Below are 141,676 nucleotides of genomic sequence, written 5' to 3' on the forward strand. Positions count from 1 at the left end.
AGAAGAAAAGTTGACAGACCAGGAGCCAGCAAACCAAGTCCAGCTTGCAACTTGTTTTGTAAATAATGCGCTGTTGAAACAATGCCAATTTATTTATTGTCTAAGCTGCTTTTCTTGTTGTAAAGACAGTATTGAGCACCCGTGACAGAGATTACGTGATCCACAAAGCCCAAACTATCTGAAAAACAAAATGGACAAATTCTGGAAAAGAAGATGTAGAAAATCGTTCCAAACCTTCCAGAAGGAACAATGCAATCATTTAAGTTCCCCCTTTCCCTACTCTCCCATCCCATCCCATCCATAGCTCACAGATGAAGGGTCTGAGGCCAAGGTTTGCCTAAGGCATTAATGCCTAATGCCTTAAGGGAGTATTATCCAGATCCCTGACACGAGACTGATTTCCCTCTACTACATCAAGCCCCAAAGAGCAGTTTATTCTCTAAGAACTGCTCAATAGTTTTAATGATCCTGGGTCTCCAGCACCATGTCTTCTCAGAGTATGTGAAGAATGCTTGATACCTACTCATCAGAGGCGATAAGAGACTTTACATGGAGGAGTTGTAGCTTTATATCCTCAGCATTGTTCCCTTGAACTCTGTGGGAGTCCAGCTCCCACCTTCTGAAAGGTTCTTAGGTGAAGGGGAGAGGAATTAAGAAATGACAGACAGAAAGAGAGACCTAGACGATGAGAAGAAAGAAACACAAGATACCTTTGGGAGGGCCTGAGTCAATACCCAACAGCCTCATCTTTTATTGAAAAGGGCTTTTTATAATATTCCCAGGGGAGAGGCAAAAGATCTCCCCCTTGCAAGATCAAAGCACACCATATAGCCAAGTGTAGACCCTTCCAAACACCTGGTAAACATGCCCGTGGCCAAATCATCTCCTTATGCAGCCCTGCTGGGTAAAGCAAGCTCAGATTCTCTGACCCTGAGTAAATTCTCACTAGGAAGCCTCTGTGGGCTCCCACAGAACTCCTCTCAGAAGTTCCCACAGTGGGAACTTGCTTAACACGGCAGTGGGTCTTCACAGCTGGAAATGGTTTCTGGATTTGGGTAAAGCTTCAGATGAACTCACTGGCTTGGGTGTAGCAGCCATGTAATTCAGGATTCCTTCAGCTTCACATGGCACAAAGGCAGTATGGTGTGGTAAGGAAGTGGCAGACTGTCCCTTTCTACCACCTACATCAAGTGGCACGTTCTCCACCCCTCTGACCTTCTTCCCTCTCATCTGCTTGTTCAATGAGGGCAAGTATCACTCTATGGCATATCAAAAGCAAATTTTGAAAGTAGGTTGTAAAGTTCTCTTGGTCAGGCACTATGCTGGGGGGAGAGAGACAGTGACTAGAAAATATGAATGAGTAGAGTTTAAGTTCATAAATCAGAGAAATGACAGGTTTTCTCAAACAGGAAAGAGTGTTTTGGAAATAGAAAAACTGTTTTTTGATTGTTTTTGTGGTTTTTTATTGTTGTTTTGTTTTGTTTTGTTTATCATCCAAGACTTTATAGAATCTTGAAATTCAAATGTCATTTGCGGACCCTCACGGCCAGGCTGAGCCCAGCACAGGACCTGCAGCTGAGCACCTCAAAGGGATGCTCTGAGGAATCCTCCAGCTGGTTAACTTTGGTGTTTGTGTAGATGGCTGCCTCTGTCGTCAAGACATTTCTTTATGTTAAGATGGGCTTACAGTTTTTAGCTCTGTCTCCTCATACAAAGAGTCAGCACCTTGCCTTGTGACGGATCTTAGGGCATTTGTCTATGGTAGTCAAATATCCATCCAACTCTTATCATAATGATGGAGCAGTGTGCAGGGATGTATGTCGGGTACTGAGCCCCGTGGATGTGCACATGTATGTATGTATGTATGTGTGTGTTGGGGTGTGCATGTGAGAGAGAAGGACAGCATCGTGGAATTAGAATAGTATTAAAAACAGGTGAAGGAAGTGCTGGAAAGTAGGCAGCATGTTGCATGCCGGACTAAGATGGTTAGCATTTGAGTAGCACAGCGGCAAGACTGCAGAGAAAGGTTATTCTGCTTATACCACAGAGGAGAAACCCGCAGGATCAGCTGGGGGAGGTCCACTGGGGAAATGCCGTGGAAGTCCAAATGAGAGCCAACGAGGACGGAGGCCATCAGAGAACACAAAGATGGGAAACAGACCTCTCTGAGAACTCCCAGGAGGGAATGATGGCTGGGATGCAAATCCAGTCTGAGGTCGAGAGAGAGACCAGGGATGATACAAGGGCTTTGAATCGGGGTGATGGGAGGGCGAGCCGATGGAACATCTCCAAAAGGTTGTCACTTCTAGAAACTTTTCTTTCATGGCCTCTCTGGAGCCCTTTCCAAGTAGTCCTCCGCAGGGAGAATTGCTGCCTTAGCCGTGGGAGCTGGCAATGATAGAAGCAGAGGGAAGTGCTAATTACAGGCCAAGATAATTAACCAGCACTGGGATCAGCTGCACGTAACCTCAGCTCATCTGCTCCTGGAAATGGCCAAGGGAGGGAGCAAAGGAAAAGAGTGGGCGGGCCATTTTGCAAATGCTAAGGGAGCAGCTGAGCTCAAACCTCGGTGACACGGTTTGATGTGTTTGGCACTCTGGCTCTGGTTTCTGGAGCCCTTGGGGTGCCAAATGCACTGTAACCAGCAGGGCAGTTATCCAAACGTCATTCATGCCTCTGGGCTGCTAATTACTGGGGTCTCCTTTAGCCTTATTGCTACACTCCATTAGGGTGACATACACAGGAAATGGATTGCAGGCCATTAGACCATCCAGGTTGACAAAGGTCAGGTCTTGCCTCCTGGGAAAAAAAAGTCTGGGCACCAGCTTTCTAATCTGGTGCTTAGAGCAGGAGAAGGGTCTCAGGATTGGGAGTGAGGAGTAAGTTCCTGTCCCAGCTCAGATATACAGTCTTGGGCTTGCACATCACTTCATTTCACACAGCCCTCCTTGCTTCTCCCTGGTCCTGAGGACCGGGTGCCGTCAGATGCATGGAAAGGACTTGCAATGGTGAGGGAGCTTAAGGAGCGACTGGGACCATTAATGCCATTTGTAACATAAACATTCGGGCATACTGGACCGTAAATGAATGACACGTGGCTCTAGTATCCTTGCTGCCACTAATGTTTCTATGACCTCAGTCAAGTAACTGTCTCTGTGCCTTAGGATCCTCATCTGACAACCAAGAGGGTCAGGGTAGACATCTACTCTCAACCAGAAGCACACGTGAGACTTACTCACGAGGTTTCACAAAAAATACTCAGGATCCACCCTAAATGTGCTGGAATAAATCCTCAGGGAAATTAGACTTGTGTGGCCACAGAGAACCACTGAAATGGAAGTCCAGGCCTTACCACCTTGACACTCTGCACTGCATGCATGCTCACCCAGCACCTAGACACGTGTATCTCTTTTCTCAAGACAAGGCTGACCAAAGCCTGTAGCACTGATCCTGCATCCTCAGTCTAGAGCTCTCATCTCCAACATCCTAGACCCAGGCACTAAACTGCCTGGGGCTGTCAGTCTCTAACCTTTACCCCGTCAGAATCAATCTGTGGAGCTCACGTTGTTCCCTGGGTGAGTTCCAGATAGCCTCGGCCATCTTTGTCCTGCAAGTGTGGACTTTTTGTTTTGAGTTTGTACTCCAGGCTGTGAGGAAACCTGGAGCTAAATGGTCACCATGCTCTGGACCACATCTTGGACTCCCAAAACAAGAGTGTGGACCCCTCTTCTCACCAGCCACCAACTGTATAAAGACACTGACTCCAGCGTGGTGCACTTCCCTCCTAGGACCTGTGGCCTGTTGGCAAACGAAACGGGTGGCATATGCCACCTCCCCAAGCCTTGTGCTTCATTCCTTTCCCCCAGTTTTTTCCTGACTTCCACCAAGCCAAGACTGTTTTGGCCAGTTCTGCCTCAGCATGTGATTTCACAGCCCCCTCCCAGATGAAAAGCCGTAACCCACGTGGTTACTGTGGGCCTCAGGAAAAACACTGGGCCTCTTAGGCCTGCAATTGGTTGATTTGTGAAGAAGGAGTGGCAATTTTTGCTTTGTAGAAACAACACCCAACTCCTCCCTTCCTCCCCATGGTGCTAGTTCATCTTTTTTCTTGTGTGTGTGTGTGTGTGTGTGTGTGTGTGTGTGTGTGTGTGTGTGTGTCAGTTTGATTTCAGGCTTGCTGTGTAGCCCATGTTAGTGGATATTGTTTTTATTCAGTCTTGCTATGTAGTCCATGCTGGTCTTGAACTCGCTTCCCACTGAATGTTGAGCTTATAGGTGTATCCCACCATGCCCAGCTGTTGGCGATGCTTCATACTGACCACAGTTTGATTGGATTGAAAGATGCCTAGGAGGTTGGTAAAGCAGACTTCTGGATGCGCTTGTGAGGGCGTTTTCAGGGACTACTGTCGTGCAGGACAGCAACAAAGAGAGTCAGCCTACTGTGAAGGTAGACTGCACACATTAGGCTGGGCATCCAGATGGAATAAAGGCAGGAGGAAGCAGCCTCTGCATGTGCGCTCTCTCTCTCTCTCTCTCTCTCTCTCTCTCTCTCTCTCTCTCTCCTTTCTTTCCCTCTCTCCCTGTCTCCCTCCCCTCCTCTTTCCCTCTGCTTCCTGGCTGTTTTAGAGTGAACAGCTCTGCTCTGTCATCCTGTTCTCCATAGCACTCCGCCTCACCTCAAGCCCACAGCAATAGAGCCAGCCAATCAGGGCCTGAAAGCTTGGAAACCGTGAGCCCAAAGGGACTTGCCCTCGTTCAACAACAACAACGGCTAAGGAGCCCATCATCGACCACCTGACCTTCCTCCACCTTGTCCTTCAGCCTTAGGTCTTAGACACTGCTCTATGGTATCTCCCCTTTCAACATTTCTCCACTACTGTTCTGAGTCTCATGGTTACCTGTACTTTTTGTCCTTCATCTCCTTATACATTAATAATCATTCATTATTGGCTTAAAGTCTTTCTCCAGATCATACACCGTATGAAGTCAGAAACTCCCTTGTTCATGACTATGGAATTTCTATGCCTGGTATATTAGATCTACGATATACACCTGACTGCTGACAGTGAAGCACAGGATTTCCCCAACACACAGCAGGTTTGGTGAACATTGGTTTCTCCTTTCCACTCTCCGAGAGTGCCGGTAAGCTGGTCCCAAGAGAGGAACCCCTGCAAAGGGCAGAACTCAGCAAGTGATTGAGGCCCATGCTGGCCCTCCTCTGGGCCCTGTGAAATCTCCAACCCAAGCAGGAACCAGAACAACCAGGGGGCTGGATCAGCAGTGGGTGCCCTGAAATTTTCAGAAGAGTTCTGCCGGGGCATCTTCTTAATGGATACTCTTTTTTAATGCTGAGCCCTGGCCATAGAGATTTCACTAAATGGTCTCGAATATAGCCTGGGTTTGGTGTTTTAAAATAATTCCTCTGGATGTCCCCAGTGTGCAGGCCTGGATGGGAGCCACTGATCTCCGTTTTCAGATTCAAGGGCTGAGGCCCTGGAGGGAAAAGCATTAGCCCAGAGCGGGAGCTGGAACTGAGCAGACCTACCTCCACAGCAGCTCCCTCCACACACAGCAGTGTCAGATGCTCTAAATGGAGAGCAGAGGAGGCCTTCCTGGCATCAGACAAGGCTGCGGGCACAGAGCTGCTTCTCCTCACCCTGGAAGGCCTGTGATTAAAAGCCTGTTTATGGAAGGAGGATGTAATTATAAGCGAATGAGTATAATTCCTTTACCGTGATGAATATCAATTAAAGGTAAACACAGCATCAATATTCATTTGGGGTTAAAAAAAATTGAAGCTAAAAGGCAGACTGCTCTTACTAGGGTTATCACTCACATTAGAAAGTACTGAGTTGACAGGACCCCAGTAGCAAAATGTGGCTCTGTTTCCCCAAATCCTCTGGATTTAGAAGTTAGCCAGAGGAAAATCTGCTGCCAAGAGGGAGGGCACAGCTACTCGACACCACCTCAGGGCACAGCCTCCAAGGGGCTTAGGCTATAAAGATTCTCCTTCAGCAGGTGTGGGACCGTGTGGGGAAGCTGGCCTTCTCAGCCTTCCTAGAGCGGAAGACACCAAAGAGGTCCAGTGGCCTGTCCTGTTGTTCCAGACTAATCCCAGAGAGGACAAAAGGACAGGCCTTCACAAGGCCCAGGAAAGAGTAACTGTGCCTCAGCTCTCGAAGGTTTCAACAATGCAGCTTGCAAGCCTCACCTAATCTTACTGACTGAAAATCCTTGGAGCCGAAGCCTAGGAATGCACATTCGGACATGCTCTCTCTCATTCTGACTTTTCTTCCAGCTCCAGATCTTTGTTTTCCTAAGATCCTCAGCGTCTGTCCTGCTTAGTGTTATGTGTCAGTCACAACCTAGAGTCAACTGAGAGGAGACGCCTTAACTGAGGAACCGCCTAGATCAGACTGACCCGTGGGCAGGACTGTGGGAGATTGTTAATTCGTTTAAGAGGGCCCTGCCCACCATGGGCAGCACTGTTTCCCAGGCAGAAGGTCCTGGGCTGGATAGGAAAGTTAATTAGGTATGACCCTGTGAGAGAGGCAGCAAAGGGTGTTCCTCCACACCTTTTGTGTAAGTGAACAGCTCTGCTCTGTCATCCTGTTCTCATTTCTGCTTGAATTCCTGCCCAGACTTCCCTCAGTGATGGACTAGGGACTAACAATATAAGGCAAATAAACCCTTTTTCTCCCATAAGCTATGGATTGCCCAGAGTCTGGAGAAGATGCTTCATCCAGCATGGTATATCTGAGGGGAAAAAAAAATCTACGTATACTACGCTCTTATGTCTGTTAACTTTTTTCTGCTAAGACAAAATTTTATCTGTTCAGCTACAGCTCTGTCAGGCATTCAGGGAAGGAATAAATCTAGATACATCAAGTTCCTTGTCCGTCTACTTTATTTCTCTGAGAAGAAATTCTGTCTCCATAGCTTCGGTTCCACCCTGACACTCAGTTCTTCTTTGTCCTCTCTTACTGCCCTCTCCCAGTCCTGCTGAATCTCTATAATATATTCTTGTGGCTCGCCACCTAAGCTGCTTTTGGTCAGTGTCTTATTACAACAGCAGAAAAGATGCCGAACAGGGCTTAGGTGACACATCCATTGACTCATCCGTCCATTTGATAAATGTTTATCTTTATTATGCGCTGGCACTGTGGTAGTCCTAAGTAAAAACAGAGGCATGTCCTCTGGTTTGTTGTGATCCATCTGGAGAAATTAACATAAAGGAAATGGAGTTGTATTACACGGTGAGGGTGGCTGTGAAGAGGGACCACAGCCATGGGAGGGAGCACGGCCATGGGAGAGAGCACGGCCATGGGAGGGAGCATGGCCATGGGAGGGAGCACGGCCATGGGAGGGAGCACGGCCATGGGAGGGAGCACAGCCATGGGAGGGAGCACAGCCATGGGAGGGAGCATAGCCATGGGAGGGAGCAGGGCAATGTGAGGGAGCAGGGCAATGTGAGGGAGCAGGGCAATGGGAGGGAGCACGGCAATGGGAGGGAGCACAGCCATGGGAGGGAGCACACAGGGAGTCACACTTTAAATGCAGCCCAAGAAGGCTTCAGAGATAATGGACAGAGACATTGGTGAGTCACATCTTCTGCCAACAGTGCAGAGGCAGAACCTTGGAGGAGACCTCCGTGTTCAGGCAGGCCCCATGCATGAACGAATATGCAAGCAGAAGCCAGCCATATGACTGAATTTACCTTTCTGGGATTGGTCCCGCAGAGTCGGTTCCTCTCTAATAGGGCCCGTAGTGGGCTCCATAACAATTGCTATGAGACAAAGGCTGCTGCAGGAGCTGAGCCTGCTATGGGCACCTAACCCTGCTGGAAGGTAGCCTTCTCTCCTGAGCTCCCGTCCTCTCTGCTCCCGCTTGACAAAGTCCACTGCACACTGGGATCACTCGGACGGGGTTTAAAACGTGATGCGCGACTCCCATCCCCAGAGATTCTCTGTTGATTAATCTGGTCCCGGGCCTGGGTGTTGAGAGGCCATTCTTACTCTGGATTAGACAGTCCGTGAGCAGGATTAGAAAGCAATGAAGGAGTTAGTCACCCAGATGTGGGGTATGTAACTGGAATCCAAAAGCCTTAGGAAGGAGGAGTGCTGTAGGCTTATGGCCAGACTGGACTATGTAGTGACTGGACTATGTAGTTTGGGGTCAGCCAGGGATATGCAGGGAAAGCCTGGCTCTAAAAAACTGAAACAAGAGCTACCCAGTAGTTTAGGTTTCAGCTGACATGCATTTGGTTTCCTTTCAACAGGAGTCTTTTGTGTGTGTGCACGTTTTGAAGATTTCCTTCCACACTCCAAACACAGTTAACACTGCTGTGGCCCAGATCATGTACTAAACTATTTTGACATACCCTAAAATTAAACTTTATCTATTTTATTAATTCTTTTTAACTTTGAACATTAGTGTGAAGTTCCAAAGGCCTGACATGGGGTGGGGGGAGTCAATAACTGAAATAAATACCTTTTACCACAAACTCTCAAAAACAAAATATGCAATACTACTTCAGGGCTAAAAAGACACAAAAAGTTTAAATAATATATACACTTTCAAATTAAAGTCTTGACTGAGTTGAAATTTAAAAAGTACATTTTTAGTTCCTAAAAAATGATACTGGCCTAGTTAACACAAGGTGGGAGGTCATTACGCTGATCTGATAGGATGCTCACAGCAACAACTCAAGGAATCCAGGATGCGTGGGTATGGCCACTCAGAGGCCACCTCAGCTGTTCCCCTCACACTGTCCCCTGAGGCTGGAGTCCTCCTCTCTCAGGTCTTTCTCATCTCCAAGTGTAACCTCCCCAAACAAAGGGTTTCTCTAAACTGACCGACATGTGCCCTGCTCTGAGTCCAGCCTAACTTTTATTTCATCTCGCAGAGAGGGGGGACAAGAATACTACCCCAGCCAGGCGGTGGTGGTCACACGCCTTTAATCCCAGCCCTTGGGAGGCAAAGGCAGGTGGATCTTTGTGAGTTTGAGGCCATCCTGGTCTACAGAGTGAGATCCAGGAAAGGCACAAAGCTACACAGAGAAACCCTGTCTCGAAAAACCAAAAAAAAAAAAAAAAAAAAAAAAAAAAAAGAATACTACCCCATTCTAACACTGACCCTGTCTTAGCCTCTGACCAAAACACAACGCTTCTGTTTTGTCAAGCTTCTTTGGACAAATTGTCAATAACAAATGACAAGCTTTGCAAACTTAACGCCAAACAATTCCCACAGAGAAAACTGGGTTTGTTCTCTGAAAGAAACAAGGACATGTTCAAATGATCCAGGAACCCTTAGAGAGACAAAAACAAAAGCAATCAAGCTACATTTCGTTATCTGCTCCCTGTAGCTCGGGGATGTTTGATATTAATAGATTTTGTGAGCGCATGTGTGTGTGGGGGGGGGGTGCAGGGCAGATATGCTACAACGCATACGTGGAGGTCAGAGGACAACTTTCGGGAATCGGTTCTCTCCTTCCACCACATGAGTCTCGGGGATTGAACTTGGGTCATCAGGCTTGGTAGCAAAAAACTCTTACTTACTAGCCGCCTTGCCAGCCCCAGCTCCAGGGCTGTTGTACTGAGTATTTTCCTCATTCACAGTAACAAGAAGGTCCATCTTTGGCTTTCCATGTCCTTCAAGAGGGTCATTTGAGTCTCAGATCTACCAGTCACTGTTCTAGATTTCATCATAAGCTTTTTATTTTGCCTTTTACTCAGGAAAGTTTCTCGGATGATTTCCCCTTTTATTCCCATTTCATCCGGACAGCTCTGGAAGCTCTGGTAATTAGCATTGCTGTACAGACCTCATAGGTCTGAAATGCACTGATTTTGACCTTACGTTGCAGTGACCCTTTGGGTTAGTTCAGAATGGTAGCTTTTATCCCATTGTCTTTGGACTCTATTACTGACCAACAGAAGCCTGGGACTCATTGTTGTCACAGTCTTCCAGAAGGTTCTTCCCAGATGCTTTTAAATTGTTTTCCTCCTCGTTTTCCCATGATTTCACTAAAATAGGCCTAGCGTTGATGTGTGTGTGTGTGTGTGTGTGTGTGTGTGTGTGTGTGTCTGCCCTTTTAGTCTATTCCAAGCTAGCATATTTTCTTATATCTTGTCTTTTCTTTCTCCCTCGTTCTTTTCATTTGTTTTTCTGATGATTGTTGTCGAGTCAGATTGATCTTGGGTCCTGGGTATCTTGTTCAAAGAAGCCAGAAAGCACACACAAGTATCAAAATAACTAGGACTTTCATTAAGAATGAAAAATGCAAGGGACACACATGACAAGGGAGCTGTGGTCTGGCCGTGGCCTGGCCGTGGCTCGGCCGTGGCACCACCTTTCTTTCCTGGCACTCCAAGGAGGAAGAGCTGCTTGCTAGGTGGGCTGCAGATGGCTTTCTGCTGGTAAACTCTTGTTCGTCAGATAAAATCAAGCGCCTTTTGCGCAGCCATGGGTCATACATTTGAAAGTCTCAAGCACATGGACATCAGTCACACAGAGGCATAAGACAGTACTTTAGGGGTTTTTGCAGAAGGTCACTCTGGGGACACAGATGGCCTGTCTTGCATCATCAGTTCAGGCTGGATGGGCTTGCTCCCTCTAGTTCCAGACTGCATCTGACCACAAACTAACCACACTAACTTTTTCTCCACTCAATCCAATCTATGCTGCAGTCCATTTGCTGAATTTCCTTTTTAACTAGCTCCCTCTGCCCCATTTCTAGGGTCTTTCATTGAAATGTTTCTGACTGAAATTATTTCAAAGGTATAAATATCAATTATATGTTTGTTATCCATGTCACTAAATGCTGTACCCTACAGCTCCCACTTTCTGTTTTTGTTTTTGATTTTTGTTTGTTTGCTTGTTTTTGACAAGATCTCTCTATTATGTAGCCCTGGTATCCTGGAACTCACTATGTAGAGGAGGCTGGCCTTGAACTCAGAGACAGCCACCTTCCTTGGCCCCCTGAGTGCTAGGATTGACCATGCCTGGCTGTTGTACAATTTCCTCCAACTCTACTTGAAATTTTGTCACTGAATTTAGAACGGGATAGAGGTTATTTGTTATAATTCCTTCATCTTGGTGTTGTAAGGTTAGTTGATGCATTCATATTTTAATGTTAATAAGAGTTTTACAGATGGATGTGGTGGTACAGACTTGTAATCTCAAGAGATAGAGCTAGGAGAAGTATGAGTTTCAGGCCAGCCTGGGTTGTATAATTAGTTCCATCCCAGAGCTACGTAGTGAGATTTTTGTCTCAAATAAGTAAATAAAGCCAAATAACCAAACAAAATCCCAACATACTCTTTGTAGAAGTTGTGAAAAGCACAGAAAAGATAAAATGACATACTGGAGAAAATATCCAAAAGCCCACAATATAGAGGCGATTAACAATACTGGCGCCACACTCCATCCTAAATGGGAAGTCTTCATCAAACTCCTCCCCTCAAGGCTGGGGGACTGTGCAGAAGAGGAGGTGGAAAGGTCGTAACAACCAGAGGTGATGGATGACTCCAAGGAAACAGTGACTTCCAGACTCAACAGGATTGATGCACACACGAAGTCACAGAGACTGAGGAAGCCCAAACAAGACCTGACCAGGTTCCAGCCAGGATGAATCTCAGTGCTGAGAGGCAGAAGTGGACACAGGCTCCCATCTGGAACTAAGAAATTATCTGCAATTGATACTCACTGGCAGAGAGAAAATCAGTCTTCTCCAGTGTACTCTCACTGGGTATATTAACCACACCTCAGGGCAGATCCCATGCCCAGGAGCATTGGTCAGCACAAAACAAATTCAGTGGTATTTGTTGTAGACTTTTTGCCTCATTTTACTTTGTTTGAACATTTGTCTTCTTTTTTTTATCTTATTGGTGTTTTGCTTATTTATTTTGATTTTAATTTTTATGGTTTTGTGGGAAAATTTGTATTTGTATGTTTCTTGGTTTTGTTTTCTTTGTTTGCTTTAAAGAGAGCTAGGGAAAAAACATAAAGTTAGGTGGGTAAAGGTAGGCAGGATCTGGGAGGAATTGGGTAGGGAAAAACATGATCAATAAAAAAAGTTTAAAAAGAAAGGCCTATAAAAAATATTCACTTTCTAACTTAGGAACTGAAGCTGAGGAGGAGAAAGGATGAGCCCCTAAGTGAGCAGATCATTGGCCACCTCTCGTCACACAGCTCATGTATTCTCTGAAAAAGAAAACTATGTTTTCTTCAATTGGTTAAAGAAACACATGATTGGCTACAAACTCACACATAGGCATATACACACACATGTGCATACTACACACCAAAAAAATAGAAGAAGAAGAAACAGTATAGAAGGCATGTAAGTTGTCCTTTAGCCTTGCGATCACTGTTTGAATGCACTCTGATAGAATCTCAGATCAACGTTCCCAGCAATCATGAACTTCGCTGGGTCAATGCGCACCTCCCAGCCCAGTCTGAAAAAGAGAAGAACACTGTTACTAAGGGGAAGAACTTTACGCTATGAGAGGAGGACTGAACCTAATGTTGGAGATTTAAACCGGAAGGTCAAACAGCCAACCAATTGTTGGATTCACCTCTTCAGGATTGCAAGCATGTCTTGAAAATGTCCTGTCATGAAATTAGAAATAGTCATGGTTGACATGGAAAAAATAGTTATGGACACATAGAGAAAGATGAAAGGGTTATTTGGATAGAGAAACACTAGGTATTTTCAAGAGAAGAAACAAGGAGGATGAGATGTAGGTAAAGGAGAAGAGGCCCACAGGGGTCCTGGGATATTGGGGGTCCGGACTGTGGGACTCACAGACACATAGGACATTAGTGTGGAATCGTCTCTGAACTCTGCTCCATGTCTGTCCTTCCTGCCCCTGTCCTTTCACCTTCCCAATCCTTTGTCTATTGCAGCTTCTGGTCCTGCATCTCTGTCACAGTGAGCCAAAAGATGCTGAACCACAAAGCCTAAGGTTTGAATTCTGGTTCTCCACCTCAGAACACACTTCCTTTCTCCATGTACCATCTTCCTCATCTATAAAGCTAGAGTAGCTGCAAGATCCCCAAACAGGCGCTTCTCTTCCCTTTTCTCACTTTATTTCTGAGACATCATCATGATTTTGTTATACGAATTCTCAGCTCCCTTGCCTCTTGGCTCCCATGAGCTGCATTCCTCTTGTAAGACTCGAAATCTTTCATCATCATTCTCCTGCCTCTGGGCTGCTGAGTGGGGCTTGGAAACAACTTCCTACCTGAAGCAATTCGAATGAGAAATGTTTCGTGTAGGCTCCTGACTTTGAACCCTTGACCCACCACTGGCGCTGCTTTTTAGTAGGGTTATGAACCTTTAGGAGGTGCAGCCTTGACAGAGAAAACAGATCCCTGGGATCGGGCTTTGAGAGCTTATAGCTTTGTCCTGCTTCCAAACTGCACCCCAGCCTCCCCACCCCCTGCTTTCTGTGTGCGATTGAGTGAGATGTGATTGCTCAGCTTCCGGCTTCTGGTTCCTGTTGCTGTGTCTCCCCCACCGTGATGGACTCTCACCCTGGAACCATTAGTCAAACTAGGTTCTTCCTTCTATAAGTTGTTTTGGGTCATGGTGTTGAGCACAGTATAGAAGAGTAACTAAATGAGCACCACGACTTGAGCACAGTATAGAAGAGTAACTAAATCAGCACCACGACTTGTTCTCCATTATCAGACCAAACGTCGTGGATATGTGCTTCAGAGTGCCTGGCTGCCATATTGCAATTCCTTAGCTTGCCTACCTTCTGAGCCAGTAGAAACTATTTCACCACTTCCCTCTCTCAGTCTGCCATTACTCACACCTTCAGCTAAGGACCTTGCTTTTCAGAGCTTGGAGAAAATTGAAGCAATCGAAAGAGTATTTTTAGGACCTCTCACAAATATGTTCATACACCTGCCTGTATTTTCAAACAAATGCTCTGTCTTGTCCCGTGTTGCTAATGATGGACTGTCCAGCTCTTCTCTAAAGCTGTTCCAGGAGGGGAAATATATTTCCACATAGGTACATGGGAGAAAGGCACAGGAAGATGAACCTCAGACTGCAAGGATGTACCCCAAAGCCAAAGTTCACCAAAGATCGCCAGGAGACCACCAGAAGCTAGGGAGAAGCACCACTCCGGCTCACAGCTCTAGGAGAATCCATCCTTGCTGATGGCTTGATCTGGACCTCTGGTCTCCAGATGGGACCAGACTTTGACATTTAAGGCCCTCTGTTTGTTGCTTTTGTTATGACAGCATAGCAGCGTCTACATAAGCTAACCCTTCAGTCAGCAGAGGAGGCTAGCTCTCACCGCTCACCTCACAGCTGCTCTGGTGCTCACAACACTGCACTCTACCTTCTCCTACAGTGCAGGGCTGCCTGTCTCTGTGGTCCTCATCAGCATCCACAGGGGTCATTATTTGACCATCGGATGACTTAGAACTCTCATTCACCCCTCTTTCTGCCTGATGCTTCCTCTTTTCTCCGCCACATTTGGTAGCCATGATTCTTGTGCTGATGTACTCACTGTCTCCAGTTCCTCTCCTACCTGCCCTCTAACCATATGAAATGAGCTTTGACAGTCATTGCTCAACATGAAGGATTCTAGGCAAGATCACACATGATCATCAGTTCTCGGCCTTGCTCCTACATGAGCCTCTGGGGACATTCAACATGGCGGTTTGCTGCTTCCTCCTTGGGGCCCTTCCTTTCCTTGGCTTCTGATGGCCCCTCTTGACTTTACCTTTCTCTGATTCTCTTATCCTTTGGGTGGCGGTATGTCTTTTCTAAGACTGTGGTTTTTGAAACTCTAGGGTCTTTAGCCTGGTTCTTTGTTCCTATATAATCCCTTAGTGAGTTCAGCCAGGCTCAAGTCTTGACCTATCATCTATGTATCAAAGACTGTCCTCATACTCTTAATTCAAAACTTAGATGTCCCCAAAGAAACTCTCATTTTCCTCCAAAAGCCTGTTCACCAACATTCTCCAGCTCAGTAAAGAGCAACTCCGTCTTCCAGGTGTTCAAGCCACAATCTGGTATCGTTTTAACTTCTTCTTTTCCTATGGCCTTGGACTCTCTAAGTAAAGGAGTCTCGTTGATGCTACATCTAAAACATCTGTGTAATCTAAACCTTTCTCGCCCTCTGTGCCAAGCTGCCATCACATTATTCTCCTAGCCAGTGCCCTTTCTCTTCCCTGGCACCTTGCAGTCGACCTTCAGCATAACAGCCAGAGATCTGTGAAACAGAAGCTGCCTTCTCAGGTCCCTCTCAGCAGCCTCTAGCAGCTCCTTCTTGGTTCAGAGAGAAAGTCTAGACTTAGAGAGTCCCTTAGTGACCCCTCATGTCTGCCACCTCACCTGTCTATCTCTTTCCCCTCCCCTCCAGCCACTGGGCTTCTTCACCATCCTAGAGCATCCAGATTGTTCTTAAAGTCCTTGCACTGGTTGATCCCTCTGCCTCAAACACTATGCCACAGGTGTCTCACAAGGACTGGCCTCTCATCTCCACTCAAATATCATTTTTTCAATAAAGGTTTACAGGGACCAACTCCAGCCTCTGCTCACAGACACTTCTTTATTCTCTCTGCTTACCACTCATTTCCTGTCTCCATGTGCCAGATTCAAGCTCTGGGTTTTCTGTTTTGTTTTCCTGAGGATGAAATAAGTACTTAATACACACACACACACACACACACACACACACACACACACACACGAGAGAGAGAGAGAGAGAGAGAGAGAGAGAGAGAGAGAGAGACAGGGAGAGACAGAGAGAGACAGAGAGAGAGAGAGAGAGAGAGAGAACAGGTGAACGATTGTATAAAAATATTGAGAAAATGTCTCATCAAATGAACAATAATCATCGCTATTAACCAAATGGCTAATAATCATTAGCCACCATCAACATTACCTCCATTCCTCAGATCAGACTTTGCAATGCAAATATCTAAGAACCTGGCGAGCAGAGCACTCCTTGAGGGAAGACCAGAGGTGAAGGAGAGCAGCAAGGGACACTTGCAGTTTAATGAAGGTCAGTCAAGACTCATTAGTTTCCAGTCGACTTTGCAGAGCTTCTTTGAGTCTTCACCCAACTGCTCTCTTGGGCCAGCCTTGGATGAATCCCCTGAACCGACTCTGGTAGGACTCTGCCAAAATCACTGCTCTGTGCTGCTCGGGAGAACCGCGGGCCTAATTTAGCCAGCAGGAAATAAAAATTAATAACCTCAGAGAAACCTCAGCCTGGTTTTGCTATTGCCTCATTTCTAGGGTTTTTCAGTCATTAAGACCATATAAGAAAATTAATCCCAAACCTGAGAGCTGGAAGTGGTTATCACTCCTGAACAAGGACAGGCAGGCTCGGGATTCCAATGATCGGCAGAGAGTACAAACCATTTTTAATATTTTTGGGTGGAAAATTGGCTTAATGATATTGCTGTTCTACATAACGTTCCTGTCTGGAATTTTAAATCTGGGTTTAGGGATCAAGGATAAAGTGAGGAGGACTAAGAAGCAATGGCAGTCACCCCGGATGGAGATGTAACAGTGGGAATAAGAAATGACTGAATTCTAGATACACCCTGAGGTAGAGTCCACTGGGACTTTGTGGTGTGAGAGAAAGATGGTGTTCACACACAACACCATGGTCTGGGACTAAGCTTCTGGAAGAACAGAGTGGCACTTCAATTAGATGGAAAAGGCATCCACTTGATCTTGGGACCCTGTTGGTGTTCGTCATTTGGGTGCCTATTGTGATCTAGGCTGCCCTAAATTGTTTTGTACAGAAGTATGTCCACTTTTACTCCATGTCCCTTCCCCCACTGTTCTGGGAACAAGAAAGAGTCCTTAGCCACTACATCCTCTCTGCCTTGTTTGTTGGCTCTCTTCAAAATAAATGACACTTCTGAACAATGTTTGCAGAACAGAATTGCTCAAATCAGCCACACACACCTTCTGAGGAAGTTCTAGGAAGGAAGGCATGCGGTGTGGCAATATGGCTAATGACAGTGCCCAAGAGGCTCTGGACAGTCCAGTGATGGCCAGGACATAGATGGGCTCTGTACTGTACCTGCGGCCAGTGTCTTAAGGATGATCCTAGGGCCATTTTCTCTAGGGAGCTGTGCAACAGTTTTCAAACAGCCAGCTGCTGCCTCTAGCAAAGGGAGCTTAAGGCTGTTGCTTTAATAATGGCACCATCATTCCCTTCCCATTTGCCTTCTTAAAAGAATGGAATTCAGCCCCGGAGCTCCCATCTGGACAAGAGGTGAGTGCCTGGGCTCATACCCAGAGGGGCCTGCCCCTAGGTCCCATCCCTGGGCACCAGCTATTCCGGGGAAGACCTGCCTAACTTGGCCCCAGGTTCTGGCCATCGGGCAGGATCCCCTCCACCCCCACCGGGAAGGTTCCCCTCTCCAAGACCCCCGGAAGACCCTGCAATCTCCACGCCCTGCCCCCACGCCCATCTGCCCGAAACCTCAGCCACTTCCTGAGACATAGAGACCAGCCCCCAGCTCCCATCCTGCCCTGGAGCTCCCATCTGGACAAGAGAGCTTCTGTCTGGACCAGACAGAGGCTTCCTGAATCTGTCAGCTCTGTCTGGACCAAGAGCGCTGATAAGACCAAGAATGAACCCACAAAGAGATGGGCAGATGTCAAGGCAGAAGTACATACAACAAAATGAAGAGCAATACAGCATCACCAGAACCTAGCCCTCCTCCAACAGCTAGACCTGAACATCACAAAATAGAAGAAGCAGAAGAAAACAACCTTATGAATAACATCATGAAGAGGGTAGAGGCTTATATAGAAAAAATCAAAATTGAAATTGAGGAAAAGACAAACAAAAAATAGGAAGAATGCTATAAAAAAAAAACTAGAGGAAAGGACAAATAAAGCAGAAGAAAACAATAACTCCCTGAAAGAAAATCATGAAAAAGCAATGAAATAGATGAAGGAAATAGTCCAAGACCTGAAAAGGGAAATAGAAAAAATGAAGACACAAAAAGAGGGAATGCTGGAAATAGAAAATCTGAGTAAACGAATGGGAACTTCAGATGCAAGTATAACCAACAGAATGCAAGAGATGGAAGAGAGGATCTTTGGCATTGAAGATACAGTAGAAGAAATAGATTCATCAGTCAAAGAAAACACTAAAGCCAACAAAGTCATGACCCAAAATGTCCAAGAATTTTGGGACACCATGAAAAAAACCAAACCTACGAATAATAGGGATAGAGGAAGGAGAAGAATACCAACTCAAAGGCACAGAAAATATATTCAACATGATCATAGAAGAAAACTTTCCCAACTTAAAGAAGGAAATGCCTATGAAGATACAAAAAGCCTATAGAACACCAAACAGGCTAGACCCCAAAAAAAGTCCCCTCGCCACATAATAATTAAACAACTAAATGTACAGAATAAAGAAAGAATATTAAGAGCAGCAAAGGAAAAAGGCCAAGTGACTTATAAAGGCAAACCCATCAGAATAACACCCGATTTCTCAATGGAAACTTTGAAAGCCAGAAAGACCTGAACAGATGTAATGCAGACACTAAGAGACCATGGATGCCAGCCTAGACTAATATACCCAGCAAAACTTTCAATCATCATAGATGGAGTGAACAAGACATTGCAAGACAAAGCCAAATTTAAACAACACTTATCCACAAACCCAGCTCTACAGAAAGCACTAGAAGGAAAATTCCAACCTAAGAAAGTCAGATACACCCTCAAAAACACAGGCAATAAATAATGCCACAGCAGTAAACCCCAAAGAAGAGAAGTACACACACATTACCACCAAAAAATAACAGGAATGAACAATCACTAGTCATTAATATCCCTTAATATCAATGGACTTAATTCACCTATAAAAAGACACAGGCTTACAGAATGGATACGAAAGCAGGACCCATCTTTCTGCTGCATACAAGAAACACACTTCAAATTCAAAGATAGATACTACCTAAGAAAAAAAGGCTGGGAAAAGACTTTCCAATCAAATGGTCTTAAGAAGCAAGTGGGTGTAGCCATCCTGTTATCCAGCAAAATAGACTTCAAACTAACATCAATCAAAGATCAAGAAGGACATTACATACTCATCACAGGAAAGATCCACCAAGATGAAGTTTCAATTCTGAACATTTATGCCCCAAACACAAGGGCACCCACATATGTAAAAGAAACATTACTAAAGCTTAAACCACATATAAAACCCCACACATTAATAGTGGGAGACTTCAACACCCCACTTTCACCACTGGACAGATCTCCCAAATCGAAACTTAACAGAGAAATAAAGGACTTAACTGATGTCATGACTCAAATGGACTTAATTGATATCTACAGAACATTCCATCCTAACAAAAAAGAATATACCTTCTTCTCAGCACCCCATGGAACCTTCTCTAAAATCGACCACATACTTGGCCACAAAGCAAATCTCAACAGATACAAAAAAAAATTGGAATAACCTCCTGTGTTCTATCACACCACCATGGTTTAAAGTTAGATTTCAGCAACAACAAAAACTACAGAAAATCTACAATCTCATGGAAACTGAATAATGCTCAACTGAATCACCAATGGGTTAAGAAAGAAATAAAGAAAGAAATTAAAGACTTCCTAGAGATCAATGAAAATGAAGACACCATATACCCAAACTTATGGGACACTATGAAAGCAGTGCTAAGAGGGAAATTCATAGCACTAAATGCCCACATAAATAAGTTGGAGAAATCTCACACTAGTGACTTAGCAGCACACCCAAAAGCTCTAGAACAAGAAGAAGCAAAGTCTCTCAGGAAGAATAGACACCAGGAAATTATCAAATTGAGAGCTGAAATCAATAAAACAGAAACAAAGAGAACAATACAAAAAATTAATGAAACAAAGAGTTGGTTCTTTGAGGAAATCTACAAGATAGACAAGCCCTTATCCAAACTAACCAAAAGACAGAGAGAGAGCATCCAAATTAACAAAATCAGAAATGAAAAGGGGGACATAACAACAGACAATGAGGAAATCCAGAGAATCATCAGGTCATACTTCAAAAACCTCTACTTCACAAAACTGGAAAAATCTAAAAGAAATTGATAATTTTCTGGATAGGTACCACATACCTAAGTTAAATCAAGACCAGATAAACTATTTAAATAGACCAATAACCCCTATGGAAACAGAATCAGTCATTAAAGGTCTCCCAACCAAAAAAAAGCCCAGAACCAGATGGTTTCAGTGCAGAATTCTACCAGAACTTAAAGAAGAGTTAATACTAATACTCTTAAAATTGTTCCACACAATAGAAACAGAAGGAACATTACCAAACTCCTTCTATGAGGCTACAATTACCCTGATTCCTAAACCAAACAAAGATGCAACAAAGAAAGAGAACTACAGACCGATCTCCCTCATGAACATTGATGCAAAAATACTCAATAAAATACTGGCTAACTGAATCCAGGAACACATCAAAAAAAAAAAATTATCCACCGTGACCAAGGCTTCATCCCAAGGATGCAAGGATGGTTCAACACGCAAAAATCTGTCAGTGTAATACACCATATAAACAAACTGAACAGAAAAAAAAAAAACACATGCTCATCTCGTTGGATGCTGAAAAAGCCTTTGACAAAATGCAACACCCCTTCATGATAAAGGTTCTAGAGAGATCAGGAATACAAGGAACATACCTAAACATAGTAAAGACAATTTACAGCAAGCCAACAGCCAACATCAAATTAAGTGGAGAGAAACTCAAAGCAATTCCACTAAAATCAGGAACAAGATAAGGCTGTCCACTCTCCCCATACTTATTCAATATAGTACTTGAAGTTCTAGACAGAGCAATAAGACAACATAAGGAGATTAAGGGGATACAAATTGGAAAGGAAGAAGTCAAGCTTTCCCTATTTGCAGATGACATGATAGTATACTTGAGTGACCCCAAAGATTCAACCAAGGAACTGATACAGCTTATAAACACCTTCAGCAACATAGCAAGATACAAGATTAACTCAAAAAAATCAGTAGCCCTCCTGTATACAATTGACAAACAGTCTGAGAAGGAAATCAGAGATATATCACCCTTCACAATATCCACAAATGATATAAAATACTTTGGGGTAACACTAACCAAGCAAGTGAAGGACCTGTATGACAAGAACTTTAAGTCCCTGAAAAAAGCAATTGAAGAAGATGTCAGAAAATAGAAAGATCTCCCATGCTCATATATAGGCAGGATTAACATAGTAAAAATGGCAATCTTACCAAAAGCAATCCACAGATTCAATGCAATCCCCATCAAAATACCAACACAATTCTTCACAGACCTGAAAAGAATAATACTCAACTTCATATGGAAAAACAAAAAACCCAGGATAGCCAAAAGAATCCTGTACAATAAAACAACCTCTGGAGGCATCACGATCCCTGACCTCAAGCTCTACTATAGAGCTACAGTAATAAAAACAGCTTGGTACTGGCATAAAAACCGACATGTGGACCAATGGAATCGAATTGAAGACCCTGACATTAATTCGCACACCTATGAACATATAATTTTTGACAAAGAAGCCAAAACTGTACCATGGAAAAAAGAAAGCATCTTCAACAAATGGTGCTGGCATAACTGGATATCAATGTGTAGAAGGCTGCAAATAGATCTATATCTGTCACCATGCACAAAACTTAAGTCCAAGTGGATCAAAGACTTCAACATAAATCCAGTTACTCTGAACCTGATAGAAGAGAAAGTAGGAAGTAGTCTTGAACGCATTGGCATAGGAGATCACTTCCTAAATATAACACCAGTAGCACAGACACTGAGAGAAACAATCAATCAATGGGACCTCTTGAAACTGAGAAGCTTTCGTAGAGCAAAGGATATGGTCAATAAGGCAAAGCGACAGCCTACAGAATGGGAAAAGATCTTCAACTCCACATCTGACAGAGGGCTGATATCCAGAATATATAAGGAACTCAAGAAATTAGACATCAAAATGCCCAATAGTCCAATTAAGAAATGGGCTATAGAACTAAACAGAGAATTCTCAACAGAGGAAGCTCAAATGGCTGAAAAACATTTAAGGAATTGCTCAACATCCCTAATCATCATGGAAATGCAAATCAAAATGACTCTGAGATACCACCTTACACCTGTCAGAATAGCTAAGATCAAAATCACTGAAGACAGCTTATGCTGAAGAGGATGTGGAGCTAGGGGAACTCTCCTCCACTGCTGGTGGGAATGCAAGCTTGTACAACCACTTTGGAAATCAATATGTCGCTTTCTTAGAAAATTGGGAATCAATCTCCTCCAAGACCCAGTTATACCACTCTTGGGCATATACTCAAGGAATGCTCAATCATACCACAAGGGTACTTGCTCAGCTATGTTCATATCAGCATTGTTTGTAATAGCCTGAACCTGGAAACAACCTAGATGCCCTTCAACTGAAGAACGGATAAATAAAATGTGGTACATATACACAATGGAATACTACTCAGCAGAGAAAAACAATGACATCATGAGGTTTGCAGGCAAATGGATGGATCTAAAAAAAAAAAAAATCATCCTGAGTGAGGTAACCCAGACTCAGAAAGACAAACATGGTATGTCCTTACTCATAGGAGGACACTAGATGTAAAACAAAGATGACTAAACTGCTACTCACAACTCCAGGGAGGCTACCTAGAAAACAGGACCCCAAGAAAGACACAGGGATCGCCCAATGACAGAGAAATGGATGAGATCTACATGAACAACCTGGACGTGAGTGGGGGTAATGAAGGGCAAGGGTCGAGGGAAAGAGAGCTTAGGGGAGCGGGAGACCCCAGCTGGATCAAGAACAGAGAGGGAGAACAAGGAATAAGAGACCATGATAAATGAAGACCACATGAGAATAGGAAGAAGCAATGTGCTAGAGAGGTCCACAGAAATCCACAAAGATACCTCCACAATAGACTACTGGCAATGGTCGAGAGACTGCCCGAACTGACCTACTCTGGTGATCGGATGGCCAAACACCCTAATTGTCATGCTAGAAACCTCATCCAATGACTGAGGGAACTGGATGCAGAGATCCACAGCCAGGCCCCAGGTGGAGCTCTAGGAGTCCAATTGGCGAGAAAGAGGAGGGTTTGTATGAGCGAGAATTGTTGAGACCAAGATTGGAAAAAGCACAGGGACAAATAGCCAAACAAATGGAAACACATGAACTGGATCAGGCCCTCTGGATAAGTGAGACAGTTGATTAGCTTGATCTGTTTGGGAGACATCCAGGCAGTGGGACCGGGACCTGTCCTTAGTGCAGGAGCTGGCTGTTTGGAACCTGGGGCTTATGCAGGAACACTTGGCTCAGCCTGGGAGGAGGGGACTGGCCCTGCCTGGACTAAATCTACCAGGCTAAACTCAATCCCCAGGGGAGTCTTTGCCCTGGAGGAGATGAGAATGGGGGGTGGGCTGGAGAGAAGGCAGGGGGAGGGAGGGGGAAGGACAAGGGAATCCGTGGCTGATATGTAAAATTAAATTTAATTATAAAATTTAATAAAAGAATGGAATTCACATTTCAAGCTAGAAGTGTTGGTGACCTAGGAATATCTGTGAGTTTGTCAGGCAAAGGGGCATCAGTGGAATCATTAAGGACAGCTGTGTCCAAACCCAGGTACCCACCCGCCTCTCAGAAAAGTAGCCGTTCAGCTCTGTCTCTGGCAAAATCAAGGGAAGAGGTGACTGAGCAATGGAGGAAGCTACTGGTTCCTGGAGGTGTCACTGGGGACCCCTGCCGTCCTTTATTGAAAGCAGCAGGTGAAAAGGCCCAAGAAAACCATGTGCTCTTAGGGAATCACACTAGTCATTCTGGATACCTGAGGAAAAGTATTTGAACCTCTGGATGTTCTTCAATCAAGAGGGGGGAGCTACTATCTTTTGGGAGCCCTGGTGTGAGTCAGGTGAGATGGCCCATGCAGGGAACGAGCCTCCTACAGAATCTAGAGACTTCTTTTTCCAGTTTGGGGCTGACTGGGGCTGCCACCGAGTCTTCGTGGGCAAGTCACATCACCTCTCTACACCTCAGTCTCTTCAACTACAAATGGCAAGGTGATCCTCCAACCTCTTCAGTTTATAATTCAGTTTATTCTCACAGCAGGGTAGAGACTTAAATGGAAAAATATACCTTTCAGGATAGCAGATATGTTGCAATGAATGGCCCATAAATTACCATTACCACAATCTGGAAATTACCTTGAGTGGCATTGTTACATCAGCCAGACCCTGCTGCATAACAAGCCATCCTATAGCTAGTCATCTGTTTTTTGTTTTGTTTTGTTTTGTTTTTTCTAAGTCGATGGCACAGCTGGGTGATTCTGCTGAACTCTGCAGCAAGATTTGGCCAACCCTGTCTGTACTTACTTTGTGTCTGTAGTTGGCCAGTTGGCAGGTTTCTGGGGACTCTGGGATCTCACCTCTCTTCCACGTGTCCCTCGGATCTGTCCAGCAACCTTGCCTAACCCTGTGGACAACAGCAGAGGCCAGAGAGAGAGAGAGCAAATGCTCCGAAAGCTTTTTCTAGGATTGAGTTTGATAGTGATCTGCTCTAAGCCTCCCAGCCCAACCCAAAGTATATGTGAGAGTTAGAAACAGTGTAAAGACATGGAGGACAGAAAGCTAACGTACTGAATCTTCTACACAGTGGCTCCCAGGGGAGAAAATGGGTATAAGAATGAACAAGAAGCGAAGAGAGCTGGGAAATGAACATATACATAGCAGAAACGCAACCTGGGCAAAAGCATTTCAAGAAGAGAAAAGGCTGAGTCTTAGGTCAAGTTAGAACTTGGCCTTGAACAGGATCAGACAGCCTGGGCCTGAGTGACCAGAAAGCAGGATAAGATCTGGCGGCCACGCTATGCAGCCAGGTAGGGGACTGGTGTGGATGATGCAGAGGCACGTGGACAGCAGACAGCTGGGAGGAAGTGAGGGACTCAGAGCTGTTCTGTTGCTCAAACGCCCGTCTTTCAAAGTCATCTCCATGTCGCATAGCTGGGTTTTTTCTTACTCCCCCATTTTAGGATTAAGTTCTCTTTCCCAATGTCCTAATTAACTAATTGTGCTAAAGAAAATGAATAAGCTGGGGAGAACTTAAAAAGGAACCGAATAAGACCAAAAACAAGAGTTATTATCCCCGTTTCATATTTGAGGCCAATCCTACAGTTAATAAACCGTGACCAGGACCAAACGGAGACTCCTAACTCCAAGGTCATTGCTAGTTCCTTTGTCCTATGCTGACGGCGGCTTTAGAAAGCACAGAACCCTTCAGGCATGTATGTACATATGGAGCAGCTATATAGAACATAGAGAAAGCAGGCACAGTGACTGGAGCATCCTGGCACAGGGAGAGGTTGACAAGCAGAGACACAGATGCGGAGCTGGCAGGAAGCTGTGTCCTTCCTGCGCAGCCTGGGCTAGTCCCACTAGGCGGGTACTGGCTGGGTTTGTGAGTGTTTAGCCTCTGCTGCAGCACAGTTTCAAACTTCAGCATCTTTTCAGGGCTGTCATGCACCCGGGAAAGCTCAAACCCAGTCGGTGGCTTCCTGGGTACCAGCAACACAGTGGTGGTATTCTTCACGGCCACAGCTTCTCCTTAGTGGACTCTAGTCTTGCTACACATTAGGAAGCTGCTGTGGCATGTAACTATCACACAGTGTGATTGTCAGACATTAGGTACTGAAGACTGGCAGAAATTGTATGCTTAAAGATCATTCTGGATGGGAAGGTCTGTGACATTCACCAGATTGTCAGAGGGGGTTCTCAAACTCAGACTTATAATGGTCTAGAATTTCTTCTCCACACCCTACCTTTGCTCAGAGCCCAGAAGTGGGGGCAGATCTCTGGAAAGAACCCACGCAATCTCCTGCCATCCATGCCCATCCTCTAGAATGAGGGGTACTCAAGAGGTCCCACTAGGACCAAGACAGATTACTTCCTTGCCTGTGTCCAGGATATGGTGTCGGAGCCAAAGCTGCTGGGAAAAGTATGGAGACAACCTCTAAATGCTTTGAGACTGGTGGAAGCATGCTGACCTTTTAAAATGTACATATTCAAAGGCAGCTAATGAATAGTTTCAATGCATCCTCCCAAACGAGTACTTTCTCCAAATCTCAGAATTGCATTTAGGATGAGGAAGGGAGACAAACGCTGTTTATGCTGAAGGAAATCCTCTAGTGTCACCTGGTGGCTAACATCTGTTACTGCACATTTCACACCCCATTGCACCAAGTTCTGTCTTAGATTACCTTTAACCCACCCATCTTTGCTTACTGGTGTGTTGGCACTCAGAAACTTCAAAATCTTCTGATATGATGTTAGAGACAGGGCCAGATCTTCTTTCTCATTGCCCAACTCTCTCCAGTTCTGTGCAGTGCCGCAACGTGACTTCTCTACAACTCTATCCTGATACTCCCTGTGACGGGACATCTCAAGTAGAGATGGGGACAATTGTGCACCCTCTCTGCCGCCACTTTTCTGGGAATTTCCCTCTAAACAGAATCCGTTATTCAAAATGTGGTCATTCTTGACTTTCTGGCTTCCTTTTTTCTATAAACGAATCTTGGAGGTCCTGTTCACGCTGCACCCAGGGCCCATTCTGCACCTGTTCTCTGGAGACTGGAGAGGCACACTCAGGTCCTCTAACTTGAGTCCAGCTAGTCCTTGGTAACCACAGTGCTGAGGGTGGTTAAACCACGTGGCTGACACAGGGGCACCTTAAGGACAGAGAGGAAACATTGGGCTCAAGCTGGAATGCTCAATGCAGCTTCCAAAATTTGAAGATGAGAGCCTTTGGGATGTGGTGGTGTTCTTGTTGTTTGTTTGTTTTTTTGTTTTTTTTCAGTTTCTGGATATCGAGATAAGATCTCACTGTATGATTTAGGTTGAACTGAAACTTTGTGGCCTTTGTTTCTCCTGTCCTAGCCTACCAAGTGCTGGGGTCACAAGCACGCGCCACCACACACAGCCATGAAGGGGAGTTTAGAAGGGCTGTCCTGTAGGGCATTTCAGTAGTAGGAACTGCCATACTCAGAATTATAAGCCAGTGTGTGTGTAAAGAGTGTACCTCTGGTTACAGAGCACACTGAGAGTCAGGGGTCAGTGGCCAATCCAATCCAAGAACTACACAAGGGCCAGATCACAACAGGCTGTGTGTGCCAGGGTATCTAAGAATGACAGGGGTCTTGAGAGAACCACATGGTAGAGAGAGAACAGTGGGGATGGTGGGCTGAGAAGCATTAAAGAACACGATCCAGGGAAATGGCACAGGAGCCCAGGAGAGGCTGACCATAGTGCAGCTCCCTGACCTGTCAGTTCAACCGCTAGCAAGGCGTTTGGGTACTTCCTGAGCCACACTAGCATCCCCAAAGGTACGGCAGGGAGGGGAGGTGGGAGAGCTGCCAAAGCGGGGGGTGGGACACGACACAGAGTTCTTAAAAACACTCACAGAAGCAAAGCCAGCAAGATGGCTGAGTGAGGCGTGAGCAGAAGACAGACTGACTGGACGTGGGAACCCGGGGTCCTTCAGGGGTGTCTGAAACAGAAGCCAGACAGCAGAGGGTACTCAAGAGCTAAGGGAGAGATAATAAATATCGCTTGGAAGCAGTCCGCGGTCTACAGCAGTGGTTCTCAACCTCTGGGTCGCGACCCCACACAGGGGTCACCTAAGATCATCAGAAAACGCAGACATTTACATATTCATAACAGGAGCAAAATGACAGTTATATGAAGTTGCCATGAAAATAATTTTATGGCTGTGTGTGGGTGGGTGGGGGGCGGGCCTCATCACAACATGAAGAACTGTATTGAAGTGTCGCAGCATTAGGAAGGTTGAGAACCACTGCTTTAGAGGCGCCACTGAGGAAGAAAGTGGAGAGATTCTGGAAGACGGCTGGGAGGGGGAACCCAGGGACAGAGAAGGATGCTACTTTTGTGGGGGGAAGGCTGGAGTCTCTGTGCTGTGAGGACGAGCAGCCACAGCAGTGTCTGCAGGATGCAGGGCCAGAGTTTGAGGAGGAAGATGCTCTGGACTGGAAGAGGGGCCCTGAACCCAAGGAAGAAGGTCCTCCTTCAATGAGCTGGTGTGGAAGAGCCAAAGTAGGTGCACAAGCCAGGCTGCGGGGTAACTAAAGGCAGGGAAGGGTAGGAAATGCCATACTGCAAAAACTCACCTAGTAAAACTGAAGTTGATACACATCTCAGTGAAGTCATGGCATCTGTTCGACAACTGAGTGGAGATGCGAAAAGATGCTGGGAGTCTAGAGCAGAGAGCTGCACACAGGCTTCAGTTATGTAAAAGTGAATGTGCTGTTGGGTTCAAAGTGCAAACACAAGAGGGTTGACTTGGATTAATTAATAGTGTCAAGCAACTGCCGCATCCGTGGAGGACAGTCTCTGTTGTGGTTTGGACATGAAAGATCCCCCACAGGTTCATGTTCCATACTCGGGGTTCCCAGATTGTGGTACTATTTTGAAGCCTTTGGGAGCCTGTCTGGCAACACAGAAGTCACTAGGGTGGGCCTTTGAAGTCCGCTCCACCCCCCACCCCCGCCTTCCGTTTCCCGGTCCCACTTTGTAGGGCAGTCCGGGTCTCTTGCTCCTCCTACCATAGACAGAGCCACGCCCCTGCCGGGCCTTCCCACCTGGATGGATTGAGATTTCTCTGAAACCATGAAACAAAATAAATCTCCCCTCCCTTCGGCAGCTTCTGGACAAATATCATCGCAGCCATGCAAGAAGAACAGGCACATTCCCCATTTTGCTAAAAGGGGCTGGGAGACTTGAAAAGCTGAGGAATTGAGGTTACCAATGCAGGGCCTCAGCATCTAAGGTTTTCTATTCTGCCATCTACTACCTTACCCCTGTCAAAAGCTAGGAAGCCATGAGTGCCGTGGTTATTGAAACAAGGTCCTCTTCTCTGATAACATATTTTTTCACGTATTTACAAGAAATGGCGTTTTAATCATAAATTGGGTCCACGTCTTTGGGACTCACTCTCAGAACTGAATAACCAAAAGGTGCGGTTGCAAATAAGGCTTATAAATACCCCGGATACTTGGAGAAACTTTGTATGAATGGCACACGAAGACCCCTGGCCACATCTGCTTCTGCAGGTCTGGAATGGAGGCCAGAGGACTATCTCGATGGAACTGGAGCAAGGGCAGAGCCGCAGAGCTGTTTAGCAAGCCAGGGAACTGGACCGTACATAGCTGGCTCCCATCCTAAGCCCCAAAGAAAAATAGTCCACTCAATGCTTCGCATGTACTCAAAACCAGCCGTAAATATGACAAACGTGTGTGCATGGAACTGCAGCTTGCTATGGTCTATTCATGGCATTTGTTGGTTGTTATATATAAGCATGGAGACAGCTGGTGTCACAATCCCAGCTCCCCAGGAAGCTGGGGCAGGGAGACCACTTGAGGCCAAGAGTTCAAAGTTATCCTGGACAATATGGTGAGATATCGCCCTTGCAAACACTACAAAACACAAAAGATAAATCTAACAGTTGCTTGGATTTATAAAACCCCATTGCTTATGAAGGAATTTAGTTTCCAAGATAAATCTAAGCAGCGTGCACCTACTCCTTCTTATGGTTTTCCACTAGCTGTTTATAAACCACACGTAACTTAATGATGCTGTGGATATGGTGTGAGGAGACAATAAAATACTGAGAGGTTTAGACCGGAGTCAGCATGCCTGAAGGACACAGTGCAAATGAACAAAATCACCTATCGCCTCCACGTCAGTCCCCACGCCTCGCGTAGCTTTAACCTTTATACCGTGTGTTTGTGCGCTATCACTGTACAGTTGGGCGGTGTTACTAAGTGCACGCAGATACTCGGCCATCGTCGGTTTCAGAACCCTCTCCTTCCCCCACACAGCCCCCTCCTCTGCGCATTCCTTTAGCCCAGCAAACCTCTGGCCTGCTTTTTGTCTCTCTATTGTTCTGCTTTTCTAGAAATGTCATATAAATGAAACCATACAACACTTGTCTTTGATGTTTAGTTTCTTCACTTAAAATACTGTCTGCGATGACTGCCCCTGTTTCACAAGTATGTGTAAGACAACCTTTATTTTTAGATCTTATCCTCAGGGGCAACACTTTAAACCAACTCTGCCTACCAGGTGAAGTGTGGAAGTTTCCAGATTTGCTATCGGCAGGCTTACCATTCCCGCACTACAGCTTACATGGACTGCCCTTCCACCTCCCCCCATGGAAGCCTTGCAGCTTCTACAGGAAGGCCTCTGCATTGACGTACTTGTTCTGTAGGAAGGGTAAACGTTGATTCGTGAACCTTCGCTTGCGGTCACTTGGTATGCACGGTACTGGATGACTGTGTAAAACGGATCTCTCATTGAGGATTATGGAGTAAAAATATTTCTTGGAAAAACATTTATTTAGGCAGTGCCAAATATTATTCATAATAAGACACTAAAGATTCCTACAATAAATTAATAGTCTCTTTGGGTCTACAAAAATCCTGGGCTCCAGAAGACCGCGAGGAGAAAGTTACCTTTCCCAGGCTGAACAGGAGGCAAGCCTGGTGCTGGCCTTGCCTGGCAAGCCCCGTTTTCCTCTGCACCAGCTCCTCCCAGCTCCTCTGCAGCGCCTTGCTTTTTCCACCTCTCCCAGGTCCTGCCAGCAGGCCTGGCAGAGCTCATGTAGCTTGTGACCTCTCTCACTCCTGGCTGGACACTGCAGTGCTCTGGCGGACGTCGCCCGCAGACACTGTGCCCTTTGCTCTCGCTCATTGTCCAGTAATGGACCAGCTGGCTTCCCGTCAGGGACTGGGCTCCAAATGCAATAAAGAAAGCAACACTATCAACATCCAATGGTGCAACCATAACCGTGGCATCTTGCTGAAAATCATGTAAATCGTCCAGGAACGCGTGAACTGAATTTCTCTCAACTCACATAGGAAAGACTGTAGTAAGGCAGAGAGGCGAGAACAGGTTGCCACAGGGCCCCAGCACTGCCAACACTTAAAAGAGTTGTCATCACCCAGGTTCCAGAACCTTACTCTGGAGCACTCCATCCTGTGAGCCAGCTTTAAGAAGCTTTTTCCCTCAGTGAGGCACACACCGCTTGGCTGTGATTCTGGTTGGCTGGCCCTGGCTATTCTTATGCCTAGGCAACAAAGGTGCCCTTTGAAGGAAGAGTGCCTCTGTGACATGCACCTGTCTGAAGTTCATTCATTCACCCATGTAGTCAGCTGCTGATGTGAGCGGCCACTGGGAGGAGACGCGAAGCAGCGGCCAAGGGAGCAGAGTCAGAGAAGGGTCGGTCGGACGCTCAGCTCAGCAAAGCATGTGGACAGGGTGAGTTTTCATTCTGCAGAAATTGGCTCTGGGCTCCAGATCCCTCACTAGGACAGTCTCAGAAAACTGTTCCTACAACCTGTTCCTACAAGCCTGCACCTGTGACCTTTCCACCCGCTTCCACCTGTTCAGTAGACAGCAGGGTCCAAGAAGGTCTTGCAGAAGGTTCAAGTGTCTCCTCCGAGGAGGTGTGAGAACATTGTCCTGAATGAGGTTGAGCCTGAATGAGAAAAGAGAAGGAAAATACTTAAACAAATATTTAAATTCTGCACACAATCTTCCTGTTGGGCAAAATGTCCTCAAGGATACACGGGGAATGTCTGTAGTATTTCTTATGACTGACTGTAAATCTTATGACTCAGAATGCAGAGTTTAAGTCTACCCTCTGTGGTCTCGAGGATGGTGAGACAGAAAGGCAAAGTGGAGAGTCATAGAATGGAAGAGACGCTATTGTTCTCACGACTTTTCTATAAATTCAAAAACATTTTAACATACGAAGTTCAAAAACGGTTTTCAAATGCAAGCAACTGTTTACCAATCAGGCTTGGGTGAGCATGTCAGTAGGCGTTGGTAGACATCGGCTTTCTGCATGGTCCTGTCTCCTTTCCAGCCCTTGGTTCACCCATCTGTGGCATAATAATTCAATACATGAGCTCTCCCCCTGCTTTACATAGCCTGTGTCTTCTGTGGCCCTGCATCAGCATCACCCCATCTCTCTCCTCTTTCCTCCAAGCACAACTCCAGATTTCTACATCTATGCAGATAAATTCTCTTACTTCAGAGGACGTTAAAATAAAAATTAAATGAAATAGTGGGTGCCAAGGGCACAGTACATAGTAAGTCCTCAGGAAATAGCAGACTGGCTGCCTCTTTAGTCCCTTCCTGTCCACCATTATGGAAGTTAGCTGCTTAAGTACCTCCAGCCCTCCACGAGCCCCAGGCCCCAGTCTGTGGAGCCAGCATACAGCCTTTGACAAAAGCCTGAAAGGTCAGCACAGTGCTTGGCAAGAATCAAAGCCGAATGCTTAGGCTTTCTGCTTTCCTTCATATTTTTTTACTTTAAAACCGTGGTTTTCAAATCTTAACACACACCAGAATGCCTGCAGAATGTCCTAAGAGCACAAACTGCCTCTTCCCCATTCAGCACTCTCATTCTGTAGGGCTGGTGTGGAACACCAGCAAATTTGTGTTCCTGCCAACTTCTCAGATGGTACAGGGGCTGCCTGAGCCTGGGACAACTACGGCCCGAGGTCCCAGGGCAAAGCCAACCAACTCCAGGGGAGCTTGGCCAGGGTGACAGAGGCCGAGTGAAGGAGCCAAGCCCTAGAGTGATGAGCTGCATCTCCCTGAGAGGGTACAGCCTTTTCTCTTTTCCTCCCTTCTGAAGTGATGCAACCATGTGATGCTGCGTCACCCCCATAGTCACCTGACGTGCAGAGGAGGCTCTGGAGCTGGGAGGCTGGAACGCAGGTACAGGAAGGTGTGGCAGGGCTCTGAGGACAGAGGGAGGGGAAGGGAGAGTGGAGAAAGGTCTCCAACACCCAGGGCGCACAAGATGAGAGGGAAGTGACAGTGTAGTCAGTTCCAGACTGGGCTGCTAGGGGTGTGTTCCTGGGTGGTTTGGGGAAATGCGTAAGTTGGAAGATGCCTGTGGCTGTGTTTGTCAACACCCTTGTGCTCAGCGGAAAATGAGGTGGAAGACAAATAATATCCAGTTTTTATTACGTGTCAATGCCTACCCCATGCTAAATCCTTTGCATACCCTATCTCCATGAAGTAGGCCCGGCTCCCATTCATATGCGGTGACTGTATGTAGTGCTGGAGCCCACACTGTCTACTGTCTGGCAGCAGACCCTTGCCCTGAGCCCTGGGTTGCTTCAGAGCTTCTCCGGCTTTGTCATTTCCTGTGAGAATTGGGATTTAAAGTAAACAAACTTCTTTGATTCTCAGTCCCACTGCCAGTAAAAGGAGTTATAGCAAGGATTCCCAAAGGAATTGCGGGGCTCAAACATAATAGCAAGGGGAATCTGCTACATAAAATGTAAGTTGTGCTATGTATCTCAGCCACCAATCTAATGCCTATAGCAAAGGCTGCTGCCTCTGGATGGCTTCCTGAGGACATTCACTCCGTCCTGGGAGACGCTGAGTTACCACTTCATTTTATTTTAAATAAAGCTATTACCCTCCAGTGTAACTAATGTTTTATTATTTCTAATTCCGGAGCCATTGTAGCATGGAGCCTGAGTTGAAAAAGAATTTAATTGAAGGCCAAAAACATACTTAGGAGCAAATCCCTACTTTATAAATAATTTACGTCCCAAATTCCAAGTTGGTGTAAATAGTTGTTTTGGTTGTATTTTATTGTTCGGTGTTGGACATAAAACGTTTTGATTGTAGTGCTGTGTAGTGTCCTGTGACACTCACAAAACACCAATAAGCACCCATTGCCTTTGCACAGTGCCAAATAGGAGGCTGGACAGTGACTGAGCCCCCTTACTACGGATTAAAGCCCAGGCAAGTTACATGAAATGCTCAGACTGTTCATCAGGCTCTTCAGGAAGCCTGAGTTCAGGCCAGGATCTCTGTTGTACACCAGGTGATGTCCACAGGACATCGGAGAATAAAAATACCCACAGCTTCCCTTGTTCCCGCCGAGGCGACTATTTCCTCATGTTAGCATGTACTACTGGTGATAAACTGAGAAGTAACCCTCGAAAGTGAAGACAGTGTCAGAGTTGGGAGGGGCCCTGCAGATCACCTAGGGTTCCGAAACATGGATGTCCTCATAGTTCAAAACAGCCACCGACAACCGGAAGGGCCTGTGGTCCTGAGTCCCTCTCAGAAATTCTAAAGAGAAAGTCTATGTCTAGTTGGTCCCAGAGCATCTGGCAGAAGAGACCAAAAAGGACCCAAAGGGGGACAGCTGTTAAGGGTTGGGAGGGGCGTCTGGAGCATCAGGAAGGGAGAAGCTGTATAGAATTTTCTGAGGAGTTCCCTGTCTGAATTATAGTTTATCCCTTGAATTATTATCAGGTCCTAGAATTATCAACTATTAGAGGTGAATGTGATAGTAATCTGTTTATCATATGGAAAAAGTATAGTTTAAAGACAAAACGTGACTTGAGAAAAATAGAAAGTAGCATGATAATGATTTGGAAGTGCTGAACAGGACCCAGGTACAGTAACAGATTTTCCTAAGCCATCTTACATAAAGCTCACAGCAGATGAGGGCTGAGGTTCGATGAGCGGGGACTCTTCCTCAAAGACAAACATCTAAGAACCCAGCCAGATATGTTGGGCTTCACGCACCTGTCTCCAACTCTATTGATTGTTACATCTCAGTAAGTACATAAGAAGGATTGCTGATGAGAACAGTAGATACATTAGAAGATGAGAATCGGAGGGTGAGGGGGGATCCGGTTCAGACATCCTCACAAGGTTCCCGATGGCACAGTGACAACTTCAGCCTCGACAGCAGCAGAGATGTGGTGCATGAAGATACTGCAGCATGTGTCCCATCCACAGCTAAGACCTGGCGTGGAGGCTAACAGGGAAGTCCTTGGGGTCCACAGCATATCTTCTAAAGAGATGTTGACTATATGGAGAATGTTTAAGGATGTTCCTAGCATTTTCAAAGAGTTTTAAAGTACATTTCAAATACTGCTGTGGGCCAGAGAGACAGAAGCATGGTGACATTAACAGTTGTTTCTAAAAGACCCAGTAAAGGTGAAAGTCATGTAACTTGCCATGGACATTTCATTTGAGTAATGATCTTTACCTGGGCCCAAGAGGGTCTTTTAAAAATGTTCAAGTCATCATTTTCCCCCAACAGTACTTATGAAGACACTCTCAGTGACATGACAGTTTACAGGCTGCTAGATGTGTGAAGAACTGCTAGATGTGTGAAGCACTGTGAACATCCTTAGGGGTCCAGAAATGAGGTAATTATAGATACATCCTTCAAAGCACCAACAGTCTGGCAGAAGGCGTAAGGCACAAACAGAATTGACTGGAACAAAGATGGACAGAGATGGACAACTTCAAGAGAAAGGGCAGGATGGTTCTGAAATTTCAAAATAGACACTTCTAGCTGGGGAGGCTGAGGAAGGAGTCCAGAATCTTCCTAGAGGAGACGACAAGCCACAAAGTGGTCTAGAGAGCATTCAGGGATGTTCACTGCACAGATCAGCGGCAAAGCAGAGGGTAGGTGGGAAGAGTATTGTTATCATGACAAACAGAAACGCACTAACACTCAGGACGTGACCCCATCTGTAAGGCCTCACAGCAGTACAAAGGAGCAAAGACAAGTACATCCCAGATCTTCTGCCCCATCTTGTTACTGGCTCGGTCGTGACCTGAAAGTATTTCTAATAGAAATAGAAGAGATGCTTTTCAGCCTCAAATTTATTGGGGTGATTTGAGACTGTAGGGGCACATGAGTGCCTATTAAAATCATATCATGAAAAGCAAGTTCAAAAACTCATCAGAAACACTAGACCAACTTCCTCCCCTAGATCCCGTAAAGAAGTGGACACTCACTACTACAATGGCCATGGCCCCAGCAGCCTGTCACCTGACACCTGGTGTATGCTGAAGACCACGAGGAGTCAGAGAACTCTCTACTGTCCCTGGAAATTCAGCTCAGCACCGTCCACACTGCTGACACAGTCTACTCAACGGCTTGCTGTCCATCTGTCTTCTTGTCTACCCATCCAGACCCCATCAGCCGGCTCCTTCCACGCCTGAACCTAGTCCTGCACATCTGCCTCTTAGCTGGAATCTTCTCCACACCATTGTTCTCAACCCTATGATCCACAGCCTGACTCTACAATGGTGACTTCTTTTCTGCTGGGGGCTTGGGTCCCATAGCTTATCAATGCAGATTCCATTTACCTCCCTACAGACTACTTCTGCAGCCTCTTAATATACTGCTGTAGCCTCTTTAATCTTTTGTATCCACCATTTGATAGATAGATAGATAGATAGATAGATAGATAGATAGATAGATAGATAGATAGAGATTTATTCCGTGATATGCCTTAAGAGAGTTAATATTAGTAATTAAGATTGAAATTTAAAAAATGCTTTGCCTCAGCCAAATTACCAAGGAAAGCAAGATTGTCAGGCCGATTTGGCCTTTGAAACTGCCATTTTTGTGAATTTATTGTTATTGAACAAACTCTGACATCGTGGAAAGTCACAAGCACTTCTGTCTGTTTCTAATGTAGAACAACCCTTACACTACATAGAGGACTTGAAGCAGTTTTAGTTCAAGGCCAGCCTGAGCTTCAAAACAAGACTATGTCACATGAAGAAGAAAAGGAGAAAGACAAAAGAAACAAATAAACATTCCAGAATGACTGTAAAAGTACTGATTTGTCCCCCTCAGACACCAGCGTGAAGCATTTCCTGCAGTCTGGGAGCAAACTTCCTTGTCTAGCCTAACTCAGTGTGGAGTCGCCTAGGAGAGGCAGCACTGGATGTGTCCGCGGCATCTGCAGACCTATCTCACCGAGGAGGGACATCCACCCTCTAGAATGTGGTCCTGGACTGAATAAAAAGAAACAAAGGGATTCCTGCTAAGTGGAGCCTGCACTTCCCCGTCTCCCCTTCCTCCCCCTCTCCCCTTCCTCCCCCTCTCCCTCTCTCTTCTCCCTCTCCCTCTCTCTGTCTCCCACTCCTCTCCTCTCTTCTCCCTTGAAAACTCAGGTTTTTCTGTCCTGCCCAGTCCTGCGGCCACTTTTAAAATAATCACTCAGAGGCTTAATTACAAACTGTTTGGCCTGTGCTCGGGTTTATTACTAACTAGCTCTTACAACTTAAATTAAGCCATTTCTATTCATCTATATTTTGCCACGTGGCCTCGTGGCGTTACCTGTTCTCTAGTACATCTTGCTGCTCCAGAGGCTCTCTGGCATCGCCCTGACTCTTCCCTTCTTCTCCCTATATCTCTGCTTGGATTTCCCGACTGGCTCTATGCTGCCTTGCTGTAGGCCAAAGCAGCTTCTTTATTAACCAATGGTAATAAAAAATATTTACAGCACACAGAGGGGTTATCCCACAGCACTCCCTCTTCTTCTCCCTCTTCCCTCCCCATCCCCTCCCTCTCCACTCTCCCTCCCTCTCCCCCTCCCATTCCCCTCCCTCTCTTCTTCCTCTCCTCTCTCTACCTCTCCCTTCCCTTTCCCTCTCCTCTCTCTTCCTCTCCCTCTCCTCTCTACCTCTCTCTCCCTCTCCCCTCCCTCTCACTCTTCTCTTCTTCTCCCTCCCCCCTCTCTCTTTCCTTCCCAACTGTGACTACCATGTGACCAGCTACCTCACACCCCTGCATCCTTCCTTGCCTTTCTGCCATGATATCCTGAATTCCCTCTTGAACCATGAACCAAAACACTTTCAGCAGGTATTTGGTTACAGAGACCAGAAAAGTGATTAATATGGTCTGTATTGCTACATCTTCTATACAAAAAGGCAATGGGACACTGTGGTTACAGTTCTACGTTGTATAGCTGCACACATGTTATTATTTGGTTGATGGGTGATATCGTTCTGTAGCTGGAGAGCTTTCTCTCTGGGTCCCACCAAGCCCCGGCAGTCCGACAGCCCACTTATAAAATAAACACACAGACACTTATATCATTTAAACTGTTTGGCCTAGTGGCTCAGGATTCTAGCTGTCTAGTTCTTACATCTTAAATTATTCCATTTCTATAATTCTATACCTTGCCACATCTTAAATTAATCCATTTCTATAAATCTATACCTTGCCACGTGGCTCGTGGCTTACCAGCATCTTCACATGCTGCTTGTCATGGTGGTGGCTGGCAGTGTCTCCCTCCACCTTCCTGTTCTCTCAGTTTTCCTCTCGGTTAGTCCCACCTATACTTCCTGCCTGGCCACTGGCCAATCAGTGTTTTATTTATTGACCAATCAGAGCAACACATTTGACATACAGACCATCCCACAGCATCATTCCTATGCTGTGAATATGTATTGCTCTGATTGGCTGATAAATAAAGCTGTTTGGCCAATGGTGAGGCAGAATAAGGTTAAGCAGGACATCTAACTAGAGAGAGAGGAAGGAGAAAGACAGAGCAGAGGAGATGCCACCAGCCACCGTGAAGAGAAGCAAGATGTAAAGGTACCAATAAGCCACAAGCTACATGGCAAAGAATAGATTTATAGAAATGGGTTAATTTAAGATGTAAGAGCTAGCTAGCAAGAAGCCTGAGCCATTAGGACATATCATTTGTAAATAATATAAGCCTCTGTGTGTTTATTTGGGTCCAAGCAGCTATGGGACCGCAGGGCTGTGGGAGCTGGGCAGGACCAGAGAAAACTTACAACTACACTTGGTAAGTGAATAACATTTGACAGCAACTACAGTGCAAATAATATTTAGGTTTGACAGCGTAAACTGTTATTTTAATTGTGCCTTTCCTAGTCCTCAAAATTACACAGAATGTTTTGCTTCTAGTAAAAGTATCTTTAAAAAAATAAGAGTAAAGACTTCTTTATGTATAAAATTTGAAAAAGTTGCTTACCAGTAAACCGATATTAAAAGAAATATTCAAGAAAGTGATGCAGACAAAGAAAAAAATACTGAAGGAAATATGGAGTATACAGAAACAAAGGCACCTAGTGGGTAAATATCTAAGATTGTCTTTATTGTTATTTCTGTTTTTAAAAATATGGATGGCTGCTTACTTAAATAAAACCAGTGGGATATGGAATTATAATGAATACTTAAGGAGAGTTACTGACCACAGTAATATAAAGATATAGAATAGGAAAATGGAAATTATCAAAAGTTTCTTATAATACACAGGAAGAGTATAATATCAGTTGAGCTATATAATGATAAGTTAAGCTGTAAAACAAACAGTGAAATAACAAACCAATTACAGCTATAGATAGAAAGAAATGGCAATGGATATGCTATTTCTAATTTAAATTAATCTAAAGGTCAGGGGAAAAAATGAACAAAGTAGACAAAGATTTGGACAAATAGAGCAAAAGGAACACTGTGACATGTCAAATCCAATTGCAATAATATTCATTTTAAATGTAAATGTCTGGGTTGGCAAGATGGGAGAACAGGAAGTCCCCAGCTTGTGCCCCCACAACTCTTAAGAATTTGGTAATCATACATAGGCTTGTGTCTTAACCAGGTGCATTGCAACCTACAGACTCAGCTGCAGATTCAACAACAGCTGTGTGACTCACTTCCACTTCACTGATCCTCGAGACAACGCCATAAACCCAACAAGGAGACAATAGGAAAGGACCTTCAGTTGATGAAGCCAGTCTGTGAAGAAGAGAAGAGATATTCATTCTCTAAATGATAGACACTAACTCAAAGCTATTGGGATAGTAAGGAGCCAGCAAGATGCTACAGACAACTGAAATCAAGGAAACAATGCAGGAACAAAACCAAAAGTTACATCTAAAAGTAGAAACCATAGAAATTCTAGAGCTGAAAAGCATAACGATAGAACTGAAAGACACAGAGCAAAGCTTCAGTGAAGATGAGACCAAGACCATGCAGAAGAAATAGCAAGAACATTTTTCAAATATTTTTAAATGATTTCAAATGTAACTTGTGCAATTGAAGAAACCAAAAATGAAAAGTGAAAAACTCAGAATGTATCTATAGGATGAGATTAAATAAGCAACTACATGAGTTATAGGAGATTTTAGAAGAGGAGAAAGAATTACTATGGTTATATTTTAATTAAAAAATAAATTAAAAAAGGAAGAATAGATTAAAATTTCTACATTCTAAGAGATATATACAACCAGATTCTTGAAACTTAAGTCTCTAATGAAAAAATGTCAACTAGTAATATCAGTAGACACAGAACTGTCAAAAGAGAAGAAGTTGTCTTAAAAGTAGAAAGAGAAAAGAGATATATACATAAGTCAGCTGACTTACCAGCTAAAACTTTAAAAGAGATAATGGGATGATACAGTCAAGGGACTAAAAAACAAATTAAAAAAAAAAAAAAGCCCACAAGAATTCTATACCCAGCAAAGCTATCCTTTAGAAAAGAATGAGAGACAGTGATAAAGATATAAAAGACATTCAAAGACTAAAAAATCTGGGTGAGTGTGCTGTAATTATATGTGACTCACAAGAAATACAAAGAAATGAAACTAAGTAACAATATGAGAACTTCTGAAAGTATAGAACTCATCTATTTGATAAGGTAAATTATTAAAGGTTGGTACTAATCAACATACGAAAAGACAAGGTTCTGAATTTCATAACCCCTCAGACACTGAAATCCTGAGACCTAAATATCCAAAGATAAAAATCCCAAGTCATACTAACAAAATATTTAATGTTCCAAATGTTGAAATTCTGAAAGCCTACAGCCTGATAACGGACATTTCCATGAAAACTAAAAATACTATGTAAAAGTAATAGAAAGCTGAATTCTGGTAAAGAACTCATGCTTTCTTTGGTTGTGCCCAGAGCAGTTGCCAAATTATTCAATCATGTATTGTCTGTGCCCCTTTCATACACAGTGTGTCAGGGAGTGAAGTGAATTTGGGTCAAAGACATTTGCTGATTAGTCCCCTGCTGTGTGACAAAGCAGACTGAGAAGTGAGTAGAGTCTTGGTTAGTGACTCGGCTGTTGAAAGAGGCAGACTTCTCCTACTAACTACTAAATATAACACAGACAAACTACTGCATGCTTTGCTGCAGCTGGCCATTGTATTTTCAAAACTGTTTCCACTATGTTTAAGTCAGATACACACAATGTGTGCACCACCAGGGAAAATCAGAGAACCTAGCCATTTGTTTCTGTATTGTGAAATGAAAGTGAAGCATCCTGGATGGTATCAGAATGTTTTGCAGACTTTGATGAGAAAATAAACTTCATCTGAATCCGTGGTTATGACATACATGGAATCGAAGAGTCTAAAGGTGAATTTCAATGTGTTACCAATCAGGTTTGGTTTTTTTCCCTCATTCAACCCAGGGTATTTGGTGGAAATTTTTGACAAGTGGATTGGCCACATGATAATGACAAAAATTTTAATGTCAAAATGCGTCATTTGTCTGCATTGACATTCCTTCCAGCTGATGAAAATCCAGGAGCTCTTAATGAATTCAAGCCACATTTGCAAGAAGCCAGCAGAGTTACTGGCCAGTTTGAAAGTAATTATGTGCAGGGTAGGGCAAGAAGGCACTTACGCAATGGTGTTTTTTGATCACTAGTATTGTTTCCATAAAATCTGAGGTCTGTATATGAGTAAACAGGGAATGGATTTCTCTATGTTCCCAAAACAGCACAAAAGCGTGGCCCTAGCTGTGGAAAAATTACATAGGGAATATATACACATTGGTGGATACCAGTTCACAGAAGACTATCAAGTAGAGCAGCATTGCAGAGCAAATGAGAGTGAATGTGTTCCTCAAGGACAGCCATGGCCTTAAAAAGTCAGCTTCGCCATGATGTAGGACTTGAAAGTACGGTTAATGCTTGTAAAAAGATGGCCCGCGCTAGGAGAACCACCTCATTGAACTGCTTATAATCGATGACTCTATCATACTTTTTCATCATAAATTTCTCCTTGGTCTTTTTCTTATTTTATAGTTTTTCTACTATTTTTAATTATCAGCATTTCTTGCCATCCTCTGCTATACATTTTACGAATCCATTTTTTTCTAATATGGGAGCTTATAGGTTATAAAGACCTCTAGAGAGTTCTAATCTAATTCACTTTGTGCCTTTTTTTTCCTTTCTCTTTTTCTTTTTTTCCTTTCTTCTTCTCCTCCCCCCCCCAACTTTGGCTGATTTAACTCCATAACAGTACATTATCACAAAGTTGGCTTTGTGTGTAAGAATTCTGCATGTTTATAAAAAAACATCAAAATCTCTTCAATAAATGAAGAAAGGTTCTTTTTGTATATCTGCATTTGTGAACCATAAAATTTCTAGGATCACATTTTGCCTGAGTCCACAGTCGCTGGTGACCAACCATGAATTTATTTTGGAGACTGAGGTTCCTTTTATTAGTTCCAGGCAATTTTGTGGAAGAAGAAGACAATTTTGTGAAGGTGCCAACAAGCCAAGTGCAGTTGTGTGGGCTCATTCACATGTCCAAAATGTGGTTGATACTCCAAACATTACCCCAAAGAGGCTGGAACATCATGCCCAAACCAGGGGATATTCCAGAGGCGCTGCAGACCTCAACACAATGCCACATGGAGGCAAGAGGGGCTGTGGTTCTGAGACAATAGGGTTGGTAGAGAACGCAGACAAACCCAGATCCTGGACTGAAGCCCTAGCTCGCTCCAGCAGCCTTGAAGGCTGTTGATGGCCATCCACTTACTATTGTCAGTGCAAATCATCCTGCCCCAACCACCAGCTCCTTTAGCCTTCAATAGAGTAAAATCTACACTGTGTCCCTTGACCTGGGGAAGGGTCTCAGTGCAGCTCAGTTGCTACCTCTGCTGTAACCACTATCCAAGTGTGCATCAGCTGGCTCCAGAGGAAAAATCAGAAGTTTGGAGTCCAGGGTGAGCTATCTTTCTTTTCCCCAGGGTCCCTGGGAATGAGTGCTAGCTGGCTTTATGATTAAGAATGGCCACTTTTGACTGATCTCCATTACCACATTACCACAGGTGACTGCACATATAAAGTTGGTGAGCACAATTATCAGCTGTAGTGACATGTGTTTATACAGTTCACTTCAGGGCTATTTTCTCCATGACTGATTTCACTGTTGGTGATCTTTATGCTCATGATAATGCCATCAGAGTACTTGAACATTATGCTTGTAAAACTACATCTTTCCTTATTGCCTATTTTGTTAGGTAAGGTGGTATGTTTTCCATGTTTCTCAAATCTTCTTTTAAATGTAAATGAATGTCTCTTAAAGAATTTTAAGTCGTACTTGGAGGATTTTGATCTTTGAGGATTCCAATATTCAGAATTATTGTCTTCAGAACTGCATATTTGTGAATCATGGCCCAACCTCCAAGGCAAATGTAAAATCAAGTTGAAATATGGAAATGCAACAACTTACAATAGTTTGGCTTCTGACTTTAAACTTTATGATGGTGTGAATTAATATCCTCCCATTAGGATTTTAAAAAAAAACCCTGCTGGGCAGTGGTGGCACATGCCTTTAATCCCAGCACTCGGGAGGCAGAGCCAGGCGGATCTCTGTGAGTTCAAGGCCAGCCTGGTGTCCAAAGCGAGTTCCAGGAAAGGCGCAAAGCTACACAGAGAAACCCTGTCTCAGAAAAAAAAAACCAAAAACCTAAAGGGAGAAATAGACTGAAGTACAATAATAGTAGGTGATTTCAGTGCCTCCTTTCCAACAATGGATAGGTCATCTGAATAGAAAAAAGAAATAATAAAACAAGTGACGTGAATAATACTATCATCCAAGTAGGGCAGGCAGTTATAGACAAAACATTTCATTAAGGAACAAAATATACATTTGACTCAAGTGAATATGTTGTATTCTCCAGGATATTATAGAACTGAGAAAAAAATAAAGTCTTTTTTTTTCTTTTCATTTTTTGTTTGTTTGTTTTAGGGAAAATGAGAAGACTGAAACAACGGCTCAGCAGTGAAGAGCACTTACTGCTCTTGCAGAGAACTGGAGTTCAGTTCCACCAGCATTCACACTGGGCAGTTCACAACCACCTGTAGCTCCAGCTCCAGTACATCTGATAGTGTCTTCTGGCTTCCACTGGTACCTACTCATATGTACATATAAAATCCACAACACACACACACACACACACACACACACACACATAAAAATAGGAGAAATATTTTTTAAAAGAAGAAAGACATTGTATCGGGCGTTTTTTCAAACACAAATTAAACTATAAACCATAACAGAAGTAACTTTCAAAAATTCAAAAACGTGGAAATCAAGCAATGTTCTCCTGAAAAAATCAGCAAGTCAAACAAAAACAGCAAGAGAGAAATATAAAAGTATCTAAAAAGTAAAAATTAAATCAAACCACACCAAAAGCTATGAAGAGCAACAGACAATCATAAAATGGAAAATTGAAGCAATACATACTCACATTCAGATAAATACTGAGTGTAGTCATGCCTGCTTGTGCCCCTAGCATTCAAGAAATTCAAATAGAAGGCTAAAGAGCCAGAAGCTAGTGTGAGCCATGTGGGGAGATGTTGCTAGGTCCTAACAGCTCCTTTGGGGACAGGGTGAGAAGGTGCGGAGTCAACGACACAGATCCCGGGAGTTGGGTGAAAGGCAAACAGCAGACTTCTTTATTCAGTAATGGGGAAAGCCTTATACACCCTCCTCCCAGCACCCAGGCTGTGTCCTAATCTGGTGACATTGTGTGGTCATTCCTCATTGGCTGGGCATAATCAGGAGCTCTGGAAAGCAATCTGGTGACATTGTGGGGTCCTCCCTCATTGGCTAGGCACAATCAGGAGCTCTGAACAGACTCTATCTGAAAACACCAGATCTAATCAAAAGGAAGGTAAAAAGATCACAAAAAAATTAATAATAGACTTCAAGGAACCAAATGAGAGCAGCAATAATGGCAATAATAATATGCTAATTTAAATGTTATCAGAAGGCAAGAAACAATAAATAATAAATGTTGTTTTACCCTCCTCATATCAGCTGTACTTTAAACTACTAGCTGCCCAACCGCTAAGTCCATAACCTGGGGGGAATTCTGTTCCCCAACACAATGGCTCTGTGGCTGCCACTAAAGGTAGTGCTAACTAAATCTCTATCCTTCTAATAAAACATAAGATTCAAAGGATAGAGTGAAAACCTGTGAGCTCAGAGAGTTAGAGTACCAACTGGCTAACTTTCTCTTGGCTGGCATCCTGGAAGCCGCTCCCTTCCACACTGCCCCAATGAAAGAAATCCATGTTAAGCTCCTCCCTGCTACTTCCTGTCAACCAGTTGCTAACCCTGCCCCTCTGAGCCCAGGTTAATTTTATTTAATTAGAGCAAATGCAACACATCTTTACATAGTTAACAAATGCAGCATGGACAAATGTAACACATCTTTGCCTAGTTAAACAAATATTCAACAACAAATAAATACTAAAGTAGAATAATTGAAATAGAGAATAGAAAGACCATGCAAAAATTAAAGAAAAAAAACACTCAAAAACTAACAATTGTCTTTCTAAAAAGACAAATGAACAACTCTGTAAGTATCTATCCAAAGGCAAAAAGTTTTAAATAAATAAAAGTATACAGGAGAGATTATGTCTATAGAAACACAAAGGATCATAAGACATAGCTTTGAAAAAATTTATACCAACAATTAAATATCATGAAATAAATAGGTAAACAACTTACCAAGACTTAAATGTGAAGAAATAGAACCTCTCAACACACACCAACAATACATAAACAGATTGACTTAATAATCGAAAACTAGATAGGTGGTGGTGGTGCATGCCTTTCATGCCAGCAGTTGAGAGGCAGAGACAGGTGGATCTCTGTGAGTTCAAGGCCAGCTTGGTCTACAGAGTGAGTTCCAGGACAGCCAGAGCTACACAGAGAAACCATGTCTTGAAAAACTAACCCCCCCAAATAATTAATAACTTAAGAAATAATTTAAAAACTTTCTAACAAATAAAAACCAAAAGCCAGTGGTTTATGACTAAAACACTAATATCAATACTTCTTAAGATCTTCTAAAAAGTTGAAAAGGAAGGAAAACACCCAGACTCATTTTGTAGAGCCAACCTTACGTATGACCAAAACCATACAATGATACTATAAGAAAAGAAATCTATAGGTCAACATTATGGTAGACATAGGGACTGACTCCTCAACAGGACAGTAACAAATTAAATTCAATCATTTTTATTTTGAAAGAGAAAACATGACAAAGTAGAATTTCCCATTGGAATGCATGGATGTACCGTTTGAGTGTGAAATGTCCCCATAGACTTGAGTAATTTGAACACTTGGTCCCCAATTGTTGGTGCTGTTTGGAAAGTTGACAAACACTGGGAGATGAAACTTCCAAGGAGAAAGTGTGTCACTGGAGGTGGACTGTAAGGTTTTATAGCCCAGACTCTCTTCTCGTTGGTTCTCTGCTTCCTGGATGCAGATACAATGTGACCACGTCAAACTTCTATGGCCATGCCTTTCTTGCCTCAATAGCTGTAACCCTGAAACTGTAAGCCAAAGCAAACTCTTCATCCTTTATGTAAATTCTTGTAAGGTGTTTGGTCATAGCAACAAGAAACGTAATTTATTCTGAAGGGGTTAAACACTCCTACTTTCACAACTGAATTTAGGTTCCAGTTCTCTGAGAAGGGCAAACACGTGTCTTTTCCAACAAAGGACCATTTATCTACAAGGTCCTTACATTCAGGGTCGAGGGAGAAAACAAACACAGAGGGTCTAAGTCAGCCTCACAGCATCTTAAGGACAAACCAGCAGTCCCCTTCTGAGTCATGTTCAAGCTCGTGCAGATGTGTCCAAAAATGAGAAGACTAAACCTCAGCCAATTAGAAATATACAATGTAACTGCTGCTTGCTTAAGGCAATTATGTAGCTGACCCTAAAATTCCCCTCAGCTGTGCTTAAAATGAGCCTACACTGTCCCTCTCGGGGTCGTTGCCATTTTGTACAGGTGAACAACCCCACATGCATGCTGGTATAATAAATGCTCTTTGTTCTTTCATAGTATTTGAGTCTGGGGTCTTCCTTCAGCATTTCCTCGGACCGTACAATACAGAAGTCGGTGTCAGGAGTGGGGTTGCTGCTGTGATAAACCTTTGGAAATGGTTTGGGAGGACTCAGGAAATCTTGGAGCTGCAGGCTGGAGGAGCTCCATAATGATTGATGTAAAGCAGAGCTTAATGTTGCCGTTCTCATCGACATTTGGGAGATGAGAATTCTGAGAGAAATGTGACAGTGGAGTACTGGCTCTTGAGGCTTCAGAGAGGAATCAGCGGTTAATAGGGAACCAGGCTGGAGGTCATTCATGTGATATTGTGGCGAAGAATCTGGGTTCATTTTGGCCATTTCTAAGAACTTACATGGGGCTGAATTCAAAAGTCACGGGCTAATTTGTTCGACAATAGTCAGTTTCAGGCTGTGGCATGTAGCTAGAGTTTTCCTGCCTGGCCCACAGTCAGGACAAATCTCTTTCACCTGCCAGTCCCACAGCCGCTCAAACCCGACCAAGTAAACACAGAGACTTATATTGCTTACGAACTGTATGGCCGTGGCAGGCTTCTTGCTAACTGTTCTTATATCTTAAATTAATCCATTTCTATAAATCTATACCTTGCCACGTGGCTCGTGGCTTACCGGCATCTTCACATGCTGCTAGTCATGGTGGCGGCTGGCAGTGTCTCTGACTCAGCCTTCCACTTCCCAGAATTCTTCTCCTCCTTGTCCCGCCTATACTTCCTCCTGCCTGACTACTGGCCAATCAGTGTTTTATTTACTAACCAGTCAGAGCAACACATTTGCCATACAGAACATCCCACAGCAGTGGCGTGGTTATTGCACACTATTCTTCTCCTATGGTGAAAAAGAGCAGCAGGTGGAGCAGAAAAAAAGTATATAAATCATGCAATTTTATGAAGAAAAGAGCATGAACAAATTTAATGTTGTAGATAAGGCAGGTCCCAAGAGAGCAGTGAAACTGTTGAAGAGGTTAACATCATAAAAGAGTAACATTTTTTTTCTGTCCCAGGACAGTAAGAAAAGTGCCCTGAGGATAAGACCACAACCTTCACACGTCCCATCTTAAGATGATGCAAATGCATTTGCAAGGAGAGACCTTGAATTGAAAATACAACTAAAGGGATTCCCTAATCAAATCAGTTGCCTAGAAACGTGTTTTCCTGATTCAGCAACCAAAACATCCAGAGGCCAGAGCAGCTTTGGCCCAAGCAAGGGCAGGCTATATCTAGCTGACAGCATAACTTGATAGTGTCATCCATGAGGTACCAATTTTGCAGCAAAATAAAGCCAAGCTAGCAATGCAGATCATAGGCTTTTGGAGATATCAAAATTATAGGATGCCCATCGAGAAAAGTCACAGTATGGAATGGAGCTGGGCCACAAGAGAGGGCACGTTTGCTGTGGGTGGCAGAGGGGACAGCTACTCTTTGTTATTGCATTCTAGATGATTTCATCATGAGGCCTAGATGTCAGACACAGAGAAGCCAAATTGTTGTTTGCCTTGATGGGATTTGGTCTCTCCTTGTTATGTCCCAATCCTTCCTTTTGGAACAGTAATGTTGACTTCAGGTCATTGTATGTTGGAAGTATATACCTTGTTGTTTGGAGGGTTTTTGTTTGTTTGTTTGTTTGTTTTAGTGTAACAGGGACACTCATAGTTAAGAGCCTGCCTTGAATCACAGGAGAGATCTTTGACCTTGAGCAGTCTTTGGATTGTTGAAGACCACAGGAAATTTTAAGTTGGAGAGAATGCGTTTCAAATCATGAGACTGTTGTGTGTCTGTGAGGGCCAAAGGAGCAAGGCTGTGGTTAAAATATGGAAAGTCCCCCATAGGTTTCTGTGTTGAAGTATCTGAGCCTTGGCTAGTGATGCTGCTTCAGAAGGCTCTGGAACCTTGGAAAGGTGGACTCTTGCTGTAGGAAGTAGATCGCTGTAGGAGGATGGTCTTACGTCCTGGTCTCACTTCCCACCTGCTGTCTGCTGCCTTAGACACAATGTCACCAGCTGCCTCATCCTACTGCCATTGTCTTCTCTGCCGTGATGGGCGGTGACCCTTCACACTGTAAGCCAGATTAGACTTGCTCTCTCTCTAGTTGCTTCTCATGGGTATTTAGTCACAGCAAACTAGTGCAAACTGCTTGATACGTGCCAATCGATAAACATGATAGTGTGATGAAATGGACAAAAACTGTATAATCACATTGACAAAGCTGGATGTCCTTTCAAGATACTAGCAAAGTATAGAAGTAATGTATCTTTTGTTGTTGTTGTGTTGTTGTTGTTGTTTGTTTGTTTGTTTTGGAGACAGGGTTTCTCTGTGTAGCCATGCCTGTCCTGGAACTCACTCTGTAGACCAGGCTGGACTCAAATTTAGAGATCTGCCTGCCTCTGCCTGGGATTAAACGCATGTGCTACCACCACTCGGGTATGTTAACATATGTTAATCTAACAAAGGCCATATATGACATGCTCATAGAAACATTATACTCAACTGTTAAGAAAGACAAAGTTTTTCCTTTCTTACATCAGAACAACACAAGAACGTTCTTTGTGCTGGTACCACTCAACATACAGTTAGTACTGGAAAGAACAATAAGAAAGAGAGAATTAAATAATTAAATTGAAGGTATACATGTTATAAAGAAAAAGGTTAAATTGACGTGATCTTTCATATAGAAAGCTTTAAAAGTCTATTAAAGAAAAGCGTTAAAATTAATTTTAAGGCTACAGAGTCAACCCACAAATATCAGTAGCATTTCTATATATTAACATCAAACTAGTAAAAAAGAAACTGTGAAAAACAATTCATTTACAATACCAACAAAAACATTAAAACATTTAGGAATTAATTTAACCAGGGTGATAAAACATTAATATATTGAAAATTGTAAAAGATTGGTGAAGGAAAGTAAATAGACTATAAAAAATGTCCCTTATCATGGATTTGAAGAACTGATACTAAAATTTCTGAACCAGCAGGATTGTCCGGTGGGCAAAGGTCCTCGCTACCGAGATTGAGGACCTAATTTCAAACCCAAGAATGCAAGTGATGGAAAGAGAGAATTAACTCCCCCAAGTGGTTCTCTGACCTCCTCATGTGCTCCATGACACATATGCCTATACATATGACACAAAATGAATACATATAAAACATATAAATAAAATGAGATACCCATACTACCCAAAGTTATATACAGATATAATGCTACCACTCTCAAAATTCTAATGATATTTTTCACAGTAGTAGAAAAATATCAAAATTTTTTTAGAACCACAAAATAGTCCAAATAGCTTCCAAAAAACTTTACATAAAGGAATAAAGTTAGAGGCAGCATAATTCATGATTTTACACTGAGTGAAAGTAGCATTTAAATATATAACATTTAAGTCAAAATAACTCAATAATGGTACAAAAATAGATATGTGGGCTAATGTACATAATAGAGACCCCCACAAATAAAGCAATGCAAACACAGTCAGCAAATCTTTGTCAAAGCTATCAAGAATACCCCATGGGGGAAAAGACAGGCTCTTCAATAAATATTATTAAAAAAACTATCCACATCAAAAAAAAGAAAAGAAATCAGGGCCTTAGCTAATATTAAACAACAACAACACAAAAAATAGTTTAAAATAAATTAAATACAAATATATTAGAAGAAAATTTGTTTGTTTATTTGTTTGTTTGTTTGTTGTATGGCAGTACTGCTCTGGGAGACTGTGAACCACTAGAAAATGGGACTTCACTGGAAGATGTAGGTTGCTATGAGGGTGAACCATCAGGCTTAGGGGTCTTTCCTACATGTGACCATGTCACAAGTCACAATGCAAGCTTCCACCACTACAGAACACCACCTCCCATGTCCCCCATGAAACCAGGAACTAATTTCATCTGTCAGATATTTTCTTCTAGAAGATACATATGTTAATTTGTTGAATCTATACATTCCATGATGTCATCTATTTTAAATTATATTGTATATCACAGACATATAAAATTTCGTACTGTGTTGTGATAATTGAAAGTGTCTAGCTTTTTCATGATGATGGTCATTCTGACTGAGGTGAGATGGAATCGCAATGGAATTTTACTGTGAAGTCCCTTGATGGCTAAGGATGCTGTTTTTTGTTGTTTGTTTGTTTGTTTGTTTGTTTGTTTTTATTCATTGGCTGTTTATACTTCATCCTCTTTGTGAACTGTCTACTCATTTCATTTATTACTTAGGTTTTTTTTACTTTAGAGTATTCAGTGTTTTTAGTTCTTTATATAGTCTAGGCATTGGACTTCTATCAGACATGTAGCTGGCAAAGATTTCCTCTTGTTCTCTCTGTTGTTTCTTTGCTAGATTATTTTCTTTCTTTCTTTCTTTCTTTCTTTCTTTCTTTCTTTCTTTCTTTGTTTTCTTTTCTTTTCAGAAAGTCTCTCCCTATACCTATATCTTGATATACTTCCCTGTTTTGCTCTAACAGACTCCGGGTTCCAGGTCTCACATAAAGTCCTTTGACACACTTGAATTGATTTTTGTGCAGTGTGAGAGATGTGGATCTAGTTCCATTCCCCTACACATGGATACCTAGTTTTCCTAGCACTGCTGTTGAAGAGGTCTCTTTTCTCCAATGTATATTTTTAGCATATTTGTAACAAACAATGTCTTTTATGTGTAAAAGGCCCTAAGGACTCTGTCAGAAAACCCTTAGAACTGATAAACACGTACAGTAAAGTAGCAGGGTACAAAATCAACATACAAAAATCAGTACCTTTCCTGTATACTGAAAAATAATGTGCTGAGAAAGAAATCAGGAAATAACCCCATTTATAATAATAATAATATACATAGGAATAAACCCAATGGAGGGAGTGAAAATGTTTACAATGAAAATTGTAAAACACCAAAAAAGAAATAGAAGACACTAGAAAACTGAAAGACTGCCATGACTATGGATGGGCAGAATTAATATTGAAAAAAAATGGCTATGCAATCAAATTCAATCTGTAGATCCAATGGAATCACCATCAAAATTTCAATGTTATTCTTCACATAAAGAAAAAAAATTCTAAAACTCATATAGAAGCAAAAAAACAAAAGAAAAGAAAGAAAGAAAGACAGAAAGAAAGAAAGAGCCCAGATAGGCCAAAGCCATCCTGAACAAAAGGAACAATGCTGAGAAAGAAAAAAAATCACACCAGACTTCAAGTTATATGACAGAGCCACAGTGACAAAAAGACAAAAGCAGCCGAGGAAAAGAAACCTATGTATAAGTCAGTCAACGAGGTAACCCAGATTCACAACCAGATGGCTATCACCTCCCTCCCTGGATTTGGACATATATATAGATAGATCTATCTATCTATATATCTATAGATAGATATAGATATATAGATATATAGATATGTATCCATAATGGCATGTGTTATGAATATTCAAATTCAACAAAAGGTATCAAATCTACTAATGAAAGACTGAGTCTTGGGATTGAGGTCAGGCAGGCCTGAACTTCACACGGCCATTATCTACTTACAGGCACTCATAATTTCTCTAAACCTCGATGCTTGCATCTGGGAGAACATGTGACTATTCCCTGCAAGAACATATAGGCATTTCTGAAGAAGCCTAAATAGGTTGTAAAATCTACGACAACCTTAGTTCTAAGGTGCTCTATGTTGTAGGCATCAAAAATGGTGCAGTCATGCCAGGCAGGGTTTCGTGGTTTCAGATTCAACCACCACATTGTGATTGAGTGAATTTGAGTCTCCCGTGATGAAGCATGGGGATTCTTTTAACTTCCCACATTACTGTGATGACCTGGACGGTCAGATGTCATGATATCTGGCAGACTGCTGGTCAATGTGCTGAACGACCTAACCTTTATTTTTGTTTTGCTTTGGTTTTTGATGCAGGCGTTGCTGTGCAGCCTAGACTAGCTTTGAATTCACTGTCTTCTTGCCTCTTTCCTGAGGGTGGGGATTATAGTTGTGCTCCACCACATCTCCCTCCATACTCTAATTCCAAATTGCACTCTGCAATTCTTTGTTTCTCAGATATTCAGGAGGAAGCCTGGTTTTCAGGCTTTGCCCTCCTGCAAAAGAAAAATCCATTGGCAAAATTCTTTACATTTTCTGACACATTAGTAGAGTTCCAGAAACTTTCACTCAGATGCCTCAAAATAAATACTTTGGTAGAAAATGTAAACCCCAGTATTGCAGAGCAGGAATGCTGTAGGACACATTTCCTTAGAAGATGCCCTTCTGAGAGGGCTTCCTGACTGTAGTGTGAGGCTCTGAGCCCAGCCCTGTGGTCCCCATTTCTTTGCTTAGCACTAAAGAGCTATTGGTTCCCTGCGTACATTTTAAGCCATCCTTGTTAACCTTTTAAAGAAACTAATTGAATTTTTCCAAACATGATTTTTCTTAATGTCCATGATAGGATTTTGAGTAATACTGACGACACTGTCAACCACAGAAGAAGTGAATGGCACCGCTGTGAGGGCTCCTCTGGCCTGTCTCTGCACAGACAAGCAGCCTGCCATCTGTGCATCTTTTCACACCCACACCATGCTCTGGGAGCTCGCACTCCAACTGATGTCACCCGAAGAACGCAGGTGACTCGTCTGAGGCCACAACAATGGAGGCTACAGAGTATGAGCCCAGTGCTCCAAACCCCAGAGCAGCGTGGGCATCCTTCCACACCCAGGTCTGATGAGCACACCTCAAGGAGTCTTCAAAAAAAAAAAGTCCAAACCAGTGGGAGCTGCGGGTCACACCTAGAGCCTTCATGGCACCTCAGTGAGTGCCTCCACTCCAGCAGCTCCAACTGAGCCTTGGCTGACTCCTACAGAAGGCACATACCAGATCTGCTGCATATTGCCAGGACTTTAGCTCAGAATATCCTTCAAATGTCTCCCATTGATCACTGGCAGCCTTAAAAAAGCACAGGCAGGGAGCTATTCCCGGAGGTCTAATTGCTCTATGTGACACTTTACAAGGGGCAGCTTATGGCTTTCCCTCCCAAGCCCTTCCCTCTGTGCCCAGATCCAGAATAAACGCCTTCCCTAGCATGTGTGCGGAATTCAGGGAGGGTGGGCTGGGCTGTAGGGAGAATTGCGGGGCTCCTTTCCCGGGCAAGGCCACTGCGCGCTGTGTACATCTTGCCAAGTTCTTTCTCCTTTGGTTTGAAAACCCTTGTGTATTCCAAAAGAAATGCAACCCATGTGTTTCTGATTCATTTACACTTAAATCATTAAAATATTGTTTTGTGAGAGTTATTTGATGTCTAAAGGGCCTGACAGTCTGCTTAATGGGAATTTTACAGACTTTTCTTTTTATCCTGCCTGAAACAGAGAACACTTCTCTCAGACAGTGTCAGAGTCCAATCCTCCCTCCTCATCACACATACTTGCACCTGCACTATCAACCACACACAGCCTGGTAATCATGCCACGCACACAAGGCGTTAGCTAAAAATAGAGAAATTGGTGAGAAAATGGGCAAGAATTACAGTGAATGTCAAGTCATTGCCCGCCCCCCCCCCCCCAAATATGTCAAAGGAGTGCTATCTAAGGGTGTGTTTGTCACCTTGATTCAAGTGGCAGGTAGCCTTCTGGATGACTGAAGGGCACCTTCCGCGATCATAATCTCGCTTGTGCCTTATTACAGCTTCCATCCGGCAAACAAGGAGACCGGATCGGGCACAGTGGCCAGCATAAAGTGCTCAGCCAGGGTGGACAGAAAACAGAGATCACAGCTAAGTTCTGGACTGGTGTCCAAAGCTCCTTTCAAACGATTCAAAATTGAGTTTCTCTGCTAGTGGATGTGTGCATCACACAAATGCCACACTCATTATGATACATTACAGAGAGCCGGTGTCACAGAACGTGTAAGAGATTGAATTGCTCCTCCCCTTGTAGCTGTATCACCAACTTTGTGGGTAGTGTCTTCGTTGGAAAGTGGACATAACGCTGCCACTGACCTGAACAGGACGCATGGGTGCTTGAAGGAATGAGTGTGAAACGTGGTAAGCACAGTGCCATTCTGAGTACCAACTGGCTTGAAGAAGCAATAGCCTCAGGAGTGATAATGGGTATCTGGAGGTCTTGGCCAGTCATAACCTTGCCAAGTCATCATTTCTTCACCTGTAAAAGATGTGTCACAGAGAACCCTCAGAAGTTTGTGAAAGTAATTTAGACGACATTTGTGCCTAGCACAGAAATGATGTTCAGTGAGTCCCACTTTTACACTCTCTTCGATGCTGGCTGCCATTTTTGTGGAGGGGATTATTATTGTGGAGGGGGCTATATCACATAGAGAAGTCAGAATGCAGAGGTTATATTGTGAGTTGTAGATTAGGGGTTAATTGTGGAGAGGTTTACATGGGGAAAGAGTCCCCATTTGGAACTGGCTGTCTTTATGAAGAGAGCTAGCTCTTACCACTCAGATCAGCTTAGATCCACTGTACCATTTCTCCACAGATATGGGACATTGGCATCTCACAGGCACAGGTCTTTCGAGACTCATAGTCACTCTGACTATGCTGAAGCCCTTTCCCAAGTGGGTAGATGAGACCTCTGCATGCTCGAAGTTGAACAGTGCCACACGTCCACCTTTCAAGAGGGGGGAGTAAGTAACCAACTGCAGAGACTGATGCTCCCTCACAGTCTGGGCCAGATGTCCACAGACAGTCTGAGGCATGGGATCTGCATTCTTTTTATAATCTCCCAGAGCTGCCTTTTGAGCTGGTGGTTTCTGTTTAATTGTTCTTTTGCTGGGGTCCTGAAGAAGAACAAAGTATTACAGCCATCAGGAGGCTGAAGAGAAATTTCTCTCTCTCTCTCTCTCTCTCTCTCTCTCTCTCTCTCTCTCTCTCTCTCTCTCTCTCACACACACACACACACACACACACACACACACACACACACACACACACCTCTGAGTCTCTCCGATTTTTTTTTTTTTCTCAAGGGCTGCAGTCCCTCCCAAGGAGGGGACTGGCCAGCAGCTCTTCCAAGCAAACAGTTCTGTCAGGTCCCTCTGAGCGTGCATAAGCTCAGTCAGAGAGGAAAGAGGGAGAGGGGGAGAGGGGATCTGTTGCAGGCAGGGGAAGGCGTGACCTGAATGGAGAATGCCAGCCAATTCCAGAGACACACAGGGACCTCAGAACAAAGATAAGACATCGCTGACACCACACCGGGGACGGGGACCAGCTCACAGACAAGTCTGGCAGACGGGACCAAGGCCAGGAGCATACCAGGCAGGAAAATGAGGTGAGTGCCAGGTCAGGGGAAGGCACCGGGTTCCCTCTCCAAGACCAAGTGTACAGCAGCAGCCCGCTGGGCTGGGCTGACCTTGTCTTTAAGCAGACTCACCTGCTTGCCCTCTGGGGGGCTGGGGCTGGGGGATTCTCATCAATCCTCAGGGCTCTGCAAAGGGAGCCCGTCCCTGGGGCACCTTCCCAGAGACTCCGGAGACTCTCGCAACTTGAAACCAGAGAGTTTGTACAAAGACTGTGCCTGGCTCTGCTGAGGCTCAGATTTCTTCCTCTGCCAGCACAGGGTGCTGCCTACTGGCCAATGTGATCCTCCTCCTCTTGCCCACAAGGCTGATTCTTCATTTTTCCTACTCGGCAAAGAGCAATGATTTCTTTCTCGCAACACTTTGAGAGTTAGATAATGTGTTTGTGTGTTTATTTCTTCTAAACGGGAAAGAAACCGGTTCCCCACAGCCCGGCTCATGGTTTCTTGAGCGTTCAGAAGTTTGCCAGTTAAACCTCAATTTAGAAAACTAAAAACCTGTCCCCATTTTACAGTTCCCTATAAATTCTGCATTTCTCACTGAAATCAGAGGCAGCTGGTGACATGAATCAGGCTATGAAATGCACCAAACGGCTCTTAAAGAGACACCACAGCTTTTTAAAGGAGCCTTTGGAATTCTGAAACCTACCGCTTTAAATTCTAACAGGCTTGAAGCTCTTGAACCTTTCTTGTGTCTTAGGTTGCTTGAGGCTCCTCACCAGGCATTTCTTATGAGCTTTCCCAGACTGTCTGAAACCCCAACTATCCTAATTATTTTTTCTTATCACTTTAAGTGTCAAGGCTGCTAGAAACACTCAAAGGTAGTGAGAAAAACACTCCTTAGACATGTTAAGTCTCCTCATGCCTATTTTCCCATTCATTTTCCCTTTAAATTGGGATTTCTGTTTGTTTCTCTTCTTTACTCACCTAGTAACCTTGCTGAGTCCAGGGCCAATAAGGGGTTTCAATCTGTGTAACTTTGAATTCCATGTACCTATGGCTCAGAGGAAGAGAAACCTCTAAAAGTTAATTTCGTCATCCTGATCTTCGTAAAGTCTTTTAACCTGCTAGAAATTTTCATTTTCCTTTCTTCTAAAACAATGGCTTTTTTTTCCTTTGTATGATCTGCTTTATCTGTGTCTCAGCCATTCCAAAACATATCCTTGTCTATGCTTAACCCTCGATTTAGAACGACCCACTCATTTCCCACCTAGAACTGACTGGGCAGGCTCAACATTGCTTCCTCATTCCTAATCCCTACGACCCAACCCCCACCCCCGACATGGTACCTCTTCCTTTGTTCACATCTGTGACTGGATTTCTTATCGTCTTTGGAATGGCTGCTTATTTAAATGTCCACTTCCCCTTCCAAGAGATGTGATCAATGTCTTCATCTTTGTAGAATGTCTGCATGTTCATGTGACCAGCACCTAACGCCATGTCCCTTTCCTAGTAGAAATTCAATAAATATGATTGAGTTGAATTCAATTACTGAGTATCAAAAAGAAGTTTTAGGAGAGCATGGTACTAGCTGTCCCCGAAGGGTCTGGACTCACCAGCATACAGCACTTCAGAGTTTGCAAGACACTTTCCTGAGCATTGTCCCCTCTTGGCTTCAGGTTTTGTGTGACATCAGAATTAATGGACACAGGAGATAAAAGCAGTTAAGCAACTTGCCCAGAGCCACACTGATGAACTGGAGAAGGCCCAGACTCAGTCTTGTGTCTTTGGCCTCCAAGCACTTTCCTGCTGTCTTCTAGTAGGCTCTCAATCCCAGCTGCAGATTACAATGGCCTATGGTACTTAAGGAATGCCAACCCCCAGGCAATAGAACAGAATTCCATGCACAGGGGGGTGGGAGTGGGGAGGTGTTCAAACATTAGTATTTTTTTTTAATTTCCACATAAAGCTATGGGTTTTTTAAATTATTTTTCACAGGATTAATTGCTTTGGCCAGATGCCTGGGCTTGATACGGGCATGGACCCAACTTCTTCTGTGAGCTTTTGTTATTCTTCTCTGCTGTTGAAGTTAATTCGCCATATGGTATTTGGCATGATGCGCCATCTCTTAGGGTATACTTTTCATCGTCTGTCAAGCGAGGGTGGTGGGTAAGGGGGCAGTGCCATCTCTTCCAACCCTGAATCTTAAAAACGGAGTGGTGGTGTTGTGTACACTGAGAAGTGGAATGAATGGAGACGGTAGGGTAGTGCCATTCATTCATCCCACAATCTGACACACGTGGCTTCTTTATGCGTCCCTGATAGCCCACTCTCCCCGTCAGAGACAATGAAATGCCAGCTCTCTATATCACTTTTGACATTTTAAGCAAATGTAGCTCAACTTTTTGATCAGCTGGAGGGTAGATAACAGGTGTCAGGAATTGTACAGCCGGTGCCTGGTGCCTCCGAAGCCAAAACATGAGTGTGATGAGAAATGAAAGCTGCCACGCACATCCTTTGATTCCCAGCCCCTAAGGCAAGCAAGCAAGCATATGCTCCAGCCTCTTACATGAATGGAGAGAACTGCTTCATGTGTCCAAGTCTGCCTTGAGATGCAAAGAGCAGAACACTCCACAGGCCTTTCATAGACACTCACCAGCTGCCTACCACACAGCACTGGGGCCTGGGCTAAGGGGTCAATCAACTGCCAGCTCTCACAGAACTGGCCTGAGGAGGCTTTCTCCCCTGTGTGTTCTGGAAAAAAAAACAGACGTGAATAGAAGCAACCTTTCAGCCTTGTGTAATCCCGTTGTCACTATGGCAGGGAAGGCACAGTTGGGAGCCAAAGTTTCCACTTTCAGAAAGCAGCAGCATGCTGGATCATCAGAGCAAGCCTTTACCTAGGGCCGGATACTTAAAGCTCATACCAGTGTTCCTGTGCAGAGCAGCCCTGTGGGAAGTCATTCTTCTTGTTGTATATGAGATGAAGAAATCAATGGAGAAGTGCCACCACTTCCCTGAAGTGGGTAGGAGAAGTAAAGTCAGGGACTAGCATTAAATCTGTTCTTCCACGCCAGGCACAGCTGAATCTGCACTCTCAGGTCTGGAGACAAAAGGCACAGACACTAGCTTGTAATTCCAGACCCTGAGTCTCGTTGGCTAGCCAGCCTAACCTAAACAGCGAGCCCCAGGTCCCAGTGGAAGATGCTGTCTCCAAAAGGAAGGTGGACGGCTTCTGAGGAAAAATGCCTGAGGTATATCTCTGGCCTCCACACTCATGCACACACATATGCATACATACATACACACACACACACACACACACACACACACACACACACACACACACGCTCATGCATGCACATGCAGGTGCACAGGCAAAAATATCAGAAATGAGCACAGGAAGATGTTAGAGCAGCTAAGGAGTCATGCTGGAAATGTTTGAGTTCAAGGTCCTTGGGCCTTGCTGGGAAAGTGCTATGCTGTGACCTGACCGTTAGGACTATGACCAGCCTTAGTTACCCTGCCTCGGTATTGCATCATCCACATTTGATACTGGGTTTTCCATGTCCTGCTTTGTAACTCTCTTAGCTGTCCATTACTTCTCATTTCTCCAGAAATGAATTCTAAACTTGATTCCTATAGAGCACTCACCAAGACGTGTTTTGTTCGCTCTCTTTATCAAGATTTTTTTTATATATGTTGACTGGTACATAGCCAACAACTTCTTTCAGAATATTAAATGTGTTCAGTGTCTGTAGATTCCTCCACTGAGTTTGGGTTTTATCGCAATATTAGTTATTAGTTATTACCACTTATATTTTTAAAACTGCATAATTGTGGTTCCTAAGTGAGGAGCAATTGAAAAAGTAATACCAATTATCACCTACTTATAATAGTTATGCTTCCAAGAGTAGGAGAACATGTGTCAGGGTCCCAAATGTACTACTTTATAGAAAACTTCAGTATGCATATCAATGTTTCAAAAGACGCTAAAAGCAGTCTGAGAAACCATCTAGTCACTTTATCCAAACATCCTGCAGACCCAGTGAGCAAGGCCGCAAGGAGAAAAGTGTGAGAGCAGCTATTTAAATCAATCATTGATGTAAGCCAAACCTCATTTGTGTCTTCCAGGCTGCTCCTTCTCTACCATGCTCTGTGCCTAGCCCTGCTGGAGGTTTCAGCCCATACCGTGGAGCTAAATGAAATGTTTGGCCAGATCCAGTCCCCTGGCTATCCAGATTCCTATCCAAGTGATTCCGAGGTGACTTGGAATATTACTGTCCCTGAGGGGTTTCGGATCAAGCTTTACTTCATGCACTTCAACTTGGAATCCTCCTATCTTTGTGAATACGACTACGTGAAGGTGAGACACCCCCCACCCCCACCCCGCAAGGTTCTCTAACTAGGTGTATAGCAGGCATCATTCTCACCTTCATGGGGATGCATCTACTGAGGGAGATGCACAAGGAGACAGTGCAATGAAAGGTGTAATAAGATGTAATGGGAGTGGTATGCCAAGTTCAAGTCTATGAGAGCTGGTGGTATGATTGGGCATTCGGCTAGACATATCTCTTCCCCCCACTCTATTCTCAGTGCCTGTAAAGGATCCAATAGCCTCTGATCCAACATCCCAGTGAAGGGTGTAGACCCCAGAAGAAGCAGTAACCACAGAGAATCCTAATTATGTCTGACACTGAGGTATTAGGGAGCACTGACAAATTCTTTATATGATGATTACATGTTTAGCACTGTAGACTGTGCAGCCGTCAAAAGCAAGGAGTAAGATGTGGATGGAAGGTTGGTGTGTGAGTCTGTGGACCTTGAATATCATGTCAAAAAGTTCATATTTGTTAGTCAAGTGCATAGCCAGGGAAGGGAAGTGATTTTTAATGGGAAATATTAAAAATGTAAAGGGAGAGCAGGAGAGTACCACAATACACAGACAGTATTCCCCGGAATTGCCATGGGTGGGAAGTTCTGGTTTTAAAGTGGGGCTAAACTAGGCATGCATGTCTGCAACTCCAGGACTCAGAAGCTAGGGACAGGGCAACGGTGAGTTCACAATTAGCCTTTGGACAAACTCAGGTTATGCCTTCAAAAAAATAAGACAAAAATTTAGTAATAATAATGTAGGTCTGAAAAGGTTCAAAATATTCTATGAGATCAAATTCATTCAGGCTGTACCTACTTCAAAAAGTTGTGAAAACTGAAAAATCAACTTTCTTTTTTTAATGTGTTTACTTATTTATTTTTATGTGTATGAGTTTTTTTGCCTGCATGTATATAAGTGCACGCTACACATGTGTGGTGCCCACAGAGGCCAAAAGAGAACACTGGATTCCCTAGAACTAGAGCTACAGGTGGTTGTGAACTACCGTGTGGGTGCTGGTCCCAGGGCTGTCGGAAGAGCAGTATGGGCTATCTCTCCGGTCCCATGAAGCACCCGCTAAGTCCTCTCTGACGTCCAGGAAAAGGTTCCCACCAAATAACTCTAGAGTCAGCTTTCTACATTTTAATCACTAGTCTACCCCTATTTTCCCACAGCCTGTCACTCAGCAACACTTAACCATGTTTGATTAACAGCAGCAAAGTGGTGAATTTACAAGGACCCTTTATAGTTATCATCTCATTCAAACTCCATCCAAGTCTTGGGAGACATGAACTCCTATCCTGTTTCACAGCAAAACAAACCCAGAAAGGGTAAGTGACACAGGGTAATCCATCTGGAAGATGGCAGCTCAAGATCCCAACCCATGCCACGCAAATTTGAACCTGAAGCTTGTTGGACCACACTAAACAGCTCACAAGCTGTGCTCCCCTGAGTCCCAGGGTGCAAAACATTACAAGAGGCACAGGAAATGCTGAGTGGAGCTGTGGACCCCTCCCGTGTCCTGGCTCATTTTATATAGAGAGCATTGCTGTGGCATCATAGTATTCCATGTGAGGTTTCTCAGTGTCAGCATTGTTGACATCTGGAGCCAGGTCATTCGTTGCTGAAGAAAGAGGTCTTCAGCACTGAAGGATATTTTTTTGGGGGGAAGATTCCATGGCTTCTATTGGATGTCAGTGGCTGTTCCACCAGGTTGTCATAACCAACAATGTCTACAGACGTTGACACTATCCCAGAACCATTGCTGTATGGGACATTACCAATTGTCTGGATGCTCCACACTATGGACAATAGGATTCAAAATATCTGACTCACAAGAAGAAAGATAAGCGTAGAGAATATGAGCTCTGGCTACTTCAAAGTGTGCTTGAGGTCACTTATAGAATGAGCCGCTGTCCTGAAGTCCTTGTGAATTAGATGCATCTGTCCAGTTCCTATAGGGAAAGGGATTCATGTGGGGGAGAGTTTACATGGCTGACTCTCTAAAACACTCTCCTAGCATCATAAGCAGCTCCCTGCAGAGGCTCTGGCAACCATGAGACAGGAACAGACCTTCGCACATCTGTAGGCAGCTGGCACTCACAGAGACAAAGGCCTGTGAGCTTGTCCACACATGTGTAATAGTTTCCCTCTGAGAGTCAAGAACTCACAAAAGTTAAGCTTCAGGGGCTGTAGAGGTCCACACTCTCCCATTTTACAGAATCATGCTAAATGTTACTGTGTCTTAAGTATTCTCCCCCGATGAACATGTTCTAATTACCCTTCAGTTTGGTCCAATACAGAGAAAGACAGACGTGGAACTGTTCGGGTTTAAAGCCTTAAAGCTCCTCTACCTGCTCGTTGACCTTGATCGCCCTACAGCACTTCGAGGCCCAGTGATTGAATTTACAGCTCCAATTGAGTTCTCATTGGCTGAAATAAGAGACTGAAGTTCAGAATTCAGGGAGAACACTAACACTCTACCTGTAAACTCACAAGTCCTGATGCCTCACACAGAGTTGAATCTGTTCTCCTTTCCTAGGTGCCTTCACAACCCCAACTCCCAGGATAGCTACTATGATTGACTTTCAATGAGAATCTCTCCTCTTTCCATCTGAATACAAGCACAAACTTTCCATGTGGCTCCAGGATAAGTCAACAGCACTCTCCCAAATTCTGTTTGTCCATTTTGTTCAATGTGGGATTGCATCACTTTTCTTGGGGAAATATGAACAAATGTCTACTCTCCCTGCTAGGAATCCACAACTGACCAGAGGAATAGTTCTACCAAAGTCCAAGTCGGTGAACCTGTGAGTTCATTGGGGTTACTTACAGGAGGATGGATGAGGGGTCACTTACAATGAGTCAAAGGCAGCACCACCACCCAAAACCTACCTCAGAGGGCAACAACTCATGAATGCCACACCCTGGGGCCCTGTTCGACTTGCAAACTGTTGGAAACAGGCTGGAGAGACTCTTGCAGGTAGCTCAGAAGGTAGGAGTTCCTCTTCTACCTAGCAAGGCCTAGTGAATCTTGTTAGTTTCAGTAACTTCCTAAACCTTGTATAATGGCTTACTTTCTAAATCTTAAGGAGTTTCCTCCAGGAGAGAATGTTGCAGCATGGAGGAAATTTATGGAACAAAAAGTGGGATGAGATGATCCCTAAAGTACCCTAAATTCTGGACTCTCCTTGCAATCTTACTTGCCAGAATTTTCCAGATGACCCCTCCAAGTCTTCATTATCCTATTTAGCCAATTCTCAAAATTCCATGGCCATTAGCACTCTAAGTAGAGCCTACATTCTTCAGGGGAATGCATTAGTGACTCACTACTTGAGTCAAATTATAAACATAGCATACCACCACTGTTCTTTACCAAGTAACTTAAAATATCTTTAGTTTCCTTTGGCAGAATAACATCCTGGATTATTTTGAGGATTTTTTTTTTTTTTTTTGCTCCGTGGCTGAATTTTCCTTGTAGCCAAGGGGTAGGTTTAAAGGACCACCCAACTTACAGGAACCCTTTTCAATCCAACCCACATCATGATCCTCCCTTCTCACTCACGCCATCAGGGTGACCATGAGGGAACTGCTGACACTGAGTGTCATCAGCCCAAAGAAAAACAGGACCTCAAAGCTGTGGGACGGATGCTCACATTTATGGGAATTCCTCCCCAGCCTGCTTTCCCGCAGTCTTCAAGACACGTGCACATCTGCACAGCAGCATCTGCTTCCTTGGAATGTGCTGCCATGGTAGAGTCCTGCAGTGCACAGATGAGGCGTATGCAGCACAGCTGGTGGGGCCAGCCCAGATGTTAGGCAGTGGAGCTGCAAGTCTCAGTTCTGCTGATCACTCCACTACCACACTAGCCTTAGGCAAGGGGCTTCTTCTAGAAGGAATCTCTCCTTGTCCATCTTCCCTTCCCCTGTCAAAGAGGGAGTTGATGGACATTCTCTGTAAGGTCCATCTAAGCTCAGTATTCAACGACCTTAGAAATCAAGGTCTAACTCCATCAACATCATGTCAAAAGATTGGGGAAGGACAATTCATCAGCCCATGTCAGGCCTAGAGCAGAATTTACATGTGAAAATAGTCAATCTTGCCAGGAGTGGTGCTACTCACCTTTGACCCCACCATTCAGGAGGCAGGAGCCAGTGGGTCTCTGTGACTTTGAGGCCAGACTTGTATATTTAGTTCCAGGCCAGCCAGGGTTTGAAGAGAGACCCTGTAAAACAAAAATGTCTATATCTATCTTTTCTTCTTTTAGATTAATTAAGCTATAGGAGAGCCCCATCTTATGAATATCTAGATTTTAAGTTGCAATATGTAGCCAATGTTGCCTACAGTCAAATTGTTAAAACTCCCTTAGAAGCCCGGCAGTGGTGGCGCACGCCTTTAATCCCAGCACTCAGGAGGCAGAGGCAGGTGGATCTCTGTGAGTTTGAGGCCAGCCTGGACTACAGAGTGAGTTCCAGGAAAGGCACAAAGCTACACAGAGAAACCCTGTCTCGAAAAAAAACAAAAAACTCTTTTAGAGTTGAATTCTATTATATAGCCGGGAAATACAGGATTTTCCCAGAAAAGGAAACAAATTCCATTGAACTAAGCATCAGATCAAATGATTGACATATAAAGGAGTCATGAGGTGGGAGTTGTGGAAATGTGAACCTCAAGGCATGGAAGATCACAGCCCCATTTCAAGTTCAGTCATGCCCTCTGCTTGTTAAAAAAAAAGACACATAACATTTCAGTCCAGCATCAGCCTCTCTCTCTCTCTCTCTCTCTCTCTCTGTCTCTCTCTCTCTCTGTCTCTCTGTCTGTCTCTCTCTCTCCCTCCCTTTCTCCCTCCCTCCCTCTCTCTCTCTCTCTCTCTCTCTCTCTCTCTCTCTCTCTCTCTCTCTCTCTCTCTCTCTCTCTGTCTCATTTCTCTCCCCATTGCTCTTTCTCTCAATTCCTGCCCCCAAAGCTCAGTTGACACCTATTAAGTGTCCATAAGATGTAGTGCCGCTGTTCTGTCAACCCCACATCCCTTAGATAATGCACAGTTCCTGTGCCCTTTCCACTGCCAGCCCCTTAGCTTCCGTCCACAGTCAGCCCGCCTAATACATTACAATGTCCTCCTGTATGTCTGCCAGCTACCAGCCTCTCCTATGAGTCCACCCTCTGTAGAAATCCAGAGGGATCATCTTCAAATACCTCTTTGTTTGTGCTGTCCTCATAATCTTTCAATACCTACCACTTTCTAATGATGCCCAAGAATTCTGTAGATAAACTATCCTACAGTAAGATGAACACTGCCCAAACTGAGTACTCAAAGACAAATGTTACTGTCCTGCCCTCTAGGAACAATTTCAAAGGATGTAATAAGACAATTACATAAATAAAATCTAAAAACCCACACAAGAAATGTAAGGCATCACACACACACACACACACACACACACACACACACACACACACACACAAACACGTGTGTGAGTAGTCACTTCCGTGTGGTCAGAAAAGGCTTTGGAAGTCCTTAGTGTCTGAGATAGTTCTTTAAGGATGAGTGGAAGCCCAGCGTTGCAGTTCCTGGAACAGAATGTGTCAGCACCTAACCACAGTGTGGAGACTGAAAAGGATGCCATGGTGAGAGCCGAGAGTAGTTAGGGTTGCCATGTCTTAGGGAGATACACAGAAAAGCCCAGAACAATTACATAGGAAGCAACTAAGAGGATGTCTAGTAAATTTGGGTTTACACATGGGCATCCAAAGTGACAGACAAGTGACCGATTGGCTGAACTGATCTGGGGATTTAAGTATGTGCACCTATGGTCATAAATAAGTGATCAGTAGGTTGAATTAATTTTTCAGTATATTTTGTTCACCAGTTTTATACAAGCTTACTATGTTTTAAAAAAGAAAACTAGTAACAATGACCAAAAAAAAAATAATAATAATATCAGCATAACACCTCTGCTGTCACACAAAAATTCCCATTTCCTTTAGAAAGTCAGGCAATATTGGGAGACAAACAGCTGGTACCCGGTAGAGTTGACCATGTAGCTAGGGCTGCCCCACTCCCACGGCCCCCTCCCTAACCTAATGCCAGAGTTCCCTCACAGCTTGCTTGCAGCACTACTTCCCTTGAAGTAAAGAATGTGAAGTTTTTCCCTCCAGTGTGTCTACCAAAATAGGAAACAGGGAAGTGCCTGAGAAGGCGTATTATTTCAAGGAAAATTATTTGAAAGCATTCTTTGTGGAATGAAGAATCTCCGTCTGCATTTAATGTGCAAAATATGTTTCTGTCTAAAGTAAAGTCATTTGCTTCAGTCCTGTATGCTTTCATTTGGCATCTGAGTCTAGGATTTCCAATGGAAAGCTATGAATTGTTTGGGGACAAAGGACATGGAGGTGACGTCGTCAGCAGCATGTTTGAGTAACTTTGATCTAGACATCTAAATACAGGAGTTAGGCACAGGCCAAGAAGGGAACTTATTGACTAGATTGAGTGTGGCTGCGTTGGCTGGCTAGGGCACGTGTCTGGAGGAAGCTCACAGGCCCCTGCAGAAAGCTTTGGGTGCACAAAGAAGAGGGAGCAGGAAGGAGAGCTTCCAGCCCAGGTTCTGAGAGGACAGTGACTACTTTCCCTGCATGGAGGTCAGGAGCAGGCAGGGACCAACAGGTTTAGAATGCATGGGATGTGTTGAAGAGCTCTGAGTCTGGAATACAACAGGAAGTGCTAATCCAGATTTGAGGACGGAGCTTAAACGGACATAAGGATCAAATTTACCGAGCTTCTATGCGTGAGACCTCTCAGCCAAGCTTCCTCGTCTCAGCTTGGGCTTGTTGTCAGCATTTTAAAGATCCAGAATGGGCAGAGTGTCTTCCTCATAGTTTGAGGTGGGGTAGTCTGATGTCGAATGGGTTGGAACCGGCAATCAGACTCAGTGGTTTGGAAACTGTGAGACCTAAGGTCAGGTCCTACCGCTGCCTCTCACAGGAGCAGATGCTTCCTCCACAGTGCCCTTGTAAAGTGGAGATAGCACAATCCCTTTCTCATGGGCTCCTTGTGAATGGGGATGAGGGGAAATGCTTGAAAGACCTATGTCCGATGCACATTAGCTAAGAAAGGCAGGGTTGGCATGGTGTGAACCTGGCGTGGTGTAAACTGGGGCATGGTGTAAACTGGGGCATGGTGTGAACCGGAAGGCAAAGCACTTGCCTGGCATCACCTGCTGATCTGTGAACCTAAGCCTCCTCTATTCTCACTCTGCCTTGATGAGTCACTCAAGTGTTTTCAGGTAATCCCTACAAAGTGCTTTAAAGAACTGTTTCAGTGCGGGAGGCCATGGGTTTAGCATCACAATTTTCACACCAGTTTCTAACCTACGGCTGTGTGTAATTCTCCTCATGGAATAGAAATAACAGGTACTTTTATGCCTATCTTACAGAGAAGGAAACTGAGGCACAAACAGAACTGCCCAAGCCCTTCTGGAAAAGTCAGGTCTCAGTCCCTGGTTGCATGGCCAAGATGTGGTTCTATTTCCCCAAGGTGCCCCTCTCATGTGGGTTCTAGTCTGGGAAGGACCTTGATTTGTTTCTCAACCAATGCATTTTTTTTTCTAAAGCAACAGTATGCCTGTCATGGTATTTTAGTGAAGTTTGTAAAATGACATCAAGGGTTTTGAGGGTTCCTGTTTTGTCCAAATTCTGCTAAGTAACTTTCTCTTTTATCCTGACTTTGGGAGAAAAATTGTTTTAAAAGTAGTAAGAAATGAAGTCTGGCGCAAAGGACGGGATATGCTCAGATGACATGTTTGCGGTGCATCCATTCCAAGTGCCTCTCACTAGACTGGCCGCCCCGGGACTCAGGGCTGTGTCTGTGTTTTCTCTAGTAGCAGGTACTACCCTGGGTGGGACAGAAAGAGGCCCGAGTCTCTAACCAGGCACCGTGCAGAGGAGAGAACACGATGTTAGAAATCATCCATTGGCTCAGGATGAGACCTTGGGCTAGTCACCAGTGCATTCTGGGCTGAAGTTTTCCCTGTGAGGAAAGTTCACTAGTGGACTTGTCAGGTCCTTCCAGTTTTTGTTGGTCTGAGACCCAGTCCAACGCCCTATTCCCCAAGCCACATGGGTCAGTCTGCATCCTGCTGCATAATTAAGATAGAGTCTTCTGACCTCAACTCCTGATTCCATTACAGCTCTCTGTTTACTTAGAACATGCCCACGACCTTCAGGCCATGCTGACCCCAGCTACTGCAGTGTCTGCTCATTCTCTGGGAGGGGACAGGAGGCCTTGGCCTCACAAGGAAATGAGAAATGGATGAAAGTTTCTCTTGAACTGTGATTGTAGGATTCTTTGCTCTGGGCTGCTGGGCCCCAAATACCAATTCCCGCTAACCAAAGAGAACGAGGAAGTGAAAATGAGCTTCAGAAAAGTGTGACCAAATCTTATTTTAAGCAGGAAATGCAAACAGCACAGGCTCTGGGGTGATGAGGAACAGAAGGAAGCGCCTCATGCTGGGGGCAGGAAAGCGAGTGAGTGTGGATGGATGCCGTGAGACAGATATTCTCTCTGGGGTGCGGGTAGACAGGTTGCACATCTGTGTACTTGCGTGTCCACAGAAAACTTCTTGGTAAATAGCAGAACTTGAACTTACTTTCTAACAGGAGAGAAGAGTAAGTGGGAAAGGTGTGCATTCAAGAAGTATTTACTGTGTAGCTCCGACGTTGAAGGTACAGCAGCTAGGCCTCACAGTGTAACAAGTAAGCAGGCAATAAACAAGAATAATCAGAATGTATCTGGTGAGTAATGAGCAGACAGGCAAAGAAACGAAACAGAGCCAGGATAGGAGTTCTGTGGAAGGGAGGCGTGTGCTGTGACTTGACTACGGAGCTCAGGGGAGCCTCGCTGAGACGGGATTATCTGAGCGAAGACAGTGATGAGAATCTTAGTTTATGCTTCCTGGAGAAAAAGCACACCACTCAGATAGAACAGCACAAAGACCCTCAGGAAGGGAAATGTCTAGTGTGTCTGAAGAAGGAAATTAGAAATGGGGGTTGGCAAGAAGGGACAGATGGTACAGATAGGGCCAGGGAGGGAGGCTCAGGAACAGGGCTCCTGCAAGATGCTGTAGGGGACGAAGATTCTTTTGATAGCTGTCTGTCTGTACACCTGATGTCTCCTTTGCCCTGACTCTGGGAGGACAATATCAATGTCCAGGTTGTATGTTCTGAAAAGCTGATGCCTCGAGACAAGGATAGGTACATTCAAAATTGAAGGAAGGTACAGAGCATAGGATGGACGAGATGGAGTTCGGCACGTCATTCTTTATTTGAATACAAAAGACATGAAAACCCCAGGAACAATGGTAGAACAAGGCTAACATAATTTAGAAATGATGAGTTTTCATAGAATTCATTTATTTGTAATAGAGTTTGTTTAATTGCCATTTTGTTTTTAATTTGGAGCTTAACCTTTAAGGATGGCTGTGTGGCTGTGTTGAACAATAAAAGCCAAAATCCTAGAAAATTTGATAGTTGTCTCTCGTAAGCTAGTAGGCATTTCCAGATTCAACCTAGCACAACATGGCAGAATTAACGTAGAAGGAGTGTGCCAAGGTATGGATTTCCAGTGCACTGAAGGATCTCCATGCAAAGATTTGAAGCTGTGTTTATGAGGTTTGGTAGGATAGGGTTCTGAGCTGTGGCAGGGAGCACAATAGCTCGCACATTCCTGCTAACTCTGGTGATGTGACTCAAAGCAGGGCTGATCACTGTCTCCCCTCAGTCCAGACTGTGACATACCTTGAGCCTGGCAGCCCTGCTAGGGAACACAACCACCCTTTGTTTTTTCCTGTCCTGAGCTATTCTCTGCCCTGAGTTGTGGGGCCCAGCCTCCCAGCACTAAAAGGATTTGCATGTGAATGAGCAGCCCCCAGTCCTAGAAGAGATGAGATGGAGAAGTCCAAGCCATTCACAAGCTAGAGAGATTGTAAATGCAGCCTGGCCCTCCTCCCCAGCTACTGCTGGCTCCCACCTGCGGGATGCCTGGATGCCAATTCCCAGGCTCGGGGCCAGTCCTTTCTTCTCTCCCTGTACATGCGGATCTTTTCTGTTCACTATCCTTCCTGGCACCCGTGGTATCCACAGACTCTCAGGACCTGGGAGCTCTTTCTCAGGCCCCCTTGTTCTTTATGATGCCTGCCCTTTGCACACAGACAGGTCCTTCTTATGGTCTTGTCAAGCTCCATTAAGAGGTTTCACTGTGACTAGCTAAAAAAAAAAGAAAGAAAGAAAAAATGAAAACGGCACCACTGTCCTGGGGAGATCAGTATACCTGGGCCACTATGATGTAACTTTGAACAGGACTCAGTTTCCCCACCTAAGAAATAAAAGGTGTACACTTAAGGTCTTTGACCATCTTTTCCAACTCTAATCATCTATATAACTGCCTGATTCTAATTATTTGAGCGGAGTTGAAAGTCAGCACATGTGGATTTTATCTCAGGGTCCCTATTCACAGGCTGTGTGGGCTTGGGGAATTCACAGGCTGTGTGGACTTGGGGAATTCACAGGCTATGTGGGCTTGGGGAATTCATACAACCTCTCTATGCTCAAAACCGTGATGTTTGCCTGAGGTACACTCATCACATGATCATGATTAGATGTGAATAAAACAGAAAAAAAATTCCCCACCAGAGAGGGGATGAATCATCATCATCATCATATTTGTTTATTTATTGATTGATTGATTGATTGATCAATTGATTGATGAGACAGGGTTTCACTGTGTAGCTCTCATTGTCCTGGAACCCACTATGTGAGTTCTGGCCTGGAACTCACAGAGATCCACCTGCACGAGCTGCCACTCCTGGCTGTTCAATCATTTATTTTTTAAGGCCACATCATGTGGGCCAGGACTGAAGTATCAACCTCCCAGCACATCTATCTGAAGTTCAACTGAATCTCCCATCTGCCAGCTGTGTTATCTCACAGGCATAACTCTCAAGAGTATTTTAAATATACTGCTCACATGCCAGCACACTGCGTGCTATCTCCTTTCTCTCTAGGCCCAGGTTCTTGTCTGGTGTCTGGTACGCTTCATCTGCTTTTACCCATGCTCTTTAACTGAAATTTAAAGCCACAGGCTAGAGTAGCAAGACTGGACTGTCAGCCACTAGCCTGGCCCCCAGAGGTAAAGATGGTCCCCTTCTTCTTACCAAATATGCCCCTATTATACTTTTGTGTCTTTTTTTTTTTTTAAAAAAAAAATCTAGATTATGCATGTTAAGGAAAATATTAAATATTTGTCAGTCAAGTCTGGCTTATCAAAGCAATGTATTTTTAAGCTCAAGATTATTTTTAAATGTAAAAAACAAAGAAGAACTACGTATAGTTTGGCACTAATTCCTTCTACTTTGCACTCTCAATGTATGGGGTCAGTGTATGCGTGATCACACAACATTATATAGTTTCTCTTGCTAAGAATTTTCTAAAAATATTTCCTGGTCATTTTACATTCTCCATTAATGTGACAACTAATGGCTCCTAATGTTTACTAAGTTAATGGGAATTTATACACATACACACACACACACACACACACACACACACAAACATACATACATATATTCATACGCACATCATGTTTACCATGTTTGACTCTTTCTCCCAAGGTTAGATTCCCATGGGAATTTGTATACACACACACACACACACACACACACACACACACACACACACATACACTTAGCATGTTTGACTCTTTCTCCCAAGGTTAGAGTCCCATGTATAAGACCAAGGGATAACTTTGCAAGTGTAACACCAAATGACCTGGTCAGTCTTGGAAGGCACCAAGTTTCTCACTTCCTCGGATGCTGGTGTAGAGGTGGCCATTGCTTTTCCGGTTAAGGGTGTAGAAAAAGCTAAGAACAAAGAGCAGGTGACTTTCAAGACTCGAAGAACCTATTAGATTGTCATACTCAAAATGCCCACTCACAAATGTCAGACCTACTCACTGTCCCCAAACACGTTCTCTTTCACTGTGTCACACACCATTCCAGCTTCCAGCCCGCCATAGCTAAACAGCATCATTCCATTTGTTCAAAATTCTGTAGTTGGGAGTTTGATTTGGGCTCAGTGGAATGGTCCTTTGCTGGGTGAGCTTAGAGTCAGCTAAGCATCAACAGTTTTCAGAGATTCACTGAAGCTCAAAGGTATAAAATGATCTCACATAGGCATCCAGTGGCTAATGGTGAGTGTCAGCTAGGTGTTCTGGAAATCTCATGTAGACAACTCATCTCTGTCCTCCATCACTGTGATGCTCCAATAGGCCTCCCAAGCCTTCTTCTGGTGACTTCAGAGCAGTATTCTGCATGTGAAATAGCAGTAAAGGAAAAGAGTTAATTAACAAACAAAAATATTTAATAGCATTAAGAGAACAGTACGCAAGCTCTACTCAAGAACATCACTCTCTTCTAAAGACTGTAGCAATGGGATTTTCCCTTGCTAAGAATTTCCCAAGACTATTTCCAGGTCATTGCAAATTCTCCACTAATGTGACAACTAATGGCTCCCTAATGTTTACTGTTAGTATTAATTAAATATTGTTTTTAGTTCCATTATTAGAGTTTGCACCCTGTTCAAATATAGCCCAGGGAAGGTAGGAATTCACAGAGTAGAAAAACTGTTAGTAGGAAACATCAGGGTTAACAGGTATTAAGGCTAAATAAAATGATCTAACAAGCCACTTGGTGAAGACAGGCCAGGGTGCTCAAACATCACCCGGAGAGTAATGTATCACGGGGAAATCCATCAGACACCTAGGGGAATGGAGTGAAGTCCTTTTGAAACTTCGATAGCAGGGCTCCTTGCTAGCAGTGGATTTTACGCACATGGGCCTAACAGAAAACTCAGAATCTTTACTATCGCTAAGACAAGCGAAGAATCTTTGTCAATAACTAGGTCTGTGCTGCCTAAGCTCAGAAAAGGCACGTCACTTGGAACACACAGCATGCTTTAGTCAGCACAAGTTATCAGCTCAGTCCAGGAGCAGCAAAGTCACACAGCAGAAGGGTCTATGTCCAGGAACGGAAGAGACAGTTGCAGGTCCCTTAGTAGGAAACACTATACCACACTCTCTGAACCAAATCACTCGCGCCCTTTCCACACACTGAACACAGTTTCACCCGGGCCCCTAATTGCATTACAAGATGAGGACTGAAGTTCAGGACCCTCGCGGTCCAAACCAGGTACAGATGAAACACTCACAGCAGGCCCTCGTGTACAGTTTCTTTTTGCCATCTACCTCTGAACCTGCAGGGACAATTATTGGCCCCACCCCACATACCTAGTGTCTGACTCTCTTTCTAATGTAAGAATAAGATGAGCATAGTGACGGCCCCATTGAAAAGCGGGAGGGATGAAAATAACAGCAATTGCCTCTCCATCAGCGTCGTGAGATTCATTGAGTTCTGTGTTGCCTGCTCAAGAACTTGGGAGTGTCTTTGGCTAGAACCCAGTTTTGCTCTCTGAACACAGTTCCCAATCCATTGCTCTCATGGCTCTGGGCTACTGCCTTGATTCTGCCTCTGGCTTCATAATTCCGCCTTCAGAGACATCCTTTTCCTCCTCTAAGACAGAGCTCCCGTTTGCAGTCAAGTGCTCTCTACCCACTTTCTGTGCTTTGAAACCTTGAACCCATGGCCTCATTTGGAATTGTCTTGTCATTTCTAGTTGAAGTTGACATGTCCCCCTTAAAGCTTCTTTTGAGCCTTCTAGGTGTGGGAATATAGTTCTTTATAGAAAACAACAACAGATAATAGCAATAACAGCCAGAGTTCTTTTCCGAGTTGGCGTTTGTGCTTAGGAGAGCACTTCAGAGCCCCTGAGGTTCATAGCTCACTTCTGGTTTGGATGATAAGAGGTCCCAGGCACCACCTCGAGCCCCCGGAGCTTAGCACACAGGTCTCAACACCACGCCTTTGACTTCATCCTTACCTTACAGCTCCTTTTTCTTTCTAGTGAAAGAACTGATTCCCAGCCCCATCCTGGCCCTCTGTACATTCTCACGCTTCTGATCGCTCAGTGAATACTTGCTTCTTCTTGATGACGGCGTGGTGCACGGCTAACAGCGTGTGCCCACGGGCAGTGTTCTGTCTGGATGTCTCCTTAGCCAGAACAACCAGCCCACTGCGCTGCTGCTGTCTAAGCTACCTCTGATGGTTTTTCAACTGATTCACCACTGCAGAGCTCATATGACCTTTTTTGTGCCAGATCCCTATAGTGGGTTCACTACTACTGTTCTGGAGTCCATTTGTGAGCCAATCCCCAACCACAGGCAACGGACACAGTCTTCTGACACTCCAGTATTCTACTGTCAGTTGACATACAGTCAGGAGAACTGAAACAGAGACTCTGTGAGCATTGTGAGATCACGAACGTTAGCATTCACACCACTGTAGGAAGAGTTAGGGGAGTGAAAGTTGGGAACAGAGAGTCAGAGGGCCACAGAGGAAGCTACCAAGCAATGCTCCTAAGGCCCTGGTACCAGTGGAAAAGGTGGTACCCGCAAAGGAATCTAATTAAAGAGGCCTCTGAGAGCCCTTGGCTCAAAGAAGGCAGGCAGCACCGTTACGGGTCCACATTCCCGTATCTGATGGTAGGCACAGACCACGGCTGGCCCTCAGAGTGTGGTGTGAGAGGGAGAGCTGAGTGCATAGAGGAATAAGAAGAGAAGTTAGAATGTGCCAGGCTTTCTCCATCTGTCCAAAACCACCTTGACAGAGTAATGGTTACTGCCTTCCAGATTTGCCCAAGCTTCTCATTGGGCAACCCTAGAATTATACAGGAAGGAACCTGTATAGGACCCCAGATCAGCTAAACTGTTAGTAAGGTATTCCGGCACTGATGCTGATGTCTGCCTATAATCAGTCTGAAAAGTTCTTCACGGGTCCAGAGTAGGTTTCAGAAGGGCCCTGGTATATAGCTTGTTGACAGGCCAAGTGCAAGTGTCTGGACTGTGGGAAAGGCGTTCTCTGTTTACTGTTCTTAAAGCAGCTCTGGCTTGGGAAGCGAGCCGCTCAAAGGGAGTCCGGAGAACTCAAAAGGAGTCCGGAGCATGTAGGAAAATTCTCATGTTAGACTTCTGGGCCTGGACCATGGCTCACTACGTTCATCTACCACTACACCATGCATCACTCACTGCTTCTTACTCATGTTGTCCAATTCACTAAACTTGTCTAGACATCATTTTCTTCATCTGCAGAGTGAGAACCATCTCTCCCAGGCTGTTTTCTCCAAGTGTTCTGAGCAACACTAGTGTGATACATCTGCACATATCTGAGCCCTAGCTGTCTTTCCACAGAAATTTGCTCAGCTTCCTGATACCCATTTCAGCTTTGTCTGGGAGGTTTGTGTTTGGAAAAAAAAATATGGAAAATAAAACCTAGCTTCTCTCCCAAGATGTTTTGTCCAGTCCCCTATACAATGGAGTCCCTTCTGGTACAGCAGGTAGCTGGGGTATGAAGGTGTACACGTGACTGAGACTCTAAATATCCTGTCTTCACTCTGCCCTCTGCCTGTATGTCCTCTGCCCTCCATGACCTCGCTCTACTGCCTAAATCCTACTCACCTGCCATTCTTTGGTTCTAAGGACATTTTCCCTCTTCTTGGGTATTTTCTTTCTTTCTCTTCCTTTTTCTCTTGTGGTACTAGGTATCAAACTCGGAGCCTTTTACAAGCTGGGCAAGCACTCTACAACTGAACTATGTCTTTAGCTCTGGACCCTCTCAGCTGGATAGATTTGTTTTCCTTCCGTAAAGCCCAGGGCTACTTGTCTTTTATTGCAGTTATTGTAGTACACACACTTGAGCATTTAGATTATTCCCCTCCTAAATTTCACTTCCCCAGAGGCAGGGGCATGCTTATTAGCTCATGTCCCCAAATAAGTAATTTTGGGCATCCTTCATATTGTAGTCCAGACTGAACTCGGTACATAGGTACTCCTCAGTGAAGTTAAAAGAAACCAAACTGACTTCATGTCACCACATGCTGGTGCCCTAAATAACAATAACTTATGGTTTCCACCATAAGAAATGGTAAAGGCAGAGCCTGTGACCCCCAGTCACATGGGACTCTAGTTATGAATTTCGTGTTTTCTCTTGACCACATTGATATGATAACTCCAGATACAAGGACAGTCAAAACAGAAGGCACAGCTCTTTCTTGCTACACTCAGAGGCGAATGGTCTTTGCAGTACTTGGTAATCCAGCAGTGGGACACCATGTCTACCAGGGTCACTGAGCCTTCCATTTAGGTTATGGCTGAAGCTGTCACTGAGCCACATTCTCTCTGGGAGAAAAATCCATGAACCCTAGATAAAGTTTCAAGAGGCTCTTGAGCCAGGAAAATTCTTTGGCCAAGTGTCTGTCCTTTGTCACACTCTGTGTCTCACTGACTGGCTTGTCATAGAACAGTTTCAAAAGTAAAACTGCTATCAGAAATGTTCGCGTTATCTCTCTGTTCTTCCGGAAGTCACTTCCCCTCTGGGTCTCAGCTTCCTCTGGAAGAAGGGAGACTAAATCTCTTGCAGGTCCCCCTCAGCAGCCGTGTGCTCAACTTCCAATCCGGGCCACAGGCTGAATTCTTAGGGCCTCAGACTGTCTCTTGTCTGCTTCTGAAAGAGTCTATGACTCAGTTTTCTTGGCCCTCAGCTAGAGCATGCATCCCTGTTCTCTAGATTGGTGTGGCTCTACGGGTGAAGACTGTCTAGTCCTCACGAAGAGATCCTCAATCCCGGAAGTTGCAAGACTGAGGAAAGTCATTAGAGGCCCTCAGCAGATCTCTGTTCCCAGTGGATTCTGTGTGAACACGCCTGTGCTCCCCACACTGCAAAAACCACCAGGTGTTGGTGCTGCCAGCTCCAGGAAGGTTTCTGTCCCCGAGCTCTCGCTGCTTAAGGCCTGACTGTTCGTTGGTATAATCAATTTTCAAGCGTGTCAATATGGTTCGTAAATAAGCTCAGCTTCGCCACGCAGCCTAGATCTGTGTGTCCAGATGTCCGCTCACCACTTTCCAGTGCATTTCTTTAGTGTATGGCAGTGATGACATTTTAGGACAACAGTCCTCATAGAGGTCAGCAAGTTAAAACTCCAGCTTTGCAGGCCAAGAAGTGAGAGACAGAGAGAGGGGAGCCAGAGCATGAATGGGAAGCCTGGGTGATGCAGGTGATCCACACATCTTCCGGTACTCCGGACCACTGACACCAAGCTAGAGCGCTGGGGTTTTGCGGTTACCTGTCAAAGAATCTCTTCCCTAGTCCTTCTTCTAAATCCATTAAGTCTTCTTTCTATTAAATTCCAACAAGAGTAGTGTAAGTGGGTTCTAATTTAATTTATAGCACATTAAAAACAGGCAGACAGAAAAATACAGCCACTACACTAATTGAAAGATACAAAACAGAACACTTCATAACGAAGGCATTAAAAACTGCAAAGGCATACAGCTGAGCAGTGTTCCATGCAGGGCAAACAGTACTTGGCTCAGTATTCCCGAGGGGCCCACTTTGATGGAGTATCATGGCATTTGACATTTGTGATGTTTGAGCTCACCAAGGAAAGCTTAGCGTGTTTTACTTCAGAGAATACTGATTCACAGAAAACACTCCTTTGAAAGGAAGCACTGTGCCCAGTAGAAAAGGGTTTTAAGGATTATTGTTAGAAAAGTTTCAGTTATCTGGAAACCCGCACTAACCACAACAGCAGGCCAGCTGGGAGGCAGAGGAGTGGAGTTTCAGCTGTGTGAAGAAAGGCACATTCTGCAGTCAGAGGCTGTGGGAGATTGCTGCTACTATCTGCAGAAAGAACAAATAGCAAAGCCATGAGCTCATCTCCTGTTTACACTTCAGTTTCCAACATTAGTGATTAATCGTCCTTGTGTTTTGTTGCCCGGGCAAATTGCTTTCCTTCTTATTTTAAATAAATAAACCATTAGTCTCAAAACAGAAGTGTCAAATGTCAAGATATTCTGCCATACTACGCTAAGGAACAGAACAATGGACTTATTAAAAGCCACTCGAGACAGACAGCCTTTGAGAGCATCCCTTTGGTGGCAGAAACTGTTCTCCATAGAATTTTCTCCTGTTGCTTGGTTAAAACATCAATGCAGACGTTGCAAACAGAAATACAAGCTTTTATTCCTCACTAGAGGAATCAAGTGAACTTTAAGGCGATAGAGCAGAAGTAAGGAAGTAGGTTAAATGTGCATCATCGAACTTTACCATATCTACACCAACCAGCTGTTTCCCAAACAAGACACGTAAAGTCAGCTTTAAGCAACCAATAGACTACCTCTGCTTTGGTCTCCAAATTTTCACAGGGTCTCTGGACCTTCCAAAGTAAGGAATTCTTTAATCAAGCAGGGAAATTTTGCATCTGGTCTCAACACACGTACATGCGTGCAATTTCTGGAGGCCTCCAAAAGCCGGTTTCTAAATTTTTCAGCACTACCTATTAAATATAGTTATGAGTACAGGACTTCTTGTTCAAAAACTTTCAATGTCTTCCACTCGCAGCACTGACGTCACCAAAGGTCAACCACAAAGGCTGCAATATCCTTTCAAGCACAGCCTCCTCCTCCAGTCTTCACGGACTCCCTGGCTCCTCATAGCCCTCACAATGTGTCTGGAAGTTTCAGCTCTTGTTCACAAGTTATTTATTGAATAAATAACTATGTGCCGGGTTCTATTCCATGTACCAGGGACGTGGCTACTACAACCAAACACTCCTAATCTCCTGTAGCTTACATTCCCCCGGGGGACCGTTCACCCCCTGCCTGCTTCTGTGAATTCTCCTGTCACACTGTCACAGCTCCGCTTGTGCCTGTTCATCTGAACATCACTGTCCCATGAATAACACTGATCCTTGCTCGTCTTTCATCACCCCATCTCATGCTGTGTTCAGTGGCAGGCACACCCTGGATGCTCTGTGAATGACTTATTGTGTGTGGTTTCTTTTCCCTGGAAGAGTGGGTAAGTGCCTGTTGTGTATAGAACCCGTCTGGGAGGTTATCTAGCTTAGCTCTTTTTTACTTTTTCCATTGAATTGTTTCCAATGAACAACTCATCTGGCCGGCAATAAGAATGACAGATGCCAAGCACCTGCTGAGGGAACTAAATGGAGCAAATGAAACTGATCAGGTGGCCACATTCACTTACACAAGCCCTATGTCTTCCTCCTATCCAAGAGTCCCTAGTTCCCTCTTTGAATCTCCCAGGCTGCCTCATCTGCCTCTGTCTTCTTGGAGATCTAGGGAGAGGCTGACATGGAAAGGATTCATCTTGTTCCTTTTCACTCTGACCCCAAAGGTAGAAACAGAAGATCAGGTGCTGGCAACCTTCTGTGGCAGGGAGACCACGGACACGGAGCAGACCCCCGGCCAGGAAGTGGTTCTTTCCCCTGGCTCCTTCATGTCTGTCACTTTCCGGTCAGATTTCTCCAATGAGGAACGATTCACGGGCTTTGATGCCCACTACATGGCTGTAGGTAAGTCACCTCATCACTGGGTCTCCCTTTGTCTCTGGAGATGAAAACTGCCTTGTGCTCTCTCTCGCCTTGACGGACACCTGTGCACCCGCCCCATGGATTCTGCTTGCAGAGGCTTGCTGTATTTGTTCCATAGATCACCGACCCATCCATCTAGCTAGCCACCACTCATCCAACAATTTATCATTTTTGAGATGGTCCAGAGTCGTGGTGGGCATCACTACACTGCTTCCTAGTTCAACACCTGCTAACAATGTTTTGTCTGGCCGTATAGAATATACACATAATGAAATGGACAAATCTTAAGCATGCATTTATTCTGTTTTGAAAAAAAAAACCATATATTTGTGTGTGACCCAAACCCTCAACACACATTGAACTTCACTATCTGCCAGAAAGTTCCTCATGTTCTTGTCCAATTAAATTCTTTGCTCCCAATTTCCTCACAGAACCCAATGATTCTGACTTTCTTCTATAGATTAGTTCGGCCTCTAAAATGTCACATAAATGAATACACAGAAAATATAGTGGGGACATGATTGTCCCTTTGCTTGGTATAATGTTTCTAAGACTCATTTATTTTGTTTTAGCTCTCCGGCAGAACTACGTTCCATTGCGTGAATACACTATAATGATTTTGTTCTTTTTCCCTTTGAGAGATACGTGGGCTTCACTTTTTTTTTTTTACAGTCCTTAATAAAGGTTCTTTCAACCTTTTTATGAACATATGTTTTCCTATTTATTGGTGAATATCTAGACACAGAATTGCTGGTTTGAGGACAGCTGTGTTTAGTCTTACAAGAAATTGCCAGATTTTCTCCAAACAATTATGTAATTTGTATAACAGTGTATGACATTTCTGATGGCTCCATGTCCTCATCAACACTAAATGTTGTCAATCTCTTTTCCCCTCATTTTTATTTTCCCTGGTGAATATGTGTGGCTTAGACTGTATCCCCTAATGGCTAATAATGGTGGACATCTTTGTGTATACTTACCAGCCATTTGTAATCTTCTATAGGAGAAATGGATGTTCAAATATCTAGGACAGGACTTGACCTATATCCAGAACAGAGGGGGTGGGGATGCAGTGGTGAGCCAAACTCTGGAAGAAGCCCGGGTTTTCTGTCTGTTTCACCATCCATAGGATTAGGGCAGTAAGACTGTGGCACATAGTGTGGTGATTATTGTAACCCAGACGTGGTGATCACCTCTACCAAGGATCAGACTGCCTAGGTTCAGACCCAGCTCTCCGATCTTGGGCAAGTAGCCTCACTTCTCTGGATTCTGCTCATCTCATTTGACAAATGGAGATATGGCCACCTCCGGGCTTTACACAGGATTAAGTGAAAGAAAAGCATGACCCTCCCCAAACAATGGATGACCTTAAGTGTTTTGTAAACGTGGCCTACTCATCACATGTGCGGTGACTGATGAGAGGCTCTGCCTGCCCCACAGATGTGGATGAATGCAAGGAGAGAGAAGACGAAGAGCTTTCCTGTGACCACTACTGCCACAACTACATCGGCGGCTTCTACTGCTCCTGCCGCTTCGGCTACATCCTCCACACAGACAACAGGACCTGCCGAGGTAGGGTCTAAGGATGATGCTGTGCTTTGTCATGCTACGCCACATGTTCCAATACGATCAGGCCAGACACAGATACATAGTACCTACAACGAAAAACAAAGTCAGTGCTGGGGAGACGGTTCAGTGGGTAAAGAACTTGGGGCGCACGCATGAAAACTTACGTTCAGAACCCCAGCACTCATGCAGAAGCTGGCCTTGGTGATGCCTGCTTGTAATTCCAGTGCTGACAAGTAGATCCCAAAGAGCTTGCCAGCCAATCTGACAGAAATGAAACGCTGAGCTCCAGGTTCAGTAGGAGACCCGCTCTCAAACTTAGGTGGAGAGCACCAGAAAGATCACTGACACTGAATTCTGGTCTCTGTATCATCTGCACAGGTATGCACACCTGCATTTATACATACGGAGAGAGAGACAGAGACACAAAGAGAGAGACAAAGAGACAGAGAGAGAGAGCACTAAAATAAATGAAGTCAGGGATATACACACACACAGCACATGGACACAGGCCAAGGTGCTCACACCACTAGGAGTCCCAGGTCCATTGTCAGAGGAGCACACAAGCTCTGAAGTCAGGCTGCCCTTCCTGAGCAGAAAGTCTGTTCCAAGAGCTTTGTCTCCTCTCCTTCTGCAAGTAACCAACCGGGCCGACTTACGAGAAACCTGACTTTTCCCGCCCTTTGTCTATGAGCCATACATTCAACCGAAGTTTCCTTTTTCTCTCTGTTTCAGTAGCCCCTCTGTTCCTCTCTAACAGAGCTTACCTCAGACCAAAGGACAGAGGGGGAAAACAGATAAAGACAGCAAGAAAGTGGCTCCTTCCTCCACTGCTGTATCATTTTCTGCCATCATGGCTCCTGCTTTGCCGTTTCCGGTTGGGTCAGAGATGGCGATCCGGGAGTATTCCCCAGGCTAGCTGGGCAAGAGCCGTGCACACATGTGTTCAGATAAAGTAAATGCTACACTTGCTGTGCTTGCATAAAGGAAGCGTGGTCACAGCCTGATCAGACCCAATCTGGCCCGGAGAAGTGACAAAAGTGTCCCTTGACAGAGTGAATGGATATGGAGACGTTCATTCCACATGGGGAGGACAAACCCTAAGATGATTCAGAAGTGCGGTAGAACTCAGGACATTCTGGGAACTGTCCGTGGGTTAGTAGGACCCAGGGTAGGGTCTGTGCTTGTGAGCCCACTTGGAGAGGGCTCAGGGAAGGAAGCCACAAATAGAGACAAGAGTCTTTACTTCTTCCTTCCAAACTTCCTGAATAAAGCCGTGTGCCTCCTGTATAAACCCATCAACAGAAATGAGCACCTTTTAAAAGCAATTTTCTCAAAGAGAATTATGAAAGCTCAGGGTCAAGGTTCCTCACTTTTTTTCACCCTGACCCCAGGAATCTTTTTTAAAAAAATATTACAGATGGCCTATACATCTGTTTATGAACCGCATATCTGTCTGTGCACAAGTGAGATTTCCCTTCCCCCAGACCATTGCTAGTCCTCCTAGGGGTGAGACTTCCCCATGACAATGCTGGAGGTAGAAAGTGAAAACAGATGGGAACTCAAGAGGCCTCCTTCTGCAGTTCTTGTTGGAACTTTACATCAGTCATGCTCGCCGTTCTGGGCTACTGTTTTCTCATTTGCAAAATGAGCAGAATGAACAAAGGCTTACAAGGCACAGACATGCCAGGCCTGGGAGGGGCCAGCCCAAGGGACCAAGGTTCAGCAGCCTATCATGGGCTAAGTCATGGGGTGAGACTCCCCAGAGAGCTGGATGTTGGATAGTGGGAAAACACACACACACACACACACACACACACACACACACACACACACACAGAGAGAGAGAGAGAGAAATCTGCGGTTCATAGAACTCAGTTTAGTGTGTGTGTTGGGGGGCGAGGGAGGCAAGGAGTCAGCAAACGAGTGTGGGACATGTCAGAGAGGGTGGACCTGTGCAGCCGACAAGAGAGAGGTAGGGGCTGGCAGTGAGGGTGTGGGGGGAGAGGACCAAGAATGACCGAGCAGAGGCCTGAAAAATGGCCAGGCAAAGGAGGAAGCAAGACCCAAAGAGGTCCAGACACGGCACCCGCCCCGTCATCTCAAAACCTCTTTTTCTCAGAGTGGCTGCCTGCCCTTGCCAGTGGATCCCACAGCAAGAGTCATCATCCACGGAAACCCCATCTAGAGAGAGACTTAGAAAGTCTCATTTTTCCACAGGTGATAGTGGATGGACCATTACCCTCCACAGAGTTTCAGTTTCTCAGTAAAATGGGAATTCCTTCTCTGCCTACCTCCTGGGAACCCTGTCAAAACTACACAGTGGCAGACGATCGAGGGTTGGCCGTGTCTGTGTCAACGGAGTACCATTTTCTCTGTTATGTTTTCCACAGTGGAATGCAGTGGCAATCTCTTTACCCAGAGGACAGGAACCATCACGAGCCCCGACTACCCCAACCCTTACCCCAAGAGCTCCGAATGCTCCTATACCATCGACTTGGAGGATGGCTTCATGGTCAGCCTGCAGTTTGAGGACATTTTTGACATTGAGGACCATCCTGAGGTGCCCTGTCCATATGACTACATTAAGGTAAGCCTGCAATGGATGCTTGTCCCAAGGATGCTGAAGTGTCTTGGCTCAATTGGAAAAAAAAAAAAGAAAATCAATGTTCTGGGCTTTTGGCTTTTCATCTTCTCTTAGGATAGCTAGAGAGCTAAGCCACCAGCTTCCCAGAATGCCATTGTTTAAAATGCTATTTTGGTTTCATCTGCTGCAGGTTGGGGTCTCCTCTGGTTCCAAACCAGGACCCTGGTCACTAGGATGATATGAGGTAAAGAACTACAAAGTCAAAGCTATAATTTAGGAAGGTCCCGTGAGCTGGACTCCACATTATGGAGTGTCTGCTGGACAGTTGAGGGGGGGCTTTGCACTCAGCAAGGACTCATGCTTGGTTTAGTGCCACTCTTGCCTTCTTAATGCATTCCGAACAAGATGCTACAGTTTTTGTTTGTACTAGATCCCACCCATTATGCAGGTGCTTCTGTGGGAGGGAAGAGACCATTATAAAGGCAATAATGAGGGAAGAAAAGGTCCAAGGCCAGTAACTACTCCATTCGAGGTTATTCTAATGCTGCAGGTCAAATGTAAGGTAATCAAATTTTGAGCTTTGGCTGGCATAGTGGGAGAAACAGTTCTCAGATGTGTAGGGGGTAAAATAAGAAATTCCTACAGTGCTAGGTCAAGCGTCTGAGTGAAGCCAAATATTGGGCTCTGACTTCAGGGAAGATGCTGAGCCTGAGAAATAAAGGTGCCCCCAAGTATATAAACAGATGCCATTCTAAGCCATGAGGATACTGAGCAGTTCAAGAAAACAAAATCGATGGGAACTGGAGCCCATGAGTTCTGAGAGCTAGGCAGAGGAAGCAGGGCCATCAGTGAGGTTAGAAAGAGAAGTCTAAAGGGAGCTGTTAGCAGTGGCAGAAGCAGAGAAGCCCAGGACCCGCTGTGAGAAAGCTCAAGAACTTGAAGGCTGACTAGCCCTCTAGTGAGTCAGAAGCTGAGGGAGCTTGGCTGCAGGTGGCACAGGGCATGTTTGTGTTGCTGTGGAGTAAGTTGCTTCCAACACAACAGCTTGCAACAACTCTTACCACATGCTTGGGTAGACCAGAAGTCCCAACGGGCTCTATTGGTTTTCCCTCTAGAGTTTCATGGGATTGAAACCAAGGTGTCAATTTGATGAGACTCTTTTTTTTTTAATGTTTTTTTTTAATTTTTTTATTTTTATTTTGCAATACAATTCAGCTCTACATATCAGCCATGGATTCCCTTGTTCTCCTCCCTCCCGCCCCCCTCACCTTCCCCCCAGCCCAACCCCCATTCCCACCTCCTCCAGGGCAAAGCCTCCCCCACGGACTGAGATCAACCTGGTAGACTCAGTCCAGGTAGGTCCAGTCCCCTCCTCCCAGGCCGAGCCAAGCGATCCTGCATAGGCCCCAGGTTTCAAACAGCCGACTCATGCAATGAGCACAGGACCCGGTCCCACTGCCTGGATGCCTCCCAAACAGATCAAGCCAATCAACTGTCTCACCCATTCAGAGGGCCTGATCCAGTTGGTGACCCCTCAGCCATTGGTTCATAGTTCATGTGTTTCCATTCGTTTGGCTATTTGTCCCTGTGCTTTATCCAACCTTGGTCTCAACAATTCTTGCTCATATAAACCCTCCTCATTCTTGATGAGACTCTTACCTTCAGGCTCTGGGGAAGAAACCACTTCCAAGATCATCTAAGCTTGTGGCAGAATTTTATTCCTAACGTTGCAGGACTTGAGTTCTATACTGGAGAAAGAGCTGTTCTCACTTTCCTCTGTACTGGTCCCTGAGGAGTCCCTCCTGTCAGCCTCATGAAACCCAAAGGCTTCTGCATAGTAAAAGAAACCATAGACCTAGTCAAGAGGTAGCAACAGTATGAGAACAAATGCTCACTGTATGTCTGACAAAGGATTAATGTCTGGAATATATGAAGAACTAAGAAAACTAAACATAAAAAAAGCAACAACCCAACTTTTAAAAAAATAGACCTATGTAGAGAGCTTTTGAAGGAAGAAATACAAATGACAAAAAGAAAATTTTTAAATCTTCAACATCCTTAGCCACTGGAGAAGTGCAAATTAAAATTACTTTGAGGTTTTATCTGACCACAGTCAGAATGGTGAAGATCCAGAAACCAAATGATAACAAATGCTGTGAGGCTGTGATGAAAGAGGAGCCCATATTCGTTGTGGGTGGGGATGTAAATGGATGCAGTCACCATGGAAATTAGGGTAGAGGCTCCTCAAAAACTAGAAACCCAATTACTGTATGACCCAGTTATATCACTCATTGATATCTGTTTAAAAGATAGTAATATAGATGCTACTGTAGAGATCATTGATCGTCCATCTTCACTGCTGCTCTCTTCACAATAGCTAGGACATGGAAAAAGCCTAGATGGCCATCACCTAATGAATGGGTAATGAAAATGTGGTACATGTGTACAGTAGAATTATATCAACAATAAAGAAGGATGAAATCATTAAATGATAATGGATGGAACTGGGAAAAATCATTGAGTGAAGTAACCCAGTCCTAGAAAGACAAACATTGCATGTTCTCTCTCCTATGTGGATGTTAGCGTAGAATCTTTAGATACGTATGATTAATTTGGAGTAACTATAGAAGCCAGGAAACTGGAAAGAGGCTATGCCAGGGTGAGAAATAAGATTTTAAGGGAGGGAGATATCAGAGGATGGGTTGTATAAAGATGGAAGGAGACATGGAGAGAAAGGTTTAGGTGGGAGAAAGGTTTAAGTGGTTAGTAGGGTAAGGCAGAGGAAGGTTGCCTCCAATAAGACTGGCTGTAGGCAAACCTGCAGAGGATTTTCTCAATTAGTGATTTATGGGGAGGGCCCAGCTCATGGTTTGTGGTGCCATTCTGGGGCTGGTGGTCCTGGGATCTATAAGAAAGCAGGCTGAGCAAGCCCTGGGAGCAAGCCCTTCCATGGCCTCCGCATCAGCTCCTGCCTCAGGTTCCTGTCCTAACTTCCTCTAAAGATGAACAGTGATGTGGATGTGGAAGCCAAATAAATCTTTTCCTCCACAGTTTGTTTTTGGTCATGGTATTTCATCACAGCAATAATAACCCTAACTAAGACGGAGGGAAAACTAATACTAAAGATGTTTGAAAGAGCCATATGGAAATATACTAATTTAGAAGCTTCATATTATATTTCTGTCTATCTATCTATCTATCTATCTATCTATCTATCTATCTATCTCTCTATCTATCTATCTATCTAACAATCTATCTAACTCTCTGTTATATACAAAAGAGTTCAAATGGAATTACCTAATATAGGAGAATAACACTTCTCCCAGAAGCCATAGTTATCAAACAAAAAGCCCAGTGGCAGGTGTAGGGTACCACCCTTCAAGTTATTGGTCAGAGAGATCCCATAGAACCCTAATAAACAAAACAGGCTCTTTTCATTTGCTCTTTGCTACCCATCAGAAGTAAATGGTAAGACCCTATTGCTAAAGACACCATTCACTTGAGTCATAAGGCATGGAAAAGTCAAGCTGGTCCTGACCTAGAAGTTTCTTCCTTACTAGCTAACTTTCATGGTACCTGTGGTGCCACAGAGGCAGCTGAGGGAAACCAGGTACCAACAGTCATACCAGGTATGGGCCTTGTGAGCTACAAGAGTAGCCTGGCAAGATATGGCCTTGAGCGCAACAGTGGTATAAATGTTAACGGGGTGACCAACTGCTTTATGGTTGAATTTAAGGCCCACTCCACAAAACAATATTCATGCCTGGCCCTGTAAACTTGGCAAAGAACCTATGCCTGGGAAAGTCATAGACCTCAGGAAAGAGGCCACTACTATCGTTTTGTTAAACAGACATACTGTCAAACTGCCTTCTAAATACTCCTCTCTATGCCCATAGATTAGTGAAACTCTCAGTCTGTGTCCGAGAAGCTTCTTTTTACAATGAGCTGTGATTAAATACAGAGATACACATCTGGTCAGAGTGCAGAAAATGAGTAAAGACTCAGCCCTAAAGAATCATCTATATCACACCACTCCCTCATATAGTTCAAGGAACATTGTAGAAAAGGAGGCGGAAGGATTGTGAGAACACGGCTCATCATTGAGGTCGGCTGCGATACAGTGTCTTCTGGCCATGACAGGAATGTTTCAGCCATGAACTCACTGCAGCTGTTGTTGCTCCCATGAGACCTGTACAAGATCAAGCCAGTCAAAAGCTCAGCACAGATCGGGGAGGGGCTTGCAAAGCCCCGCACCTAGCTGAAGAGCTTTGGTCATTGAAGGCTAAGATAAAATGCATTTTCTTTAGGAAAGTAGCCCCTGGTAGGTTGTCTACGTTCCAGTGGTCAGCTCCACACCCGTGTGCATATATGACCGACACTGATTAGACTCAGTGATTATGGGAAGAGGACATTTATCATGTTGAAGGGGAGATGTGGTGGTGGGGCCTGGGTAGAGTTGGTGGAGAGGTGAGGGGCAAATATATACATATATATATACATATATATATACTTCATATATACATATATATATGAAGTTCTCAAAGAGTGAAAATATGATATTTTTTGAAGTCCCTCTAACCACAAAGTAACACAGAGGAAGAGGAACATGCAGACTGTCTTGGATGACTAACCATTGTGTTCCAGGAGCTCAGCATGATATCCATATCCAGATACTGAATGTCTTGAAGTATCACTTCCTCTGTCCTCCACAAAACAATGATGTCACTCAGGATTATAGACATTGACAAAAGCTAAAAATGGAGTCATGGTTCTCAGCAACAGAAGGAAAGGGGTCAAGCGCACTGGACTGGGAGCTGGGTTGATCTGAATTAGCCAATGGTGTTTAAGTCCATGTCTCCGGCTCTGCTCCATTATAGTCCAAACTCCATCACCTCTGCCCTGCTCATCTGCGACTTTCCAACTGGTACCCTCACTCCATTCTTGCTCCTGTGGCATCTCTCATCCTACAGCATAGAGGGTCACATCAAGATCGGACCAGCACTGTCCATGGAATTAAGCTAAGCTCCTCAATAAAATAAGACCCTCGCCAGTCTGTCCAACCTCGTCTTACACCACTCCCTCTGGTCCAGCCACAGTGGCTTCTCCTGCTCTTCACACCTGCCAAGATCTCTCCCACCTTTGGCCTTGCTTTTTTACATATGCTATCCTTTTTTCTGCCTAGAAAGCGGCCGGAAAAATATGCTGTTTTTCCATTTTCTTCCACTCGTTCTATATATTAGATCGAATGTCATGTCATCATAGGGCTTTCCTTAGCACCTAAAATTGTTAGTTACTATGTTTCTATTACTCAAATGGTGACTTCTATAGATTATATATACTCTAATATTGGAATTAGAAAATATGACACATGTTCCTTTTATACATATGTGCATATGTATTTATATGCTTATAATTATCTTGCTTACTTATTGTTAGTCACTGCAGTAAACAACAGAGTCTTTGAGAGTGGGACCCTTAACTCTTTTGTTTACTGTACAAGACTGCCCACAAAATGTTCATCATTAATTCCAGCATTATTAACTTGCTTTGGTTAACTCTGCAGGCCACTGAAATTATGACAAAAATGGGCATAAAGCCATGTGGTGACTAGTCAGTCTACAAAAAACAAGAGTGTATACTATGGATTTGCATTAGGACTTCCAGAAAGTTCCAGCACTCGTCTACCTGAAGCAGGGCCCTGCAGCACTCAGATCTGACATTTTTCTATATATATTTATTGCCTCTCTTAGATTAAAGCTGGTTCAAGAGTCTGGGGGCCCTTCTGTGGAGAGACATCCCCAGAGCCAATCAGTACTGAGAGTCACATTGTCCAGATCCTCTTCCGAAGCGACAACTCGGGAGAGAACCGAGGCTGGAGACTCTCCTACAGGGCAGCAGGTAACCTTTTCCCCCTTCCCAGGTCACCCTGAGCCACTGTGCTCCCTTGCTCACACAGCAGGTTGTTAAGGGAGGAGGGATGTCGTCCAAGCTAGAAGCCCACTCCTCTGAGGACCTAGTGGGACTCTGAGAAATTGGGAACAAGGGACATGCTACCTCCTGGCTGAGTTTCCCACCTACAAATGGGGGGTGGGTTCCAGGGAAAATGGGCTTGTACTCAAGACTGTCTACACTTCAGCAACACATAGAGAGACTGAAAACACATTGTTCCTCTTTTCTCCTCACGTGGAGATTCATTAAGCTGAGAAGACCTCCCAACCCTGGCCGCCTCCAAGTCTGGCACTGGAGCGTGTGGACCCAGAGCTCTGTGGAGATGGGTCTCTGTACAGGTCCCTGGCCTGGCACAGCCTGCAACCCCAATCCCTAGTGCCCCAAGGCAGCTAGTCCTGACACCAGCCCAGAGGGAGTTCTATGACTCAATAAGTCTGTAATAACTCAAGGGAAAAGAGGGTAGACCCCAACGAGGAGTCATCTTCATAGAACCAGGAGGCCTGGCTCAGCCTGCATGGCCACACAGGGAGAGGAGCGACAGAAATTTAACAAAAGAGCGTTTGTCCCTGTGAAGGTGTCAGGGATAGACCCACTGAGGTTCTTGTCAGGAGCAGCCCCTTGAGGAGAAGCAGAGGCATCTGACCACAGTCCCTCGGTGTCCTAGCAAGAAAGGGTGACTGTGGTCATCCTGAGTAGCCAGTGAGTGAAAAATGCCAGGGCACAAATTTCAAATAAATAGGAAGACCTTGTTTATTTAACCCGAGGTATCCATGGAGTTCAGGCCTCAGGGGCTGAGCTCTTGTGGCTGTGGGACAGTGGCCTTTAGTGTCCCTCCAATCTCTGAGTATAAATGAAATCATTTGGCTGGCTCCTTCACTTTACCAACGAAGAAATGGAAGGCCGCGTCAGAAAATGACTCACTCCTGGTTTCAAACGTCTTGCGTCTAGGCGCCCAGTCCCGCTGTTTCCACCCGCTTCAGGCCTTGCTTGCCAGGTGCTGCCCCTTCACCCCCACTTTCCCTTGTTTCTCACCTGATGCCTTTTCATCTGCTTCCTGCCAGGAAACGAGTGCCCAAAGCTCCAGCCTCCCGCGTTTGGGAAAATCGAGCCCTTGCAAGCGGTGTATTCCTTCAAAGACCAAGTGCTCATCAGCTGCGACACAGGCTACAAAGTGCTCAAGGTGCGGAACCCTGCCTGGGAGGAGGAGTGAGCAGGCTGGAGAAACCCTGCAGAGCCTCCCATGGTGTATGGGGCGCCTGCTCAGCATTTCCTAGCATGCCGTTAAGCTTCCGGTGACTCCAGAAATTCAGAATGATGCATTCCAGCCACCCCTCACTTCGGGACGTGGCACTTAAGTTGTTTCTCCGAGCGTGCGTTGTCCTGGATTTTTAAATATGGGACCATATGGCTCTATAATTAGGGACAACAGCCTTAACAAAGCTCATCAGGGGTGCGGTGGGTTGGTACAGAAAGAGAAGCAGGGGTTTTAAAGATGGCAGATGGGCACTCCTCTAATACCTACGGTTCAAAGTGGCGGTCCACCTACCCACCTTTCAGAACAGGAGTAAAGAGGCACAGTCCCCATGTGTGGAGGCTTGGGACTGGAACCAGTGGTTGGTATCTTTATGTTCCCTAGGTGAGGCTAATGTACAGCCAAGCTAGAGGCCCACTGCTCTGGAGGAATTGCCCTCAGGAAGGGGCTGGATCAGCAGCAGCAGCAGCAGCAGCACCGGGGAGCTTGTTAGAACTATGACTCCTTGGGTAGGTCAGATGTACTGAACTGGAATTTTGGTGGCAGGGAGAGGAAGTCTGTCCCTGCTAGTCCTCTCTAGGTGACGCTGACTGCTAGCTCTAGTTGGAGAAGCATTGACCTAAAACTAGAATAAAACTATAGTTTTCCCTCTAGAGATAACTGTGCCCAGAGTATAAATGGGGGTGACACCGTGAGCACCCATCTCTTTGTTATGGGCAAGTTTGCCTTTGGTGTGCATGGGGCAGGGGGATTTCCAGTTGAAGATAGCCAGGTTTGAAGTTGGAGTTACCTTTGCTAGGCAATATGTGCTAATCCACGACCTGCTTCTTCCCATTCCCTTCCGGGTTTCTTTTCAGGATAATGAGATGATGGACACGTTCCAGATTGAATGTCTGAAGGACGGCACATGGAGTAACAAGATTCCCACCTGTAAAAGTAAGGAAACCAAACGGATTGGCTACAATGATGCATTTCTTCGTGGTGGGGTCAGAGCAAAGACTATGCCGGGTTGAAAGTTTGCCAGAGCTAAGAAAGGTGTCAAAAGTCAAACACCACATAAGAGCTGGACGAAAGAACATGGGAGCCCATTTCAGAAACAGAGTTCAGAATCACACACACACACACACACACACACACACACACACACACACACACAAGCTTTTTGAATGGCCTGGTTTACTTTCTAAACACAATTTTTTCTCTTCACCTGCAGACAGGGTACTAAATTCGGTAAAGGAATAGGATATACTTCAAGGTCTGAAATGAGCCCAAGCTTGGGAATTGCTAGTTTGAGTAACTAGTTTGGCGCCGATGTGCAGAGTCAGTGGAATGGTGTTGAACATGTACATGCCAATTGCTCACCTTCTAAATCTTCTAGATAAGCTGATGGATTAGGGCTGCCTGGGGAGGGCTGTGGGGTCAGCACAGACGACCTCTATGAAGCAGAGAACACTTGCACTTGCTCTGGTGACCCAGAGTTCTTGTCTTGTGTCCCTCTAACATATTATGAGACCATGGACAAGATCTTTTGCTGGAAGTGTGAAACAGAAGAGTTTAGACTAAATTTAATTCTAGAACATGAGTCATGGTTCTAGAGAGGAATAACCCACATAAATTGTCTATTGAGTTTTGCAAAAGAATATCAATTTCCAGTTACTATTCCATTACTCCCATACCCATGTGGTTTCAAATGTTAAAGTTTGGACTGTGATTTTAGCAACTCTATACAGCTGTATAGCCATAGTGTAGTGGCAGTCAGGGAGGAAGGGGGCTCCCAGACTTCCTTTAGAATAGAGATGAGAAGTCTAGATACTATTATCAATTACATGATGCCCATCTCATGACTTTGGGCTCTTTCCTCTTTCTTTTCTCCTAAATAGTTTCCATCCAGCATTCAGACAGATCCTGACAGGAAGGCTCCCTTGAGGCAAACCCCAGGTAGCCCCGAAGTCAGACTGGGCTTGTTTCCTTTTTCATATGGTGATGGACTGCGTTGGGGGTGGGGCCTGTAAAGGGAAAAGACTATCATTTATAACTTCCTAAGGTCAGTACTTACTGGATGCCAACACAGAGTTCTGTAGGGAATTCAGATGGAAAGGACAGGGTCTAGCCTGAAGACCTCAGATGTTCCTTCTGTAGGTGGCCCAGTCAGTGTGCAGTGTGACGGGGTTCTGAGCTAGGTCCCCTGCAGGGCAAAGCAAGGGTCATTCTGAAGATCAGTGGAAGTGTGTGGTGCTCAAAACTGAACCAGACACTGTAGTCAGGAAGTTGTGGCTTTAAATGTAGATTCTAGCACCTGGGTGGGCCTAGGTAATTTGCTCATACTCTTTTGGCCTCATCCTCCATGGTCAAGACTGTGGTGAGAACTAACTGGGTTCCTACCCACACCATGCCTGTAGAGAGCCAGAAATACATTCAAATGTAATAAGCACTTAGTTATACCCAGCCCACCCCCATCGGAGAGCAGGGGTTTGGAATCTCTGTTTCATATTTCTGGAAAACAGAAAGTGCTATTAGTATTTTGCCCTGGTGAAACACATGGGTTATTATAATGGAAACGTTGACAGAGTAAGGCCATATCAGATCGTATCATTTTATGTGACCTATGCTAGAAAGCCACAGATCATCTTATCACTTTATACTTAAAAGTTGACCCAATTCATTTGCATTAAACTAGATTAGGACTGTTACAGCCCTTGTTAACACACAGCCAGCGTCTTTGAGCATCTGTGGGTACTTTGTACTCTGGTAGGTCCTAGGGAAGATGTACAGTAAGACAGATGAGTTGAATCATTGGGAATGTGCAGGGAGGGGTTGGAGACAGACAAGAAGTATGCAGGGTGTGACTAAGGCATATGCAGCAGAGAGACTGGGAATGTGGTTCAGGTGGTAGCATGCTCACCTAGAATGCACAAGGCACTGGACCCAGTCCCCAGCATTGAATATACCAGGCATGGGAGCACATGCTTATAGCTCCAGCACTCCAGAGATGAAGAGTGGAGACAGAAAGGTTAGGAATATAAGGTCATCTTCAGCCATATAGTGAGTTCAAGGCCAGCCCAGGCCATGTGATACTCTGTCTAAAAGAAAAAATGATAAAAAAAAAATGTACAGAAGAACAGGAAGTGGGAATTATGGGCTGTGGTCCTGGCCCTGCCTCCACTTTGTGGTGACAAGTCCTTCTATACTCTGAATGCCATCTGTCAAATAAGCATTTTGGCCAGATGAATGCAAAGCTCCCAGCCAGGGGCAGAATTTTATCTTCCTCAGGAGCCAGGATGTAAGATTATGCAAATTCTCAGAATGATACAAATTCAGCAGTCCCAAACTGTCCTTCACACTGCCTATGCCTAAACTGCATTCTGAACATTCCGGTAGAATGGTTTCTGTATTTCCTGCATGAACTATTTCTGCTTTGCTTGCTAACTTTTCTCTCTCTTCCTTTTCTCTCTCTTTCTCTTGCTCCCTCTCCCTCTCTCTGCCCTTCTTCCTTTTGTCTCCTGGTCCTACCATGACTTCACTACGGTTACAGAAAGCGAGATGGATTTGGAGAAGGAATTCGAGTCAGAGCCAGTGACAGAGTGAATGACAATCATGGGAGCCCCACACAGTGCAGACATCCGAGGATGGATTATACAGAGACCCCCCCCCAATCCCAGAGCTACCCCACCCTGCCCCACCCACAGACACTCCATTGCCCACTTCAGTGTGGATTAGGACGGATGCGAAGCGAGGCAGCCGCGCCTCAGCTGTGGGAAGTGCTGCCTACCTGAGAACAAATTCTCTCTTGATGATTTACTCACCATTCAAACTAACTCCAAAGAGCAATGAAAGACAATGGGTGATTTTTTTTTAAATCTCTAAGTAAACTGTACTTGTCTCAAAGGAAAATATGTCCTTGGGTCGAGAAACACAAATTTAATATACAATCATGTGTCCTAGATCAACATGGACTCTGGCTACTGATCAACTCCAAACTACAAATTTAAATGGGTCAGGATGCCAGCTACTTAATGACTTTTGAATTTTTGGCTTCTGCTACTGTCTGAACAACCATGAGTTTATAAAATGAATAATAACACTGAGTGTGGATTTTTGAGAATCTGGTTGTTTTTTCATTCAGAAAGTGTATTTCCCATCCACACTGTTTGGGCTGAAATTCTACTATCCAAGTTTCCTTACTACTGGGGCTTACAAGTTTTGTGTTTCTTAAAACTCACTGATTAAAAACCTTAAAGAAATGAGCATCAATCACATCTGGAGGCAGTGGTCCTCAGCTTGGAGGTGATGACTCTAACTAGGTCATAAACAACAGTGAAGAACATCAGCATGCATGCTGGAATCTACAAGGCAACGTCTGCCTGAGCACACATATCTGAGAGGCCCTGCTTCTTACTCTATGACTACCCAACCTAATGGTTAGATGGTCACTTAGTGAGAGCAGAATCCTGCAAATGTGGATGATGAGTTGGAGACTGAGGTGCTGTCTTAGGGTAGAGATGCCCTTGATGGAGGAGATGGGATGGACACTAAAGACAAATGTCATCTGGGCAAATGTTTGCCAGCCCACAAGGTGTTCACAATCATTATGCAGAGGTGAGAAAGGGACTCACAACTCAAGAGGAAGATTTGATATGTGTCCAAACAATTGTAACAACAAACAACGTAAGATGCGTATCTCCTAAGGGATGTGAGTGAGGATTTCAAGGACACAAGAGCATGACCTATCCAGTTAGAAGAGTTACAGACATTTTAGGAAGAAGCATGGTGGTATGGAAACAAAGTGCCCAGATATCGGGGGGGGGGGGGTACAGGAAATGCCCGTGAGGAGGACATGGCATGCTGGAGAGTCTGATGACATTGGAGTATAGATGCGCTGAGGGAAAGAGAATGAGATCAGGAAGGTCATGGGGCTTAACCCTTGGTCCTGAGTACCAGGATCTTCTTATGGAGAGCTCTCCAAGAAGCCCCTGAACTACAGAAAAGCATGTTTAAAGCTTAGGCCAAGAAAGATGTGCTAGAAGAAAAATAAATGGCAGCAGGAAATGACCAGAGAGACAAGATGTGGGATAGCACCGCTCATACCACAGAGTGGTGAGCAGGGCAGGCTGAGGAAGGGGAGGAGAGAAGAACATTCTGACTCCAGGGTGTGAAGCGGCCAAAGACAGAGAGGGTGAGTTCGTTTTGTGTAGCTAACAAGCTACCGCAACATGGCCGCCAACACCATTGCGCTGACAGTTCCGGAAGTTAGGAGTCTTGATGCCCCACCCTCAACACTTTGATCAATGTCCAAAGCTAAATTCTAGCCAATCAGGGCTTGTGGGAGCTCACGTCCCTCTGGAAAGTCTGCAGAGTGAAGACAGAGGCAAACATAGAACAGGAGAAACCCTTATTAAAAGCTGGGGACACCATTTCTGACACACACTGATTGTGTCAGGCAAGAAGCCTTCTAGCTCTTGGGAAAGTTGTCTCCTCTCAAAGACACAGGACTTCCTCCCCGTCATTCTGCACTTGGGAAGAAGGTTGTTCCCTCCACACTGACTACGATTGAGCTGACATGGCTCCCTGTTTTCTGTTTGTTACCCCCTTTCTCTGGCATCTGTGTCAGTGGGCAGAGTTTCATGTCTGGAGCCATGTGAAAGCATGCCCTCTACTGAGAAAATATCTCTAACACCAACCACTCAAGCGCAGGGCCAAGCACTCAATTCCTCCATTAGGGATAGGAGAGTCATGAGGATTACTGAAGCTAAAGAAGCTTCCAGAAGGCTCAGGGAGGTAGCAGTAGTACCAGTATCCAGGTACCAGCCTAAGGGATTTTCTAAAGGTAGAGAGAACATCAGCTTCAAGTCTCGTCGGGAAAGTCAACTTAAATCTATGTAGGGTTTTAAATGTCAGTCTCTATTTCTTATTATCCTGGCGTTAGCCTTCATGCTTACCTCACAACCTGCCAGAGTGTCTGTGTTCTGGGTTATCAATGCAAAGGAAGTAATCTGTTCAGGGGGGCTTGAAGGCCAGGACCCCTTTGGGTAAGAAGTACCCACATGCACTTCCTTCCCTCACCCCCTTTTTTTTTAGTCTTGAAGGTTCTGGAATCAGACAAATTGTAACTTAGGTAACTCTAGTCAATCTAAAGGTGAGTTTAAAGTCCTAGGGTTAAAAACCACAATGTCTAACCGATGCTCAGAGGTTAGCTGCCCCTCTCCAGTGAGCCAAATTGAGGAGGAGGTGGAATTTTGGAAATTTTACCAGAACTCAGGAAATATTGACAGCTAGTGTCCACATCAGCCAGCTAATGTTTACTATTTAACTAGAAAGCAGATATTCAGGAATAGCTAGTACCATTTACTGGAAGAACACTGAATCCAACCAAGGTCAGGGCTAGTTCTCACTCTAATTATAATTCCCTAGGTAACTTGGATTGATTGAGGCTTCTTTCTCTTGGCTTATCTCTGACATAAAGAAGAATTTCTACATGGTCTACCTCAGTTTCTCTTCCATCTGTGGAATTTCATGTTTCTCTAATTCTGTTACAAACTATATTATATGTAGGATTAGAGTTTCCTTAAAAACAAGCATCATTGTACTCTCAGGGTTACTTAATGAGAAAAAAAGAAAACAAAAAACAAAAGCAAGCATCATTCTCCAAAAGAGGCCCTTAAAAAAAAATCAATAGATTGGGTCCTCAGCCTCTGATGTAACCATGAAAAGATGTCTTGACTAGGCTGATTCATGCTAGACTCCATCCATGCTAGCAACTTACCTAAAATGTGGCTAGACAAGCAAGTTTTCTAAAGCCCATCCTAAGGGGCGGCATCTTTGGTCACGTCCTATACTGATGATAGCCAGCCCCAGTATCCAGCATTATCAGAGGAGAAAACGAACAGGTGGAGACTGGGAGTTTGTCCATTGAGACTCTCTCTGCATTCTGTGACAGATGAGCTGCCTGCAGGGAGCCAGCAGGGTGGGGCTGTGTACTCACAGAGGAACTGGGTTCTTTTGTTTGTTTGGTTGTTTGGTTGGTTGGTTGGTTGGTTTTGTTATTTTAGTACGAAGTTCCAATGTGAGCACATTAAATGTTCTTATTCGGCCTGTGGTTGGGACTGGAAAAACGGGAAGATGATTTGGTTGAGGTCAGCCAGGATTTTCTCACTGCGCTGTGGGCTTCGTGCCTGGGCCATGAAAGCAGAGATGATTGCAAAACGAGCTGAGAGTCAAAGAGGCTGTGGTCGGGGAGAAACTTTGGTCTCCATAAGTCTCGGCAGGCCTGCCCTGCCCTGCAATTGACACCAGGGCAAGTAAGTCAACTGTAGAGTTGGGTTGTAATGGAGAGATGCCAAAAGTGGAGATGGCAGCCATGTGGGCAGTATACTGCACAGGTACAGGGTGCCAGTCCGACAGGATACAGTGTTTCTCCCTGGAGTTGGGTGTAGTGTATAACCTGCACATCTAAGGAAGATAGATGCCCTGGTGACCCCGAGAGGAAGAACAAACGGTAGCTAAGGGGGTCTCACTTCTCTCTCAGTTGTAGACTGCGGAGTCCCAGCAGGGTTGAAGCATGGACTGGTGACCTTCGCCACAAGAAACAACCTCACGACATACAAATCCGAGATAAGATACTCCTGCCGGCAGCCCTATTACAAGATGCTTCACAATATCTCAGGTAAGCCCTCCACGTCTACGGTACCTCACACTTCCTGGGCCTCGGGCGGGGGCTGAAACAGCTCTAGGAGGAGTGACCGCCTAGACATGTGCAAAGCCTTGTGATACAAGTGTCACGTCCCATTAGGCACGCCATTTGACCCTTGCTCCCCATGTGCTCAAGATGATAGGTCCGTTTAGACACACTTAAATAGTCCCAGGACCAAAGCCAAGGTGTTTTCCCCTTTAACTTGGAATTCTGAAAAGATTCTAGTAAAATATAGAGCCTGTGGTGGAACATGAAGAATGCATCCATGACAAAATTCAGAGACTAATGGAGCCTCTCAAGGAAGTCTGGACTCTGCCAAAGTTAATTCCCTCATGTGTCTGAGGTAGAGCTAGGATTTCTAGAAAATGGCCACTGGGGCTGACTCCACTGTCTCTGCCTCCTCTTGGAGTTGACCAGACCAAAGCCACCCGGTAGAGTTGTAGCACCCCTGTGGGGTTTCCTTCAGAGACATGTCTCACTCAGAGGTCAGATGGGCTGAGAGAAAGAGAAGCAATCAACACATTTCAGTGGAAAATCCAACACGTCCCAGACCAAGACCCCAACACAGCCACGGCTGTTGCTCTCCAGGCCTCTCCACAGTTTCTGGCCAAGATTCTTGGCTCGGCCCGGGGTCAGGCAGCAGCATGTAGGCCAGGGGTGAAGGACTAGCAACAGGCAGTCTGTTGGTCACAGTGAAGGTATGGGAGAAAATAGGAGAAATAATTAGAAATGTGCCCCCACTTCTCCCGAGAATGAGGCCTCGTGGACTCAAACCACCATTACCCTCAAAGTTACTCCTGGTCTCCAGCAGAAAAACAACCAACCCTCATGGAGACAAGAAAGCCTCCCCTCTGCATGTGAGCCCTGAGGACAATCCCTTAGTTCCTCTACGTCTCCAAAGCTCACCTTTAAATAAGGGAGCGTGCTGTAGCTCACGCGGCTATTGTCAGGCCCACATTGGGTGGGGGACACAGATATGCCTCATTAAAGCTCAAAGAAGGGAGAGAGGAGCACGTGTGCTGACAGAGCTTGATGAACAAAGGTCCTATGATCCACGAGAGACACCTGCCAAGGCCCAGGAGTAGAGAGAAGAGCACAGACTGCCCTCAGGCAGGCAGGGTTAGACTGGTGGGGCTTCTGGAGCCATGCTGAGAAGTACGGTGTTTGCTTCTGAGGACAGTAATTCAGAGCTGAAGAGAAAGCTTCTTCAGGTCTCAGAGACGACTGGCTCAGAGAGACCCTGAACAGCTGCCGTGATCTGTGTTAGAGCAATTGAGAGCCCAGGCCTGTTTCCCGGGTGTTCCACGTAATCATTTTCTTTCTCCGCTCCTTTCCCTCACAAAGGTGTATATACGTGTTCTGCACACGGGGCCTGGACGAATGAAGTGCTCAAGAGAAGCCTGCCCACCTGCCTTCCAGGTACCTCACTCACTGAGTCCTCTGTCTCACAGTATCCCACGCGAGGTCTGTTAATGTCAAGTTGAGAAGGAAATGCTTTGCTTTTGAAGTGATGTCATCAGAAGGTTAAAAGTCAGAAAAGTCTAGCCCCGCCTCTTCTCAAGCTAACCAGTGTCCATACTCGGCCTACTTTAAGATCTCAGAAGCTTCGTATCTCTTTGCTGTTCAACTCCAGTTCTTTCCCACTAGGTTTTTCAGCCAAAGCAATTTGTGTGTGCACCTTGTGTTGTGCTGGGGAAATCACGAAAATGGACACCCTGTCCTTGGGCATGCACCAGCCCCTAAAGAAGATAACTATAATGTGCTATTGAGCCCAAAACGAGTTATGTGCACAAATAGATCTGATTCTGCCTCCTCCATGTCTCATCTACTGGCCCCGCTTTAAAGTGGAAAGCGAACTTTGAGGTAACAAGAGGTGTCAGGATGAATATAGATGTTGGGGAACTTGCTTTGGCATTGAAAGTACAGATGATTAGCTTTGCATCATGACTCACAATGCATCTATGCAAAATTAGAAAATTATAGCCCAAGATCACACACTGTAGAGCTAAACACAACCCACAGAAATTAACTTCAGTACATACAATGCTGAAATTTATACACTTTTAATTTCTAAAATTCGAGAATAATAGCAATTAAATGATGCAGCACTTAAGACAGCATTGAAGAACATTGAAATGTTATCGCCCTTCCTGATTCAGCATGCACATTTCCATGAACAGCAGCTTTGCATCTGGTGGCTTTTTTTTTGCTGAATGAAAATGTTGGGCAAACTGAGATAGTGTACTTTATGCATGACACATGTTAGTAGCCCTTGGTGTTCATTTAGTGGGCTTCTAAATATTGAGTTACACATTAAAACACCAGGCTAAGGAGCTTTCTGAGATTAATCCTCAGGACATGAAGAGCACAGGAGCATTTGGGTCTGTTCCATCACAGGCACACTGGGCCTCCTAGCAAGGGGAACTAAAGGTACATGTGTGTGCAGGAATGGAGGGGTAAACACCAGAAAGGGACTGAGGCAGTGTAGAAGGAAGAGGCCATGCCACTCACACTCTTGACAATTCCACTCACCTCAAGTTGTCTTGGCCACAAGCACGTTCACGGACTCCAAGTGTGGAAGACTTTAAAAAGAGCAGAATGGTGGGTAGGTAACAAGCTGGAGGTTCAGATGTCCGTATTCCTAAAATATTATGTGGCCAAGAAAACTAAAAATCAGTTCCCATCCTAGAAAGCCACAGGGTGATGTCTGGATGGGGAATACATACTGGGCTGGGTGCACGCCTGCTGCAGCTGTTTCCCCGTGGGGTCTTTGGTAAGAAATTATGTTATCTGGGGATGGGATTCCATACCTCAGAAATGAGTGGCCAAGACCAAGAAATGGCTGACATTTTATGGTTCTCAACGGTCATCAGTCCCACTCTGTAAAGAGCAGCTTGGATACACTGAGTCATGAAATTCTTTTAACACGCAGAATCTGGCAGAATCATAATGTATCACTGGACCACACTAGAACTTTCCAAATTCTTTCCTTCTGAAAACCCGGGTAGTAAGCCAGACTTGACAAAACCATTTCATCCAGTACCACAGTGACTACCTTTTTGTGGTGGAGGGCTATAAGCAGTCAGGATTCACTACTTTTTTTTCTGACATGAAAACTAAGGATCAAATGGGTGGGGCGACTTTTACAAGGTCACCTTTTGAGTTGGGGCTGACCTACAAGATAACTCGGAACATTGCTGTCTACGTGGGCAGTGCTGCGCTTTCCTTGACAGGTCATAATTTATTTCATCCAAAGGTATTGAGAATCCTGGAACACCACCTTTTTGTTTTAAGGAGCCTACTTCCTTCGGTACCCACCATTTTTATTTTTCGTTTTAATCTGACTTCAGCATCGCCAAAACTTTGAACGTTCCAAGAATGTTCTCTGTCCAAGGGAAGACTGGGAGGGGAGTAACTGTGACCAACATGGAAGATTCCAAGCATGGAATCGGAGGTCATTGTCACCAACTGCTGAGTTTCACTGAGCTCAGTGGTGCACACCTGGAGTCCCACCTACTTAAAAAACTGAAGCCAAAGCAGAAGAGGAGGAGGGTGGGGAGGAGGAGGGTGGGGAGGAGGAGGAGGGTCCTATTTCAGTGAACTCCCCCAGTGACCTGTTGCATCATTTAAACCCCTTGAAAAATCAAAGGTACATCAGAAGTAAAACATTGTAATTGGCAAATGAAGCTAGTCTCATGAAGCAGCATTTCCTTTTCTTAATATTATTTGTAAGCAAACCTTCTCTGAAACTTTGTTTCTCCATCTATAAATTAGCTGTTCTCTAACATTCTTTGGGCTGTGACCTTCTGTGACCTCGGGATGTACTTGCACCTTGGTTGGGGAGAGGAACCATTCGTTGCTGGCCATGAGCTCCATTGTGACATGGACTGGGTCGTCTCTTTGTCCCTCATCAGATTATGGCCTTTGTCTGCTAGATGAGTTTTTATGTCGCATGCCACAGACCCCCCTTGAAATGTCACCTTGTTGTCTGCCGTTTGTAATGAGAGACTGGCCCTGAACTTCAAAGCCCAGGCCAAAACGGGTTAGAAGGTCTGTTTACGTCTGGTTTGGAATAAAAGACAGGATGGCCCAGGATCGTGGAAGAAGCATTTGGCACTGGGAAGATGAGCATCCGAAAAGCATTAGCCTGTTGAAAGTTTACCCTCCCAAAGTCACAAGAGAACCCAAATGTTCTTTGGTCGCTAAAGAATTGTTAGAAGTGCCCAGGGCCAAAGAGGATAGCCTGACCATTGCAACAGGATGCACACGCCCACACCAGCCTCTAACACTCTGCTCGGGAAACGCCCGTATGAGTCCGTTCATAGCCAGTGAGGGCTTGTTACTGAAGACCCTCTGCTCATAAGTTTGGCTGTGGGAGTTTGGTGACACATGTGTGTGCTTGGGGTGCAGCTCAGAGGAACGAAGTTTTCTCTCTTAAAGGTACTACAGGACCCCTGGGTGCAATGATGGGTGGTCCTGAGCAGGGAGCATGCATCATTGCTTGTGGATTATGCCACCTTTTCCTTACCCTGTACACACTGAGCCTTAACACACAAACACCAGTGAGTCTTTTAGGCCAGAGAAGCCTATGGCCATGGTCTTAATATGTAATAAAGCAGTATACAGATGAAAACTCTATCTTATGATCTAGTTTAGGCCCTGCTTACTTGATGTGATAACCGTGTTACCTTGGGCTAACCTCAACCTCTAGACAATGACATTCGTGTATAAATTGTGGACATAGTAAACATAAGAAAAAAATCCAAGAAATTTAAAATTTGGAGATCATCTTTCAGAAGTTGAAATACAGGAGTATTGACTTAGCTCATTTGGAAAGTGGAAAAGTTAAGTCAAGAACCCAAGTATCTCGGTCTGGCGTGAAATCTATGAAATTCTCATTGAACTTAGTAATTGTGCCACATGCTGCATAATTCATAAAATAAGCATTAGTAGCACACCCATTCTGCAGATGAGGAAACTGAGCTTCTGGAAGTCATACAACTTGCCATGGCTCATAAAGGGGAGTTGTGGAGTTGGAAGCTTGACATCTGACTACTATAGTCTGTTGGATGGCCATTGAGGCTCTCTCCATTTCTCTGTGCCCAGCTACAGAAAATGCCAGAAGGTTCTCTGAGAGCCTGTAGTGCAAATGGCTTCTGGGAGATAAGGTGCCTTCCTAGAGAAGAAGGGGTATAAGTATCCTCAGCTAATGATGGCTAAATATGGTCCAGTCCCAAAGCAGTTTAGCCAGAAGTGGCTCAAGTTGGACAAGACCAAATATAGAATGATCTGGTACAGGAATGGCTCTGGTTATGGAGGTCTAAATTAGACGAAGGCCAACTCAGAGAGATTTAGATGTGACTGAATAAGCTCTCCGAAGCTTGCAAGACTCAGGCTAGTGAGGGTTCCATGGTGGCATAATCCACAGTGGGTGATTATTGAATTTCTCTCGGTTCTTTTCATGTGCTTGACTCTGTCCCTGTCTCTTGTTTCCACCTCCTCCTTCTTGCAGTGTGTGGGCAGCCCTCCCGGCCCCTGCCAAACCTGGTGAAGAGGATTATCGGAGGCCGGAACGCTGAGCTCGGCCTCTTCCCGTGGCAGGCCCTGATCGTGGTGGAGGACACATCCAGGGTACCTAACGACAAGTGGTTTGGCAGTGGGGCCCTGCTCTCTGAATCCTGGATACTCACAGCAGCCCACGTGCTGCGCTCCCAGCGCAGAGACAACACAGTCATACCTGTCTCAAAGGAACATGTCACCGTCTTCTTGGGTCTACATGACGTGCGGGACAAATCAGGAGCCGTCAACAGCTCTGCTGCCCGAGTAGTACTCCATCCAGACTTCAACATCCAGAACTACAACCATGACATAGCTCTGGTAGAGCTGCAGGAGCCTGTGCCCTTGGGAGCCCACGTCATGCCCATCTGTCTACCGAGACCCGAGCCTGAAGGTCCAGCCCCTCATATGTTGGGGCTGGTGGCTGGCTGGGGCATCTCTAATCCTAATGTGACAGTGGATGAGATCATCAGCAGTGGCACGCGAACCTTGTCAGATGTGTTACAGTACGTCAAATTACCTGTGGTGTCACATGCTGAATGCAAAGCCAGCTATGAATCTCGTTCAGGCAACTACAGTGTCACAGAGAACATGTTCTGTGCTGGCTACTATGAGGGCGGCAAGGACACATGCCTTGGGGATAGTGGTGGGGCCTTCGTCATCTTCGATGAGTTGAACCAGCACTGGGTGGCCCAAGGCCTGGTGTCCTGGGGAGGACCTGAAGAATGTGGTAGCAAGCAAGTATATGGAGTCTACACAAAGGTCTCCAACTATGTGGACTGGGTATGGGAGGAGATGAACTCCCCAAGGGGTGTTGGGGAGCTTCGGGTGGAACGGTGAATGCATTTACTTCCTCGGGGCCTGCCTCTCCTGTCCCAGATCAAGAGAGGTTACACTACACACTGCCAACAGCATACTCCATGTTATCAGACCAAATAAACTACAACACACTGACCTAGCTGGGCCCTCATCCTCCTGAGATAGCCGCCCATCCCCCAAGACAGGGGTTAGTGTGGTGCAGGGAAAGTCTCAAGGCAGGAGAACTCAGTCCAAAGCTTCAACCCAGCCTCTTCCTCCCTCTTAGCCTCACCTCTCCAGCAGTACAGGGGAAGCTGTTCCAGAAGGCTTCAATCCTCGGTGTCAATCACTCCCAATCACCTGTCAAGTCCCAGAAGCGCAGTGTCGATGTCAGACTGCTTGGACCTGATTATTAGGAAAGGCTTACCTTCAGCTCAAGTCTGTATCTGTGTATTTCTGGGCCTGCCCTAAGCCTAGTTCTTCATGTAGGAAAGAACCATTCAGGTTCGGGGGAGCAAGATGTGAGCCTGAGCTAGCTCTCAGAGAACAGTACCTTGGAACACTTCTGTTCTTAGAATTTCTCCTGCAGTGCAAGGCTGATGCTTGGTGCTCTCAGCGTTTCAAACAACTGAGAGGATACTGTGAGGGCTGTACTGACTGAGAGGGGGACTAGAAACAGCTCTCCCAAGCCCCTTAAACACCTGCTGACCACTCAGAATACACTGGGCCCATGTGCCACTCAAATACCGGTTGGCACCATAAGGTGTCAACACCTGCCACTCCACACAAACACAGAGCAACCTTCCAGCCCTGGAATGTTTCATCTTTAGACTTCCTGCTCTCAGACACACGTATGGAGACGTGGTAACTATGTGGAGAAAGGGAAGACTCTGCTCCACTGTGCCCCATTGCTTCTCAGTAGGAAAACGGAAGACAATATGGACTCAAGACACGATGAATCACTCCAATACTACACTCGACCCTGGAGCCTGAACTCAGCAGAGAATCTACCAAGTAGCATTCTCCAAGCCATCCACTCCTTGGTGCTCCAGGGACCAAGGTCAGAGAAGCAAAGGCTCGCTCACTGGAAAGAGATAGAGAGCCCTGAGTCTTGGGTTCTGTCTCTAGCTCTACCTTTCAGCTGCCCATGTGACCCTTGACATCATTTTCCCCTCTGACCCTCAGCCTCATCTGGAGGGTGAAGGCAGAAGATCCGCTGGGGTCTGTCCAGCACTCTCAATGGCCACCTCCCTGGTTGCTAGCGGCATTCCTGGCTTGGATTCTCCTGGTTGAATTCTCTCCTTTCCCCGAGTTCACAATCCCAGGAGTCTCCATCAGACAAAGGCAGCTGGAAAGACCCAGAGAGGGATGTGGAGAGAACTGAGAAAAGTCAAACAAAACACACTCCTGTATCTATGAACGGCACATGTAAAGGCTACTATATTTTGTATATTTAATACCACAGGCTTTGCTACTCTCTAAGGGGCCTCTGTACCGGTTCTCTTGTCGGGGGTCTACGGTGGCAATAAATCTGTGGATAACCAATAGCCTTGGTTTGAGAGCTTGTTGTGACGTGCGTTCATTCATTTTGATCTTTTAAAACATCAGTGTGCCTTCATTAGGCTCCCTCCCCCCCTGTGTAGGCACAGATGCTGGCATCTGAACAGCATCTAAGATGAGTTAGTGAGGAAGAGGGGTGCTTACTGGTTATTGGCATACTTCTTCCTCAGAAGTAAGGCTGTAACTCCTCTCGTTTAACTGCCTACGATTGCACCGTGGCTTCAAAGAGCTCACACCGGCAGACAAGGCGGAGCTATGTGCATGTTAACATATTAACACAAGCAAAGGCAGCTAACTGTCACCGAAGGAATGAGATTGAAGTATTGTGGAGATGGAATTAAAAGACGGTGTGACTGAGTAGCTACAGTAACTCGGGATGGCTTAGCAGAGGCTGCAAAGACTCACGGGGAGGAGAGAGAAAGGGCACAGTAGACAAGAGCAGAAAAACAGGACAGCAGGCCTGAGCTGAAGACAGAGCAGTGGGCACCGACAGACAGACAGTCTTACAAGCCCCAGCCCGCACCATTTTCTAGTCAGAGATTCTCAGAATTCGTCATGTTCAATTCATGTGGTGGGACTGACTTGCTGAACATTGCAAAGTTCTGAGTCTCACCCCCTGCAATTCTGAATTCAACAGGGTCTGAGTACAGCTAGCATGACAGGGACATGGCAGGGAAAACTGGGCTATTGACAGTACCTTGGTGAGACATGGGGACCCCCACCATGCGTGATAATGCAGATAAGGCAGTTTAGGCCAACTTAGGGGGTGCATCAGCAAAGCTTGGGCCATAGGCATCTCCTGAGACACCACACACATGAGGATGCAGAGGCAGAATCACCTATCGTGGGAGTGGTGTCTCTTCATGGCACACACACATGGTTTGCCTTTATTTGGGATTTCTATCATACTTTTGAGTGTGTGTCACGCTTTATATGCTGTTGAGAAATAAAACAATCCTAAATCAGCCTTTGAAAGCGTTACACCCTGCTGGTTTCAAAGACTGCCATGACTCGAATTTGACAATATTTTTGATCTGTATTTTCCACTAACTAACTACGCTGGCTTTGTATTGTGGCACATGGATTATTTGCAGCATGCTGTGACATAGAATGGGAAGATGTATTACCCTATGTCTAGTAAGTTTCCATCAGCTTAATGACTGATAAGATACAGAAGCAAAAGAAAAGGGAGGTGATATGTATGCGGCCAGTTCAGACACCAAAAGAAGTCTAGAATGACCAAGGGTAGGAGGGCAGCTTGTGGAAGGAGAGGACAAGGGCTCAGCTTTGCCAGGGTCGAAGAATTCTCAAGCAACACAGCTGCAAATGTCCACTACCAGTACAGAATCAGGGACTTCAGAAGAGAAAAGGCACTTTCCAGACACGAGGTGCTACTTACCGGCAATAGGTAGGATAAAGCCTGGCGAGAGAAGGCATTGTCTGGTGGGAAATTGCAGAGAACAAAAGGAAGCCAAGGGCATAAAAGAGAACACCAAGACAGAGGATTAAAGGCAAGAAAAAATGTGCTTCCGTAGTTAAGGAGAGAGACTGGAGAGTAGTTAAGTGTTCACTCATCCAGTGTAGACTGGGGGTCTCGGCAAAGGCCTCTGGGGTGGACATTCATCAAGGTAGGATCCAATCTGCACGGTCCTTTCTGAGTGACTGTCGGGGTACAAACTGCCTGTGTTTGAACTGCCTGACACTCTTATCTCCCTCTATCCCCCCTCCCTCCCTCGTAGGCACCCCCCTCTTTCCCTCCAGTCTTTCCTGTGCCTGACAAAGGCTTTCAACTATCCCCTGAGAGACAGGAAGCTGCAGTACCATCGTCCTTTCTCTGTGGCATCCCGTAAGAATTATGCTCAGTTCCCGGGCTTTGCTTCCTTCAAACACAGAAATCTTTTCTTCTTACCACAGTGCCCAACTTCAAATAAAAGTCTTTCTTCCCCTCCCTCCCTCTCTGCTTTGAAGTCGAAGTCTATCTATCCTTTCCTTAAAAGGAGGGCCAGCTTCAATGGTGGGGGAGCCAGATGGCAAAGAAAGGCTGTAAAAATGGAGAAAACACATCGGACACAAAATCAAAACCAGTGTTCTCTCACATATGTAAATATCGCTGTTGAAGTTGCACTTAGGGCCCAAAGGCGCCTGAATGTAGGTCTACTGGCTATTCCAATGATTGCCTTATTTCCAAGGGTGAGCAGTAAAAAGCACCTTCATCAGGTCCAAAGAAGGGGAAGAGTGCAAAGGGTGTGTGTCTTCTTGGGAGAGGCTCCATTAGAAGGGAAGAGAAAGAGAGACTGGGAAATAAGAGGAAGGAAGGGAAGCTTATTTATTTGTGTGTGTGTGTGTGTGTGTGTGTGTGTGTGTGTGTGTGTGTGTGTGTGTGTGAAGTCTTGACCGTGTTTTGTGGAAGGAGGAGAGATGAACACTACGGAAGAGCAGCATCCCCAGGGCCAAGTGTCTGCTGAGAACGGGGTAGGATGTTGAGGAGGACCACTGCCTAAACTTTGTGCAGCAGCACTGGGAGATGCTGAGACTGTGATCAAGGGTGCAGCATATTTGTCTGGGATTCAGCCCAGTCTTGGCTTTGAAAGTGGTCATGGTTCCCTGGAACCAGAGAGCTCCGTGGGCCCTGGACGCCACATTGTTGAGAGTTAGTGATGCTGGAGTAGAACAAGCCCAGAGTTGGGGTCAGGTGACCCAGAATTATATTCTTGCCATTTCCCCACAGAATAACTTTGCCAAATCAGATATTTTCTCTAGGCTTTGACTTTTGTTTTTTGTTGTTGTTTTGAAACAGGGTTTCTCTTTGTGACAGTCCTGGCTAATCTGGGACTCGTTTTGTAGATCAGGCTGGTCTCGAACTTGCAGAGATCAGGCTGCCTGTGCCCACATGCTGGGATTAAAGGCGTGCACCACTACCGCCCAGCTGGACTCTGATTTATGATAAGAGGGACACACGGATGGTCTCAAAGAGCATTCAGTCGTGGCTTTGTCTCTGAATCTGTATCAAGGAAGGCAGGGGATGAGACAATAGAGCAGGAAGACCTTCATTGTAGGAGTGTGTAACTCCACAGGCTCTGAGAAAGGCTTTCTCTAGGGACAAGGCCCCTGCTGATGGAGCATGAAGCTTCTTTATTAGGAATCTTACATTTCGGAGTCACAGAAAATCAACATCAAGAGGAGGAAGGGGGGAAAAGAAAGACGGGGAAGGGGGGTCCACAGGTTCATGTAACTGAAAAGATCATTCCCACATGCTTTCGGTATAGTTCCTTAGCAGAGCTCAGCACTGGGGTGTGGTGCCCGTCTCAGCCCGCACCTTTCCATGATGTTTGGAAGCACTGTTCTCCTGTCCTCAGCATGTTCTCCACAAGACTAAAGCTGGCAGAGCTGGCCCTGCAAACAGCAGCTCAGCAATCCAGCAGAGAAAAACTTCTTATCCTAATGTTAAGTAAAACCTTCAACCCAGACTTTGCTTGGCTGTCCAAGGACACGTCTCACTTTAAAGACATTGCTATGGCCCAGGGTCTAGACCTTTGATGAGTCACATTCCTGCTCCTGAAACCAGAGTTGAGGCCAGTCACACTCAGGCTACCTAGACCATGAATGGGGAAAGAAGTACACACACACACACACACACACACACACACACACACACACACACACGAAAACAAAAACCTCAACAATAATACTATTAGGAGGGCCAGTGGCTGATTGGTAACTCGTAGTGACAGATGTTCCTAAGAGAATGATAATCTGGCAACCCTAATGGGTAAGGTGGAGTACAGAATGTGACCTTCCCTCCTTCTTTTGGGTACAGTGTGTGGTCTCCCCCAGTTCTCCCGGAAGCAGATCTCCAGGATCTTCATGGGACGCCCAGCCCAGAAGGGTACCACTCCGTGGATTGCCATGCTGTCACACCTGAATGGGCAGCCCTTCTGTGGGGGTAGCCTTTTAGGTAAGGAGAAGGTGAAGGGGGGAAGAACCCAGGGCTGGGGACAGGGTGAAAGCTAAGGACCAACCTTCCCGTGGAAACTGGCCATTTCTGCATTGAGAATCACAGCCCTAGAAAGAGTGTGGAAAAGCAGAAGAGAAAGCCCTCAGCCGAAACCAGGACAAGCATACTCCTGTGCTAACTCCTTGAGCTGTGGTACACTTCCTGGATTCTGGTCAGTCTCCTGACAGACAGCTGGACATGGGTTGTGACCCACAGCACACACATGTGGCACTGAGGTGGGATGTGCCAGAGCTGCCAGATCAGGGAGAACCAGGACATTTACCCATCCCTCCCTGCCACACACACACCTATAAGCAGCAGCTCTAGACATCGGGGAAATTGGGATGTATGCTTGAGAACTTAGATCAGATCCTGGACACAGAAGCAGATTTCTAGGCACATAGTGGCCAGTCCAGTGGGGACCAAGAAACGAAAAGGAAAGGGAGATAAACAGAGAATGCCAGTAACAGAATAAGACCAAAGGGGCAGCACACAGGAGACCTAGGACATAAGAGGGAGACGATGAAGACAGAATAAGACATAAATAAATGACTGGAAGGTAAAATGTTGAAAGCGCAGTCACTGGCTACATCAACCCCCATGCTGTACCTGCTTCATGCGTTTGGTAATGCAGGAGCGAGGAGAACAGAGTGGCTGAGCGCGACTCCTCTATCCACTCTGCTCTGTTTTAGCAAGTCGATTGATAGAGTCTGTGTAACTAATTCAATTAGTCACTTTCACACTAATTTCTTTCTGCATATTTAATTTATTTCCCACAAAAAAAAAGGTGATGTATGACAAGAAGAGAGACTGCTGGGGGCCTAAGACACCCAAGGGAGAGGAAAAAATCAGTACAGAGGAAAGGGGGGGAGGAAGCCTGTTGAAGAAACAGAAGAGGAGGAGAGATGGAGAGGAAGGGCCCCAGGCAGTGGAAAGGGGATGGGGCGTTTGTCGTGTTTCCAACTTTGTTAGAAAGGATGAAAGATGGACTTCACCCATTGCTTTAAGACTTTGAAATAGGTTTTTTTAAAACATCGACTTCCATGTTTTAAATATGTGAATAGTATTCATCCTGTGTTGGAACTGGCTGCATGTTTATGTTTGAAAGCGGAAATTCACTTTTCCATCAGCCCAGCCTAGAGTTTCTTCACACTTGGCCCTCCCTACTGCCCTGCAGATCTGGAATCCCTTCTTCTGCTACTTTTGTCATGGAAGGGGGTGGATAGGAGAGAGCAGAGAGGTCGGAAAGTGTCTAAGAGACCGAGGAAGAGGCCGAGCATTGTCTCTAAGTTCACACTGAGGTTCAGTGGGGGTTTGGGGTGCTGGCAGAGTTCAAAGGTGAAGTTACTCTCTGGGCAAGCCAGAGAATACCACTAGACTCATCTAGAGAGCCCTGCTCTGGGGCAGGATTTCCTAACCTGAGTACCTCAGCCCACCTTACCCGCCATTCTAATAATTCCTGGTCGTGGGCAGGTTCAGGATGTGCCTCATGGGAGAGTGTGTTCTGGGCTGAGATTTGTCCATAACACGTGGCCTCTTCTGAGAGGGACAAGTAGAGTCTGGAAGCTGCTCCGGAAATACCCCTCTGCCTTTGACTCTGGGCTATAGCCTGGACCACTGACGCTTATGTCCCCCCAGCTCTGCCTACAATGATGTTCTTCTGCTTGGCTCCAGCTGGGTGTGTCCAGGCCTCAGCTGTTTGTGGATTTGCTGTTAGCTCCGTTTTTGATAGGAAGGCCAGAAGTTTGACTCTGAGTTAAATAAACGTGAAGGACATACTCCTCCAGGGGAAGATGACAGCCAGGGAGCGCGCAAGGCCACTCGTCACGAGACCTGGTACCCCTCACTTACAGTCACTCCAGCCACACAATCCTTCTGAAGGGCTGGCTCTGAACAGCTGTCCTCAGCCCTGATCGCAGTCAAATTACAGGAGGAGCCTTTCATACACAGCAGCTGGACCTAAGCCTCTAGCTCCAACGGCCTGGATGTAGGTCACAATACTGACGCCTTCCCTAATAGCCAAGGTGATTGCAATGTGCATTCACCTCGCCACCTACTCACTGTTCTCCTCAGTACTTGCCAAGCTTTCAAGTGCATAGGAGATACTTAGGGGTCTTTTGAAGACGTTCTGAGGAACCCCCAAGTGCTGCTGGTGCAGACAGCGGAACTACACCAAACAAGCGAAGCTGGGAAGGAAGGCGGGACTCACCAGATGTTTGAGGACCCACTTCGGGCTAGCTGGTACTCATCCATACCCCGGGCCTTAAGGAAGCCCGGAAAACCTCTTTTCAATGTCTAGCCTGGCCTAAATTGAATAGGGAGTTAGAATCACAGACTTAACTCCTCTCTCATCTTCAACTGGGATCCTGTGAGTGTCTGACTTGGGGCCATGAGCACACTGAAGGGAGGTTTGAACATTTGCAGGGTTTGGGACAGTAGGAGGCAGGACGGGACAATGCAGGACACAGAACGTGTGTGCTCTGTTCTTCAGGCTCCAGCTGGGTTCTGACAGCCGCTCACTGTCTCCACCATCCACTTGACCCAGAAGATCCAATCCTACACAGCTCGTACTTGCTCAGCCCTGCTGACTTCAAAATTATCATGGGTGAGTGAGGGTCAAGACTTCTAAAGCCAGTTGCGGTTCTTGGAACAGAGCCCCCCAGCTACCATTTCCAAGGCTCTTCTTTATGAAATAAAGACCACTCGCTGGCTCAGTTCAGTCCAACACTCTGCCACGGTCTAATTAAAAACTAGTGCCTGCCCGTGGCAGCCTATAAACCTTCTAAAACAAGAGCAGGGTCTGTTGTAAGAGTGAAAGCGGGAAGTTTTGAGTCAGGGAAGTTTGTAGGGAGATATATTTTTTGATGCACATCAAGACTTTTAGTGACTAAAATTTCATTTGGGGAATTAAAAAAAAAAATTCTCCTGGAGCTAATTTGCATTACAAATTAGTCTCAGAGGACCAGAAAGATGGGTCTACAGTTGAGAGCCCCTGCTCTTAGAGAGGACCAGACCTCCTTTCCCACATCAGCAGCTCACAATCACCTGTGACCCCAGCTCCAGAAGACCTGACACCTTCTTCTGACTCTTGCAGGTACCCGTGTGCATGTGCATGGCACACACATACAAAACACACACACACACACACACACACACACACACACACACACATGCATGCACACACACATGCACTAAAATAAAACAAAAACTTTTTGAAACACCAACAACAGCATCCAGGAACAAATAGCTTAGAAGCATTTTCAATTTTTTTTATTTATTATTTTATTTTAAAACTTAGTTTACAGACTAATATCGCCATTCAGTGTGTCATACATATTTCACTGTGGTTGGTTCTCCTCCACCTGCCCCCTGCCCTGCTGTGCCTTTTTACTCCCAGTTAACCTCTACTCCACTTTGCTCCACTGCCTCCCCTCCCCCACCCCCTCACAGGAGCTTTTCCTCTTTCTGGTCACATGGGTCCCATCCTAGTGTCCTGATCGTCACTCACATTTGCTCCTACCGACAGGCACATATTTAACAGAAGCTAGGATAGACATGTGAGAGAGAATGTACAGTGTTTGCCTTTCTCAGCCCGGATCATCACACAGGAAAATCCTCTAATTAAGCAGGCAACCTACGATGCAGACACTAAAGGGTGATTATTATCGCCCGGACAGTGGCCATGGGCATCAGAACAAACATTCTCAGTCGATGCGATCATCAGAGGTGGAGCCCTGAGACTATGTGGGGTTTGACAGGCGAACAGGACGGCTGAGGGGGTGGGGACAGAGAGAGGAGGGATGAAGACTGAGCAGTTCTAGATGGGACTGGGGCTGGTAGGGAGCAAGGGTCCACCTTTCTCTCCGCTGCGCTCTCCCTCACACACCTTCCATGGCCCAGGAAAGCACTGGAGGCGCCAGTCAGACGAAGATGAGCAGCATCTGAGTGTGAAGCGCATCACCCTGCACCCGCTGTATGACCCCAGCACCTTTGAGAACGACCTGGGTCTGGTGGAGCTCTCAGAGAACCCGAGGCTAAATGACTTTGTGATGCCTGTCTGTCTGCCTGAGCATCCCTCCGGGGAAGGTACCTGTCTTGTGAGAGTTACTGTTCCTGTGGTGAAATACTGTGACCAAAGCAACCTGGGGAGGAAAGGGTTTATTCAGCTTACACTTTCACATCACTGTTCATCATCAAAGGAAGTCAGGACAGGAACTCTAGCAGGGCAGGAACAGAAGGCAGGAGCTGATGCAGAGGCCATGGAGGGGTGCTGCTTACTGGCTTGCTCCCCATGGCTTACTCAGCCTGCTTTCTTACAGAACTCAGGAACACCAGCTCAGGGATGGCACCACCCACACTGGACTGAGCCCTCCAAATCAGTCACTAATTTAACAAATTCTCTACAGACTTGCGTACAGCCAGATCCTATAGAGACAATCTCTCCATTGAGACTCCCTCCTCTCAGGTAACTCTAGCTTGTGCCAAGTTGGCATAACAACCAGCCAGCACAGCATCCCCTGCCCTGGCTGCATCTCTGTAGTGTGGCCGTGGCTATGGCAAGGCTTTCTTCTCCAGCGCTGACAAGACTCTAGTAAGACAGCTCATCTCACAGAATCGCTTCCCCTAAAACAACAAAAATGGAACTAATTCCACGGTGACACAAACAGTAGTAGGCTCGAGGTAAAGGGGCGTGCTTGTTTTTCCACACAGGAACCCAAAAACCAGCCGAGCAATGACAATAGAAAAACTTAACCAAGTATTGATGAGCTAAAGAAGCAAAGGGGAAAATCTGAGGAGAGACATGCCTACAGGAAGAAATTGCATATACCCTGGGGGGAAGGGACTGAAACAAGAAAGCCCAAGTTATAGAGCTTAGAAGAGTAGAAAGTGCCTCCCTTTTCTGAAAACCCCATCCATCAAGAGAAGCTGCCATTCCATGCTGTCACCCCTGGCATCACCGAGTAGTACACAGAGGGATGGGTGGGGGTTTGGCTCAGGCTGGCAACAGAACTCTGCAATGGCGTGCTTGTCTGGTGTGCACTGGGCCCTAGCTTCAACCCCCAGCATCACGCCACCAACAAAGAGTGGAAGGACAAGCTGAAGCTGAGGGCCAGTAGCTGATCTCCAGCACAGATCCAATCCTGTGAGTCATCTTGAGGATGCTGCCAGCCTCATTAAGCCTAAGTCCCTCACCTCTAAACTGGACACGAAACCCCAATCAGGCTGGCTGTGTTATTATAATGAAATATTACAAACAGAACCTATCCAGCTGAGAGCAGGAGGCCAGCCCGGGGCAGCTGGCCTCCTGCTCATTGGAATTCAGTGTGTCATATCCTCACTCATTTCCTGAAGCTTAAAGACGTTGCAAAAGAAAATGCTGGAATCCGAGAAGTGTTTAAGAGAAGTGTGCCAACAGGAAATGTGTAGGTAAGGCTGACTGATTAACCAGGCACTTCGAATATGTACTTCGAATGTACCAGCCTGGCATTCGCCTACTTACTTTATTCCTCCTGGAAGGCTTGTACAACATTTTGCCGTGACTTATCGCTGTGCCCATAGGTTACGTACGGCACCTCTCAACACACATAGAAAAACTTCTTTCTTCAGTAGACAGAGATGAACACAGAGGCCCACACCTAGTCAAGTTGCAGCGAATAAGAGACTGTGGAGTTCTCAGCCCTAAATGGGATATCTATATCCCACCCCTCCTCCCAGGGTTCAGGGATCACTGTGGAAGAGGTGGGCAGAAAGAATGCAAGAGCCAGAGGTGACGGATGCCCACAGGAAGACTGTTTTGTGGACACAGGAGGGCAGCCACACGTATGGACTCACATCGGTTGTGTTACAGCATACACAAGACCTGTGCAGACCCAAGCCAGACACAATCCCAACATGCAGGGGGAGCTCGGCACAAAGTCCCACCCCTAACCGAGGAGTATGGGCGATTGATAGCTTCTGGGAAAGGGAGAGTGAGGTTATTTAAGGGTGTGGCCTCTAGTAGGTCAACCACACTCCAGGGTAAGGCCACACAGCCAAGTAAAGACTGCACAGATTGGAATTCTCGATGAAAGAGAGAAAAAAGAGAGAGAGGTCACAAAAAAACGTAGGTAGGGAAGGTGGGTAGATCTAGGATGAGTTGGGGAGAAGGGGATGAATCTGATCAAAATACATTGTACAAATTTGTCAAAGAGCTAATAAATGCAAAAAGGAGAGAGAGAAAGAGAGAGAGAGAAAGAAAGAAAGAAAGAAAGAGAAAAAGAAAGAAAGAAAGAAAGAGAGAGAGAGAGAGAGAGAGAAAGGGAAGGAAGGAAGGAAGGAAGGAAGGAAGGAAGGAAGGAAGGAAGGAAGGAAGGAAGGAAGGAAGGAAAAAAGGAAGGGAAGAGAGACGCTGAGGTTCACCAATGTCATTAGAAGCAGATTCGAGAGTAGAGCTGAGGTTCTCTGAATTTAAACACAGAACTGCTTCTAGTACCCAAGGCTCCTTATTAAATAAGAATGCAATTGCTCTCTCTACCCTCAGCCCATTTCCACATTGTTCCCAGATCTGGGACGTCAGAAGCTTATGGAATGTCAGGGCTAGTTTTCGGGATTACCAAGTCCAGCCTCTTCATTTTAGAGATGTGGAGTCTGAAGATGAGGTAGAGGAGCAAATGTGGCCTGACCTGTAGCTGACTAGGCTGGGCTCTTCATTTATTCCCAGTCATTGACCGGGCACCCCCTTCCTACACCCTAACACTGCCGTAGACTTGAGGGTACAACAGGGAACAGGATGGGTGAATTACAGCTCTCACAGAGCCTCAGGTCCTTGCCGGCTGCCGGGAAGGTGAGGTAGACAAACAAAGAAACCAGGTAATACATCACAGGAGCGCCGGGTGGTGGTAGCGAACGCCTTTAATCCCAGCACTCGGGAGGCAGAGGCAGGAGGATCTCTGTGAGTTCGAGGCCAGCCTGGTCTACAAAGTGAGTTCCAGGAAAGGCACAAAACTGCACAAAGAGACTGAGGCCAGCCTGGGCTACAGAGTGAGTTCCAGGAAAGGCGCAAAGCTACACAGAGAAACCCTGTCTCGAAAAACCAAAAAAAAAAAAAAAAAAAAAAAAAAAAGTCACAGGAGCAAATGCCATCCAACTCAGCAGGCCTCTCGCCCTCCTCTTTCCCTGCTGCCTTTCCCTGAGGTAGCCACGTCAGCCCTTTCCCCTCGGGCAGAGGATGATGCAGCTGGCAGGGTCCATCTTCAGCACACTCCTAATGGCCTTTCTCCTCACCGTGTCCTCTCTCCTCCAGGAACCATGGTCATCGTCAGCGGCTGGGGGAAGCAGTTCTTACATAGGTTTCCAGAGAACCTGATGGAGGTGGGGTTCAGTTTATAGCCTACAAGCGTGACACCTTTGCTGTGAATCAGGCAGGCCCTCCTGCTGTCCACTGCCTGTTCTGGGGTCTGGAGGCTTGGAGAAGGGAAACGATACGAGACCAGGCAGGGACCAGACACAACTCCAAAATTTAACAAGACTCAAAGTCCCAGAAAGTTTGGTGTGGAATTGGACTTGGGTTCCAGTCTCTAAACACCATTCTGTGTCCCTGACAGCTTGTGAAAGTCTCAGAATATGGAAATCCTCCCAGAACACAGCAAGTGTGGGTACCCAGCAGGCTCCTGATTCATCTGTACACCATGAAAACTGCATACGAAATTGGCAAGAATGGGCCAGGCTCCGGGAAACACAGTTTTTTCCGAAGGGAGCTTCAGCCCTATCATTTCAGACAAGAGGGCTGAACTTGACCTAAGGAGTCATGGTTCCAAGTCTGGGACACTGGTGACTTCTGTAGTCACCTGAAAGAAGTCATTTCACCCTTTTAGGTTATAAGGGATAGGGATAGCATCAAACTTACTAGATTTCCTCTAATAACCGCCTGGTTCTGGCATTACTGGGTTCTATTATGCGGCTGGGTTCTAAAGCCTTGACCATACGATATTTTTTTTAAATCACAGTTTAAAGTTTTGAACATGTAGCAATCACTCATTGCTTTGTTCATGAACTCCCAGGTGGTTACTTGCTGTCTCCTGTGAACTAGCTACTAGGTGCACCAGGGAGAAGAGTGGGCAAAAGGGGTGCTCTAGCTCCTGAGCTCCGTGTGTCTACAGTCAAGTGGCACAGACAGGAAGTAGTTATGGGTATGATGAAGGTGATGAAGAAATGCAAGATGCTCAGCGATGTACAAGGGAGATCTGGCCCCATCTTGGAGGCTCAAAATGGCTTCCCAAAGGATGATACTCTTAAATGGTACCTGAATGATGAATAGTAGTTAATCAGGGACTCCAGCATATGCTGAAAACATGTCCTATGGCATGGCTTCCTGTCCCCACATTCTTGGAAGACCATAGCCCAAAGAGACTCTGCATGGACTTTAGTTCCCTCGTAACAAGAACCCACAGAGGGTGTATGCTCGGAGCACATGGTCCATTCAGTTCTTGCAGTGAGGGAAAGTAAGAAACGAGAGTTCACTACAAAGCAAGTGTGGCAAGCTGTCAAGGACCGAGTATTTGAGGGGGGTGGGGGTGGACAGATGAATCAGCAGTTAAAAGCGCTGGTTGATCTTCCAGAGGACCCAGGTTCAATTCCCAGTACCCACATGTCGGCTCGCAACTGTCTGTCACTAGAGTTTCAGAGAATCTAATGTCCTCCTCTGTGTTCCACAGGTACCAGGTATGCATGTGACACACAAACATACAAGCAGGCAAAACCCCAGACGTGTTGAAAATAATAACACTCTTAATTTTAAAAAATACCTAACATCTCCATATAGTACCTAATATCTGTACACTGTCCAAGCACGTGATCATTCATTTCCTTTGTGAAACTGCATGTGACTAGTTTGTCAGCCCCTGTGAGGTCCATCTTTAAGATTAGGTATGAGAGTCTCAGTGGTCTAGGAAAGAGATAAAGCCACATGCACCAGGTTCCAGAGCAGGGCTAGAGGAAGCATATGCAAATTAACATGGGTTTTCTCTACATTGTGGTAATGGAAGCTGATATGCGCTAGGCAACTATTATTGTCTCTGTATGACAGATAAGATCATTGAGTCTCAAACAGGCCAAGCTGCTCGAGCAAGGTCACAGAGCAAGTCTGTAGCTGAAGCTACAGTGGATGAGTCCCCAGCTCTCCATCAGGGGTGCCCGTTACCTGCACCACACAGCAGTCCCTGAAACTGAGTAGAAGGTAGCTGGAGGCCTGCTCAAAGCCATCAGATAGCAAGGTCCCCTCAGCCCGGAGTGGGAACCAATGATATAGCCTTGTGTTCCAGATTGAAATCCCAATTGTAAACTCGGACACCTGCCAGGAAGCCTATGCCCCTTTAAAGAAGAAAGTGACCGAGGACATGATCTGTGCTGGAGAAAAGGAAGGTAAGAAGCTGACTGAAGTACGGGCACTGGGAACCTGGGGTGGAAACAGACAGCGGGAGGAGGGGGGCAGAGGGAGGGGAGGAGAAAAGGAGACGAGAGAGTCACAGAACTTTCAGCATCCCTTCCCGAACCAGCACTTTGTGGAACCGGCTTGCCTGACCTAGAGCACGGGTTTGGACCCAATGGCCTGCTGCACCCTCTAGTGCCCGATTGTTTGAACTACAAGTCGGACACAGGTTTGCGTGGGTTCAGGGGGGCGCTGTATTTTATCGGTACTCCCTTCCATCTAGGCGGGAAAGATGCCTGTGCTGGTGACTCTGGAGGCCCCATGGTGACCAAAGATGAAGGGGCAGACCAATGGTACCTGGTGGGCGTGGTGTCCTGGGGCGAGGACTGTGGGAAGAAAGATCGCTATGGAGTATATTCTTACATCTATCCCAACAAGGATTGGATCCAGAGAGTCACTGGGGTGAGGAACTGAGTTGGCTCCCCAGCCCAGCACCCGCTGTGCGGTCAGTCGCCAGCAGAAGATGATCGGTGTGAGTCACATTTCCTCCCCGGCCCTCAATCTCCACTGCCCGTGCCTGGGTAATAACGGGATTCCTTCAACCCCTTCTCCCTGCTCTTGAGAGAGGCCGAGTAGCAGAATGGTCAGGGCAAAAGGCTGGATCTGGGATTCATCACTTAGGATCTTTGTAACGATGGACAGCTGACCACCTCTTTAAGCCTGTTTCTTCACCCATGGGATGCAATGTGACTATACCTTATCTACCTCACAAGAGTATGATGAGGAGAAAGTTAATATATGCATAGGACTTAGCCCGTGTATGAACTAAATGGTGTGTTCCATACTTATGACTTAGCGAAGGGCATCTGGGCCCACCAGGCAGATGGAGTTCTCTTATAAACTCCTGCTTGGGTCTCAGGGGTGATTAGCGGCACACCCCTCCTCCCACCCACCGCCGTTTTCTTAGTCTGCCCCCTAAAGTCTAAGCTTCTTCACCAAATACAGTCCCCCAATCCCAGCCCTAATCTCCCATAAAAAGGTAAAAGAAGGGAAGGAAGGAAGGAAGGAAGGAAGGAAGGAAGGAAGGAAGGAAGGAAGGAAAAAAAGAAAGAAAGAAAGAAAGAAAGAAAGAAAGAAAGAAAGAAAGAAAGAAAGAAAGAAAGCTCATTCTTAGCTCTATGGCATGACCCCGCTCACACACCCAGCAATGTAATTGGGCACTTGAGCTAAGTACCAAATGGTAAGACTGACTCAGGGAAGCAGAGGCTGGGAAGGAATGGTGGACTGTGAAGTCAGATACCTACTAGCATCTCTCACGTGTCCCTCTACAAGTTCCTTCCCCTCATTTTAAGGACCCTGCAAGCACTGACATTCTAGAATCGAACAAAGCCGTGTTTTCAAAGTATACCCCAGGGAAAATGTTCATTAGGTTCAAAAGACAAAATTTTCCTGCTGCCCCCGCAATACCCACCTTGGTCCACCACACTCACATCCCAAAGGACATAACCAGATCCAAGTGCAGCCAAAGATCTTCCCCTACTCTTAAGTAGAGTAGCTTCCCGGAGCCCCAACCCCCTTCTCACCCCCAAACATGGACTGTCCAAGGCAGGCCCCGGCAGGCTCGGTCTCAGGCATCCACTCTCTCCCTCCCCACGTCCTAGCTGACCTTAAGTAGCCATTGGTCTCATTCCTGTCTTTGTCTCACCCATCCGAGAACCTTCCTCTTTGACCTCACCCAAGACAGAAGATTTTCAAAGGACCAGAAGCCCAGCACGAGTTTCTGTGTATGAGAACTGTTCTCCATAGAAGGCTTTGATCCTTGAGCTGTGTTGCTGCTGCTAGAGCCTAGGTGAATTTCTGGTGAAGGAGGAAAACCGTGGGGAAGGGGGACTTATGGGCATCAAGCCCAAGGCTGCACACTCAGGGACAACAATTCACAGCCTGCTTCTGTTCCCCTGAGCAAATCATTCTACCTCTGCGGGGTTTGCTCTTGACTCTACAAGGAGATGGCGCTTGGACCTGATGATGATTGGACACCTCTCAAGCGAGCTGGTACTCTACTATACTGTCTTGTTTTGTGTCAATATGACGCAAGCTAGAATCATCAGAGAGGAAGGAGCCTCGCTTGAGGAAATGCCTCCATGAGATCCAGCTGTAAGGCATTTTCTCAACCAGTAATCAATAGAGGAGAGCCCAGCCCACGGTGGGTGGGGCCATCCCCAGGCTGCTGGTCCTGGGTTCTATAAGAAAGCAGGCTGAGTAAGCTATGGGAAGCAAGCTAAAAAGCAGCACCCGTCCATGGCTTCTGCATGAGCTCCTGCCTTCAGGTTCCTGTCCTGGCTTCCTCCAGGGATGGACTATGATCTGGAAGTGTAAACCAAATAAAGCCTTTCCTTCCCAACTTGCTTTTTGGTTATGGTGTTTCATTGCAGCAATAGAAACCGTAACTAAGACATCTATTTCAGTTCCTGATGAGGAGTTTTGATGCAGTTTTGAAACTGCTTCGAGGCAACGAGCCGTCCCATTGCCAGCACTTCCTGAACAGTGTGCTCTTCCAGGTCATGTTGGCTGCTGCATCGGGACTGATGTGGTGAGGAGAGTACAGACCATGCCTTCCGGGAGCTCCTGGTGGAGGTGTGACACATATGTGACTGACATATGGGGATGACCCCTGACGAGTCTCCTTTAGAGATGTGGAGATAGAAGGAAGCCCATCATGGTATGGAGTTTGAGGAAAGGGAACACTGGCAATCAGTTTAAGGGGAGAAGACCTTCAGAAAGTGTGCATTTCCACAAGTGAGGCCAAGAAGACTCTGGAAGGACAAACAGAAGTCCATGTCTACTCAGGCTTTCCTCAATAATACCAGCCCCTCCCACAAAAATGATATTTCCAGGAAATCAGCATTCAAGCATGAGAGTCAACATCTAAACAAGCCTCTCCTTAGAATCAGAATACTTAACAATGCTTTAAAAGCCTTGGGATTCTGGTGCAGACACCAACTTCTGGCTGGGCCCAGTTTATCCTATTTATCCTCCAAATTACAACTTCATCCTTATCTTGAGAAAATAACTAGCTAATTGGTCCATGAAACTTCAACCTTGTCCAACAAGCATTGGATGATGTGGCAGTCTGAATACATATGGCCTCCATAGGCTCATGTATTTGAATGCTTGGTCATCAGGGAGTGGCACTACTTGAGAAGGATTAGGAGGTGTGGCCTTGTTGGAGTAGGTGCAGCCTTGTTGGAGGAAGTGTGTCACTTTGGGTGGACTTTGAGGTTTTCAAAAGCCCAAGCCAGGCCCAGAGGCTCTCTCTTCCTTGCTGCCTGTGGATCCATACGAAAGACTCTCAGCTACACCTCAGCCTGTGTGTGATACCACGCTTCCCACCGTGATGAAAATGGACTAAACCTCTGAAACTGTAAGCAAGCCACAATTAAATGTTTTCTTTTTATAAGAGTTACTACGCCTTTAATCCCAGCACTTGGGAGGCAAAGCCAGGCAGATCTCTGTGAGTTCAAGTCCAGCCTGGTCTACAGAACTAGATCCAGGACAGGCACCAAAACTACACAGAGAAACCCAGTCTTGAAAAACAAAACAAAACAAAACAAAACAAAAAAAGAATTGCCACAGTCGTGGTGTCTCTTCACAGAAATAGAACATTGACTAAGACAGAAATCTAACTGCTGTTATGATCCAAGAAACCTGACCTCCTAGAACCACAAAAACAGAAAGATAGTATAGCCATAAGGACCACTTTGTCTAAGTTCATAACCTAATGCTAACAAACTTGCTACCTTCAAATCCAGCCATTCCCTAAACAATTCTAAAATGTGCTACCAATAAGAAGGCCTGGCTTCCAGGCAACTGAAATCTACCTCCCGATAAATGAATTTGTGTAAGAAAAACTGTGATTTCATACTGTGAGCACTGTTATTAACAATGATGATCATGCCTGGGATTCATTAGTCAAAGAAGCTGCTGTTCTTATGGGAAACTACACATTCGTTCCAATAAACATCTGTGTTGAGTCAAAGAGCCCTGCTTGGCTTGTGTGCTTCTTCATGCACTGATGAGTCTGGTAAGTTGTTTACATGTTTCAAAAATTTGTTCTATTCGATTAGGATCACTGTACCATGAAGAGAGAGAAACCGATGGGAAGGTTGAGTTAGAGATGCAAAAGCACGTCTCGGGTATTATTGATTCGTTCTGTCTAAAAACCCTACACTATTGTCCCTGCAAATTATCAAGACACCATAAAGCCGATGTCTCAGCACACAAATTACATTACTTGAATACTACCCACATCCAGATTAGAAAGGTTTTTTTATTTTATTTTTTCAGTTTGTATGTTCAATGTCTGCTTCAGAAAATATCGCAGCATGTCTACACTGGCATAGTCAAGATTGGAAGATGCACCTGCTTTCTGCTCTAAGTTAATCTTTTCTACAAAGGCATGACAAAGAAAATGAAAACAAACTACCTAAGATGCTTTTTAAACAAGAGTTAAGCAAGATGCAGGGAGAGGAAATCAGGATCACTCACATAGAGAGGTTTAGCAAATCTCAGCCTAGACTGGGTACAGAGGCACAGAGAATCTCAGTCTGGAATGGACACAGAGGCACAGAGAATCTCAGTCTAGAATGGGTCTTGAAATCAAAAGGTAAGATCTGAAACAGTGAAGACTTCAGCCTATTCATTAAACTAAAAGAAAACATTGCTTGCCTTCACTTGTTTGAGATTACTGAATCCATGAATTGGCGGATAAATAAAAAATTAAGAAATTATAAACTTAGACCAAATCTACTGAAGCTTTCACACACATTCTCTAATTGAGCCCCAACAATAACCTGCGATGCAATTACTCCTGGAATCCCCATTTTGCAGTGAGGCCACTGAGTGTCATAAAGTTCCTGCCACTGAACCTTGAAACAGAAACTCCCCACAGCCACAAACACACCACAGCCCCAGATCTTGGTGTATCATATAATTCTCCACGGCCCCGTTGAACAAGGGCCCATTGAAGTTGATTCTAGAACTGGGGCATGAAGTATAAGAGAGCCTGGAGCATCTTATAGTTAGTGCCAGAAAGTAAGGAAACATTCAAAAACCTCCTCAATGGTGGGGACATCTCCAAACGGCACAGAGCCAACCGAAAGAGCCCCAGTGGACAAAGCTGGAACAATTTGAGCCACAAAACAAAGTGGTATTGAATAATAATCCAAAATATAAAACAAGGAACCACAAGTACATATTTTATGAATAAATTGTTTAATGAATACATAAATTGTGAGAGTAGCAAGCCTGCTGTGAAGAAACTTGCCCAGCCCTGAAGGGTGAGCAGTACATGATAGTTTTCTTCGAGAAAGCACAGAATGGGGCTGGGTGTAGCTCGGTGGAAGAGCACTTGCCTGACGTGCACAAGGCACCAGGTTCGATCCCCCACCATACAGGCAGAAGAAGAAGCTCAGTACAGAAGGAAGGAAGGAGCCACTCCACAGTGCAGACACCGACTGACCCTACCTCAACCAGGAAGTGAAGGTGAATAGCGACAATAAGAAGACTGAACTTGGCCCTGCATCTCTCCATTCTTCTCCGCAAGCTCTACAACTCCTGTCTAGCCGTGAGAAATGTATCAGACACATTGCAACTGAAGAATATTCTACAAAGTATCTGACCAATGATTTACAAAACTATTCAGGTCATCAAAAAGGAGGAGAAATGTCATAAAAAAAAAAAAAAGAACTGTCACAGCCAACAGAAGCTCAGAATGGGTTCTATTATATCTCCCCATAAGACATTGAGGCCCTAAACCCTAGTACTTCCACATGTGAATTATTTAGAAATAGCATCATTACCAATGGGATTAATTAGGAAGAGGTCATCCTAGAGCCAGTGGACTTTTCATCCTGGACAACTGTTATCCTCCTAAAACATAAACACGCAGGGGAGAGCACCATGTCGGTACATACAGAATCCTACAGCCCCAAGTCGGGGAGTACAAAGAGTCACCATCAAGACCCCAGAAGACAGGAGCAGGTAGGGAAGATCTCAGGGCAACACCTTGATTTTAGACCTCTGGCTTCCTAACCATGCCTCAAAGGCTTTAAACATTTAACTGGGGACATTAATATAGGAGACCTCACAAGCAAAAGCTTCTTGTGTGGGATCCTGGAGCGGAGGTGGGGGTTGGAGGAATGACTTAGGCAATGAGTTAGGGGATTCAAGCAAACTATGGATTTGATTACTGGTGATATATCCATGTTGGTTCATTGGATACTGCAAAGCAGCGCTCTAATGTAAACTGATAGCATTTTTTTGAAATGGATACAGCTAGTGTCAGATATATCATAACTCTCTATGCTGTCATTACAACTTTTGTAAATGAAAACTGTTCTAAAACAGAGACTTTAAAACAACATGTGTGACTTTTCAACCAGAAGGTAGAAGACACAGGATTTAAAACCAGTTTCTGACGGACTCCGGAGCCTAATCCCCGCGCAAGCACACCAACTTTTGTGAAATGAGGCTACACACAGGAGCCAAATAGACTCTCGGGTCCTTCTCCTGTCTGAGGCAAGATCTGAGCATTTGTGCTTCTTAGAAGACCCCCAGATGATTTTAACAGATGTCCAGTCTGAGAATTGCTGTTCTGAGCCATCCTGTCCCTACGACATGCCCCTTCTGGAACACAATATGAGAGCCATTATTTCCCAGGCTTCAGCCCTTGACTCAGCTGATAGGAAACAGGAATGGGGTAAGGTGTCCTGGTGTTCTAGCCTGTGATCCAGAAGGTTCCTGTGGCTCAGTAGCAATACCATCACTAGGACATTCCTGCCTTAGTGTTTTCCTAAACAGAACTCTTTTACTTCCAAGTAATAAGCCAAGGAAAGGAAAGCACCCCAGAAACGAGGGAACAGCATATTGGGGAACAAGGAGAAGAAAGGACCCTGGGTCTCTGGGGGAAGCTGAGGGGTATGGTGTCTCTGGAGAGGCAGACAGGCCAGAGGAAAGAACCCTACACTGTCTGGGGACACTGGGGGCTGTCGGGTTGTGAACAGCCCTGGAAGCTTTGGGCATGGGGCATGGGGAAACTTGAGTTTTCTGAACAAAGGAGATGTGTGATCAGTTTATCTTTCGAGTGAGGTGTCAACACAGGAAGTGAACTCAGGGAGACCCAAGATGGCTGCAGGACATCAGGCAAGAAGTGTTCCTCAGCAAGGTCGAGCCCCTGGGGAGGGGAGCTCTGTGCATCTGGAGCTCTGAAAGTCTAGGGCCAGAGCCTAAAGAAGATGTCTTTAGCTAATCTCACCCTCTGTGAATACTTCCGAGAGAATTAGCAAAACAAAAAAATGGAGCAGGGACCAAAACACAAAGGGAGTGATGCTTTTCCAGGTCCCTGGTCTTTGTCTAACTGCTGGCAACATGCTAAGAAGGAAGCGTGGGCTACTCTGAGCTTGAGACACGGAGACAAACAGGGCCTTCGAAGTGCTCTCCTGCATCTGGTATGCACTGGTCTTTTTTTTTCCCCCAAAAAAAGATCAAGAAAATGTCATTTGGATGCAAAAACATGGGCTCAATTCCCAGCAATGAGCTTCTGATCACAGGGAAGAAGAGCCAGGACCATTTCAACATCAAGGCAGATCACAAAGGCTCCAAGGAAGTTCCCCCAGAGGAGTGGGCGACAAAGCAGTGTTCCGACAAAGAGAAGGTGTGTCTAGTCCAAGTGGTGCCCTGGGCATGCATGCGTCCGTGCGTGCTGAATGACAGACAGGGCAGAACAGGCAGAAGTGCCCCTCCCCGACAGCTTCTGCAGGTCCTGTGGTGGCCCCTACGAAGTAAGAGGTCTCTATGGCATGAATATGGGTAGAATTCCCTGCTCATATGTCAAGGGGTAGCTGGCATAAGGCCTGAGTGAACACTGAGGTTTTTGAAGCTCGGCATATGGTTCTAATGAACATTGTTTGAGAGCCACTGTTCTAGACTACCATGCCAGAGTGCACCCTCTGAGGAATGTGGGAGCCTGTTTTTCCCAGACTTATGACTTGGATTGAGGTCACTCAGTCGGTAAGAAACAGAGACAGAGGAGGTACCAGGGTAGCGTTGTTCAGAGGTGCTAGAATTTTTAGGAGGTGGGGCTTAACAAGAGATGCTTTGGTCAGTGGGGCTGCACCCTCAAAAGATTGTGGTGATCCATTCACTCCCCTTCTCTGTCTGTTTCATGGCTTAAAATATTAGTGTTTAGTCTAACTCCCATGCTCTACCATTGTTATCCACTGCCTTCAGGAGAACCGGGCCAAAAGAAGCATTACGCTCTTGAGCCTCTAGAACCCGTAGCCAAAATAGGTCTTTCTTTTCGTAAGTATCCTGCATCAGCTATTTGTTACAGTAACATGACAGCTAACTGATATAAAGGTTATATCCAGTCTATAGCGATAAGCCAGCACCAACCAGGCCAAGTCCTGGGATCCTCAGTCTCCATAGAGACACAGCCCAGGCCCATAGGCTGACCCAGTTAGAAAATGGGGACTTTTCTCTTCCCTTGGGTTATTCATCATGCGACATGTGACACCTTTTCTAAACCCTACAGCTATGTGGCTTATTTAATCCATGCCCATTAAATGCCATACATGCCCAAGGTCTGCCAATGGGACCCATGACAACTGGATTTATTCCCCTAAACAGCTCTACAACGTCTCTGTTTTGGCGTGACCCTGTGTGTCCCTAATTGGCAGTCTAGGCCTCCCACTAAGTCATTTTTATTTTAGTACATTTTTAAATTATGAAATACTTCAAACACGCTGGAAAAAAAATATAGACACTAATCCATGTCCCGCTCGGATGTGATGAAACAGCACTCAGTGTGAGGAATCTCAACAGGATTCCAACCCAAGCAGTGAAATGGTGTCATGAGGGGAGCCAGCTGGGCCCCCTGAAGAGAGTTCTGACGCTGTCTGTGAAGACCTTGAGCCCAGTTCCAGCTCTGTTTCTGGACTCAAACTCTCTATCACGTATGTTCTCTGTGCCTCCGTCTCAGTCTCCCCCAGTGACTTCCCTTGTCTTTTCAACCTCTCTCTGTGGAGAGCCTCGAGTTCCAGTCTTCAGGACTCTTCTCTGTCTGCTCATTCCTGGACAGTGTCACTTAGTCTCTAGACATTTGGTGTCTTCTAAACACAGATGACTCCCCGTTTTTCTCTAGCTTGGACCTCCCTTCTGATCTACTGATACCTCACCATTTCTTATATCCAATGTCTAAAAGAATGTTTAAAGAAAATCCTAGGGGCTGGAGAGATGGCTCAGAGGTTAAGAGCACTGACTGCTCTTCCAGAGGTCCTCAGTTCAATTCCCAGCAACCACATGGTGGCTCACAATCATCTGTAATGAGATCTGGTGCCCTCTTCTGGCCTGCAGTCATACATGCTGTATACCTAATAAATAAATAAATCTTTGAAAAAAAAGAAAATCCTAAACATCCCATCCCAAACCATTCCCCCAGTACTGCCCCCAAATTGTTCCTTGTGGTAGCCCCCATCTTAGGAAGTGGCAACCCTATTCTTCCAGTTGCTTAGGTCAACCCCCAGGGCCCTACACCTCTCTCCCTTATAAAGCTCCCTGAGTCATCAGAAGGTCCTCTCCACTCCGCTTTTAAAATGCACACACTTGCTGCCCCCACAGTGCCAGCCTCCACCCTACAACAGACCTCCATTGCCTCGTGCGAGCATATCCTCGATAATCTTTCCTTTTCTCAGCCTTGTCCCTCAGCAACCTATTAACACAGTGTCAATCAATTAGATAACATCACTCCCTGAAGGTGGTCTGAATGACAAACGTCCCTCATAGTCTCTGGCATTTGAATTCTTGGTCCCTAGTTGGTGCTGTTTGTGGAGGTTTAGGGGTTGTGGCCTTGCTGGAAGAAGTATGTAACCAGAGTTGGGCTAGAAAGTTTAAAGGCTCATGCCGTTTGGGTTTCACTCTCTCTGTTTCATGTGGTTTGATGTGAGCTCTCAACTGTTCTAGCTACATTGCCTACTTGATACCACACTTCACCATTTGGTGGTGACAGACTCTTTTTTCCTCATAAGCCCAAAGTAAACCCTTCCTTCTATAAGTAGTTTTGGTCGTGGAGTTTTATCACAGCAATACAGAGTAACTAATTCAGGAGATGATACCAGGACGTAGGCTGATGCTGTGGCAGATATGACCATACTGGTCTTTGGAGGAATGGGGGAGGCTCTGGGACTTTGGGCTAGAAAGGTGGTTGAACATTGCAAGAGAGGCTTATTGGGCGATCCCAGCAGTAGCTTGGAAGACAGTCATGCTGAGAGTTAACGTGGACTGTGGAGGACCAGATTAAGAGGCTTCAGAGGGGAATATTATTAATACCTGGCTAGAGACCATCCTTGTGATAGTTTGGGAAAGAATGTGACTGTTTCCTGTCCTTATCCTAAGAACTTGCCTAAGGATAAATTTAATAATAAGGATAAATTTTAAAAATTGAAAAAATAAGGATAAAGCAATGGACTAATTTCTTTGGCAGAGGAGATTTTAAAACAGCCTAATTGACCCTGTCACATGGTTTGTTAGTGATCACTCTTATGCGGGCTTTATGTCACAGCCAAAGTTTTTATTACAAGAGATAAGCTTGATACCGTTAAGGAGGTGCCAAATCTGCAGTGGAATAAAGGGAAGGGTGCCATTAAGGCAAGACCTTGTCCAGCTGAGTCCCCACCTTGTGAAAGGAAAAGGCCTGAGAACATTCTGCTTCTAGACATGAACAGCAAACACAAGGTGGCGCAAATGTGGTTCAAGGAGGTGGGGTTCATCCTAGGTGGATACCCAATTTGACAGTGTTGTCTGCCTGGTCCTGACTTTAGAGTCATGAATACTATACGAGTAAAGGGGTCATGGAATCTTCCCCCACAGTTTCAAAGAGCCACTGAGGCCAGGCGTGTGGCAGGGGTGTCCCTGCATGGAAGCCCTGAGAGGCCATTGTGTTCAGCTGTGAAAGTAAAGTCTGGGTTGCACTGGAGACATCAAGACGTGGCAGATGCCAGGGAGTCGTGAGATATCTGCCAAAGGGAGTAGCACACGGGCAGTGGCACCAGCCCCAAAGACAGAAGCCTGTCACAGGCAGCAAAGCTGGGAGGGCGGAGCCATCTGAGCCCTCTGACATCAGACACGGAGCTACAGGATTGGGGGTTTGCCCTGCTGGGGTTCAGTCTTGCTTTTTTGGTTCAGTATTTTACTCACTATACCCCCTGTCTTTCCTTCTGGAATGGCAATGGATATTCTATAACATTAGATTTTGGAGGTACATAATTTGCTTTTTGATTTTACAGGATATTCCAGTTAAAAGATTGCAGCTGATCTCAGAAGAGACACTGGACTTTGAAATTTTAAAGAGTGCTGAAACTGAAAGACTAGGGGACTTCAGGAGCTGAGCTCAATGCATTTTGTATTACAATATGGCCACAACTGTGTGGGAGCTAGGGAGTACGGTGTCATGGTTAGAATGAGAAGGGCTCGAGTCTCTGGCATTTGAATATTTGGTTTCCCACTCGTGCTTCCTGGGGACACTTAGGAAGTGTGGCCTCACTGGCAGAACTATGGCTGGGGGTGGACTTTGAGAGTTTAAAGACTCAAGCCATTTCAAGTTCACTCTCTGTTTCCTGCTTGCAGTTTGAGATGTGAGCTCTCATCTGTCTCTGAGGCTGTGCCTGGTACCTGCTACCATGCTTGTCCACCATGACGGTGATGGCCTCATCCTTCTGGAACTAGAAACCCTAAACAAACTTTCCTTCCATGTTTCCTTGGCTGTGGTATTTTATCACACCAATAGAAAAGTAACGCATACACCCATTGTTCAACTCCAGTGACTTCCTGTCTGATTTATATTAAAAACCAACATCTCGGCAGTGGCTTAGGTCTGTGATCTGTGGGTTATATGCTCAGAGTCCACTTCCAGTTCTTTTACACTCCAGTCACAGGATTGCTCCTGTTTCAAGGCCTTGGCACGAGCCACTGTTCCCAGTTCCTTCCATTTTCCTTTCAAATGTTACTTTGTTATTGAGACCCTTGCTAGCTATCCAATCCAAATGTGTAACTCCATCCGCTTCTCTTTCTATTCGTTGTACCTAATTTGTCCTTCTAATCTTAAAAAAAAATGATTTAACATGTCATCTGTCTTATTACTAGTTAGTCTACTATCATCAGCAGAAACTAGTTAGTCTACTATCATCAGCAGGGACTAGTTAGTCTACTATTATCAGCAGGAACTAGTTAGTCTACTATCATCAGCAGGAACTAGTTACTCTACTATCATCAGCAGGAACTAGTTACTCTACTATCATCAGCAGAAACTAGTTAGTCTACTATCATCAGCAGGGACTAGTTAGTCTACTATCATCAGCAGGAACTAATTAGTCTACTATCATCAGCAGGGACTAGTAAGTCTACTATCATCAGCAGGGACTAGTTAGTCTTTTAGCTCTCTGTTATGTACTGCATGCCTAGAACAACGTGCAGCTCATTTAAAATATGCACTCAATAGGAGGAGATAAAGCTGCCGCTCTGCTAAACTAGTATACTTCCTACCTTCACTCTAAATACTTATCCTTACTCCCTCAGACAAGAACAGCTCTCACCCCTCATCAAAAGAAGTTTCCTTTTTCAGCAGACAGAGGCCATCACAGAAATCTACAGCTGGTCAAATTGCCAGGAACAAGTGACCAGTAGATGCCCAGTCCCAACCGATACATGTTCAACACAATCCCTCACCTAAGGTTCGGGAACCATTGCAGAAGAGGCAGCACAAAGATACGGGACACCAGAGAGCCTGCTGTGAGAGAGCATCTTCTGTGTGAGGCAGGGACGCTGCACCCTTGAAACCTCAGCAGTCTGGGCACCTAAACAAGACAAAGAGAACACGAGTGGACATGGAGAACACTGAGGTGGGACATCTCATAAGGTCTTTCCCCTCCATGGAGAGCTATAGGCAATCAGTGGCTTCTGAGAGAGGGAGAATCAGTCCTCTCCAGGGATGAGCTCCCTAAAAAGACTATCCGTTTACAAGCAGCCCAAAACAAATATGCATATGAGCCGCATTAAACGGACTCAACAAGCTGTACTTATATATACATATGTGTGTATAACAGTTATTGAATAAGAGAGAAAGAATTTGCCGGGCGGTGGTGGTGCACGCCTTTAATCCCAGCACTCGGGAGGCAGAGCCAGGCGGATCTCTGTGAGTTTGAGGCCAGCCTGGGCTACCAAGTGAGTTCCAGGAAAGGCGCAAAGCTACACAGAGAAACCCTGTCTCGAAAACCCAAAAAAAAAAAAAAAAAAAAGAGAGAGAGAGAGAGAGAGAAAGAATTTGAGAGGAAGTGGGAAGGACATGATGGGGCAGTTGGGGATAGGAGGGGGTGGAAATGATATAAATATGGCACTTGTGTATAAAATTCTGAATGGTTTTTAATGGCCTGAATAAAAAAGAAATGAGAGAATAAAACACAAGCTGAAACTTCATTACCACCCGGGTTTTTGCATAAGGCCAAGCCTTTCAAGGTGATTTCCTTTCAAAATAACCATCTTTAGAGGAAGACAAGGGTGTTAGATGGATGAAAGTTTGCTTCAGAAGAATAAAGGGAAGGAAGATGCTAAGAATTTATCAGATAAGAAAGACAAACTCCAGACGGACAAAGGCATATGGAAATCCTGGGGTAACAGTTCTGTAGTCCATTGGAAGGATCAATGTCAAGAAGTCCCTGAAGATGGCCAAGGACAGGGATAACTGAACAGGGTGGAAGCAAGGTCAACATGTGAAGGACCCTTCAGCTGCTCCCCCTTTGCTCTACAAACACAAAAACTGAGACTTTATGCAGGAGAAAACCCAGGTCACCTGAGGCCAGCAGCCCAGGTAATGATGAGCCAGCACGACAAAGGTGTCTCACTCCCGGGCCAGTGAGATTTCTGCACCAGACACACATCCACCTGCCTCCTCGGGGAAAATCAGGGGTCTTTCATTCCCCTGCTGCGTTTGCACCAGAACCCAAACAATGCCAGAAATGACTCCAAAGGAAATTCCTTAGCTGGGAGTCCAACAGAGAGACAGAACGAGACTTGGAAAAGCACTAAATTCTTCCCGGGGTATTGTAACCAGTAAGAATGGAGCCCCCAAACCACTGGTGTTTTCTGTCGAAATTCTTTTAAAATAGCAAACTTTGAAGAACGAAGTGTGGTCACCATGCTTCTAGAAAAGTGAAGTCACTGCTGTGAAATAAATAGAAAGACAAGAAAAGAAATCACGGTGGATGTGTAAAAATAAGCCTTTTCTTAACCTGGGCTGGGAACTCGATCCCTGTGGCTTGCTTTTTCCTTCAGCACTGACCAACAGCATTTGACTGAAGTCACAAAGCAGAAAGAGTCTATCAGGGCTCAAAGGAGAGGAGACTAATTAAAGGGTGAAAGGGCACGAGCATTCAGTAAAAAGCATGTGCTGTGTGGCAGGCATGGCCCCAAACAGTACTCTGTCTTATAGCATTATCCCCATTTTGATGGAGGGAGGGAAGAGACTCAAAATGCTCAGATAACTTACTTAAAGTATGGGCTGCTAAGAAGCAGGGTTAAGCCTCAAGTGATTCCCAGCCCCACGTCCCATGACCTTCTTTGAACCCTTGACACACTGTGCTGGTCAGGCTTTTAATTCGTCTAGGCTCCGGGTCCTCATCTGTAAGATACACGTCCTGTATCTTTATTTTACAGGTGCGTTAATTTTCCTCCTGTTTAGTTTCTCAGGTCTCAGAACTGAGGGGACTTCTCCAGAAGGCCACCGCCCTGTCCTTGTGGGTTTGGGGACATAACCAAGGCAGTACTTCTTGCTGACCCTGCACTAAGCATTCCAGCCCCTAGAGCTGCGTGTGGTGCCTGTAGGTCTCCTCTTGGTGTGAACATCAAAATCAGTGTGCAGGCACTCCAGTGGGAGAAGGGCCAGGCTTCTGGAATGTTCCCTGAGGAGTTTATTTATAACACAGAGTACATCTAACAAGTTCATCATGTTGCATGTGGCATGTGGCACCGTCCTAGAGAATTCTACAAAGACATTGAGCCCACAAGCAAGCCTGGAATTCCCTCTCTGTCACAAGTATGGGGACAACAGGGGAGACAAGTGAGAGCAGAATACGAAAACCCGCAGCACCTCCCTGGCACGGCAGGAAGTGTCCTGGGAAAGCTGCAGACTCCGTCTCTAGGTAAGGGTCGCAATCTGTTGTGTAGTAGTTTTGTCCTCATTTAAACATTTTTCTCTAGGAGTGGAGACCCCTTAAAACTCAGGAACTGAATGAAACTTACAAGCTTGGAAAGTAGACAAAACTCACAAATCTCAGGAAAATTCCAAATCTCCCAAGATGCACAAGGCCCCAGTGAGAGTCCCATCTGCCAAACGGCCTCTAGGTGGTGCAGGGAGCTCCAGGGTCACCACTTTTGTGGGTCCTCACCCGCACTTGAGTGAGGACACTCTTTCAGTGTCACAGCTGCCTTCAAGTTCCTCATACTTCTGTAAGTAACCCCAATAAACATTTCACTAAGCTGGTCTTGGGTGGACTTCTTTCTTTATTTGGGGTGAGTAGATGTTGATCTGTGTGTCTCTCTAGAAAAAGACACAGCAGACTCCTTGCCCTGCATCTCCTTACATGTTTGGAGATAAGATTCTTCTACACTCTGATCACATTTTGTCGTCTGGGTAATAAAGTGACTGAGTCTCTAATGGGTCTTCCAATGCTCGTATTCGTGGCTTTGCAAATATTTACTTTCCGAAATGTAGAAGGCATGCAGTTCCCTCTGCTCACACAGAAGCACAAGGGGGAACAAGAATGTTAAACACACAGGACTGTCTCTTCGAAAGGAGTGATGTGTAACCTATTTTCCACCCAGAAGGCTGGGAAAGGATGGAGTTAATAGCCTAGTGACCTTTGCTCTCTCTGTATGGCGGAGACCACACTGGCTCCTCCCCCACATCCTTATCTTGAGGTTGTTTTCTCAATTGATCTACAGAACCTATTTTTATGGAAGATGTCCCATGTACTTTACAAAGAGTTTCAGTATGGTCATGTCTTAAGCTTTGTTGAGCATACAGGATTGAGTGAATTATCACCAGGAAACTTTTTTTTCCCAAATTGTGCTATGCTTAAATATGCCTAAAATAAATGACTAGGGGTCAGACTCTGGAAGTTTGAACTAGCACCAGCTGCTGAATTGTGTTGAACCAAACTGCTTTCTTGCCTCTCAGGGACCACTACTGTGCTTGCTGTGGTGTTTGCAGAGACCCCCACACTCAAACCTAAACAGCCTTAGAGTTATAAAGAGGGTCTATGAGAGCCAAAACAGAGCAGGCAACAAGTATTGTCAACAGAAACACCGGGTTTATCATCGCATTAACAAAATGAAGAGGAAGTAATGGATACCAAAAACTAGAGACTATTGGAATTCACCTGACAGAGAGAAAAGAGGAACAAATAGAACTGTGAGAAGTAGTATCCCCACTGCCCTGTGCAGATGCTGGCTCCATGGCAACATCCTCACTGCCCTGTGCAGAGTTGGTTCCATGGCAGCATCCCCACTGCCCTGTGCAGAGCTGGTTCCATGACAGCATCTCCACTGCCCTGTGCAGATGCTGGCTCCATGGCAACATCCTCACTGCCCTGTGCAGAGCTGGTTCCATGGCAGCATCCCCACTGCCCTGTGCAGAGCTGGTTCCATGGAGCAGCCCCACTGATCTGTGCAGAGCTGGTTCCATGACAGCATCCCCACTGATCTGTGCAGAGCTGGTTCCATGGCAGCATCCCCACTGCCCTGTGCAGATGCTGATTCCATGATAGCATCCCCACTGCCCTGTGCAGAGCTGGTTCCATGACAACATCCCCACTGCCCTGTGCAGAGCTGGTTCCATGACAACATCCCCACTGCCCTGTGCAGATGCTGGTTCCCATGAGGCCAAGAACAAGAGGAGCACTTAAAGGCATTGCAGGAAAATGGTGTACTAGGAAGCTCCAAGCTTATGTTCCCCCACAGAAACATTATAAAATGACTAGAAGATGGCTAAAATAACCTTATAGATTATTATATAACCCTGGAGCTCAGTCAAACACATGGAAATCTTAGGAAATGTTTTTTTTCTCCCCTCAGCTCACCTCTCTCCCAGAGGGATTGGAAGGGACCTTAAGCTCAAAGTCTAGACTTTATCTGCAATATTCTAGTCTGTCTTAAAGGACTGGCCTCTGTCTTGCTATGGTCTCAGATGGAGTGCCACTCTTAAGGCGGAAGAGAGACTATACACCTACAGATACTTAAAACAAGACATTACAGATGGAACCAAAGAACAGAACAGCAAGACTCAGAGACACTGGAAACTGAAGAGATTCAGCAGCAGTTGTACATGTGAAGGACTTGAAAGGCCACAAGCCCAGGCACAGAATGCCCAGAGAAGACTCAGGGAGACCTCAGCGTTGACTCCTTGTATACTCACTGAGTGAAAAACTTCTGTGGCCCAAAGCTAGTCTGCAAAGACTGGGAGAGCTGACTATTTTTCTAAATGCTGTTCTTTACTTTACTATTTTATTTATTCATTCATTCATTTATTTGGATGGATAGATAGATGATAGATAGATAGATAGATAGATAGATAGATAGATAGATAGATAGATAGATAGTGGATGATAGGGAGAGAGATGATAGATAGATAGATACATACATACATACATACATACATAGATACATAGATAGATACATAGATAGATACATAGATACATAGATACATAGATACGTAGATAGATACGTAGATAGATACATAGATAGATACATAGATAGATAGATAGATAGATAGATAGATAGATAGATAGATAGGATGATGGATAGATAGATGATAGATAGATAGATGATGGATAGTAGATTGATTGATAGATGATAGATACATGATAGATAGATAGATAGATAGATAGATAGATAGATAGATAGATAGATAGATAGACAGACAGATAGAGATCAATAGATAGATGATAGATAGATAGATAATTATGATAATGGATAGATAGATGATAGATAGATGATAGATAGATAGATAGATAGATAGATAGATAGATAGATAGATAGATCAGACAGACAGATAGTCTATGAGTGTACGGGTATATGTGCAGTCACATGCACATGCCATGGTGCATACATGGAGGTCTATCCTAGTTTTCTTTCTATGGCTGTGGTAAACACCATGACAAAAAGCAACTTGGGGGATGAGCTGGCTTACACATCCCAGGTCACAGTCCATCACCGAAGAAAGTCAGGGCAAGAACTCCAGCAGGAACCTTGGGAGCAGGAGCCAAAGCACAGGCCATGGAGGAATGCTCCTTACTGGCTTGCTCTCACCCAGTTCACAAGCAGGTATCGTATGGTTACACACAACACGTTGTTTTAAGCCTTGTTTTTGTATCCCTGCTAAGAGTTCAGCACTAATGACCAGCTCTGGTCTTTTCTTAGTTTCCCGGACACATGCTTCTTGAGTCACCATATCTTTTCTGCTTCCTTCTTTCGGTCCTCCCTATTGGTTCCCTGCTTCTGCACCCTCTTGTGTGGATGCTCTTCAGAGTCCCCTCTTGAGTGGATGCTCTTCAGGGTCCCCTCTCAAGTGGGTGCTCTGCAGGGTCCCTTCTTGAGTTCCTTCCGTTTTCCCCTCTCTCATTTGTCTGTGTCTCCTGGATGACCTCATCTCTTCTTACCCCTTCGTTTGCTTTGTGAAATCTGTGTCCTGAGGCCGGCACGCTCCTGGGCTTGGACACCGATGTCTCTCTTGTCATCTCCATTTGACAGTTCCACAGACACTTTAGGGTCAACATATCCAAATGGGTTTCAAATTCAGTTTCTTTTCTGGAAGTTTGTGACGTTTATCATCCTAACTACTTTAAGTTGTACAATTTAGTGACATTAAGTACACTGACATTACTGTGTAATCCTCATCACTATCCATTCCTAGAACTTTGTAATTCTCCCAAACTGAACCTCTGCTCCGATTAAGTGCTTCTAGCTGTAGCCCTTTTCCAGACATGACGCACAGCATTCCCAGGGGAAAGCCTGGTGCGCTCTTGGTTGCAATGTGCGGAGGCAGCAGCTGACCTAAGGATAAAGGGGAATGTATTCGGAAAGTGTGGGAGGGGGTGTTCATCAAATTAAGCACATGCACAGTGCTGGGCATGCGAATAAAAGAAACTCCAAATCATGTTGGGAGGCCACCACTGGAATGAGTATGTTCCATTTTTAGGGCTTTAAAAAAAAATCATTTTGAATGTCACTGGATTTCCAATCACTGTCTGTCCATGTATCCTGTGGTTGAAAGACAAAGATACAGACCTCTGTAATACCCTTAGAGCTATATTCCACAAGGGACCAATTACTTCTGAGAAATGAAGTCAGAATGTTAGCTGGACCCAGCTCACAAAGAGGCATGACATGATCCGAAATTCAAAAAAATCAAAAACTAGAACTTTTACCCCAAGAAAGTCAGAGAAAGAACACAAACGTTGTTTGAAGATCTCTTTGGCGCGCCACAACCTGGAGTGAGTTAACTCTCCACAGAGTGAACAGTCAGCCAGAGATCAGAGCTGGAGGAAAGGCTGTGGTCGCCATTGCTCCAAGGATGTTGAGGTGTCTGACCACCAGCCTTACCAGTGGTCCTGTGGAACCGTTGTGGCTTAACATGAAATGCTGGTCACCAGCAAATGTGTCCACTTCTTATCTCTCAGCTGGTGGCGCTATTTGGGTATTTTGTAGAAACAACAGGAAGTGGGAATCTAGCTAGCAGTGGTTCTCAGCCTGTCAGTTGCCACCCTTTGGGGGGTTGAGCGACCCTTTCACAGGGGTCACATATCAGATTTCCTACATATCAGATATTTACATAATGACTCATAACAGTAGCAAAATTACAGTTAGGAAACAGCAACAAAAATAATTTTATGATTGGAGGTCATCACGACATGAGGAACTGTATTAAAGGGTCTCAGCATTAGGAAGATTGAGAACCACTGAACTAGAACAAGCTGCTTAGTGATGAGGATGGTCCTTAGGGTCTCCTGACTGTGCTGTTCTTCCCAATTGCATGAGGCTGAGTGACCATGGACTCAGTCCTCTGAAACTGTAGGGCAAAAGCAATAGTTCCTCCCTTATGGTTTTCTCTGAGGTAGTCTGATCGTGGTGCCAAGAAAGTAACTAATAGAGAAGCAAGGGACAGAACTGAGATCACGTGACCATACCTGACCATGTGGTATGGGATGAAGACTTTGGGATTCTTGTTTGAAGAGTTTAAAGAAGCAAATTGGAAAGGGCTTCAAATTCTGCTGAGCAGAACTTAGTGGGTGATTCTGGTTAGTGTCCAGAAGACCAAAGTGCCACTAGAAAGGGGACAGTAGAGGCCACATAAGGTTTCAGATAGAAGGAGGACCCTGTTGACAATTTAACTAGAGGTCATTCATGTTACTTTTGGGGTTAAAAAAGGATGGTCTACTGTGGTAGTTTACACATCATTGGCCCCCATAATCTCATAGGGAGCGGCACTATTAGGAGGTGTGGCTTTGTTGGAGTACATATGGCCTTGTTGGAGGAAGTGTGTCACTGGGGGCACAGGCTTTGAGGTCTCCTATGCTCAGGATACCATGCTCAAGATACTGCTCAGTGTCTCAGTCAACTTCCTGTTGCCTGCAAGATGTAGGACTCTCAGCTATTCCTCCAGCACCACATCTGCCTGGATGCCACCATGCTTCCCGCCATGATGATAATGGACTGAACCTCTGAAACTGTAAATGAGCCACCTCAATTAAATATTTTCCTTTTAAGAGTTGTCACGGTCATGGTGTCTTTTCACAGCAATAAAACCCCTAAGACATCTATCTACATTCTCAATGTTAGACAAAAATACAAATTTTTATTACAGGATAAACATGAGCCTTTAGGGTCCAGGAGTAGAATACTATGATTTGAATATAAATTGTTCTCCACAGGCTCACATGTGAAACATCTGGTCTCCACCTGCTGAACCATTTAAAAAAGTTCTAGAAAATTTTAGGAGTGGGGCCTAGCTGGAATGCGTAGGTCACTGGG

The 141,676-nt window shown here is 45.2% G+C and overlaps 1 protein-coding gene across 1 annotated transcript; it reads left to right on the top strand.

The window, feature by feature from the left end:
• Window positions 1-58,306: 58,306 nt before the first annotated feature.
• On the top strand, window positions 58,307-121,018 carry Masp1 (MBL associated serine protease 1). The gene is made up of 16 exons (XM_059277029.1): window positions 58,307-58,401; window positions 60,379-60,634; window positions 79,994-80,171; window positions 81,630-81,761; window positions 84,149-84,345; window positions 90,093-90,240; window positions 91,353-91,471; window positions 92,401-92,479; window positions 99,066-99,203; window positions 100,575-100,649; window positions 110,962-111,099; window positions 113,630-113,743; window positions 115,039-115,224; window positions 118,421-118,488; window positions 120,438-120,537; window positions 120,828-121,018. Exons 1-16 carry the CDS (start codon window positions 58,307-58,309, stop codon window positions 121,016-121,018), a joined length of 2,214 nt encoding a protein of 737 aa, XP_059133012.1.
• The last annotated feature ends 20,658 nt before the right edge of the window (window positions 121,019-141,676 follow it).

This window comes from Peromyscus eremicus, chromosome 12 (assembly GCF_949786415.1).
Source record: "Peromyscus eremicus chromosome 12, PerEre_H2_v1, whole genome shotgun sequence".
NCBI classification, from domain to species: domain Eukaryota; kingdom Metazoa; phylum Chordata; class Mammalia; order Rodentia; family Cricetidae; genus Peromyscus; species Peromyscus eremicus.

Bases quoted from the DNA above. Each gene is read 5' to 3' on its own strand.
- Masp1 (XM_059277029.1), top strand. From the start codon at position 58,307: ATGGACCCAACTTCTTCTGTGAGCTTTTGTTATTCTTCTCTGCTGTTG. The intron at 99,204-100,574 runs GTAAGCCCTCCA...TCCCTCACAAAG, and splicing joins GATGCTTCACAATATCTCAG to GTGTATATACGTGTTCTGCA. The intron at 100,650-110,961 runs GTACCTCACTCA...TTTTGGGTACAG, and splicing joins CCTGCCCACCTGCCTTCCAG to TGTGTGGTCTCCCCCAGTTC.